Source organism: Ursus arctos, unplaced genomic scaffold (genome assembly GCF_023065955.2).
Source record: "Ursus arctos isolate Adak ecotype North America unplaced genomic scaffold, UrsArc2.0 scaffold_6, whole genome shotgun sequence".
NCBI classification, from domain to species: Eukaryota; Metazoa; Chordata; class Mammalia; order Carnivora; family Ursidae; genus Ursus; species Ursus arctos.
The window spans coordinates 70,657,743-70,801,921 of record NW_026623078.1 but is presented as its reverse complement, the minus strand read 5'-3'; the positions used below and the strand labels follow the sequence as shown (position 1 = coordinate 70,801,921).

Sequence of the window (144,179 nt, the reverse complement as noted above, 5' to 3'; positions counted from 1 at the left end):
CATCCACCACTTCAAAAGTTTGGGATGACAACCCTTGACTTACCAAGACTCATTAATTCCACTTAGACTCTCTGATTCTGAGTGGTCGCTACAGGTGTATTTGTTCATAGGTCCAGCACCTGAGCACATCTAACACTGAGAAACAGGTATGTGCAACCTATCACGGAATTAATACGTTTTCTAACCTAATATAGGGCGGCTGCTCACTCAGTGAATAGTGCAACCTTTTTATTAATCTCAGCTTCTTGAACAACCTAATAAAAAATGTTAGAACAAAGCTCCTCCAAGTAATTTAAATACTCTTGTCACTAAACTATTGTACAGCCAGTTTCAACGAATCCCCAGGTCTGCTCCAGTCTGTTCTGAATCATACATAAAATAGACCATTGGTGTTCATTACCTCAAAAGTAATGAGAGCAACAACAACATTTATAAACATAATGGCTTATTTTGTGCCAACCACTGTTCTTAAACTCATTATTTCCTTCATGTTCACAAAGACCCACACAGAAACTGAGGCACAGAGAGGCTGAATAACCTACCCCAAATCACACAGCTAATACTGGTAGAGCTGGGCTCGAACCCTGGCGGTCTTCCTCAGAGCACCTGCGGACGCCATTTGCTACACACGTCGTTCTAGCTCACAGCTCCAGCTGCGTCGCCGAAGGAGAAACGGTTCTTAACAACCCCCAACACATAACCACTCTTGAACATCCGTCAGCATCTCGAAATTCTGTTTTGTGACCCAAAATTAATTGCTCTAAAACTTGATACCTTCCCGTCTCCGACACGGTACTTTGATTTATTCAACTTGAGTATCTGTATCATTTGCCAATGTGATTCTTAATTATTATTTTTAGGGGTGGTTTTTTAGAAACGTTTTAAAGTGCCAAATCTCCCTCTTTTAAAATGTTTTTGTATTTTAAAAATTCTGTGTAGAGGAAGCAGGGCATAATCATTACTAGGAGCACAAGTAAATGATATTATAGTAATAAAGGAAGATTACTTTAATGAAGCTAGGAGCATGCATGCCTAATAGTGGAATTTGGTTTGTCGTCAACAGTCTGATGGAGAAGACATTTTGGGTCAGATCGTCTTCCATGGGAAGTAAAACAAATAAAAAAAAAAAAAAGGAACCTTCTGGGGCACCTGGGTGGCACAGCAGTTAAGCGTCTGCCTTCGACTCAGGGCGTGATCCCGGCATTATGGGATCGAGCCTCACATCAGGCTCCTCCGCTATGAGCCTGCTTCTTCCTCTCCCACTCCCCCTGCTTGTGTTCCCTCTCTCACCGGCTGTCTCTATCTCTGTCGAATAAATAAATAAAATCTTCAAAAAAAAAAAAAAAGTAACCTTCTTGCCACTTCTCCAGGGGTGGGAAATGGGAACCTGCTGAAATTCCGACCTCATGATTTGGCCGGCCAGGAACTTGCCTGCTTTCAGAGGGCCGTCTTCCTGAGTCCGGCTGCGGTGAGGACGACAACCATTAAGTGACTCTGGAAAAAACAAAACATGGCAGGGAAAGGAGAAGAAAACAGAAGTAGTAGGTAGTATAACCGTGCTGTCAGCTGGGATGGCTAAGATGCCAAGAGATATGGTCCAATTGATAGAACGATTATTGACAGATCAAAAAATAAAGGTACAGTGACATTTAGTTTTATGGTTGCAGCCATACCATTAATTTGTAAAAATCATTATCAGAAGGTGGGATGGCGTGCTTCTCTAGGAACTGGAGTGGTGGGTTTAGGGGAAAGCAGAGCTTAATTTTTCCATATATCCTACTATTCTATTTGAAATCTTAAATCAGGAATATGTATCATTACCATAACAGAAAAATAAAAAGGCCAACAATTATAAAAATGTGTCTATACATATAGATGTCTGTCTATCCGTGTGTCTAAATGTCCATACACATGTGTACGTGGGTACATGCGTTCGCACAAATATGCCCCTACATATACACACAACCATCTTTTCCGATACATTGTTTTGAGGGTGTTTGTAAAACCCCGATAGGTAGCTATTTTCAGACAGTTAATGCTGTCTTTTTAATCCAGATCTGTATGCTTTCAAAACACAGAACCAAACCAGTGACTCTGAGAACCTCTAGTCAAAGACCCTTCTACCGTAGGAGGAGAGAGAAAAACACCCCTTCCCCTGACAGTTATGGTGCCGCTGGAAGTGCCAGAAGACACGGTGGGAGGCCCTGAGATGCAGGGATAAATAACTCCCAGGGCTCCTGATGAAGATGAGGGGCCAAAATGTAGTTGGCTAACGACATCACCGCACCAGTGCAGTAAGTGGAGAAACGGAAGTAAAGTGAGCACCCGAGACGGCGCAGAAAAAGAATTGCAGGTGTGAGCTCTTCCTCGATGGGGAGGGATCTTCTGGAAGGCAGAGAATTTGAAGTTACTTCCCCTTGTCCAGAGGTCTGGACCCTTCTCAGTTCTTGCCATCTGTCATCCTGCTCCAGCCAGATCCAGGCTGAGGCAGAGCCCGGGGCCCAGGCACAGAGAGAAATCCTTTCCCTTCCCCAGCGTCACCAGAGCCAGGCTATTTTAGGAGTCAGACAACCAATGGACGTTTTTAGTCTTCCCAGCACCTAGATCCCTGGCAGTCCAACCTGACCAGGGAGTCCTATTCTTTCTCATGAACGGAGGCCTTCTGAATACAAGAGGCATGCAGATGGCCCTTTGCGTAGGAAAGCTCCCTGGTTACCAGTGAAATAGCAACCTCGTGCTTCCATTTTTCACTCGTCAGACTGGCAACATTTCTAAAGACTGAGAAAATCCAGTGTTGCTGGGGATGTGAGGGAAAAGACACCCTCATTCACCACTGGTTGGAGTATGAACTGGCTTAAACTCCCGTAGGGAAGTCCAAATACAAATCCTTCAACCCGCAACTCCGCAAGGATATTTGCATAAGCGCATCCTTGCACAAGAACATACGGACAAAACGCTCACCGAACTGGATTAAACTCCCGTAGGGAAGTCCAAATACAAATCCTTCAACCCGCAACTCCGCAAGGATATTTGCATAAGCGCATCCTTGCACAAGAACATACGGACAAAACGCTCACCCAGATGTTTACAATAGCAGAAAATTGTAAACTACCAAAATGCCCATCGATAAAGCAACGGTAAAGGCCACGGCACATATCCATCCTACAGAACGCCACCGTGCACGGCAGCTGGACTGAAGTGGATCTCTCTGTCTCGTCATGTAAGGATCAATGAAGGATGCGAGTCGCATAATCGTACAGAGTGTGATCGTATGAATGTTCTTAAAAATCTATCTGGGTTGTGGGAATGCAAAGTTATGAGACAGTGGTTACCTATCTGTTGTCCAAAAGTTTATAACCTGCATTCGTGTTTTGCTTACTGAATTTTTTTAATTAAGTGAAGAAAAATAAGAGTATTTTAAAATAGGCCATTGAAAGAATTTTTAAATCAAGGGAGACAACGGAGGGGCCCGGAGCTCTAATGGGTGGATCTGGCAGAGTCCACGAGTTGGTCTCCAGGCCAACTGACAGGCCAAAAGACAGGATGATGTCACACAGAGAGTTGCTTAGTGTCTCAGCAGCAAATTCAAGCTGACCAAGCTTTCAAGAGACCGAGGGAGAGCTATCCATCTATCATTTCCAGAGGGGTTTCTCAACCTCGGCACCATCGACCTATTGACGTCTGGGCTGGATAATTCTTTGTTGTGTGTGGTGGGGGCATTGTGAGGTCCTTTGCAGGATCCTGGCCTCTACTCAGCCAAAGGCCAGCATCACGTCCCTCCCCCAGTGTGACAACCAGTGTTATTGCTCAATGTTCCCAGAAAAGGCCCCGGTTGAGAATCACTGATTTACAGTGAGAAATGTAACTGCCAAGAAGGCCAGATGCTGTCACTGCTGTCCCCGCAGGAAAATGACACGGACAACCAAGTTACAACAGAAGGCTGCTGGGAGAGCAGGAAGTTGGAGCAAAGGCAATTTTTTAGAAGAAAAAACACCTATATAAATATATATAAATATACAAATTTATATATAGTTTATAACTAACTATAAATATAAATATATACTTTAAATATTTGATGGCTGTAGCCTGGAAAAGGCAGGGACCCCTCCCTCACGCCGGGAAAATCCCTGCACCTCGGCGTACTTCCTCTCCCCTCAGGCTCACGCCGATTAACGGTTCCCCTTCTCATGGACACTTTTTTCCCCAGAGACACCAATTGTGTTAATGCTTCTCAAACATGCCAATGGCCTGGAACTGCAGAGGGGCCGAAACCCATGAAAGCCGGGGTCCCCTGGGACAGGCAGAGCCCCAAAAGCCCACCACAAGCACACCATGTTCTTGAAGTCTTCTTTCACCTTAAAAGGCCACGTGATTTTGCATGCTGCTCTACATTGTACGTGCACACTTATTTTAACCAAAAAGCAAACAAATTGCCCAAATCCTAAATAGCAAACTTACAGGAAGATACGCCAGTTTATCCTGTGGCTTCGTGGGCTCCCAGGCACAGTCCAAGATTAAAGAACAACTTCCTCCTTCCTTCATCTTATCCCAGGAGACTATTTCCCTGAGCTTGAGAAATGTTCAAAGAAGTTATTTGGGGAATTGAGCCACCGGCACCGAGTAGCTCACGGCCTGCGCCGCAACTAACCCCCCCCCCCCCCCCCAGCAATCCTGCTGAGCCAGTGAGTGAGACGCGAGGCCTCCACTGTCTCCAGCAGAATTCCAGTGAAGACGACTGAGTAGCTCCTTTTGGTTTCAAGCCATATAGCCTCTTGAGATTTTTTTTAAAGAAACTTCTCTAGTGAAAGAGAAATTGGGGTAAATATGCATGGGAGGCTCTATTTCTAAATCAGACTTCCTTGGGATTTTATTTGCTCTTAATTGAAGGGACTTCATGTTCCGCTGGGGATGGGATTTGGAAATACAGAAGTCTGTCTCAAGTATGGCTCATGGAAAGCAGGTATGAGGCCTGAGTGTGCAGGGGACAGAGGACTCATGGATGTAGAAGATAGGAGAGCCAAGAAACTCAGAGCTTCCTTCCCCTGTGGGTTCTGACGTCCCAGGGGGATCTCACGGTGCTGGGATAGGTCTAGGATTTTCTGAGACACAAACACTTCTGAGATTGCAGTCGGGATTTCAGAAATCTGATTTCAGTATCTTTTGGGAGCCCACATTCTTTCCTCGTTCCCATCTCTCCTCTTCCAGTCTCCTCTTTATTTATATGCCAGAAATACCAAACGTGAGAAAGGACAGAACTAGACACATCCCTTTCCTCTGATTCTTCCCAGAATTGGGATGGGCTTTCGTGTTCTGTGGCTGCCTTCCTTCCCCAATTCTATATGTGATTCTGTTGTACTTTTGTCCCTAAATAGTTCTTTAGCAGAACAAGATTTTCTATTTTTACATTTTCCTCTAAAAATGACCAAAAGAAACGGGCTCTGCATTTTTACCTTTTCTTCTCTCCAGAATACTGTTAAAGGACTCAAATGTCAGTCCCTTTATACTCATCCCCAGTGCCACCATATCAAAGAAGGGAGACCCAAAGTGATGGTAACTTTGAAGCCTTCTTGGTTTTTGGAGAAATAGATGTGACGTTGGCGTCCTGCATTTTCCAGGCCCATGGCAAAAAACTGCTCAGTCTCCTCGGGGACTATTTACACAGAGTGGGGGCGGGGATTGATGAGAGGCACAGCTCTGGGAGATCGTGTTCCACGTTAGGAAAAATCAGGCCCAGCACCAATTAGGTGGCATGCAAAGCAGAAAAGTAATCTGGCTCACTTTAGTCCAGAAGAAATCGGGCAGGGAAAGGTCACACCACCATGAGGCCAGTAATGCATCTGGATTAAGGGTGTCCGTTTTGGAGACGGGCAACTTGGGTTTGACCCCCAGCTCTGCCATTGTATAAACTGCACATTATTCAGCCTCTCTCTGCTTCAATTTTCTCATATTTGAAATAGTGATAATGGCACTGAGTCATTCAACAAACACGGATGAATGCCTAGTATATGGCAGGTACTCCTCTGGATGCTGGGGGGTGGGGTGGGGCAGTGGTGAGCAAAACATTCATGGTCACTGCTCTCAGGGAGTTTACATCCTAGGGAGGAGTGACAAGCAATAAAGAAATGTATAGGATAAATTCCATAACAAATGCTACAAAGAAAATAAAACAGGATGGTGTAAGGGTAAGTGATGGGGGAAGGGGGTGGTAAAACATCAGAAGAAGAAATAAATGAGCTGATAGTGAATGATGGAAACAAACCAGCCCTGTGAAGCCCAGGAGAGGGTATTTCATAAGGACCCAGCGAAACGAAGTATGGAAAATCTTAGTGCAATGCCAGACAAAACAAATGTAAGTTACTCAACAAATGTAGGTACCCATTATGATTCAGAGGGCTTGGAAAAGTTCCCGGAGGCAGACCATGAGGAAGCTGGGAGAGGGAATAGCAAGGACATCAGGGAGGAAATGGAAGCCAGAGAATCGACTGTAGAGTCTCAACCATGGAGGCCAGATGGAACAAAGGAGGCATGGAGGGCCCGTGGAGGAGACCGTGGAGAACTAGAGAGCCCCTGCTCCATCTACAAGGAGCAGCTGGGGCTCGCTCCACTTCCCTAAATTAGGGATCGCTGTGACTTGAGGGCCGTCCTGGCCAGCACAGCACTTCTGTCAGCTCACCCCACCCATGTGCCTTCCCTCTCTGTGCCTGGGCTGCCTCTGCTCAGTTTGTCCTGGACTCTTGAGCAGGAGATGAGCAAACGAGTCAATGAGCATCTATCTAATCTCCCTGTTTTATAGATCAGGAAACTGAGGCCCAGGGCGATGATGAGATTCTAGCAGGGAACACAATTACTCCCTCAGCCTTGACAAAGACTGTGCCTCCCATAGCAGAAAAAGTCGTCTTCTTCCACCCTGGCCCTCTGTCTGTCTGTCCTGCCGCTCAAGAGGTGGCATGCACAGAGCAGTAGGAGAGAGGAGACACCCACCCCCCCCCCCAACCAACCCTGCTGATCGTGGTCACCGATGGCAGAGTGGAATATCCCCCACACTCTGGGGGGAGAGAAGTGAAGCTCTGCACACCCGGGTTTCCAGAACTGTCCGGAATAGTTTCTGGCGGGTTGTGGAGAAAAGAGAAGGCCATGCTATTATTACCACCTGGGGTACTGACTGAGGAGGCCTTGCACACACCGGGGCAGAACATGAGAACAGTCCTAGAAAACAGATCTGGCCAAACGAACGACTCAATCATCCCAAGAGTGTTGATGGTACAGCCTCAAGCACGGGACTTCAGAGGAACCCAAGAGAAGCAGTGATATTCCCTTCCATTTGAAAATCGATTTCACATTCCTTGTCGGGGCAGCTTACAGAGGAGGCAATCACAGCCCAAAGAGGGTAACTGAGATGCTGGGACTCCCTGGTGCTCTGCTTTCATGGAAATCAAAGCCCATGGTCTTTGGGAGGCCTTGCATGTATAGGTTCCCGTCCGTGAAACAATGAGAGACGAGCACAACATGCAGAGTAATACCACGGGAGCACCTACTGCTCGGTGCTCCAGACTTTCGAACAACTTGTAATCTCTGGATGACAGCATGCTCTTTTCATCTGTGTGCTTTTGTAAATATTATTTCCTCAGCCTGAAATTCCATTCCTCACTCCTCTCCCCACCATGACCCTCATTCACCTGGATAAATCTTATTCCTTTTGTCCCAACTTAAATATCACCTCCTCCAGGGAGCCTTCTCCCCCATCCATGTGTCTCCTCAGCAGCTGATGCCTCTCAGAGCATTCACCAAACATACTGTCTGTCCTACAATGACTTGATTATGTTTCTGTGTCCCCCATTAGACTATATCCCATGACGGCAGAGGTTGTGTTGTGTCGTGTCTGCTGTTTTATCCCCTGGCCTCAGTAAGTTGTCATTTAGAGCATCAGGAACAGAGACAGCGCCCTGCCCTCTCAGAGCTCACAGAGTCAGGGATGGTCATTCCACAGCCGACTCTCCTCCTGCGAGCTCCATGCCTCTTATGGCTCGCTCTGTTTTAGGAATTTCTACTCTCCCTCCTTGTCAACAACTCCATGTTAGTCAGAGGAGATCTGGATAATGCCAACCCATTCCGGAGCCAGCCAGCTCCTCTCTGCAGACTGGGCACCGGTCCATCTGATTTTCTCCCCTCCACTGGCATGAGACGTCCAAAGCCAGCCAGGAAGTCAGTCTTGGGAATGTTTGGCCTTTCCAGGCCCTTGGGATTAGAGTCAAAAAATCTGATCCAGGGAGACAAGCTAACAACCCATTCCCCTATTGTTTGGTGGGGATTCCTTGCTCTCACTGAGGCACCTGTCTCTTCTCTCTCCTCCCAGTTCTTTGGCATCATTTGTAGGTTTTTATTATTTGACAATAACTCTATGTGTAGGCTATGGGGAACGTGTTGTGGGGTATCTGCCCAGTTTATGTGACTCCTGAGGTGTACCCCTTACCAGCATACCTCCTACTGCGTCCCCTCACCAGGGTTGACTGGACCAGGACTGGAGCCAACACCTTCTTTCATCTCAGAACTGGGACTAGGAGAGTCTAGCTCAGTCTGAGTTGGTCTCTTAAATGGAGGTGAGATAAACTAAGCAGCTGTCTGGTGGCCTTCTCTTACCTACTAATTAGACTGGGAAGCACAGAAGGCTAGTCTTCAGAGAAAAGAGAAGGAACCAGAGATCCTGCATGAAGACATCTGGATTGGCCTTTTTGTTCCTCGTTGCAGCCCCTTCCTGAGGTCCAATCTCTTTCTTTCCCGCAGGTACCTTGTCAACATTCAACCACCATCCACTGAGCACCTACTGTGCGCCAAGCATGAGGGTCTAAGCTCTTGGCCTAAGTGCTGGGAAAAAATAGACATCATCTCTGCCCTCATAGAGTATACAATCTGATAAATAATACAAAGCTAAATATGGAATCACAAACTGGTTTAACTGCTATGAAAGAAAAATGCAGGAAAAGGGAAAGAACATATATATATATATATATATATATATATATATATATATATATATATATGTAATCAAAAGACCTGACCTGGTCTGGAGAATCAAGGAGGACTTCCCTGGGAGAGTGGCATTCGGATGCAGTTATGAAACAGAGGAGCACCTGTAGGCTGGTAAGATGATTCCTACACTAAACCAATGCAGCAGAGACAGGGTTTCAGGAACAGAAGTGGCCATCAGGATGTAAAATCACCAGTAACAGGGAGGAGCCTGGGCCCTCCACAGACTGAGGGAAGGCAAAGCAGTCAATCTCCTCTAGATCTGGAGAGGCACAATGACACCTGGGTCCATCTGATTTCATTGGTTGGGGCTGTACTTGAGCACTGGGAGTGTTTCACTCCTTGGGTGGTTCTAATGTGCAGCTACAGTGGAAAACCACGGACTCGTGGCCTGCAGTGAGAGCCTAGCAGACAGCAAAACCATGGCTTCCTAGAAGCCTCGATTTCTGTAGTCATGCAGGCTCTCTGGAGTCACCAACCCACCCATTCCTGTGATCAAATCTTGCACCCTCTGTGTCACGTCTGATAAGACTCCTGCCATATGGCATGCTGGCAATTTAGATAAAGAGAGAGAGAAAAAGAAAGAGACCTTGAACCAGCCTGAGGTATGATCTAGACTCATTTACCAGGAAAGAAGAGCTCAAATTCCAGGGAAAACAAGGAGATGTAAGGCCAAGAAAGAGAAGGAGGGAAGACGGCTGGAAGAGCATACAGAACTGAAAACAAGTCTCCTTAGCCACCTAGCCTCACTGCCTGTTGCAGAATACCAGGGACTAGGAAGAAGGAAGGCAAGCCAGGGCACCCTGAGGTTTTGCATGAGAGCCAGAGATAGGGGTACTGTCAATGGTTGTAGCAGTGGTGTGCTGGTCAATGTTTAACAACCCATTCTCAGCAGAAAGCCCGCGTTCATAGCATTTGTCCATTTCCATGATGTGAATACTCCCACGGCCAATTTCAAGTTACCAATGTGGCGTCACTGAGAGCAGAGCTGGGAAGAGACACACGCAGTTGGCACTGTGAGCTGATGTGAATGGCTCCAGCACCCCGCTGGCTGAATGAGTTCTGTAGGCCAGGGTCACCCCAGGAATTCTAGGCATCCAGCATTTACACTTAGTCTGACATTTGTAATAAATAGCACTTTCCGTTAAGTAGCACTCTAGACGTGAGAAGGGAAAAGATTATTTCCCTACCAAGGAAGATGAATCTTAAAGAGGATGTGTCCAGATAGTGGGACAAGTTACCAAAAGGGGTGGGAGTATATTTGGCGGGGGGCGGGTATAGAAGAAATGAGGTTGTTCGTGTTAAGAGAGGAAATTTCAGGAAAGAACAGAAATGCTTAAAAGGGGAATTTTTTTTTAAGTTTTGCTGGTAAAAATCCAGATTTCCCTAAGTAATCTTCAGTAAAATCTGCATTTCTCACCAAAACCTTTGTAGTTCAATTTGATTTGAAGGAAGGAATCCAGTATGGTGCCGAGTTTGGTCTCAAAGTGGGTAAAGAGTGAAAGAAGGGGCTGCCCAAAGGAGCACAGTCACATTCCGATTAGCTGGAAAATAACAATACCACCACCACCACAATACCATTCCCACCGCTGAGCACCGACCATGTGCAGGCACTGCTCTACTCCACTTTATGAACTCAACTATTATGGCTTTTACTCTCACATCTCTATGTGGTAGGAACCATACAGATTAACAATCTACTTGAACCCAGAGGGGCGGGTCCCAGAACTGAGCTTGATTGATTGTTACACTGTAGGACCTCTCAGTGTAGCATAAGGAATACAGTGTATCTTTTTAGATAAATAGTATATGTTTCAATATAGAACACCTCAGAGCTCTGGGATTAGGATGCTTCATCTATAATTCACATACTTCTAGGAGAGCTGAAAACCTGATAGCCCTTTCCGCAAACATTGCTTTGAAGTGAAATGAAAGGCTCAGGTGAATTGTAAGGGGGATTTCAGTCATCAGGGAGTTGGACACTCTCTTTCTGGAGCTTCTGAGACCACTACAGAAATTGTGCACCAGCTGCATCCAATCAATTCAACAGACATTATCAGGTACCCTTTGAGGGCTACAACACAATCATGGCAGTCTCTTACACTCCTCACCCCAACAGGGGTGTGGGGCAATGAGTAGAGTGGAAAAGCAAGTACACTCTTACTTCTGACGGGGAGAATAAACTGGGTGCGTGACAGGCAAATTCATAAGCACAGCTTGGGACGTAGCACAGAGATAATGAGAAACTTCATGAGAAAGTCTGGGCTCAGCTTTGAGGGATTGCAACAGGTCCCAGTGGAGAGAGAGTGAAGGCGCCCTGGGGAGAGGGAAAAGCTCAAGCCAAGGTGTAAAAGTGACCTAGACCAGGACGGGCACAAAGAGGGAGCATAAGGCACAGAAGCCGGGTGCTATTCTCAGCGAGCTCACAGTCTCCTCTGTATGGTCTCATAATAATGAAACTACGATAGAACGATAATGAATTTATTATGAAAACCCAAAAAGTCAATAAGACAGTTTTCATTTTGACAAAATGAAGAGCACGTTGAAATTTCAGCAATAAATAAATAACCATACTTCCACTAACCTTAATGAATAATAATTAAACAATAATGAACCCCTCAGTGAGGCTTAAAATTTTAAAGGCAGAGTAGAGTTACTTGCCCAGATCTGTGGCACAACCATATCTCTACCCCTTTCTCCCGATACCCTATCTCCATTTCTCCATCCTGCCCTGGCTCAGTGTGCAAGGTTCCATATGCCCTCCATATGCCCAGCCACTCTGGGCTCCTGTCCACACTGTCCTTTCAAGGTTTCCTTTTCTGATCGTGCCTTTTCTGTCTTCTGTACTCCAGACCCTTGGAATCTGACATAACGCTAACTGGGGCTCAGTGATAACAGCTAATTATGATCTTCAATGAAAATATATTGGCTTCAAAACCAAAAGTGCAGGTAAAGGGAGAATTTCAGGCCAATAAGAGAGACTGGGGCTGGATCTTCCAATTCCCCTCAGATCACATCGAGTAGGAGACTCCTTATTCTACCTGCAGGGCTGGCATTGATAGGGGAAATTTCTTTAGGAAACCATAGGCCAAATTTCATAAAAGAAAAAGTAGAACGTGGTTAGAGTATCCTCTCTGCCCTCTTTTGCCCTGGTCCCTGTTTTCCTTTCTCCCCTGAGGAAGCGCAGAGATGTTTTTGGAATGTAATTCTAGATAACTCAGGCTATCAAGTTTCATTTCATCTGGCAATTCAGACAGGCTGGATGAGCCAGCATAAAGGGAGACTGGAGGTGGGGGAGGGAGGAAAAAGCCACAGGGGAGAGCAGGGTAGAAAGGAAGGTGATGACAAGAGGAGCTTATGGAGACAGGGACTGGAAATCTGGACCCAGCAGGTTCAGCTTCTGAGGCCACTGTCTGTCCGAAGGCCAAGGGCACTGCCACAGCCCTATGGGAATCTCCAGCATTTCCTAACTGCCTTGGCCAGAGTCCACACAACTCATATCTCTAGGCATTTCACTGTTTACAGAGCCCTTCCCAGACAGAATGTCTCACAAGGGCCCTGGGACGAGGACTACTGGTGTTAACATCCCTGTTATACAGATGAGTAAACTGAGGCTAAGAAATCCAATGATCTGCCCAAGGTCAGTGAATGAGAAGGAAACTGTGACTCCATGGTGGGTCCATCTATTTTAAAGCCAGTCCTCTCCCACCTGCTCTTCCTTCTCTCCTCTACCACGGACAAATAAGTAAGCAGAATTCTCTTTGATTCCATTTAGTTGATGTCTTCCCAGCATCTACTATGAACAAGTATGTGGTACTAGACAATATCATAGGAGATAAAGGGATAGAACAAAAAATGTCCTCTCTCCTCAAGTTACCTACAAGCTTGAGAGATTCTGAAAACATTCAACGTTTTTTGAGTGCCTGCTCTGTGTCAGGCCCTGTCCTAGGTGCTGAGGTTATAGTGGAGACCAACCAGTTACAGCCCTTGCTCTCACAAAGCTTACATTCTAATGAAGGCAGAAAAGTAAAAAACCAGAAAAATAAACAAGCGTGTGTTGAAACTAAAACAGATGCAAACAGAGCTTCTCTTGGGCAAAAAGAAGACCAGATCATATGAATGTCAGACTGGGCTTCACTAATCAGCCTACAGTCTTCTAAATTAATACCAAGAGTTGGTTCTCTATTTACCAGCTCATATAAAAACAAGTCTCTTTATTACAAAACCACAAAAAATACCATGTGAGAGCCCAGTCAAAAGTCAAACTGGAAGAAACCGTTGCAAGACCAAAGGGAAGATGTTACTGCTAATAAACCACAGCTCTGTCTTTAAGGTCATAATGAATACAGAGCCTGAGAAAAGGGCAGATGCATTCATGCTGGAATGATCTGGGAAGATGACATTATCATTATGACTTCAGGGTCGAATTGGAGACTCTTGTAAATCAAAATTAAATTATACTTTCAGTATCCCAAGCAAGGATTGCAGCTTCCAAGATGTCAGTATGTATTTGTTCACATGTGGCTTTTATATTTCAAAAGATCATACTGTCTGAAGCCAGCCCAGCCCACCCCACAGAGGGTGTTCTCTTTGAACTTGATGCAGTTGTCATCCACTGTGCTTGTTTGGCAGTTAACCACGCACTGCCTGTGAACTCAAATTATTGTCCTGTGTTGTTCTTTATCTCTTGTAGTGTTGAACTTCTGTAATGATGATTCATCTACCCACTGGTCTACAGGGATCACCTCTCCCCCTGTGCTGTTTTAACCTTGCACTATAAGATAGGCTTCATTTAGTCCACAACTTGTCGAATGCCTACTACGTGCTGGGCCCTGCGTTAGATACCGGGGAGGTAGCCTTCTGGAGATTTTAGTCTACAGAGAGACACAGACACTAGCCACCACTCAAAGGAGTCTATCATTAGGTAGAGTCTGTATGGTCAGATAATGAGTCTATAGTTACATATTACAGACAGAGACAAGTGCAGGAAAAGAAGTCAGTTCTATGAGCATGGACCACATTCAGGAAACACAACCTGGGCTGGAAGGAAGGAAAGGATTCCCAAAGAAAGTGGAACTGGAGCTGAAAAGGGAAGCAGAGGAAGAAGAATGTGTAAAGGCCTCAAGCAAAAGGACACAGGGGAAGGGCGCCTGGGTGGCTTGGTCCCTTAAGCATCTGACTCTTGATTTCGGCTCAGGTCATGATCTCAGGGTAGTGACAGCAAGCCCCACATCGGCTCCTTGCTGAGCATGGAGCCTGCTTAGGATTCTCTCTCTCCCTCTGCCTCTCCCCCTTTAAAAAAAAGGACACATAGGTCACTATGTGCATGTGCAAAGTCTGCTCTGTCGACTGGCACTGGCGCCAGAGGAGAGAGAGCAAAGGGGGAAGGAGGCAAGAGACTTAAGTGGGTCCTTGCAGAGCTTTCCTTAAAAGCAATGGGAAGCCGTTAAGGGGTGTGCAGCACAGAGCAACATGATGAGATTTGTACATTGAAAAGGTCTGATTGCATCGCGAAGCAGCCTTCTCTAAACATTTGATGACACATCCTGACTGCATCATGAAGCAGCCTTCTCTAAACATTTGATGACACAAGTCCTGATGAGCAAAACGTTTTCGAGTACACGCCTTTGATTTATGTCAATTTATGCACTGAGTATTTGTTATACACTGTAGAGCTCGTGTACATTATAAAACATACAAATAGCAAAATTCTTTAAAGGCAGCTCATGATAAAAATGTTTTTAAAGTTTTGTCTTGACAAAAGGCTGACAATCATTGAAGTTAAGCAATAGGCACATGGAGTTTCATTATTATATTTTCTCTTTTGTGTGCGTTTGAAAATGTCCACAAGGAAAAGATTTTCTTTAGGTTTCAAAAATTATTATGATGACTACATTAGTTAATATCTCAAAGCATAATATACACTTAGGGTGAGGTTTATTATCAATAACAATAGATGTTTGTCTATATTTCATTTGATATTTTTGATCACTCTGAATCTGGGGGAGCCAGCTTACTGTCAGACTTGATTAGGTCATCGCTGTCCCTACTGATTCTAGGAGGTATAACAGCTCAGCCATTAGCTTATGGGTCCCTCTTGCTTGCCTTTAGTATTATCTTCAAACTACAAATGTGATGCAGGAATCCTTTTAAGTTGCTTGTCCTTGTTTGAAAGTTCATTTAATTAAAACTACTTAATGTAATCCAGAAGCAGTTTCCCCTGGAGAAGATATAAGCCACAGTACATTGCAACACACTGAGAGCAATTGGGCAAAGGACCTGAATAGATATTCTCCAAAGAAAACATACAAGTGGCCAACATATGAAAAGGTGCTCAACTTCACTAACCATCAGGGGAATGCAAACCAAACCCACAGTGCGATATCGCCTCACAACTGCTAGGTTGGCTGTTATCAGAAAGACCAAAGATAACAAGCATTGGCAAGGATGTGGTGAAAAGGAAGCCCCTGCACACCATTTGTAGGGATGTAAATTGGGATAACCACTATGGAAAACAGTGTGGAGAGTCCTCAAAAAATGGATCCAGATGATCCAGCAGTCCCACTTTGGGGTAAATATCCAAAGGAAATGAAATCAGGATATTGGAGAGGTATCTGCACTCCCGTGTTCATTGCCCCATTATTCACAAATGTCATGCTATGGAAACAACCCAAATGTCCACTGGTGAATGAATGAATGGAGAAAGAAAACGTAACATATATATAACGTAATACAATTCAGCCTTATAAAAGAAGGAAATCCTATTTGCAACAACATGGATGGACCCAGAAGACATTATGCATGGTGAAACAAGCCAGATGCAGAAAGACAAATATTGCATGATCTCACTGACATGTGGAATCTAAAATAGTCAATCTCATAGAAACAGAGTCAAATGGTGATTACCAGCAGCTGGGGAAAATGGGGAGATGTTGGTCAAGGTGTACAATGTTTCAGTTATGCAAGATAAATAAATTCTAAAAATCTAATGTACAACAATGTGCATGTATTATACTACAGTTAACAATATTGTATTGTGTATTTAAAATTTGCTAAAAGGGTAAATCATAAGTGTTCTCACCACAAAAAAAATAAAGTAACATATGAGGTGATGGATACCTTAATTACCTTGATTGTTGTATTTCACAATGTATATGTATATCAAATCACCAAGATGCATATCTTAAATATATACAATTTTTAGTTGTCCACTATATCTCAGTAAAGCTGGGAGGAAAAAACAAAACAAAACAAAACCAAAGAGCGGAAACCATGAGGATACTCCCTGAACCTGACCAGGAGCTGGCGCCTCAGGACACCTCTTGAAGCAAACATGACATGCGACTGTCTGGCATGAGGATTGGGTGAGAGGTCAGGGTCAATCCATCTGTTGAATATCAATAAAGTTTATTCCCAAAGCTTTATTCCTTGTTTTATTAAAAATACATAAAAATCTAAGCTCTAATGTTTTCCGCCTGCCCACAATGGGTCATATTGTGTGCATGGTTTTGGAGACACTGCAATAAAGACCAGCTAGGAGGGACCCAGCAGAGACGCACAGAGGCCCAGAGCAATGGTGGGGTGATGACCATGATGATGGAGGGAAGTAGATGGATTCAGAGGTACTCAGATGTGCACCGTGGACTCTGCACAGGACTGGACACAGGGGTGGAGAAGAAGAAGGACACGAGAGCACCCCTGGGTTTCCACTTGCACAGGATTGAGCCTTATTATACAAAGGAAGTATATTGATTCAAATTTTGAATTAAATTAGCACACTGATGTGTGCTATTTAAATGAATTGTCCAGACTACCAGTGCTTAGGGTGATGCGTTCTCTGCTCTGGTTTCCTAATAGCTCCACTTTAGAGGAAGTGTACCAGGTTTTCGCTTAGCTCATCTCACTGGCGGGAAGCTTCCAACTTTGAACCCTGAGCCCAGGCTATGCACCGACTGGGGCAGGAGTCTAGGAGACAACACACCTCATGGTATTCAAGCTGCACATTCGAGCCTGTGCGGTGCAACCCATATCCCAGGTGCTTTGTCAGATGAGAGGTCAGTCCTTCCCCTCCCACCACCCAGAACCAGCTTCCCAGATGGAGAGTCCTCAGTGCGGGAGCAAATCTCATACCAGGAGGATGGGGAGAGTGGGGTGAGATGAGCCCCGGATAAGGACCAAGCAAATGACCACCTCCTGTCATTTGATTGTAGGGGCTCTAAGAAGACCAACCCCTAAGGTCCAAACTCTTTCTCCCATCCACCAGGCACTATCATCTGAGATTCTCCCCCTTTGGCCTTGGAAATGAATAACTTTGCATTAAATATCAATGCAATATTCCAGGCATTCTGAGAGGAGAAAAACACCACTGTCGCCTTTATGTGAGTGGGTTCATCAGGTTACTTTTCCGAGTGGCAGGAAATGCCCAGGGTTTCACAAGAAATATACAATGTTTATCTGGCAAAGCATGACCACTTACAGGCAGGAAAGCCCCAAACAAAAACATCACTGATGTGCCCTTGCTGCATTCCCCAGCTGCAAGGGTACAGACAGAGACGCCCCTTCCTTCCCATAAGATCATCCCCTCAACTAGAGAGAGTATGCTGTTCTAAGATACAGAAGGATAGGAGCACCTGGGTGGCTCAGTCCCTTAAGTATCTGCCTTCGGCTCAGGTCATGATCCCAGAGTCCTGGGATCAAGCCCCATGTCGGTGCTCCCTGCTCAGCAGAGAGCCTGCTTCTCCCTCTCCTCCCCACTTGTGCTCTCTCACTATCTCTCTCTCTCAAGTAAATAAATATTTTTAAAAAAATAAAATAAAATACAGAAAGATCATGACAATGTTGTCAAGAATTTTTAAAATCTCTAATTTACTGAACAATTATGTGGGCCGGGCACTTGGGAAAGTACTTTACAGGCAAAGTCTTATTATTTATTCCTTACCATCGCTCCATGAGGTAGGTAGCTACGATTGCCTGTATTTACAAATGAGCCAAGAACAGAGAGGTTAAAGGCTTGTGTTAGGTCACACAGCATGAATGGTGGAGCCAAGCTTGTATTCAAGACAGCAGTATGTTGTAGACTACAGAAAACTGCACCAAAAATCAAGCGATTGGTGTCTGAAGTCCAGCTTGCCCAGTCAATAGCAACGTGAGCTTGCGTTTCCTCCTCTGTAAGATGAAGAGCCGGACGATCTCCTCCCAGCTCTGACATCCTATGAATCTGCTGAGACATCATCTTCTATCCACCAGTCCTCCCATCCAACTAGACACTTTCTCTTGACCACAGTTTCATCAGCCCCTCTGTGCTTGAGCTCAAAGGAACAGACACCGTTTTCAGAGGGCAACCAGGCGTTATGATGGTTTTCTTTCCTTGTTAAGTTAAACTGAAGAAAGGTACTCTGGAGCACTCAAGATCAATGCCTGGGCGTTCAAAGGGCTGAATGGAAGGAGAGATATCAACCTGCTGAGTGGACAGGACAATTGGAAGACGCGCTGCTGTGTTATGGCGCTGTGTTGCTGTAACCAAGGCTTGGGCAGGCTTAGTGCCTCAGCTGTTCCATCAGCTGAGAACTATTCATGTTTCTTAGTTCTCAGAGTTACTCTGCCTTAGGCAGAATTATTTTCCACAACAAGACATGACAGGTGGCCCTGGGTCCCTGCTTAGCACCCAGGACAGCCTTAATGACCAGTCCTTGCTGCAAACTACTTTTCAGAAGAGGAAGTGCCTTCCTTTATAACCGGGAGGAGCCTTCATCTGGGGCCTGCCTCTTCTTCATGCATCTCATGTGTACTTTGATCACCCCAGGCTCTCGTTAATGGGCTCGACCTGGCTCTGGCCGTGGGGTCATAAATCTCGGCATTACCACTCAATTTAGAACAAGACCTTGGCCAAGTCACCTAACGCCTCCAAGCCTCAACCACCTCACCTGGAAAATGGAGATGATCGTACTTTACAGGATCACTGAAAGTTCATATAGGAGTTTATTTATATGGGAACATGTCTGGTACAGGGTTCACATCCATTAAGCACTCAACACACATAAATTTCAAAGAAAATTTTAATCTGAATCTTAAATTGTAAGTCAGAGCCTGGAAGGGGAAAGTTCAAGATTTTTATGTCACCCAGAGGAATTCTGCAGCCCTCAAAAGGAATTGGAAATTCAATCCCATTTATTTTGCAAGTCTTTATTGAGTGCCTACTGTGTACCAGGCTCTATTCTGGGCACTAAGGATGCAGCCATAAACAAAAAACACAAGAACTTGCATCCATGGAATTTATTTAGTATAAGCTATTTGAAGTTTTCAAAAGTTTAAATCCATTTGGGAACAACAGTGTTGTATGAAGCCATGAGGCCATTATGGAGAACCCAGTCTCTGGCCTCTAAGCTTGGCCTCAGCGGAGGGCAGCCACATGCTCTTGCAACACTTTCCTTGGTGGCCCTAACACAGAGTACATTCCTGGGCTAGAAGGACTGTGGCTCTGACCCAGTGTGACATTGCTTATGTCCTCAGGTGTCCTTTCTGCTAAGTGGACAGCCAGTACAGTGTACCACAGCCTCTCTCTCCCCAGGTATGTTCCTTAGGATGTGACTAGACGATTAATGTGAAAAGAGCTCCTTGTCTACACAAGCTCAGGGAACACTGAACTGAGCCGATTCCAACAGGTTTCTTTGCTGCAGGCCTTCTCAGAGCCTTAAGGAAGCTAAGGTACTTGTGAATCTGAGTGGATGACAGTGTGCAGCCTTTGACCAAAATGCTGCTTTAAGCATGGAACATGTCTTTATACTAGAGTATATGGTGAATTTGGCCTTCCGCAGCATGCAGTTTTAGACACGCTGTATTCTAGGAAGGAAGAAAAGAGCCCCAAGTTCTGGTTCCAGTCTACTAATGACTTGTTCCATGACCTCTAGAAGGTCAAGTTATGTCCCCAGGTCTTAGTTTTCTTGACTAGAAAATGTGTTTGTGCTGTCAAGGTGGGGCTGGAGAGGGTTGAAGATAAGGGTGGAGGCTGGACCACATCACCTCAAAGGTCTCTTTCAGGAGGACCAGTCTATCACCTGCAAGGTCACCAAGCTCCCAGGTGTACCAACAGACTCATGGCTCTGTGTGCCAGCCCCTGTTTTCCAGTGGCCCCTCAATACTCAAGACCCCTGGGTTTGACCGGGATGCATTCTCTGTCCCAACAATCACTCCCACTCCTCCCCTTCAATCCTATCAGTTTTGGAAAGAATCGCCCAGTAGCTTGTGTTAGCAGCTCGGCAGAGCGTTGAAGATGCCCCAGGACAAGCAAGAGTCAGCCCAGTCCCATCTGAACCATTCTAGAACACTGGGTGAGAATTATACAAATAGTATGAATTAATATTTTAACATGATCAACCACATATGAACATGTCATTCTCTCTCTTGATTATATATCATCCATCAAGAGATAGAAAGGAGAGTCTGGAGGAAATAAAACAAAATATCAGTGGCTTTCTCTGGGTCGTGGACAATGGATGACTACGATTTTCTTATTTAAGCTTTTCTATATTTTCCAAATGTCCATCAATAGGCATGTATTAGGGGCACCTGGGTGGCTCTGTCGGTTGAGCATCTGACTCTTGATTTCAGCTCAGGTCATGATCTTGAGGGTGTGGGATCGAGCCCCATGACAGTCTCCCTGCTCAGCGGAGAGTCTGCTTGGGAGTCTCTCCATTTTCCTCTGCCCCTCCCACCCCTCTCACATGCTCTCTCTCTCTCTCTCTCAAATAAATATATAGATCTTCGAAAAAAATAAGCATGTATTATTTCTATGATAACAACAAAACTAACCCCTCCCCCTTTTGTAAAGAGTCACCTAGTGCAGGTCTGGGAGTGAAAGAAACCATCCAGCGGATTTTGTCAGACTGCCCCAGCAAGAGTCCTCTGCGTTCCTATCTCCCATTACCTTGGCTTGTTTCCCTGATTCCTAATCTTCAACACTAACGCCCAAGCACAGTTTTTAATAGCTCCCCAACTGAGTTCCTGGCATTTCCATGTGACCTTCTGCTATCAGCTTATGTAAGCCCCAAGGCCTTAGAGTGTCCACATGTAGTTGTGTAGGTTGTCCGCTGCACAACTCCAGGGTTACAATTAACATAGATGCCAATGTGAATGGCACCTCCTGAGTTGTGCAGTGTCCAGTCCACATGACCAGACAGGTCATCCCTGTCTGGTTTCCTGAACCATTATCATGATCCTCTAAACATTTTGTTGAGTAAAGTGCTACTCAGAAGATGAAAGTACCTGGGCTTGGGAAAGAGTACACCTAATGTATCACGGCACAGGCCCCAAAATCAGGCCATCTGATTTATACACTGGTTCTGCCATTTAGCGGTTGAATGACCTCAGACAAGTTATTTAACTTCTCTGTTAATACAGCTTCAGTTTCTTTACCTGTAAAGTGACATAACACTAGCACCTGTCCCTAGTGTTGTTCTGAGGATTAAATGCACTTAAAATATAAAGCACTTAACCAATTTTCTGTTTCACGGTAAGTTCTCAGTAAATGTTAACTATTAGAACTATGATCTCCTATGAAGTCCCACACAGATACCTACAGACAGAGTCTTCAATATTAATTAAATCTTGCATTCTTATTTAACTGTATATAGGTGGGATAGGGGGGGCATCCAGGGCAGGAGTGAGTTTTCTGGGGCCAGAACGGGGTCATGGGTGCTCACCAAAACAGCATAGGGTTCAGAGAGCCAGAGGAGGAAGCTGAATCAGGATTGGTTAGGGTTGCTGCTGAAGAACAGGCGCTAACAGCAAAGGAGGAGACTGGATGGCTTTGAGGGCTGCGAAGCCAAGATGGCAGCCCCAGATGGAAAAGGCCCTGGGGGTGCCAGGGAAGAGGTACGGATCAGGAAGGAACTCCCGAATCATCTTTGGAACACCCTTGGGATGCTCTCACCTTGTAGAGACGAGATCTGTTGATAGGTCAGTGTTAATGCATTTTCTTTTCAAAATAATTAGGTTTGGCTCCAGCTGTGAGTTTTGAAAACACTCATAATAACAGTGGCTTGAACAAGATAAAAATTTATTTCTCACTCAAGTCAAAGCATAAAGGTAGAAATTTCAAGGCTGCTCTGTGGCTCTGCTCCTTCCAGCTCATACCTCCACCTTCTATAGGGTAAGGCCTCATCCTGGTGGTCCAATTGGATCCACATCTAGGGAGCAGGATGGGAGAGATGAAGAAGGAGAAGAGAGGGCACTGCCTGCTGCCCGAGAGTCCCGGGAGCTGCCGCACAGCCACTCCCCCTCCACCCAGGACTCACTGGTAGCCACACTTGGATGCAAAGAAGGTCAAGCAATGTCCTTCTTATTCTGGCCAATGTGTTCATTCCCTATGGCTGCTGTAAGCAGTACTACAAACATAATGGTTTAAAACAACACAAATTTATCATCTTATAGTTCTAGAGGTCAGAAGTCTGAAATGGGTCTCGCTGGACTAAAATCAGCAGGACTGGGTTCCCTTCCAGAGGCCTTCAGGGAGAACCCAAGTCTAGCGTTTTCTAACTTCAGAAGGTCACCCACATTCCTTAGGCCATGGCTCTCTTCCACCTTCAAAGCCAGGACAGTCTTTCTCCCAATGCGTCTCTCAGGTTCTGACTCTTTTGCCAACTTCTTCCCCCATTTAATAAAGGACTTTTATGATTACATTAGGCCCACCAGCATCATTCAGGATAATTTCCTTATTTTAAGGCCATCTGATTAGAATCCTTAATTTAATCTGTAACCTTAATTCCCCCTGCCATGTAACATATTCACAGTTTCTGGGGAGTAGGATGTATAGACATCTTTGGGGGAGCATTATTCTGCTTACCACAGGCAACCAAATTCTATCACTCTATAAGAAAGACAGAGGACAAGCCACACTCCCCGACAAGGCTATGATCTCAGAGAGCGGGTGTCATGGCCCTTCAACTCTGCCATGCTGATGGTATAGAGATGCTCATTGTAGAGGAGGCTTCTCCTCTGCCCAGCATCTCTGAGGGATCCCCGTCCCTCATGTGCAGTCCAAGTGGTTCAGGTGGGGCAGCCCCATCCTCTCAAGCTTCTGATGGTACCAATCAGAATTCTCCTGGGTAGAGCAATTGCTTCAGGAAGTGGGCAGGTGAACCAAGCCAGGTCAATCATGTCATTCCTGGTACGTGGGTTGGGATTTTGGAAATGATGATATCCCTTATTTCTAGGATCACCAGCTCTGAGGTCAACTAAAGCTGGGAAGTGCCACTGGCTACCTTTGTCACCACTGAGACAAGCCTGCCTGGTGTTGAACCAGCACAGAGGTGAGCAAGGATGTGAAATGGAGAGGAAGACACAGAGGTACAGGGGATCTCTACCATGCTGATAGCCCAAGAGCCACACCTGTGTTTTTAATGCACATGGGTCAATAAATTCCCTCTGCTCTTTTATTCTTCCTCAAGTCCCTTTCACTCGCAGCCAAGTGCCTTGACAAATAGACTCAATAGATTAATAGACTAATAGAGTCAGGAGACACCTGTCAGGGCAAGTCACAACTTCCCAGAGCCCTGGAGTGTCTCCTGAATCCCAGCTCTCAAATGCCCTGACTCTAAGTAAGTGATTGGGACCCATGAGACACTTCCAGCTTTTATATGTCCTAGCAGAATACTCGTACATCCTGGCCTCACTTGACCTAGCTCAGCCCAAAGGCATATACAATTTCCCCAAGTCACTTATTCTGCATGGGAAATGTCTGTGTAACCAGAGGCCCCTTCTGGCAACTCTACTTCTTACGCATCTGCTGGGAACACTAACAAATACTCCGGGGTAACTGGAGACCTCCACGGTTCTTGTTAAGGACATCCATATGGAGGCAGAGGATATAAGAGAGAAAGAAAAGAACAGCTTTCTTCCTTTGAGGGGAAGCTGCAAGGGCCACTATTTCCTCTCTGCTGCAGCCCCGTCCCTACCATAGCTTTCCTGGCCCGAGTCTCTCTCTGTAGTCCAACTCGTGGCTCTGTTCCAGGGGAAAGACACTCCCTAAAGTGTAACCTGAAGCAGGAATACTACCTTCAGGGAATCCAGCCATTGAGAAAGAAATTTTAGGAGAAATAACCATCCCCCAACCATCCACTGTCTGGGGTGATGTCAGAATCCGAGCCTTCTGAGTTGTCATAAAAAGCAACTGAACGAAAGAATTTTACAAAGCACCTGGGAAGTTGGAATATAAACGTTCCATTTCAAAGGTAGTGTGGCTGGCTGGCTCATGAGAGCAGCTGTGTGCGTCTCTTCCCAGACTTAACATTTACCAGCACCCTTTATGTTTTCCCAGGTGGATGGGACCTTCCCTGCTATGCAGGGCGGGAGAGCCTCTAAGGCCCACCTGGATTCTGGAGTCTTTAAAGAAAGCAACACCCTCTTAGGTCATTCAATAAATGAGAAATCAGTCCTTATAATCTTGGAATTGGTCTCCCACATACCATCACCTTATACAACTACCCACTCTAAACCTATGACATTGACCAGGAGGCCTTATTATTCCCATTTTACAAACCCAGGGAGGGTAGGTTAGTTGCTTACAACAAAGGACTTGCTTACAACAAGAAGGTATGTGCTCAGAAATATTCCAATCCCGTTGAATTAATTAATAAATAAAATTCACCTTGGAAGTGAACACAAAACAAAAGGCCATCAACATATGATGAGCGTCCACCCCTGCTCTCTGTGGAACAGCTCCAACTCCAACCATTTATCTTCTATATGATATATTTGTTCTGACAAAAGTCCTATGGTGCCACATAGTTTGAAGACCACTGGGTTGTGAAAAGAGTCCAGATCTTAGAGTGAGGGAGAGTCTGGGCTTAAATTCTGGCTCTGCTTCTAACTAGTTGTGAGACGTTAGATAAGTCAAGCAACCAAGTAACCTTCAGTTTTCTCATACGAAAAAATGGAGCTGGGAATACCCATCTCTCAGGTATTTTTTAAGGATTTCAGATAATATTTGTAAAGCACCTAGCAATGAGCACATAGAAAGCACTCAATGCATGATATTAGTAGTAGTTAGGCACTAAAATTGATTGATCTGAGACAGAGTGATGGGCCTGATGAATGGGAGGATGCTGAGGGTAGAGAACACACTGAAGGAAGGCCTACAAGATGGTGCTCTTAGGGGATTGGATGGCTGGTGAGGTGGGCAGGGAGGTTACAGAGTGGACCATGGGCAACAGAAGAAGAACCAAAAGCCATGGAAGACAAATGGGTCCATTATCAATGTGCCAAGGACTCCATGGCCTGGAACCCAAGAGCTACCTGGAGACAGGACTCACTGTAAGACCTCTCTTCCAGAAGGACCAATCACCCAGATGCTGACCTAAGACCCTTAAGTTGACTTTCTGTGCCAAGGGGCTGGGACTTAAGTCACTTGCTCACTGCCTCTTCCATCACCAGATAAACATCCCCTCTGCCTCCTCCCTGCTTTTTCCCCCCATCACTCTCCAAGAGGCCAAGAAGAAGCATTCCCTAGAGCTGCCTCTCTTTGCAAAACTATGGGAAGGAGGCTCTTTAAAAAGCAAATATTCAGCCTCATAAACATGTCATAAATCCATAACCAGTTCTCCGTGTTCTTTGTGTTTTTATGTGATGCATCTACTATCATCCTACCCTTGACTTTGAATCCACATCTTCTGGGTCCAGGTTACTAAGAAGTAACTGTTCACAGGAGATTTTATTACTCTTTATTACTTTTGTGTGGATGGGGCAGTTTCTTCTTTTTGATTTATCTCCAAGAAAAATACATTCTCTGATGCACTCAGACAAAATGTGATATTAGATATATGTTTTCTTTTTCTGAAGAAGCTGCTTCCACTTCTGGTAAGATATTATCCAAACTGGATCTCCCAGAGGCCGACTGGCCTTCATGGTTTCATAGTGGGGGCCGCTACATGGCAGCCTACATCACTTTCCTTCCCTCAGAATGAACGTGCCCAAGACAAGTACCATCTGATGCCTAGCAGGCCCCTTGCAAATTTTATCCATGAATATGCATGAGCCACAAAATGGGAGGGGAGCCAACTCTTGATCAACCAGCCTTCAACCAACCAGAACTCCCAGTTACCCAAAACGTTGTACTTGACTTCAAAGGAAAAGACTAAGACCACAGAGGAAAGAAGCTAAGACTGGTTAGCTTTAGAAACAAACACCTTCCAGTAGCTGTTATTACAATAGCTAATCCTTACTATGAGATCATAAGACACCAGACACTACACACTATCTAATTTAATCCTCACAACAACCCTTGAAGGAAATACTGTCATCGTACCCATTTTACAGATCAGAAAACTGAGGCACGGAGTGGTTAAGTAATTTGCCCAGTCACGCAGACTGCACTTGCACCCAGAACTCTGACTCTAGGATCCACAAGCTTAACTTATACCATCCTATTCTAGAAAATCAATAAACTCAGACCCAATGTCTACAAATTTGACAGAGACATCTAGAACTGAGAGGAGTCTTCTCACCCCCTCTTTTTACATTTGAGGAAGTGGATGGCCGAAGAAAGGAAAGGGCTGGACTATGGGCACCTAGCCAGTGACTGAGAGAGCCAGGATTTGAAACAAGTTCACCCCTCGGAACAGTGCCCAGAGGCTGCATGTACAGAAAGACGGCATAGCCGTGTTCCCCGATTTCCGTATCAGTCCTTCCTACTGTCCCTGGGGCTCATTAAAATAGGCCAGTGAGACCTTAGCTTTTGGATAGATTTTCACAAGAAAATTTGGAGGGGAGTAATTAGCCACTTAATTAACTTTTTAATTTATCAGTCAAGTAGCAGTTCCTAATCAAAGGTTCCTTTGGGTGACAGATTCAATAAACCAACATAATAACTAGCATTCATTTAGCACACAGAATGTGCCAAGTCTTACCCTGAGCAATTTACATGTTTTCACTTAGCTCACCCTCACACAACTTGATAATGCAGTACTGATAAGATTTTCCCATTGCACAGGTGATAAGATAGAGGCACAAGAGACTACACACTTGCTCCAGGTCTGCTAAATTTACCTAATATTTGTCCAACACTCCTTCCATATCTATTTCCTTCTTTGTTGTCATAACAAGCTTGAGATTCACAAATGAATTTTATTACTTTTAACTACCCCCATTCTGGAGATGGAGAACCAAAGCTCTGCCTCGGCCCCATCGCTTGTGAGCTATGCCAGCTTGAGCAAGGGCTCTACCTCTCTAGGCCCCAGTCTCTGTAAAAGAGTCAGGGTGGAACCAGATTCTCTCTAAGATCCCCCCAGCTGGAATCCCCAAGGTAACAGAGAGAGACAGCCTTGTTCTCTGGAATGTCCTCCCGCTATGTGCCGGCAAATCTGAGGTCTCTTGGCTTAAATACGGGGAAGTTGGCATCTCCTTAGTGGTGGTGAGTGATTATGTAGCTTCATTATCTACGCGCCCAGGGGGTGAAGGAGAGTGGGTGCATTTTTACACAGATCTCATTGAAGACTGCTTAATTCAGGATGAGGCCTCCCTCTCAGGGGCGCAACCAGTCTATTTCCATGGACACCAGATGGATGGTCTGCTTCCCTTGAGGTGACGTTGAAGAAATGCCACAGGTAGGTCACAACGTAACAAGTCCTGGGGACATTAACAAGGAAAAGCCACGTGCTTCTCGATACAGAGGGTACAGAGGGTGGCAAAGAGGTACAGCCATCAGGCCACTCCTCTCGAGGTCTAAAGCAGCAGGGAAACTTCCCAATCACATGTGCATGACAAGATCGGAGGCTGAGGTCCTCATGTTTTTTCTAGGTTTTTTTGGTTTGGTTTGGTTTGGTTTGGTTTGGTTTTGCTTTGTTTTAGGCACTCGATTCTGCTTACATTTAAAAGGGCATTATGTTCTGGCAGGATTTGCTTTTAAAAGGTGGGGATAGGGGCACCTGGGTGGCACAGCGGTTAAGCGTCTGCCTTCGGCTCAGGGCGTGATCCCGGCGTTGTGGGATCGAGCCCCACATCAGCCTCCTCCGCTATGAGCCTGCTTCTTCCTCTCCCACACCCCTGCTTGTGTTCCCTCTCTCGCTGGCTGTCTCTATCTCTGTCAAATAAATAAATAAAATGTTTTAAAAAAAAATGGTGGGGATAGATAAGAAATTAAGAGGCCTCCCTCAGTACATGATGACCTGTCATAGTTTTGACACCTGACATTTGGAGACTGGGGACTAGATGAAAAACAACACGGTAAGGCTTTCAGTGACTCAAAAGGTTCAGAGGACTGGGCGTCTTGTCAGAAGCTATCAAACAACTATAGTGTGTTCAATTCGGAGAGATCTGGCTTTTCACCTATTACTAAATTTTTTTTTTTTTTTCTATCCAACACTAAATCTTCCTGCTCCAGAGAGTCCGCCACTAGGAGTCCTGGGATAAGGCAGACCCCACCTCCACCCTAAAAGCCTAAAAGGCCAGACATTCATTTTCCCAGCTTTCCTTGTGGTAAGTCACAGCCAATCAGACAGACCCACGGGCTTTACTTCAGAAGCCGGTGATGCGAAGAAGTAGGGCCAATGGTCTTGGCCTTCTGGTGAGGCCACCAGCAGTAGCAGCGATGTCTGGTATCCAGAGCCAGTGATGGTAGCAGTGCTATGCTAGTAATGTCCTCTGTTCGGGGGAAGGCAGGGATGTCAGCCATGTCCTCACTAGGCTGCTTCTCAGGCATCATTTTGGCCTTGGTCCCACCCACCATCTTGGCTCCATTGTTCCAGCTCATTTTGTAAGCCTGGGCCTTCCTGGTGATTCTGTGCACTGCCCAATAGGCTTTCCATAAGTTCTTTTTCTTCTTAAATCAGCCAGTGTTGGCTTCTGTTGTTTATAATGAGGAACTGTGATAGACACACCAGTTGCATGACTTAAGCAAGTCAATCTCCCTCACCCCCAGCTTCTCTGTCTGTAAAATGGGGATCATACTCCTATGTCTTTCCTTTTTTCAGTCAGCAAATATGTAATCACCGAACACCTACAAAGTGTTAGGTACTGTGTAAGCTCTTCTGCACTCATAGATTCATAGTCTGATGGGAAAGACAGACATTGACAAAGTATCATGGAAATGATTTATCACAATTGTGTGCGATTCTGTGAAAAATTCATAGCAGCATAATTCATAATGGCTGAAATGAGCCAAATGTATATCAACTGATGACTGAAGAAACAAAATATGGAATGTGCATACAAGGGAATATTATTCATCTATCTAGAGAAGTGAAGTACAGATACATGCCTCCATCTGGATGAACCCTGAAAACATTACACTAAGTGAAAGAAGGCAGGCACAAAAGACAACAGGCAGTATGATTCTATTCAGATGAAATGTCCGGGATCGGCAAATCTACAGAGATAGAAAGGAGATTAGTGGTCTTTAGGGGCTAGGAGGAGAGGGTATTTGGGAGTGACTGCTAAAGGTGACAGAGGTTCCTTCTGGGGTGATGAAAACGTTCTGGGACTAGATAGTAGCAATGGTCACACCGACCTGTGACTGTACTGAAAACCACTAAACGATGCACTTGAAAAGGGTCCATTTTATGGTATATGGAGTATATCTCTAAAGAGGCTCTCATTCTTATTCCACTCCTCATCACTGTTCACTTTGTGCCCTACCTTCTTTCTCTCTTAATGCTGACCATTTTTCTCAATGCTGCTAAGAAAGAGAGCCTCTGATATTCCTAGATGCACATGTTTCTGGTTTAGCAGACCTAATGCAAGGACCCTCCTTCTCTCCAGATCTCTCTAAGTCAATTCCAGAGAAGATTCTGATTGGCTCCACTTAGGTCACATGCCCAATGCTCATCTATGGACTAATCCTGTGCAGGACAAGGTGTGGGGGATGGGGACTATGATTGGCCTAGCCTTGCTACCTGGCAACCCCCTAGGGAGGTAAGTGGGCACTGTGATTAACACCCCCACTGGAACCACATAGAAAGGGGGGAGTCTGCCCCAAAAGGAAAGGAGGAGCTGCTACCAAAAGGGGGTGGGGGGGGGGGATGAGATGGTGTGCTTGACTACCAGTATCTATCCTGCTTCACCATGATGACTACGGAAACCAAGCTGTTCTAGGCATGCCAGTAAAATCTCCATAACAACAATTAATAAAAGGCCTAAAGAATAAGTGGAAATTAGTCAAATAAAACCCAGTACCTGGGGAAGAATATTACAGGTGAAGGGAATACATATATTGATATATGTTAAAATATATCATCAACTCTTAACCACTAAGTAATGAAGTGCTTACTCTAGGAACCAGAAATCCTGCCTCCCAGACTAGGTCTCTTTGTGCGCTGGAGAGCTGGGGCTTGGAACACGTTCTGCCTCAGGTCGCCTGCAGACGCTCCACCCAAGACCTGTCACTGCGGATGAGCAACGTACCTGATTCATGCAGACTCTGCAGCTGTTTCGTATCACAAGCAAAGCAAATACCATTTCATGCCTAGTGTTCCAGCCCTCTTCCCACATAAAAGTTGCAGGGAGATATTTTAATAGTCCTCACTTTCATCTAGGTAAAACTGTGCCAAGGGACGATAACATCAGCTCAAGCATATTGCTTGAATCTTGGAGCACTCTGCACAGCACGTTTGTTCTGTTTCGTTTTGTTTTGATGTTAAAAGGTGGGGGGGAGGGGGGCTTGCAAGACGGAGCTGACACAGATGCATAAACTTTATGGGGCTGGGAGAGAACATAAAAGTCACCCAGCCACTCACTTAAAGATGGGGAAATCAAGGAGTACTGGAAGACTTGATTTGGTCTAAACCACACAACTGCTCCTGGCCCCTAAGCTGCCCATTTCTGGCTCAGTCAGGACCCATTTGGTTGCAAAAGACAGAAGCCAGGGAAAGTCCACAGGCAGGGCTGGGACTTGGGGCTCCAGTGATGTCATCAGGACATACCGCCTTCTGTCCTTGAGGTAGAGACTGTCCCAGTCTGCCCAGGACTGAGGGAGTTCCTAGGATGTGGGACTTTTAACTTTTAAACACAGGACAGTCTGGGATCGGTTGGTCACTCTAGTCTGTATCCTCAGCTGGTCATCCTCTGTGTTAACTCAATTCTCTCCAGCTTCTCTCACGGGGGCAAGATGGCTGCCAGCACGTCCCACCCTCTCTGCAACTCAGGCAAAAGAGAGACTTCCTAGCATCACAGCATGAGCCCTGCCATTCACTCTGTTTGGGTAACATGCCCTGAACGCCTCACTATATCCAAGAAGATGATTGGCTAGGGTTGTGCTCAGCCCCTCTTAGACCTTCTAGAAAAATGGCTACAGAAGCCCACACTCCGATCATCATTTCATGGTTATAATCTGATGCCCATGTGTGATGCTTGGAACTATATAACCAATATTTATGTAAGATGATTGAGAGATAGATAGCTATATAACAAGATGGTGCTGGTGGCCCAATAAGAAATTGTTCCTAGAAGCTTGATGTCAGATCTACACGAAATACCTTGACAAAGGCACTTTTTGCAATCATTTAAAATGACATGGCGGGAGTTTCAACGGGACCTCACCCCGGACAGGCAGAATCCCATCACCACACCAAATGTATCTCCTAAGAGGAGACAGGGTGCCTAAAGGTTTGCTTCCCCAGCCCATCCTCCAGCCTGAAACCTCCTGGTCCCCTTTTCGGAGAGTGTACTTTCGGTGCTGGTCACAGGGAGTTGTGACATTTTGAGCATTCGGGGTGGGTTTCACCAAGCCTCCAACCATGTGCTCTGGAGAACTGCTTCTCTTGGGCCACATGCCCACCCTGTCACCGCCACACGCACACGTGTTAAGTATCAAGGAGAGGTACGGTTGCCAAAAGAAGGGAGACAATGGATGTCAAAAACAACACACGTCCACCGCACCTTTCCGTGCTGTTTAATCCTGCTGACAGATATCCTCCAGGTAATTGTGAAGGTGAGCCATGTAAGTGTTAGACAGCTGCTGCTTTAACATGGCGAGTGGAAGTCATGAGGTCAGAAAAAGTGGGGGGGTTAAACCTCCTCTTTATGCCTTACTAGTTGTCTTGGCTATTTCCCATTTGCGTTTCCAGACTCAACACTCTACCCTTCTCTGCCTTTCTCTGGACCCCAGGAGGCTGCATCAGCAGGCGTTCTTGCCCTCTAGCTTCCAGTTGGGTTTATCAGTGGGAGGGATGGGTGGGAGACTGAAGGGCAGGAAGAAAGTGAGGTCAGGGTATTTATCCCCCTTGGCTCCTTTGTCCCAAGTCTTGGGACTTGGCTGTATCCCTTACCAAAGGCCACTGCTCCTCTCTGGCGGCCCTCTCCTATAGCCATGGCTCCTCAATCCAAGTTCCTATAACTGCTCCCTCGACTTGCCCCTGGAGGCCTTGTGGTGGGAATATTCCTCCCCACTGCTGTCTCCGCACTGCTCTACCATCCCTTGTCAGTTTCCCTGCCCACGCCATTGTAAACCGTCCCTTTACTAAACTGCTCTCACGTACCCCATCTGAATGTGTCATCTGTTCCCTGCAGGGATCCTGAGTGATATCCCAGCTATGAGACCTCAGGCAAATATCTCAGCTTCCAGAAACTTTATTTCTCACAGCTGAGAATGAGAATGACTATATTTGCTTCTCATGGTCATTATGGGATGACGTATGGAGCCCAGTACCTTGCCTGATACAAGGCAGACACTCAGAATAAAGACACAACTGTCTCCTTCACTAGTCTGTGAGCTCTTCCCAGACCAGGGATCTTATCTTATTCATCTTTGAATCAACAGCACAGCACTGTACATGATACACTCTATGTGCTCAATAAATGTTACTTCATGGATTGTCGATCTGTTGTTTGGGCCCTGTTCCTTCCCTTTGGTTCTGGAAGATAGATAAGAAAAATAAGGCAGCACTTGACATCAATTCTCTGACACCCACCAATCCCAGAAGCTTGTAGTGGTGGTCTTCATGTTGTATCTTATATGTTCACTATGTTGCAAAAGGAAACTGATTTTGTCACACACGATCTATGTGCTTTCTCTGGAAAAGTCTTGCTGAGGAGGGACGCCATTTAAACACGTGATCCTATACCACATTTGGAGACTCTACTGTAAAACAGCTCTCTGGATCCATTGGTCTCCCCAGCATTAGGGGCTCCTAATGCTGCTTCAGCCTTTAAAACTATTGAAAGCACAAGATCAGAGAGTGCCCACCCACAAGGATAGACACACTGCTTCCAACATGTCTGCAGTGCTGTAGGGTTGAACACTATGCAAGATGCTCACCTCACTTCCGAAAGGCTCTCTGCCCTCCATATGGTAGAGGAGGGTCTTCACAATCAGGCTCTAACTTGCCTTCCAGACTCATTTCCTGTCTCCTTCCATGCAACCTCTGCTCCAGCAACACTGAGTCGACACCTCTTCCCAAACACCCCGGGCTCTCCCACTCTTGCACAACTTTGCCCTCTGCCTGAATGTCATCCTCCCTTGTCCTTTCTACAGTGAAGTGAGGTTTGTCCTTCAGCCATCACCTCTCCTCTAGAACCTTCCATGACTTCCCCATAACAGAATAAGTTCCTTCCTCCTCTGCGCTCCTCTACCATTTTGCACAGATACAGCACACATCACATTTTAGTGCAATGGGTCTGTCTCCCCGGTAGATGCTCATATCTCCAGCATTTATTAAGCATCTACCACATGCCTGTTGCTCCATGACGGTCTCATTTAATCCTCATACCAGCTCTGCACTAGCTCCCGAACCTGTAAGTGCCATGATTGCAAAGACTAGCTGAGTATGTGCTTGGGGGTGCTGGTTTTTTGGGGCAGTTTTGTTTGTTGGTTGGGTTTTTTCTTTTTTGCTTTGTTTTTCTTTTGTTTTGTGGATTTGGGAGAGTTTGTTTTTTGCAGTTTTCCTTTCAGTCTTATACCTCCAGTACCTAGCACTGGCACATTGCAAGTATTCAACAAACACTTGTTGAATGAATGAAAGTTAGTTTTTTGTTTTGGGGGATTTTTTTTCTTTTTAACTTATGGAGACACTCAAAAGCAGAGACTGGAATGAATTTACCTGTGGCTTTCTCCCTGAGCTCAGCCTATGTCTGGTGGGCAAGGGCCGTGCCCCATTCATCTTTGTTTCACCAATGGCAGCACTTTGTCTAAGTACAAAATAAAAGCTTGAGGAAGGAATAAATGATGGAATAAATATACATATCCCAGAGGATTATAACTTGATGACAGGCAATTGAAGAAAAAAAAAAAAAAGGTAGAGTAACAGTTAAATTCTACCACGTCTGTAGAAATCAACTTTCTCATTTAAACTATTAAAATGATGTTATTTGTCATAAGTAATTCTAGGAGGAAAGTCTATTTCCCTACTTTTCTTAGGTAAAAGAGACTTTTAAAATAGCCACAGCCCCCTTATTTTGTATTATTTCTGGCTTGCCTTCTTCCTGGAAGGCTGCACGTAAATCGAACATTTGTAGATCGAATTGATTTAAATATTGTAGGAACCCTTACTTTTTCAAGAAACACCAGTACACAGCTTCTGGGAAAATGAAGACCGCTTCAATAAAATGAACAAAATGGTCATTTTCTGCTTCAGTAAAATGAAATCAGCTCGCAATGTGTATCACACAGGGGCCCAGCGGGTTACCGAACTCTGCTCAAATGGTTCAACTTAAGAGGTTTTAATGAAGGGATCAGTTACAGAGGTGTGGATAGAGTTAAGGGAGCCTACAGGATGCGAGGGCAGCAGGAAGCTGCTACTACCTCTGGGTCTTGGGGGCCAGAGGAAGAAAGTGATTTTCAGAGTCCAGTCAGAGCTGAAATCAGGGCAGAGCCGCTGCCTAGCAGGAACCGAAGGTGTGGAAGGGCTAAGCTTACAGTGCTGAAGGAAAGAGGGAGAGGGGGAAATCTATCTCTCTCTCTAATCTTTTGCCAGTAACTTCCATTGACCAAACTCAACCAGAAACCAGAGCACAAGGAAGCCCAGGTGACGGGGTCTAGATGGACTGGAGGGAAGGGACAGGGAGCGATGCTGGGAGTAATCACTCCTTTTGCATCTACTCAGCATCCATTTGCCCCTCACTCAGATGAAGAAACTAGTCCCCAACATCCTGGAGACCCGAAGTCCCATAAACTGCTATGTCATGATAAGGAGAGCTCAATACAGTCACACTTTCACTTGGCACCTATATTGTAACATACCCTTCACATGAGGCAGCAGAAAGCCAAGCCCCAGAAGAAAAGTATACTCAATTAGAGAAGACGTGCCTAACAGCAACAATCTAAACTTCAACTGCTGGTCATGGGACGAAAATCAGCAATCCCTCCACCACCACCATTCCGCCTTCTCCCTCAGCACCTCCGCTGGTTGGAGTTTTGTTACCTGATAGGATGAGTCCACTCTTCATTTCCTAGATATCAGAGCCCTTAATGACCCAGTACTGACTGGATTATCACGGTTTTCCACTAACCATTATTATTATATATGACAATGCTAAGAAGCGACCCAGTGAGCCTTCTGGGCTCTGGATATGGTTTCTCTTGCCTTCATTGGGTAGTGGTAACCTATTTCCCCTGATAATAGGATCAATCACTCCAGTCAATACAGGGGCCTTCTATCTGCTTGTTGGTTCAATGGCAGGAGGAGCCTCAAATGGCTAGGGACAGTTTCAGCTTCAACTTCAATGGAACCATGTCTGTGCTCTCTGGTGGAACCCAGAACCTCCAAATCCACCAACCCAAGATTTCAGGGATGGGAAGACAAAGTGCCCCAGGTGAGGCTTGTTAGGTATAATAGATTAAAAATGAAATGGGGCTAGTCCCACCTCCCCCCTTCTGGACATGGGGGAAACACTATGTTTACTGCATTCTGTGAGATGGGAGCCCTAAACGTTTAGAACATTATTCCCCAGCAGTCTTTAGAAGGTCTTTCTATAGTTCAGACAAGCTTCTGAGTGATGGGTTGCCCAGTCAAATCAGCTAATTTCGCCAGCAAGCATCCAGTGCTATACTTCTTTTGTCATAAAGTAAGTTCCTCGGTTATTTAGAGGTAGGGTACCAAGACAGTTGAGGTCCCTCCAGACTACACAGTGGCAGTAATGACGAAAACCAGTCAGCCATGTCTCCTGTCCTGAGTCTCACTTACATGAAAGAGGGGTCTAGAAGTTGGCTTTCTCTGTCCTTATTCTCCCTGTTGACCTCACATAAACTTTGGAAGGCAGAACTGTTTCATGGAAAGAGCACAAGCTTTAGAATTAAAAGTCCTGGATTGAAATCCCAGCTCTGCCACTTGTGAGCTTGTGATCCTAACTATGCAGGTTCCTTGTGAATAAAATAAGGATATGATACCTACCTTGTAGTGTTTGGGGGGTGAGTTAAATAAGCCAATGTAGATAAAAGTCAGGCACACAACAGGTACTCAATAAGTGTACTCCCATCCTCCTGCCTTCAAGCTAAAGTCCACACCCAAAGCATCAATTTTTAGAAAATGTTTGTAACGGAATGTGTACGTTAGGGAAATTTATAAGATATCACCAGTTGAACTTTCTCGGGGTTCAGCCTTGCTGCCCTGATGAGGTTCATGCCATGGATTTATAAGAAAAATCTACAGCTCTGGGCTTTTCAATTCCTCATCTTTTACTTTCACACATGGACAGCTCAACATTCTTTTCTGTCTCCATATTTCTAAATCTGCCAATTTTGTGCAAACCAAAATCCCCTATCTGGGCTTGAGTCCAGTTTCCTCAGCAGATGATTTCTTTAGGTAAGTCCTAATACTTACAAATCATCCTCTCTGGTCTAATTCAGCGGTTGGCCCGCGTGCACACATAAGCATGTGAGACCACAGGGGCTTGGAGGGGTGATAGGCAGAGGAGACAGTGTATTTGTACGTGACCCAGGCTCTGAATGCCTCTTCTCCATGGAGGCTCCACACTGTCACATTTACTGTTAGCAAGCAAGAGACATTGACCCTGGCTCTTCTAAGCACAAAGATTTTATTGGAAGACTATCAGGGTCCATAGCATCAGGAAGAGGTTGAAGAAACAGGCATGGGAAACTGAGGCAAGAACTGAGAGAGCCCCAGAGGACCAGACAGCAAGGATCATGGCAAAGTTGCTGCAGCAGGGGCCAACTGGGGTCAGCACCCCTCCAACAATGCTGGCCAAGAACCACCAAAGCTCTTTCCATCATTTCTGCAGAAGAGTGTGTGTGATTGGTCCAGCCCAGGTCACATGCCTGCCCCTGACTGGACCACAGCAGGGAGAGAGAAGAGCCAGTCCCTTTAGATCCTGAATTTGGAAGTCAGCCCTATCTCCCACCAAGAAACGTGAGGCATGCCCCCCCCCACCCCAAATCAGGGGGCTAGCAGGCAGTACAAACTGGATGGTAAAAATATATACATAAAAATATATATGTAAAATTTTCAGCACCCACCTGTTCACCTGTTGGTTTTAGGCAATTTCATTCTTTGCTTCTTTGTTTAAAAGAAAGTTTGTTTTAACTTATTTGTAGTGAGAACAGCACTATATATATTCATAAAATTTTTAAGGCATTTGAAAATGGAACATTTCATACCCTAGGACAGGACTACATGCTATAACCACTGGCAGGAAAAAAACAAAAACTATCTTATTCAAGATGAATCAGATAGTGGAAGACAGAAAGAGAAGATTCTGTTTGAATGTTGTTCTATGAAGGTCCTGCTTCTTCCCTGGGCAGGCCTGGGCAATTAGAAAGAAGTCCCTCCTGCAACACAGGCAATCTCCCCAAGGCAGAGAAAACAGAGTTCCTCCTGTTGGTGGCCCTAAAGCCAGGGAAGGTGAGGTCTCATGAAGAACAGTGCAACTCAGTCCTCAGCCTTCCACCCAACCGTTTGTTTCTTCTTCCACCTAAAGTAGAATCTGACTCTTGATGTTGAGGTCATGAGTTCACGCCCCACATTGGGCATAAAGGAAAAAAAGAAAGAGAAAAAGTGAGAAAGCAAGAAAGCGAGAGAGAGAGAGAAAAGGAAAGAAAAGAGAAAGAAAAAAAAAAAAGAAGAAAAGAAAAAAAGAATCTGGAAAGCCCTCCTTGGCACTGCCCTCTCTTCATCACTTGCATGGGATCAATCACCAAGTCCTGGGTGTTTGCCTCCTACAGGAGTCTCAAGTTTATCCCCTCCTCCCCGACCCAGCTACCACCCTCCTGGCTCTGATACTCATCAGCTGCCGCCTGGAAACAGTGACATCCTCCTGACCTGTCTCCTGTCCGCGCAATGTACTTCTTCCATCCATCCCTCCCCCCTCCCCCGCAAGAGATATCTATTACAGCACAACCTCACAACCTACCTGAGTCATTCCCCTGTTTACAGCTCTCTACAACTCCCACCCCTTCAGATAAAGCCCAAGCTTTCTCCCAGACCACATAGAGCCCTCTGCAACCTACCCCCACCCACACCCCCAATCCCCAGCTCTCCTATCTGCTCACATTCTGTCCTTCAAGGCACCCCAGCTGTTCCACCCCTCCTGTCATTGTTCCTGCTGTCTCCTTTACCTGGATGCCCGTCCCACTCTCATCTTTCTCTCCATTTGCTTCATCCCTTCCTACTCATCCTTTAGGACCCAGCTCAGGAGCAACTCCTGGCAGCTTCACCTGACGGTTCCAGGTTGGGTCACATGATTTATCCTCGTGGGTGTCCCAACAAACCCCGTGCAAATCCCTCTCACTACACATGCCACATAATTTAAGGAATACATATTTGTATGTCTCTCTCTCTCCCTATAGCCTATACGCTCCCTGAGAGTAAATGTTCTAAGTTGCTTTAGAAGAGTACCAGGAACACAGCAAAGGCATGAAGTATCCCTGTTGAGACAACGAATGAATGATATTCTATAATAAATTTTACAGCCTGTAAGATGATCAAAACCAGAACCAAAGATAACCACTCCTTTTGCTTGGTTAACAGAGGAGAGAAAAAATCTAACTTATGCCCCATCTCTTCAATAAATACACAATTTGAAGACGTTTAGCAAAAGCTTTTATACAATACCATTTTTAGCAAAGCAGATGTTTAGAAGACTAAATTATTTCTTAAATTACTATCAACAGTAAACCCTGGTTGAAAATATTATGTCCCTTAAGGGACTGGATTTCTCAGGCCGTAGTCAGAATGGGAAAGAAGATGAACATTCTGTACTTATTTTTAAATTACATTCTTCTTCCTGAAATGAATGTACTGTTGTTTAAAAAAAAAAAAAAACCCTCACGGGCTCATTTTGTTTTTATTTTTATTGAATCATCTGAGACAAACGGTAAAATGGTTTTCAATTCATGGACCACAATTTCTAGGTTACAACTTAGAAATTCAGTTCCACATACACCGAGACCTCCTTGGCACTTTGATTCTTTGAAACGTGCCAGGCACCAGGCATACAGTAGTGAGCAGAACACATCTACAGACTTTTGCTTTCTGTGGGAAAATGATGGGTATGACAGGCAGCCACCCAAGAAAGACAGGAGAGACTTGCGTTTTTCTATTTCCCAAAGAAAATTTGTAATCGTTGTTAATGATCGCCCTTCACTGATGCCCAGAGAATCATACAACCATCTTTACAGCAGGTGTGTCTATCAATGGAAAACTGAACACCAAACAGGTTAAGTGACTTTTCCAGGATTTGACAATTCAGTAATTAACTCATATGAGGAAACACACTCCATATGACTCATGAACCACTTCTCCAATCACCAGGGTTGACGAGTCAAAACAGGCAGCAGTTACGACAATCTGTCAAAATGTAACGAGCAGCAGACCCGCATTCAATCTGATGGTCAGGTAAGGACCTACAAGGTGCCTGATTTTTCAACTCTGCTGTTTCTCTAGGATCCTGGTTGACTTTGAGGAGTAGCCTCATTAGGGGATCAAGTTGTTTTTCTCATTTCCTCTGGAACAAACACACTGATGACAAGTCCTAATAAAACCTGATTACTGGAGTGTGTAAATCAGAGGATTTGAATTTTACTTCAAAATTTACATTTCTCAGGGACATTGGTCAGTCCAGCAAGATTAATGGAACGTTCCAACCCTGTTGGTTTGGTCTCATGGCGCCTAATTCCCAGGCCTGCTACTAACTAGCTCTGTGTTCAAGTGAGTCTCTTCTTTGAGACTTAGCCTTCTCAAGGGTAGAAGGAGGGAACTGGATTAGGTAACCTCTCCAAAAGTTTGTTCTGATTTTTAAGCAGACTTGTGAATAAATGTTTAACATATCTGAGCCTTAGTCTCTTCATCTATAAAATGGTGACAAAAATACTTACCCTGCAAAGTTATATAAACATTGGTGATAATAAGTAAGTAACCCGCAAGACACAATGTCTAGATGAATTTCAGTCCAAGCTATTTTTTATATGAGAAATCTCAGAACTAAAATGTGCTATTCAACTAGTCAAGATACCATTTGAAAGGTTATAGATAGGATGGTTTTAACCAATTTCAGTCACTGATATTGTATTTAAAGCTTGACATCCATAACAAATTTAACATCCTCATTCTAAAATGTGTTTTTATAAAAAGACACTAGAAGTCTGGGCTATTCATGTAAAATGTTGTGGTTTCATTCATTTCTCTATATTGTACAAAAGTTAGCAGCCTTGCCTCCAAATCCTATTTACTACTTATTGAAAGAAAAAAAAAGAATTTTCATTAAAATTGAACAACTGGGCTATGAAAGAAGGAGGATTATAGCAAGATGCCCTTGACCCTCTCTCAAAAACAGAACCAGGAATTGAGGAATGCCAAATGATTCTCATTAAAGTAATGAGAATATTTTCAGTGACATGTGTCTGACCGACTTTAATTTAGTTGGCAGGACTCATAGCAGCCAGAGACCCAAAAATAACACGCAGCCAACAGTTCCTACTCAAACACACCTAACAGACGTATTTCACACTGTTTCAAGGATGCCCCACCCTAGACAGACACGGTGTAAGGTCATATGCAAATTGTTGTGGCATGAAACACATAGTCCTGTGACAACACCAACAGGTTGAATTTAATACCCTGAGTTCTCTGGCTCCTCCTTCATAAAATTCGCTCTAACTGGGACAGGGTGAACCAAGAGATTTGGTTGATCCCAGCCCTGCCCCACCCAACAAGCTAAAGTTATTTTTAACTTACAACTACTGCTGATAAGTATTTTTTAAAAAATATCCTTTCAGAAGGAGAAACTATGAACAAACAAAATACCATTGCTAAATATCATTTTAGTAAGAAGTAGTCAGTCCCTCAGCCAAAACTATAAACGAAGGTCTTTTGGGTTAGAAACAACAGAGCAGTTCGTATTTATCAAGTTTTCAATCCTCTCTACAAACAAATTCTCTAAACAGTCTTATGAGGCAGTGGGCAGGCTAAATTACGTTGGGTTTACCTTTGGAAAACAGAATAAGGCCCGTTTCCATAGTTCAAGCGCGATGAATAGCAACTAATAATATGCAAGCTATCATTTCATTGTATATTGCTCCGACATAAGCTGTTTTTCCCAGATCTGGAAATTAGCTGAGTGAGCTATGCTCCATGCCCTCAAAACTTAAAATCTGGTGGGTAGATGTGAACATAAGCAAGTAAAAGATGGAGACGCAAATTTTGCCTAAAGGTAAGAATATTCACTACCGTTGGTGCTGGCCCCTTTATAGATCCTCTCTATGTATTACTTCAATAAATCCTCGCAACATCCTTTGAGGTGGATACTACCATTATTCCCATTTCACAAATGAGGAAATGGTGACACAGAGAGTTTAGGTAACTTGCCCAAAGTCACACAGCTATTTAAGTGGGAAACTGTAATTTGAACCCAACCCAGTTAGGGTTGGAGACAGACCTGGGTACCAGCTTGGGTTTCACCACATGCTAGCTGGCTGATTGTGGACAGGCTACCTAACTTTCAGAGCCTCGGCTTCCCAGTCTATAAAATAGGGAATAACAATACCCACCTCACAGGCTTTTGTGAGGAGTATTAAACAGGATTACGTTTGTAAAGTGCTTGACACAGGGCCTTTAGCAGGGCTAGCATCAGCCATGAGGGGAACAAATATTTAAACACTCAAAACATTGTTTTTCTAAGATGCTACCTGTTAACCTCCCTCCCTATTTGTCTCACCAACTGGTAAGGCACCACTTACGGAGGACTCAGCTGTGCAGGGGAGAATTCGGGGCTGCCGGCCCTTCCTCCTCCCTACCCTGCTACATCCTGAGGAGTAAGAAGATGTCAACAGGTAAAGACATGGGAATAACAGCATCCCAGAGTAGTCCAACCACATTTTTTGAGTTATTTATTGGTTGCGAGTCACGTAGCAAGCGCCATCATAGGCACCGTGGTGACTAAAGCACTAAGACACAGCCCTGCCCACAAGGAGTTCGCAGCCCCATAGGGGAGAAACACACATATTTTTTAAAAATCAAATACCCAGCATATAAGGTGGGCAACTCTGTGGCATGAAACTGTTTAGGAGAGGCAGTGGCTCAGTGTTCATGCAAAGGGACTCAGCACCATGGTGCTCGCGTGGTGTGCCCTGCTCAAACCATGAGGCCATGCTGGTCCTCCCCAGTCTGTGCCTTGAGAAAGTCTCGGAGCATCCTTCTGTCTCTAGATCTTCAGTCCAAAGCGAAGACACTGACACTTTGCTTTTGTGGTTCTCAATGCTCAGTCATGATAAGGCCTCCACTCACAGAGACTTTGCAAAGTCAAGCCAGTATTTGATACGAAGGTTAACTGTTCTAGACGTGGCCTAGCACATTCTTTATCCTGAGCGGCTCAGCATGCCACGGCTTCCCAGTAGAAACCATGTGTTTGAAGAAGTGTCAAGTGAAATTTTTAGTGGTGGGGGAAATCTGAAGCAGTCACTGACACTTGACAAGAAGGCTGGGTTAAGATATGATAGCCACAACTTTTTCTCTTTCTTTTTTTTTTTTTTTTTTTTTTTTTTTTGAGAAGGACGGTGGTAGAGCAGGGACTAGAGACAACACTGAGGCTTCCTGAGATTAGTTCTTAGCCGGAAAAAAAAAAAAAAGGTGATTTCCTACTTATGCTTGAATTTTGGAAGTGAAAATTGACAAACTTTCAGCCGCTCAACTCTTTGTAGCTGCTGGCTGTGTAACAAAAGATCACTATAGTCTTAGTGGCATTCAACAATAAACACTGATTTCTTGCTACTATATCTGTGGGGCAACTGGGGTGTCTGCTCCACATGTCCTATCCCAGGACCAAGTTTGGAGCAGTGGCTACCCAGGGTATATTCCTGTCATTGCATTCACAGAAACACAGAGGGCAAGACCATCCAGACAAGCACACACACCATATCTTCTGCTCATATGACATCCACCAGCACCCTACTGACCAAAGCAAGTCGCATGGCCAAGTCCAATGTCTAGAATCAAAGAAGTATATATAGGGGTGGCTAGAGGGCTCAGTGGGTTAAGCATCTGCCTTCAGCTCAGGTCATGATCCTGGGGTCCTGGGATGAAGCCCTATGTTGGGCTCCCTGCTCAGTAGGGGAGTCTGCTTCCTCCCTCTCTGCTCCTCCCCCTGTGTGTGCTCACTCTTTCTCAAATAAATAAATAATCTTAAAAAAAAATCAGAGAAGTACATATCACTAGGAGGCCATGGGTCATGTGAGGAGGAGGAAAGAACTAGTACCAATAATCCCATTTACAACACTCTCTAATCCTGAAAGGGAAGCTTTAGAGGCTCTATTTTTTCCCCTTGATAGCTCAAAAAACTGAGCCTCTAGAATTTAAGTCATTCATCCAGGTCAGACAGCAGCATGATGCGCTAACAGAATTAGAATTCAAATCTCCTGCCTTCTGTGGTTTCTAGAGAGATGTAGCTTACGGACATGTAACTAACAAGCATCTGTAATAGTCACATCCCTTAATTATGTTCCCTTGCAGATATCAATTCTCTCCAACAAAGGCCAGACCCAACATCGTCCCATCTGTTAGCATGATCATAGTGTTTATCATTTGTTTTAGACCTTCTGCAGTGTTTTTATAAGCTATTTTTACTGTTACCACACTAATAAATTATTTATGGTGGGAAACCTGAATCAGAAAACTCGGGCTACTTGAAAACAGACTTTATTAAAAACATCTCCTTCCCCCTCTAACATGCACCCTCCCAAGGCACACGCAATTATTTTGCCCTACGTCTTAAATATTACAGCGTCTGTGGAACAGAAGACCCTTGCAGATGGCTGCAGAGGAAGGAATGTGGAGGCATCGAGTCTGAAACTAATTCTTGAGCAAGCAATTTTGCAGCGACTGCTTCGTGCAGTCTGATCGCCCAATAGATCAGACAGTGAAGCATCCCAGCTAGAAGTCAGGAAGGGCAAGAAGCTACCTTGATGCCAGCAGCCTCCCACTGCCTCCCATTCACCTACTCACACAACAAACAGTGATCGAAGGTGTTCTTTTGGCCTGGCGAGGTGCTGGGATGCCCCTTGCACAAGACCGACCAGCTCTCAAAGGGTTTACATTCAGCAAAGAGAGATGGATTGTTACAAACAATCCAAAAGTAAAACCAACAGGGTAATTTCAGATTGAACTAAGGACTGTGAAGAATTAGCCTTGCCATCCTGGGTAAATCACTGGCTTAACTCTTCTCTGGGGCCTTCTGTGCCCGCATCTGGAAAGCTGTGCGGCTCCCGCACTGGCCTCTAGCACCAGTTTAAGAGGATTAGCTTAAGGAGCTAGTCTGTGAGGGTCTAGGCACCTGCGCCGAGGCAGGGCCTGCTGGCCGCACTTCCTCTAGTCCGGGTCGGTTGGGCGGAGGGGCATTCTGCATCGCTCTCCCTTAACGCTAGCCAAAGCTAAAACACAAAACTCCTGGCCTGGTATTTCCCGGAGAGGAATTAACAGCCCCGAGGATGCCGAACGGCGGGAAGAAGGGGAGAGTACAGAGGTTCCTCAAAACTAAAGCCCAGCCAGCCCTGGCGCTGGAGCGAGGCTCGGGCACCTCTAACGTGCTCGCGGCAGCTCTCTGCCGGGCCCGGCGCCCCAGGTGTGGGCGCTGCGCGCTCAGGGCGCTGAGAGTAGGGTGGGGGGCTGTCCCCGCTCTCCACTCCCACCCCGCGGGCATCAGATGCCGCCCGTCCTCCCAGTCCTTCTCCTTCCGTTGCCACCCTCGGACTCGGGCCTGGCAGCGGACCTGTTAATGACAGTTCGGGGACTGGGTGGGGTGGGGGCTGCCCTCCTCTCCCCACCGCAGCCTCGCAGGGGTGGCCCTCTTCCGCCCCAGAGCCGGGCTGAGGCGGGGAGAGAAGCCAGGAGGCCGTGGTCCTCCTCCCTCAGCCCTGCTCCGGGCGGCGCTGTGCTTCCCCGCCCCCCGTTCTCCAAGGGCTGTTGTGATTGCGGGACTCGGTGTGACAGCTCGGGGCTGGGAGGGGGGTATCCCTCCTCCCCACCCCCGCCCAGGAATGACCCAGACGCCGCTCGGGCCTCCTTCCTGCACCTCACCAGCCCGGGAGCCGCGGGACGGGGCGCGGCTTCCCGAGCTCCCGGCCCTGCTCTCCCCGGGGCGGTAGCTGCGCCCTGGGGGCGGGGAGTGGGCGCTGGGGGGCCAGGGCCGGAGGGGCGGCGGGAGCCCCGGCCTGGCAGCACGGCTTCAAGTTTCCACCGGCGCGTGGTTGTGCAACAGCCAGAGGAGCGGGAGCCGCGGGCGCCTCGGAAAACAAGCCGAGCCCATAAACAAAGCCACGTGGGCTCTGGCGGGGGGGCCGGGCTAAGAGCAGGCGGCTCTTCCGGCAACAAAGGGCTGGAGCCAGCGGCCCGGGATAAATACTGCGGCGGCAACCGCGGAGCAGCACTCCGGCCAGCCTCGCGCGCCCTGCGACCCTCCCCAGCGCCGCGCCCTCTGCGAGCACCGGCACTCGGCCCTCCACGCCGCTTCCCTGCAGCGTCCCCTCTCCGGCCCCTGCAGCCCGAGCACCCGCCCGGGGCGGCACTTCCCCGAGGCCGCCCAGGCGGTCCGATCCATCAGTCCGTCGATCCCGTCGCGTCGCCCCCGGTGCCATGCCATTCCTCGGGCAGGACTGGCGGTCCCCTGGGCAGAGCTGGGTGAAGACGGCCGATGGCTGGAAGCGCTTCCTGGATGAGAAGAGCGGCAGCTTCGTAAGCGACCTCAGCAGGTGAGTGGATCCGCCACCAACTTTCAGCCCCGCAAAACAGACCTGGACTGGTTTCAGGGGCACGGGGTGGGTGAATCGGGGGCAGGTAGGACTGGAACAGGGTGAGGAGGGAGCCCCAGGCCAGGGGGTGGGGTGGAAGGTGGAATGGTGGAGGGAGGGATTTGACCGGGTTTCTGCAGAGGTCGCCAGAGCACGGGATTCGGGGAATTTGGTTTCTCTTATTGTTCAAGGTCAGCGTCTTCAAGTGGGCACAACTCTTTACAGAACCCCGGTCCCTCTGAGAATCTGACGACAAACGCGGATCTTGTCCGCAAACGTTCAAGCTTAAGGACAAAACTTAAGGGGACCCCCTGCCTTAAGGACACGAGTCGCGCAGTTTGCCTGTGCGGGGGCGCGGACGAGTGGGCTGCGCGCATTTCACCACTGGGGCGGGGGGCCTCGGAGAACCCAGGCGCTGTGGGCACAAGTCGGGTGACGCGATGGGACATGGGTCCAGCACCTCCAGGTTCTTCCCACGCACAGGCGGCCGCAGAGTGGGCAGGAAGGATGAGTAACCGGGAAGGGGCGGCCATATGGTCCCTGGGGCACCGGCGCTTGCGGGGCGGACTTGAGGAACCGGGGTAGACTTGCAGCCGCAGAGTTGCGGAGGAGGGGAGGGAGGCGGGAATGAAACCCACAAGCCTTCTGCTTTTGAAAGGACGAAGCGTTTGCACCTGTTTCCTCAGTGGCTCGCTCGGTCAGTTTCCTGGCCGAAATAATTTCAAGGGACGCCTATCAGCTGCAGAAAGCCCACCTGGCTCAGGGGAGGTCCCACCTGAGCTCTGTCAGCCTGGTGGAAAATCCGAGCTCCGTTCGATCGGGTGCTCTGCTTGGTTAATAACACACGAGTGTTGTCTAATAAGTTAAGTGGTCTGGAATCTGTCAGTCCCGGATCTCAACAGTAGACTTCCAGATCCCCGCCATTTGGCACAGGTGAGAAGGGCAATGAACGTCGGTCCAGAGGGGCTCAGTGCAGCCCAGTCATCCTTGGGGGCCTTTTCTCGCAGCCTTTGGTCGAAACCACTGGCACCAGAGCCCTTAAATTGATTTCCCTGATGAGTTCTGTGACTGGACCGGTTCCCGCTGAGATTTACCAGTGATTTTTTTTTCCTGAGCCCCTCGCCCTCAATTTTAAGAAAACTATCAAGAAAGTATGGTTATTTTGATAGCTTGACCTCCAGAGCCCCCCCCCCCAGCTGTTTGTGATTTGTAAAACGTTAATATTCCTTTAGTCTTCCACTGAAAAAACCACCAAAAAGCATTTGATCCTGGGGTCTCTCAGGAGAGATGAGAGCACATGTAACTCTTACATTTAAGATACTTTGAGGCAGTTCCTGTGGAGTTTGGGGAGCAAATAAGAAATCTTATTTATGGAAAATCAGATGATTTACTTATAGCAAAATAAAAAAGACCAACGGCTGTCACTAGACTCTTCCCTTTTAGGGATGTAAGTTACCAATTATGCCTAAATTATTCTCCCTAGACTAGAAGGTTCCTTCCTTCCTCTTCTTCCTACGGAATGATGATCTGATAGCTTGGTACTTTATTTCTGTACAACAGTTTAGATTCTTCCTGGGGAGGGGCAGCAATGATCTGCTGAATGGTGTTGCAGTGGCTCACCCAAATAGAATTGTAGGATGCTCTTCAGTAGGATGCAGACCTTTGGGCTCAGCAGGAGAGGATTCAAAATAGCCTCTGGTTCCTATAAATATTCACACCGTCTCTGCTCCAGGAGATAAGCTGGTATCACTCCCCTTTAGAAGCAAATAGTGATGCCTCTCTCGCCATAATATGGGAGACCTGAATACGGTTTTAACTTACCACAAAAGTTTCACCTAGGCTGGGATCAGGTAGCTACACACGCCTTTGTCCCCTCAATGAGGCTCCTTTCTTTCCTTCCATTTCCTGCCTTCTGAGCCAGAGCTGTGGCACTGCCATAGTAATCACAAATTGTCATCAATATAGGGACCACCTGTGGCTCCTGGATGAGTCAGTTTCGGAATCATTTGGTAGCTCCTAGCAAAGCAGCTGGTTGTTTGTTTGTGGAGTGTTTTTTTTTTCCCCCACCAATTGTAAACAATCCCTTCCCTACTTAGCATGAGAAGTCTGCCAACTTCTTAAATGCAGTTGGCCTTCTGAGACCCAGGTTTGTAGTCTCAAATATCCCCACTGTTTTTAGCCTTGGTGATGTTTCTCTGTGATGTAAGGTTTGGGCTGAATGCCTGCCTACACAGGTGAAGCTGAATGCCTCTCCTGTTAGGAGAAAACAAAAGGTAGACCCTTTGGAAAGGAAGGAACGGGTAATAAAACAGAGGACTACAGGGGCAGGGTACACTTCTCTAATTCCATGTACCATTCTGTGAGCTGCCTGAACGAGAGTCAGGAAAGAAGGGTGTCTGGTATGTTCCAACCTGTGTTTAGTGTTGACCACAGCATGTCTGCACGGCACACATTCTCTGGACGCTGCTGGCCATTGTCTCTGTGTTCCGAGCCCCGTCCCCCTCCAACAGAACGGTACTAAGACCACCCCAGCTAGGAGCCCCTTCTCACCAACAACCCCCCCTGCCTCACCCCCGCCCCAGAATGAGTAATCTCAGGGACTTGAGCCTCAGGCCACTATTCAAGTCTACCATCCTGCAGCTGAAAACTCCAGTGTTGCTTTCCAGTACAGCTAAGGCTGAACCAGGAAGCAGGAAGTTTACCTTGGTACCCTGGATGAGTAGTACAGGAGAAAAAAATAATAGTTCAGATTTTTACGAGTGCTTACTGTGTGCTAGGAAGCCACTGGTCTATGAGCTTCATATATTACTATAAACATTGGGCTGTTTGTTTTAACAGAGCAATCTGGGAGCTAGCCAAGGGAGTTTGACCATTTGGGTATGTATGGGAGCAAATTAGCATAGAAATCTCACTGGCCTTAATCTACAACGAAGCCCTTTGGGGCAAGCAGAGCTTTCTTAAATGGCCTCTTAATGCAAACAAAATGAGAAACAGGCCTCTTTTTTTCCCCTTCCCTCCCTTTTTATCTCCTCTGCTCAAAGGGTCTTAATTTTGAAATCTTTCCACCTTTTCTAAAGTTGTCTTTCAGTATCTTGGTATGTGCGTGTTGATAGGATAGGGCTGGGACAGGTCTTTTTTTTTCTTATTCTAGGCCTGTGCCTATAAAAATCAAGATTAGTAAAAACTGACCACAAAATAGCAACTTTAGTGGCTATATTGTTGAATTTAATGAAATAGCCTCTTTAAATAGTTTTGCTTTAAAAAAAAAAAATTAAATGTCATGGTTCCTAAATGGTGGTGGCTTTTCTTGTTAAAATTTTCAGTTGTAATTTTCCATTGGCTTTGCATTTCCTTGAAATGGACATAATTGGACTCTCAAAATAGCCTCTAACTGAACAAATTATTGCTTGACAGAAAACCTATAAGCAGGCAACACAAAAAAATCTCCTAGCCCTTCCTTCCAGGCCCTACCTCTGGAGTCCAAAACCTAATAACCAAGAGAAAAGTGCAGGGTTTGTCTTTGGTTGAAGCTTTTCTACATTCGACAGTGGGAGAGCACCATCAGTGATGTCAAATTCTTCCTAAACTAACTTTGGAAATGAGTCACTCGGGCTTAAAGCAGATTATTGTCATTTATATAAGGAAGGCAGGTGCTCAGATTCCTTTGAGTAATATTCTCAATTAGAAGGGAGTAAGATACGCTATAAATATTTAAAATTTCTGGGGAATGGCCACAGTTTATGGCCCAGGCTCCAAAAAGTTTCTGCGAAATCTCAAACTTGTGATTTAAGAGAATAAGACAGCTTCATCTTATGGTTCTCTACAGGTGGAATTTAGCCTCTCGGTTTTTGTTCATGGTGCATAAGTGTGTTGTGTTTTAAAAATAAGGCTTCAGGGGCGCCTGGGTGGCGCAGTCCTTAAGCATCTGCCTTCGGCTCAGGGTGTGATCCTGGTGCTCTGGGATCGAACCCCACATCAGGCTCCTCCGCTAGAAGCCTGCTTCTTCCTCTCCCACTCCCCCTGCTTGTGTTCCCTCTCTCGCTGGCTGTCTCTCTCTCTCTGTCAAATAAATAAATAAATAAATAAATAGCCTTCATGTGGCTTTTTTACACACAAAAGGTTCTAACTTTGCCTTCTAAAGCTGTTCTCAGCTTTGGTATATCATGGACCGATCAAATGACCATCCCTCTTTTTCCCTTCTCTTCAACTTTGATTGAAATTTCTCGTTGGCTCTAAGGACCCAGAGGTCAGCTCTCCCTTTGTTCTGCCTTCTTTTCCTGCTGAGCTGGGAGCAGGTAACTGGCTGCTCAGTGTTTCTGTATGGTCTAGTCCTGCAGGGAGACAAGCACCCACTCCTGTGTGACACAGTCTGGCCCCAAACATTCACCCTTGGCTTGCTAAAGAAACTGTCTCTAAGAGCAGGCATTTCTGCAGTAATCTCTGTGAAACCTAAAAATATCCTGTTTCCCCCGAATGAAAAGAAGGCTATAGATATTAGGAAACTCAGTATATGGTACTAAACATGGCCTTCCTAGGGTAGATTAACAAAGGATTATCCATCAAGCTCCTCCCTATGGGTCCAGAAACACGGAGTATATTGTTGGTGATGTCACATTTAAGTATTTATGTAGCAAGATACTGAAGTGCTTCTTGAGAGATGATTGTAGCAACAGGATACTGGAAATTGTTTTAAACCGTCTTTTCTCGGGGCACCTGGGTGGCTCAGTCGTTAAGCGTCTGCCTTCGGCTCAGGGCGTGATCCCGGTGTTCTGGGATCGAGCCCCACATCAGGCTCCTCCGCTGGGAGCCTGCTTCTTCCTCTCCCACTCCCCCTGCTTGTGTTCCCTCTCTCGCTGGCTGTCTCTCTCTGTCAAGTAAATAAATAAAATCTTAAAAAAAAAAAATAAAAAATAAAAAAAATAAACCGTCTTTTCTCTTACTGTTTACATAATGTCCGTGGAATGGAGAAGCACAGGTGTGCCTCCATTTACCCAATAGATGTATGTCAGAAAAAGATCTAAAGCAAATCCCATTTTAAATTCAGCAGAGGAACTAGGAAAATCAAAGGGCTCTGGTATATTGGTGATAGAAGAAAAAGCCCCTAATTGATGTTTTACCGGTGGGCATTATAAATCCTCCCTTGAGCACCCATACCCATGGGGTTTGGGGAATCTACTCACTCCATCTCAGTATTTCTCTGGCATCCCTTCTACAGAAACTCTTCAGAGATTCACTGTAAAGTTACATGGGGTAATAGCCTAGAACTCAGCCTCCTGACGGAAATATGCACCTGACCCAAGTTGAACCTGTGTGTCCTTCAGTGACCTGGGATTGGGGCAGTTCTGTCTTTTCAGCCCTTATAAATTTATGAACTGTGAATTCAGCTGGTTTCATTTAGGACCTGAGGTCTTCACCCTGCAGCATGATGCCTAGTGTTCGTCACGGCATTACCTGAAACCTAAACAATTAGCATTGTACACTAAACATCTCCTAAAAATGGAGAGTGTAAGTCCGATTTGGGAAATGTGATCATGTTTCAAAGGCATGATGGAAGCATGCTCATTAAAAGCAGCTTGACTACAATTTAAATAGGTGAATTGTATGGTATGTGAATTATATCTCCATAAAGCTGTTTTTTTGAGAGAGCAGCTTAGGGTGGGTGCTTTGGCAAGATGAAGGCATTGTGGACTACAGTGATACCAGTAGTCCTCCCTCTCCCTCCCCCCTGCAGTCATCATTTTTGCTTAAAGTAAGATTGTAGTGCCTGGCATTGCCCTTAGTTAAAGGGTGCAGGGCTGTGTGTCCCAACACAATGGCAGGCACTGTTGGAAATTCAAAAGAAGTAGAAGCCCCCATCCCCGCCTTCCACAGAGATGTGCGAATATTTCATCCCCAAAGAGGGAGGTCTGTGCCTGGACAGACTTCTTTTCAGGGGGGTTTATTGTTTTGTTTGAGAAGATGTATGTTTGTGTTTTATAACCCAGTGAGTTATTTATAGGAACAGCTCTTACTAAAGTATGGCTGTGACGGCTCATCCCCTCTTCTGTTTGTCCTAGTTACTGCAACAAGGAAGTATACAATAAGGAGAATCTTTTCAACAGCCTGAACTATGATGTTGCCGCCAAGAAGAGAAAGAAGGACATGCTGAATAGCAAAACCAAAACTCAGTGTAAGCCATTGGTTTTGAACTTGGACGAAAGCTGTTTGAAGATCGTTAGGATGGGTTCTTGGGGGGGGAGAGAAAATCAGACCCCGAATGTCTACTTTAATGTTGACTGTGTCATTGACAGAGGTTACTGGGATCTTTGCACTCAGGAAACTGGCTGTGCATTGTACAAGCAAGATTAATGTGTCCTTTATAGTCTTGTTTATAAGTCAGTTGGTAGTTGGGTTGTTTTTCTCCTGCTTGGCACTTACATCTGACGTGGTTAATTTAGTTATTATCCAGCGATATGGTCAGCTGAATCAGTTCCAGCATGTCTTTCTATTTGGCACTGGGCTTTGAGGCTTTGGAAATAGATTTGTTTCTCTCTCTTTCCTTGTATAAATACCATTACATTTCTAGATGCTGTATGTAAGAGGATAAAGTTCGATTAATAAGGGGGGATTACAGACCTTTAGTTTAATCCACCTGTACCACATGATTTCTTCATGTTATCTGCTTTATTTCTACTTTTTATGGCCTTGTATAGGTTGTAGGCTTGACATTTAAAACACGCTTGTACTTGGGTATTTGATTTTTTTTTTTCCCCCAATTTGGAGCTTTGGTCTGCTAAATCTGCTGATCAAAGATGTGGAGTGCTTCAGACCCAGTGAGCTATAAGGCCAGTATATATACACAGCAGAAATCAGGCATTCACATCTCTTAGGTTGTCAGTAGTCTTTGTCTTTTTTGTCAGAACATTTGATGCTTTGAAATACATGAAAAAGAAACAAGTTTAAAATTTGGGGCATGTTGCAAATTTTAAAGCTGTGGGGGGTTTTGTTTTTATTTTTATTTTTTTTGCTTCTGTAGATTTCCACCAAGAAAAATGGATCTATGTTCACAAAGGAAGTACTAAAGAGGTGAGCGTGCATATGCATTTGTTAAAGAATATGCTTAGCTTTACACCTCTCCCAACAGTGTAGGGAGGGAAACGGGGCAAGATCCTTACTTCAAATCATGGCTGTCTTTTTGGGTGTGAGTGGTGGTGGCTAGCGGGCTGCCACCCACCCAACCATCAGAGTTTAGGGCTACAGAGAGAGTGAGAAGCAAAAGTTGCTAGGTGGACTCCCCAGTCATTCAGTGAGATTACGTAAAGTGCTTTATAAAGATTAATATACCCATCTCAAATGTATTGTTATAAAGCCCTGGCCTTTCCCCCAGAACGTGCATCTCTTTTTTCTGAGATCTCTTCAGGCTCTAACTTTGTTAAGTTTTAGCCCTGGAAGAACTAATCACTAAACATGGAGGAAGTTTTAGCGCCTGCCCAGGGGACAAGACACTGTAATAAGTATATTTGCGTGGCACTTTGTAAGACCCCTTCGTGTACATTTTCTCTCTGCTCAGGCCTCTGCTCAGATACCTAGGATACAACACAGTATGGCAGAATGATAGAATTTCTATCACTGTCAGGGGCCTTGGTGAATATGTACATCCTTGTGTGGTTTGAGGCCCTGCCGGGTGGGGGGGGGGCTGTCGGGGGCATACTCGCAACCACCCAGATACTTGGAGCAGAGCTGGGACGGAGTCAGGGCTCTCTGCTCCCAGTTCCTTGTGTGTTCACAGGTGAAAGATCAAAACTTTTTGCTTCTTCCTGAAGCCTTAAAAATGCTTCTGATGATCACAATGAGAAAAGCACTAAAGATACAAGGCAAGGTAGCAGGCAGAGCTGACACTAGGAAGTGTAATTCCCCTCCCAGGAGACATTACAGTGACCAGCTATCATCATGTCACCCGTCATCCATCCAACTCCTGACCTTCTCTTGATAAGCAGCTACTTATGATTTCCCCATTTGAGTTTGTGCAAGGGCTCAGATGGTACAAGTCATGAAGAGGGGTGTTTAACACATGAGCCACTGACTAAAGCAGACTCTGGCTACACTGCCCATCGTTGTGGCTCACAGGGGGTTCCCAGAAAGAGCTTCTCATGGCACAGGAAAGCCACAGGTGGCCATAGGTCACCCGAGACAGGCATCCAGCCTGTCAGTAGAGTCCAGGGGTATTGTTCTGGAGAATGACCTCTGCACCCCCTGTTTTCATGTTCAGCGCCATGGATATTGCACTTTGGGGGAAGCTTTCAACAGGCTGGACTTCTCAACTGCCATTCTGGATTCCAGAAGATTTAACTACGTCGTACGGGTAAGTCTCTGTAGGTTACCAGAGTCTCGGTTGAATTGTTTTTTCAGGTTGTCTTGAGGTAGTTTCCTATCCTTCCCCCAAAATAACTTCTTAGGACCCTGGGAATTTTGAGGAAAGCAGAAAACAGACTTGTCAACTCCCTTCTCTCCAGATATACTTCAAGTCCTTACATGGATCCCATTAGGATGTCCCTGAGATTGGCTGTGACAGCCAGCAATGGCCATAGTACCTCATGGGAGCCCCTCCACGGATAAACGGGAGCACACTGCAGGCAGCAAGGGCTCTGGGAGTAACATTAGCAAGAGAGAATTCAGCAGTAAGCAAGCCAAAAAACACATGGCTTGCTTTAAAAACCTTCTGTACCTTGGGTTCTCACTGTCCTCCTCCTTGTCCTGCTTGAGTGAACTTTCAGTGACCCCAAGGCAGTCGTGGTTTAGGCTACAAAACCAGACAAGTTCAGAGCACCTCAGTGCTTCTTGCCCATGACTCCCTTCCACGGGATGACCTAATCAGTCTTTGGTCTCGCGTTCACTAAGACTTGAAACTACGTGTTTGGGCCGCTTGCTTTCCATTTGAAACACTATGTTGGGGGCGAAAAATTTTTTAAGGAGCTTTAGCAAAATATTCATGATGAATGGAGTAAAGCAAATGAGTCTAACTGTGCCCCTCAAGTCCGTGATTCTTTTTAATTGGTTTATTGTTGTTTCCCCCATTCTTAGCTCTCTCGTACATTTCTGTCAGTGGTTCAATCGGGGAGGTCGTGGCTGTGTGGGTTTTAGGCTCAGAAGTAGGAGGGAATTTACTCACAAGGGGTGTTGGTTGGTTGGGTTTTTATTTTCTTTTTCCCGGGTTCTTGTGCTGCTCCGTGCTGGGTCACTGAGTCAGATGATTGCCACGGTGCAGCCAGACTGATGACATTCAAGCCCCCTTGAGTCCTGGATCATTCACCTGTCATCTGGGCAGATGCAGGCCTGGCCGTCCCAACTGACCTGATACCCAGGCCTCCTTGGAGGTTAGAAGGTCCGAGCTGAGCCTGTGACCACATGAGCAGATCTCAGCTGAGCCCTTATTGCCATCCAAAAGGGATGAACATGAGAGACCTTCTTGATGAAATGTTCGTGTCATTCAGTGTGACTCTGCCACTTCAGGGAGATCACTGCGGCCTGCAACCCGCCCCAGGCTGCTTGGAGAGAGGCCCAGCAAGAGCTGGAAACTCTGTTGCTAAGAATATGAATAGTTTCCATGTTCTAGGTGTCAGGGGAGGACACCCAGTTCTGAAGTCTTAATTACAAACTGATCAGCAAAACGGTCCATTTTTAGATGGTTCTCCTTCCTACCTGTTTTTCCTTTCTCAAGAAATAAAGCAAAGGGACAAGATCACAATACCCAAAATCTATTTTTGCGTAATTACATGCATTCACCTTTATCCTTTCATTAATCCTATGAAGTGTGGGGACTTTTATGATCTGTTTAAACAAATGGAAGTACAGCAAGGTAAAATGACCTGCCCAAGGTCACCAAAGCTACATAAGCAACAAAATCGAAATCTGAAACCTGGTCCGCCTTAGAGTCCGTCCGTGCTCTCAACTGCCACAGTGAGTCGAAAAGTACAATGGCCTGAGGTCAGGTGGCAGCTCCCCTACTCTGAGGCTATTCTAGTCTCCCTAAGACTCCGCTGGCCTTTCTATAAGGATTCACAACAAGCTCACAGCGTAGCTGTCCACTCAGTAATGTATTGTCTAGATACCCTGCAAACCAGAATCTGTTATTCAGAGTCAGCTACAATATTTATGACCTACTAACCAAAATCACTATTGATGCTCCCTAATATGCCTGTTCAGGCCAGTTGATCAGTGTTTTTCTTCTTTAAAAAGGGAGGGGGGGAATCTTCCACTTGATAAAGACCCAGCATAGAGAACTTGTATCTGATAGTACCTAATTGTAAACTATGGGCACTTTTCCTTAAATATCTTTAAGTCCAAGAAACTGCTACATGTTTTCAGAGTTGTCAGGTTCAGTGGTAGTGGAAAAATGTTTCTATTTTGGAAAGAACCATCTTTCTTTCCCCTTCACTGTTAGAGTCCTCTATAATTTGAGAAATAATGTTATTTTTATAAAGAGCTTAAAACATTTTAATGATAGGCACTGCATTTTGAGGGTTTTCTTCTCAGGAACTCTATGCACATCTCATATATTCTTCTTATCCTTAAGCCAACTTTGCAGAGCATTGCCAATATGTCCTCCCCATCTGACTACTTCACCTAATCGTTTCCTAATACAGTACTACAGGAATTCCTTAGTTCCAGTGAAAGACTGAACCAGCTCTGAAAGCCTTAAAAAAAAAAAAAAAAGTTGTTTAATTTCTTTAAAGCCAAGTACATTTTTAAAAAATGTGTTCATGCTGGCTGTCCTCTTCAGAAACAGACCGTGCAGAGGGAATAAAAGAGATGGCTAACACCACTATCTGAAAATTCTGTAATTTTTATCAGTAACTATGAAAATTTTGTGGAATTTTTTGAATCAAAACTTTTTTTTTTTTAAAGATTTTATTTATTTATTCAACAGGATAGAGACAGCCAGCTAGAGAGGGAACACAAGCAGGGGGAGTGGGAGAGGAAGAAGCAGGCTCATAGCGGAGGAGCCTGATGTGGGGCTCGATCCCATAACGCTGGGATCACGCCCTGAGCCGAAGGCAGACGCCCAACCGCTGTGCCACCCAGGCGCCCCTTTGAATCAAAACTTTTGACTATCAACTGGAAAGGTTTTCATATAGCATTTGTTCCTTATTTTAATAGGCTTCAGGTGCTACTCACTGCCTCCACCCCCTTCTCTACACACCCCCGATGGCTTACATACACTTTTAACTATGGGTTTTAAAGAGGATTTAAAATCTTGAGAAGCAACGACTTACCCATTTATGAAAGGTCGTTTTAAAAATTGGTTTACGCCGTGCCCCAAGGCCAACACATTTTGGAAATTCCCCTGGGGAGCTAGCGAGGATTCCAGGGGCTGTGCTGACGGTGGGTTTGGCACTTGGTCACCACGAGGAGGTGGGTGCTGATTAACTCAGCCAGGGCACAGAGAGGCCAGTGGGGAAAGTGGGTGTCCAGTAAACCAGCGGAAGGTTTTAGAGACCACACACCGACTCACGGCTCTCTGAAGCGAGCCTGCTATGGCCCACTGGTTCTCATTCGAACTGGCTGCACATTGGAATCACCTGCAAAGCTGGCTGGTCTACAGAAGCCCATCTCTAGAGCATCCAATTTAATTAGTTGAAGGTGGTGCCTCAAACATTGTGACTTAAATTTGTCCTTCAGGGGATCCCTGTGTTTTCAGATTTGAGAAGCAGCTCAAAAAACTGGGAGCCCAAATGCCATATTTTGCATATAGCGTTTTTAAACAAGACAGTGGGGCACCCAGGCAGGAGAAGATTTTAATGTTTTAATTCCGGGATGACCTCTCACCTGGCCTCCCAGCTCTCTCCATGGGCTGTAGACGCCACCTCCAGCCCAGCAAGGTCCTGGAGAACCTTGAGTGCCACTTCCTGATAGGAATGAACGGACCCATACGTGCTAGCAGATCAGAAAGGACAAGTAAAAGCTTGCAACCCCACTCTCTAGTCCTCTGCAGCAAAAAAGAGCATCACAACCCAAACCAAGGCACATTCTTTTTTTTTTTTTCTGCATTACCACCCTAAGATCATTTGAATGTTTCCAGCAAGTTACTGCATTCCTACCACCCCTAAAAGTCTTTTCCAAAAACATGTTTTAGTTTAAGTTGACCGGCGGTTTGGCAAAAGGAAGGCTGGAATATGGCACTGTGACTCAAATTCAAACCCAATGCCCTCAATTAAGGGCGTGCTGTTGCCAACCCCCGGTGGGTCATGGTGTGCCTGAGAAGCCTGGCCCCTTCACTGGGTTGCTCTGCCGCAGTGACCTTGGACTAATTTGGCACTGCACAGACTCCACACCTTCCTCGGATTGGAGGGTGGCCCCTGCCACCTGGGTCTTAAAACCAGGGGTTCTTTTTCCAGTAGGACAGAGAAGCTGGGATGGAGGAAAGGAGGCCAGTCACCCCAGAAGCAACAAGGTCAAAAGAACAGAGCTGTTGTGAGCCTATTTGAAAAGGACTCCCAGAAATGGTTGGGAATTGTGAGAATTCATTGCAGGGCATTAACATTTGAGGGCATAGGGTGGGGTCCTTGAGTGACTGCGGATTCGGCTACCAGTGATTTTACAGGAGAAAGTCTGTGTCTCTTAGAATTCCTGGCTTTCAGTCATAAGCATTCAGGCTTGCACTGCAATGTCTGGGTACCCACAGAAGTGGGGAACACTCACAGACATGGGCGTATGCCCACAGAAGTGGGGAGTTCCCTGAAGAAGTAGGGGTGCCTACAATGGAGTGCATGCAGAAGTAGGAGGGTGCCCACACAAGTGGGGAGCACCAGAGAAAATGAGGGATGGCCAAGGGCCCAGAACAGTAGTGCTTTGGACCATGGACTCCTAAACAAACAACGTAAGCATGTACTCTCCATTTATGTATGTTCATAAATTCATCTGTGAATCACCTACCTATAAAAGGTGCTGATAATGGTATCTGCCCCATCATGTTGCTCAGAGAATTAAAACTTAATTTAAATGCTTCAACAGGGCCTGGTACATGGTAAGCACTCGATGAGAATCAGTTGTTGCCATTAATATCCTCATCTTTAGGGTCCTGATTACAGGCATTAGAAGACACACAAATAGATGATAGAAACAGTAGAGATTGAAGATGAAATAAAATGGAGAGATGGATGTTTTATGGTTTTTCTGCCTGATTTCCTCTCCCATCCCACTTTGGAGACCACAGGATCAGATGTTTTTCTCAAGGACTCAGAATCTAAACCTATCCCACCATGGGCCCAGAAATCTATTTTAAACAGAAATTCTGTCTAGTTTCTAAGTTAAGTCAGGTGCTTACTATGGGGTATGATAAATTGGACAAGAGAGCAGAGTTTTAAATACCAATCAGCCGACTTTGCTCCCATTCAAGGGGGTAAGTTCCTGAGAGCATTTGGCACTGTGCTCTAAGTACTCCGGTTGAGGGTAAAACAGAGCGTTTTTTTCTAGTATCTCTGTAAGCTAGGATCGGAAGGCCCCTCCGGTCCACTGATGGAGGAGCTCCAATAGCAAGGAGTTGACAGCATCCTCCTGCTAGATCCCCAGAGATCACAGGCTCCTTCAGGTGAATAATTTCAAATTCCTAAACAGGGATTTCTGGATGCAACCCATAACATTTCCTAGTGTTGCCAAAGCCACTTGAGACTCAATGAACACCCACCTGGCCTTTGCTTATTAGGAGCTCCTGGGCTACTCTGGAGGACAAGGTTCAACCACCGGAAGGCAAATTGGGTTTGGTCCTGTCTAGGAGACTGGACCAAGGGGGTATGGGAGACAGCTTCTTGGAAGAGGTAGAACCTGAGATTGAAGAACCAGCCTCCTTCCTTGAAGGATGGCCAGGATTCAGCGAGGTAGAGGGGCAAGTAGCAGGCTTTGCAGGGACAAGTGTCAGGAGCAGAGATCTGGAGATGGGAAAGAACGGGACTGGAGGGAAGTGCAGGTGGGCCAGGACTGAGGGCAATGTGACATCTAGCCTCATGGAATCCTAGGGTCGAGGTGACAAGTCCTGGTGTAGATGCGAAGCCCAATTTAAGCAGGAGTATTGAGGCAAACAGAGCTGCTCTGTCTGATGCAACAGGGAGCAGGGCACCATTACAAGTTCAAAAATATCCGGGATGGATAGAAGACAGGCGAGTTTCTCTGTATGAGAATACAATTAATTTGTATAAACTTGGCCCTCCTTCTTAGGATTCTAACGCCCTCAGTTAGAGAGATGTTTCCCTTGCAAATAATATTTACCCAATCTTGACATGCCTGAAGATTATTCATGTCGCTGAAATGTTCCCTCTTCCAACCTGTCAGTGTTCAAGCTCAAAGTCAGGACAGACTTTCCAGGTTTTTAACCTGTGCTGTCCACTGAATAAATAAGGGTCTTGAAAGTACATGGCACTCAGTACAAGCAGAGGCACCACCTGACGTGACCAAGGGTTTCTTGCAGAAGACAGAAGCTTCCTAGAGGCACCCAGCTTGGGTACTGAGCACATGAGAAATGGCACGCTTCTTATAGCTTCTTTCCTGCCTTTGATAACCTGAAGGCTCATTTCTCCATCAGACCTATAACTCAAGCTTCAGGGCCCGCTGTCCTAGGAGATGGAAGAATTGAGAGACAAATTATGTTCTTAACCATGTTCTATGCAAAATAGAGAATGCTTTGAGCAACAGCCTATGGCTAAACTCCGTGTGGTTTGGTCTCAAGTGCACAGGGCAGCTGCTGCTCCCGTGGCTGCTTCTGAAGCCCTAATCGTTCAGTGTCCCTCTAGATCACAGCTGCTTGCCTCCCTGGAAAGTGTGATCTGTGTGCACTATAAGTGATTTAACTCCTGAGATCTCAGTCTGGGACCACAGCCGTATGACTTCCGGCCTGACAGTCCAGACCATCTGCCATTGACCATGATTGTGTCATCTGACCATCATGAGCCACCTCCTCTATAGAGGAGGGACTTGGGTATACTCTTGCCCAGCTCCCTTGCAGCTACAACACGCATGGATTCTAAAAGACAGATGTATTAGAAAACAAATATCGGTCACCGGCCTACCAGGTACTAGGCTGGGGGTAGAGTGAGTGGGTACAAAACAAGCCTTGCTGTCTTGAGGTTCAGATCCCAATTAGACCGTGCTCAAATGAGGAAACAAGATCATTTCAGAGATGTGTAAGTGGAACAGTGAGACCAGATGGCTCCCGGAGAGGATGGTCTGAGCAGGTGACCTCTGAGCTAAGGCCTGGGAGGTGGGTTGGAGCCAGCCCGAGAAGACGGGACAAGGGCAGAGGCTGGGGGGTGGGCCTGAGCTGGCCCCGTGCAGGGAACCCAGGACCGGCTGTGCAGTTCGAGCACAATGAGTCGGGGAAGCCGGGTGCAAAGTGACCCTGGAGAAAGGGCACAAGGCCGGTCACAGAAAGTTTAGATGAGGGCTTCAAGCCAAGAAGTGACATGAGCTCATGTGTTTTGTAAAGTATGAATGCGCTGATGAACTGAAGGGGAGAGAAGAGAAGAAACCTGCTCTTTCTGGGGTAAAGTGAGAAAGGAGGGAAATCTGTCTTCTGCCCATTTGTGTTCCACACACCACTTCAAACTGTGGTGGTATCCGCTCCAAGGTTTGCTATGCGATATTGCTTGCAACTCGACTTTTCTCCTACTCAACGTCTCCAAAACTAGCATGAGCCAACGCTGACAGGCAGGATGTGGTTTCCACAAGCGGTGACCACCATCCCTTCCTCTGGTAGCCCAAAACTTTTCCTGTGACTGCACAACTAGTCGCTGCAAATCATGTGGGATACGCAGACTGCCCACGTGGCAGTGATACCGTGGAATCCGGGAGGAGCCTGAGTCTTCCTGCTCCTCGTCCTCTTCACCCTCCCCCCCCAAACAGGGCTGCAAATTACTGTCACCTGGGCTCAAATTCACCCAGCAGAAAAGAAACCACTATTTACCTACAAGACATTTTCCTCTGCTCTCTTGTGGCTGGGGGCAAAGAACCCAGTTGGCTAAGTCAGTCCTCTTGGTAAATAAACAGCTAGATAGAGTCCTGCTCCCCTAGGCACACAGCTCTCCTAACGCAGAAGTAAAAGGAATCAAGTCTGTCCTCTTTACTAGTTCTACACGGTACCACCTACCCGTTCGGGGCCTGCAGAGTTCTGCTCACATGGAAAGGAGACCTAAATGCTTTATCGAAAGCAACTGCCCCATCCCAATCGAGTTATTAACACTTTTTGGGGATTATTTCTCCCTTCCTGGTAAAAGCTGATCACCTGTCACGATGTAATATTGATTGAGAATTTCCAGACTCTGTCTCCCAGAACATAGCAATACATGATATGGCCACTAGTTTTAAAGTTTAGCCCTAAGTGCCAATTGGATTGACCCTGAAAAGTCCGTAAGTGATCAAAATACATGTTCTCTGTTAAGACACAAATGGGCACAAGTCTTGGCTGTACCACTTACTACTGCTGGTGAGACCTGAGGTGCCTGACTTAACTTCTCTGAGCCACAGTGTCCTCTTTTAGCAAATGGAGAACCCAACTCATCAGCTCACCATGGAAGACTAAGCAAGATCAGATCATACATGGGGAGTGCTTAGAGCAGCCACTGGTACATAGTAACCCCCCCCCCAGCACCATTATGTTGGCAAAATAAAACCTCGCCGTAGATGCAACAATGTAAGACATAAAACGTATCAACATTAACTCTCATCAACAGATAGGGAGCTATTAAATGTATCACAAACATATGAAAAATGACAGAAAGGAATATTAAACTTTGAAACCATTTAAGCATTTGGTTGATAGTGAATAAAAAATACAGGGATTCTAAAGATCTTTAAGCCAGGTGTACTTTACTAATTCACTATGCCCTCTTTAGTGGTAATTTTACCAAGGAATAGTCTCTTTATTATGATAAAAACTAATGATAATAATTTGAGTATATTCTTTGTACCAGATACTGTTATGAATGCTTTATGAACACAGTCAATCTTCATTGCAACTCTGAAGTGGATACTATTATGCGTATTTTACAGATGGGAAAATTGAAGCAGGAAGTTTGGTTCTGAAACTCTCTTAAACTCTATACACACACACACACACACACACCATACATATTTCTTAGACTTTATGATATATCTTGATATATATTATATATGTCATATATATATATCAGAAGTTGGTAAACTATGGCCCAAGGACCAAGTCTGGCCCCCCACCTGTTTTTGTAAATAAAGTTTTATTGGAACACAGCCACAGCTACTCATTTACATACTGTCTAAGGCTGCTTTTGCACTACAACTGCTGAGTTAAGTGGTTGAGTAGTTGTGACAAAGAGCATATGGCCCACAAAGCCCAAAATATTTACTATCTGGCCCTCCACAAAAAGTTTGCTAAACCTTGATATCAGCCGTAAAGTTCACTAAAAGATTGGGGTCTGGAAGAAGATGAAATAATATCTTGTAATAATAATGCCTTGTATTTGGTATTTAGACTGGATTTTCACATATTTCTCTCTTTAATTCTCCTAACAACCCTGTGAAGTAGGTAGTTTTTTTATTTCCAGTTTAGAAATGAAGAAACTGGGGTTTTGAGAAGTTAACTGACTTACACCATTGACTAGACCGTAAACACCATGAGTCTAGCCTTCGTGTGTATTTATCGTCATATCCACGTTACCGACCACAATGCAAGGGCAGAGTGGGCACTCAGAAAATACTTGCTAATGGAAGAGAGTGGTAAAGGTCATCAGCTAGAGAAGCTGCGTCTCCTCCTATTCCCCAGGGTTTTTCTCCTGACCCCACAACTGCCTGGCAGTGGAAGGAGGGACTTTCTCTTGCGATAGAGCTAAACATAGGGTGCTTGACATGTCCTTCTGCTGTCAACTGAGAAATTTTTGCTGCTGCATTCCTCCTCCTGCTTAGTCAAACATCATCTCAATCGGACCAAAGGGCTTTCTGTTTTCCCCTCAAATGCACAGTCATAGCCTGGAGAGTTTTCCTGTCCTTGTGATTGGTGCATTTTTAGACAAGATTAACACTGACGCCTTCAAGAGATGGTAGTCACATGGAATCTGGGTTTTGGCTGGATTTCAGGCAGAGCGCCGCCTGCCCTCCTCCCACCCCATGATGAGTCACAGTGCACAGCCAACTGCCCTTCTGAGAGGGACTCAGGGCTTTTGTTTTCTTTCATCTTGCTTCATGCTGGTCATGTGAGGCACCGGGTATTAATAGACCATCGGGTTGGCCTTCTGAATCTGGTTGTTGTTGGTCAGGGAGATAAACGAAAGGTCTGGCCAGTCCCTCTGCACCATTTGTCACTCCTCTCTTGACTGTCACGTGCTGCTTGGTGACAGGGCTGAACCAGACAAGCAGAGGTCATCCAGCGTGGTCACCGCCCGTGGATGTGGCCTCTACGGATGGATGGACTTCTTGCCTCTCTTTGTGGGTACTGGGTCAGCTCCTGACTTCCAACACTGGACCACCAGTACAAATCTTAAACCAGCCTCAGCCTTTCCTCGCCTCCTTCTCCCTGCATGTGTGAGAGATACATAAGCCAGGCAGGAAGAGGTTTCGGGGTGTTTTGTTTGGGTTTTTTGTTGTTGTTGTTGTTTGTTTTTTAGAGTAAAATTATGTTCAGGAAATTAAAAGTCTGTATGTGGTTTGACAGGCTCCTAAGGGGCTCCAGGAGGACAGAAGTTTTAAACAAATGCCTTGGAAGCAGAGGCTCTTTGACTTGCTTAGGGCTTTGATCCAAAAGTTTCAGTTCTCCTCTGCAGCCCAATGTTTGGAATGTCACTTTGCTAATTCCCTCAGCCTTAATTCGAGTGCCCAGGCAGTGTCACACTCGGTGTGTACTGACCTGAAGTGAAGTGGGGCTGAGGCCTGGCCTGCAGATGAAACTCCCTTGAGAAGTTTCCTAGGAGCAGAAATGCAAGCTCTAATGTAAAGGAGGGGTCTGGGTTCTAAGTCTTAGGCCAGCTAGTTTTAGTGGGGGGCCTGTGGGGCTCCGGTAAAATTATTTTCACTTTACACCAGCCTCTTTTGTGTGAGGACTCTGTGGACGCATGAAGTGTACCAAGGAGGTCTCTGCTGAGTCCTCCCACTGCTTAAGGACAGTGAGACTTAGTCTCTCAAGCCTCACTTTGCTCATCTGTTAAGTGGGTTAGCTACCTGATCTCTAAGATACCGTTTCAGTCTTTAAGCTTCGTTTTTCAACAGTGGAATTTTTAATATATTTTTTTAAATATTGCCACACCTGTAAAGAATTTTGCTACCAAAGAAAGACCGGACTAAGGATGCACCAACTTCTGTTATTACCTTTCTTTCTTTTTGCTTGGCAATAAATGGGGTAGTGGGATTAGGACACACGCCTAAAACCAACCAACCAAACCTTGATTTCCACCTAATCTGTGCCATGGGCATTCCCTCATTCAAAGCTCTCAACAGTCTTGGGGACTCTGAGTATTATTAGTACAGAAGAAGAAATTGGGGCACCAAGAAATTTAGTAACTTGCCCATAGTCACACAGGATCCTAGTCTCTACATAGAAATATGTACATATGCTATACAACCCTGAATTCCTCTCTCTCCCTGTGATTGGCCTCTTTCTACAGGAAGATGAAGTGCAATGGGAGATTCTAACGAGCAGACATTTTTACTGAACACTGCATGAGATTTCTGGATAAGGCTTGCGCCTTCCTTGGAAAGTACGCCTCTTGCTGACCATGAGCTTTAATGTGCCTTGAGAACAGTTGGTGCCACTGGGGAAGAAGTTCAAGTAGGGGGAGAAAGACTCCTGCTGGGAGCGATTGTGTAGAACTCAAACATTTGCAGGTCATAGGCAGCTTTGTTCCCTTCGGAGTCCCTCGGCTTCACTTGCTGAAGTAGGACAAGCAGAATGAATTCACCCTGGCTGAAGCCAAACTCTTTATTTTTAAAAGAAAAAAAAAAGGCAATTAAATATTCAGCCTGATTCCTGGGTTTTGAATCACCCCCATTTGTCTTTCACTGTGAGCACCTGCTTTTTAGTCCTCTGTGGGCCCGCCTGCCGTCTATCTCTCCCTGTTGGTCCGTATCTCTGCGTCATGTGACTCAAAAGCGAAGATTAGAGGAGAAAAATGTCTCTGTGTTCTAAGCCGGGCAACTTCTATTTTTACCCACAGCTGTTGGAACTGATAGCAAAGTCACAGCTCACGTCCCTGAGTGGCATCGCCCAAAAGAACTTCATGAACATTTTGGAAAAAGTGGTACTGAAAGGTGAGCTTTAACCTCCTCCCCTCCACCACTCTCCCCTTTTTATAGAAATGGGGATGGGCAGTGGATTTTCCGATAAAGCAGACACGTCCTGAGATTTAAGGAAGGGTGAGTGGATGGAAATGAATAACTCGAGATGCGTTTCAGCCATGCCAAATTCCAGTTCAGAAAGGAGTGCCACCCATGTTCAGGATGAAGGGGGGAGCCGTCACCCTCCCATCCTAATACCAGGAGCATCCATTTGCCCTGTTCCACGCATCTCACACTTCTCAGTGTGGGCACATGTCCCAAGCTTGGCTACCAAGCCTCTGATGCCAAATTCCTAGAAAATTGAGCTATGTACAAGGCAGAATAGACTCACAGAGTATTTGATCTAAAAGGAACTTTAGGTCTTTGGCTCACCTGAGTCATTGTGCATGCAGGGAAACTGAGGCCCATAAGCAGAGTAGTTTATCCCTAATCCCACAAAGACTCGGGCAGACAGGATCAGAACTCAGGTTCTGACTCCTGGCCACCTAAACAGGACATCATTGCTGGGCCAGAAAAACTGCCTTCAGATCAGGTGAGCCAATCGGTGCTGGTGAAACAATGAAGAGAGAAAGAGTCTTTGTCAGAAACTAGGGAGAAGAGAACAAAGGGGGACCTAGATAATGGAAACTCTACCCAGTAACCTCAAGTATAGAAGCCTGGCCAAGTGTCGAATAAATAACAGTGAGAAAGAAAACCACATCCCCAGAGGCAGTACCCACGTGACATGAACAGAACGGAGAAGAAGAAGGGCCCACGTACAAAATATACAGTGTCCCAGTACCGTAACTGCTCATGCTTTTTTCTTCCCCACTCAAGTCCTCGAAGACCAGCAAAACATCAGACTGATCAGGGAGCTGCTGCAGACCCTCTACACGTCCTTGTGTACGCTGGTGCAAAGAGTTGGCAAGTCTGTGCTGGTCGGGAACATCAACATGTGGGTGTACCGGATGGAGACGATCCTACACTGGCAGCAGCAGCTGAACAATGTCCAGATTACCAGGGTAAGCAGGAACGCCCGGCCTCCTCCTAGCAGTAAAGACTTTGCTCGGTGCCTCCACTGAGAGGCTGGGCGGCCTCTGCGGGACTTTTTAAATCTTCTCTGGTAGCAGAAGAGTCTGGACAGTTCCGATCGGATGCTCTCTCCTGGGCGCTGCGAGTGGGCTGGAAATTCCCAATAAAGAGAGGGTGGGAAGAAGAACTTGGCATAACAAGATCAAAGTATGTGAATTGCAACATGGTAGGAAAACCGGAAGCTTGGACTGGGGGGATCTCTTGTCTTTCCCCTTTCCTCCTGAAGAACGTGTCCTTCACAGCTTCAGGGTTGCTGCCTTGAATACAACAGAGATGTGATGGCAGTGGCTTGGAAAGCTGGCACCAACCTTGGCAAATTCTAGTTCCAGTGACTAGTAATGATGACAAGGAGACCTTTGGTTAGAGACTGTGAACATACACATGGGGAAAGAAAACAGCAATTCTCACTCAAAGTGGGAAGAAAACCCAAAGAGGCCCTATATTACAGCTACACTACTATCAGTAGTGTCTTCTGGCTTTTAGAACCTAACTTGGCCCTCAGCTCCTGTCTTTTTACTAGTGAACAGGAGGACTGAGGCACACAAAAAATGTGAGAAAGACACTGCTCTAATCTCTTAAGGCTCGCTAATGGACAGGCGCTCTTAGACGGCTCACGTAGCGCTCACCTCGCTTATCACTGACCGCGTTCTTCTAAGTGGTTCCGGGACCCAAGCTGATAAAGTTTGGGTCTGCCCCATCTCTTGAAAAAGTAACATGAAGAGACCTCTTTGACCGCTTTTAAATAATTATTTTACTATATGAAGTTTTCAAAATACAACGTCCTTGACTTGGCTGTTAATAACCTGTTAGTTTCTTAAGCTCTGAAACAAAGGGAATAATGAGAAGCTTCAGAATTATGTGACTTCCTTAGAATCACTTAGGCTACAACTCCCTCACTTACACACACACACACACACACACACACACACACACAGCACAGCACAAGCCCAGAAAAGCTATCTCAATTGTTTGATTATTTTAAGAGCATGTATTCTGAACATTTACCGAATTTATTCTAATAATTTACCCCATTCTCTTAAGTGTAGGCATAGTTTGACGATGTGAATTTGAGACCCAAGTTCCCAGCTTATCTCTCACAGAAAACCCACTTATACCTTCTACCTGATTTCTGGTGTTCTGTGTAGCCTGGACTTAATTAATACTTTGGTTTTTTGTCCAAGCCCAGGACAGAAGGATCCAGCCAGTGATTCAAATGAGCAAGTCCCACTTGTCCAAGGGCCTCTTCCCTCCAGCAACTTTGGGACATGATTTAGATGATCACAGTTGCCCAGAGCTTGCCTCTGCTCCCTCTGTCCACATCCCAGGAGGCTTCTGGGCCACAGCGCTCATGTACTTTGCACGTCCATTGGCTTGCTGACCTAGAACCCCCCTTAACTGATCCACAAACACTCCAGGGAGAAGGTAGCCCTTGTAGTTACTATAACCTTTCATGGGGTGAGACAGGAGCAGGGACCAGAGAAGCCCAGCAACTTAGGCCACAACCTGGGGCTCCTTATTCGTCACATGGCAAAGCTTTCTTAACATCAGTGGTTTCCAAACTTCTTTTCAACCCAGCTTTCTTCCAACTACGTATTCAATGATCCAGCTTTTTGCAAACCCTTTACATCCAATGCAATCCCGTGCAGGATAGATCAAACACTGAATTTCATCTCACCTTCCCCTCTGCTCCTAGCATTCCAGCTGGGCCAAGCTATTGTCTGCCCATTCCAAGCTTTGTCCTGCCTCCCCAGGCCATCCACTCCACTGAAAACACTTTCATCTCACCTCCCTCAGAGGAGTTGTTACCATCTGAAATTATCTCATATGTGATGCCACTTCCCTGTCTCCATCCACTGGCTTATGAGCACCACAAAGAAAGCCTTACCATCTTGCTCCCTGTTCTGTTCCCTCTGCCTTGCACAGACCAGAAGGCAGTCAATAAATTTTAGATGAGTGAGTGAATGATTGAAGGGAAGTAATGCCTATCTCCTAGCCCCAGTGTAAGATCTAAGAAGCTAACTAACATATAGAAAGTACTTGGAACAGTGCCTGGCACGTAGTAAGTCTTTAAATGTGTCAGCTCTTATTATTATGAAGGGCTCGCTCTGTGGCAGGCACTCTTCTAAGTCTTTCACATGTATTAACTCATCCAGTGGATAACTATAATAGCTAATTTGCACTGGGTACTTCTGTGCGTTGTCTCACCCCCTCTGCCCAGCAACACTGTAAGATGTGCTTTTCCTCATTTTATAAATGAGAAAAATCAGGCTGAGTGGTTAAGAATAGTGTGGCTGGGAGCGCCTTGGTGGCTCAGTCAGTTGAGCATCCAACTCTTGGTTTTGGCTCAGGTCGTGATCTCAGGGATCAAGCCCCACGTCAGGCTCCACATTCAGCAAAAGTCTGCTTGAGATTCTCTCTCCCTCTGCTCCTCCCCACTGTGCTCACTCACTCTCTCTAAAGAAAAAAAAAATCCATCTTTAAAAAAAAAGAATAGTGTTGAGGCAATTGAGGCTGGTGCCTCAAGGCAGGTCCGATGTAGTAGGAGGGGGACTGAACCCAGGCCTGTCTACAGAGGCCGCTCTTCTCCCCACTACGGTCTGCTCCCTGCTGCCCTCCTTCCAAGCCCTCCTCGCTCTGAGCCACATTATTTTGAGAGCAGTGATGGGAACCCATGGAGCCCTCAAGACCTTGTCACACAAATGCCCAACTCTCCAGAGGAAAGAGAGAGAGAGAAACAGGACTTCATTACTTCAGTCTGGACTGTATTTTAAAGCCTACATTTTAACAGTTTGGACGAAAGAGAAGTATGTTGTTCCACAGAAATGTTAAGGTGACATTTACAGTAATTGCTTTCTATTTGCCAAAGTTCTAGCAGTATCTTCCCGGCATACAATCTTGTCTTCCTTCAAAATTTCATATTTAATTCTATGGAGCCAATTTTTATTGGCAAAAATAATTAATAGAATAAAGGATGAAGGGGAAGAGAAACAAAGAGAACTGGCTTGGAAGGGGGAGAAGTCAAATAGAATCACTATGGGTAAGGCAGCGTTTGGGGTAAGGCAGTGTTTTGAAGCAGATAGAGGGCAGGATGCCTATAGAAGGATTACAGCCAAGTGCTTGATTGACTTATTGTTCTTTTATATGTTTATATTCAAAAAGAAGAAGGCATGCAAGCAGTTAACCATTTATCAGGAGTAATGGCTCAGCATGGGGTCTGGGCAAGGATTTTGGAAAGGTTCAGGTTTGAAAATTTGAGCGTGAACTCTGCCAAGTGGACTTTAATAGGAGTTCATGTAATAATTGGCCTGGGAGTTTTCACCAAAAAAGTAGATGCTTTGAAGTGCTGGAAACAAAAAGAAAATTTCATGGCAGTTTTATTAGCTCATATGATCAGCAGCAGATGATAAACGACAAATAGGTCTAGAGCCTTCAGCGGTCCGGCGAAAGTCCTGAATTTTGCAAACAATTTAAAGTTCAGCCCAGCAGCCTGAACAATTTAAACCGTCAAGTCATAGACACTTCTGATGAGTTAAGAGGCTGAAGCTGATCCAAATCTGAGATTGTTGGAGCTGGAAGGGACCTTCAGAGTCTTCTAAGCCAATTCATTTTGGACATGGGGAAACTGAGACCCAGAGTTCCCAAGGGCACCCGGGATCCAGATCTGCTGCTTGTCCTTCCAGTGTTCCTCTCATGCCACCTCCCATTCTTCTCCATAGTCCGGCTTCCCAAGGCCCCAGGCCTCTTCCCACCTTTCCTCTACATACCTGTCCTGCTTTGCAGAGGACACACGTGGGGATTGGTAAAACCACGCGTCCCCCCTGGAGTCCTGTGCACGTGGGCTCTGATGTGCCTTGAACAGAGTAGTTCCCTAAAAATTTGAGGAGAGGACTCAATACCCATTGACAGGATATTTTCCTATGAGCTAAGGAAGGGCTTCTTCATCCTGTATTTTTTCCTGTGCCCCCCAGAGGTGACAGAGCACTGAGTTAAAAATGGCAGTAGTCCAAAATCAAGAGCTCACCTGGGTCTAGCATGAGAAAAACAAAGAACCCCAGTCTCAGGTGATTCATGCTGACTCCTTATCCAAATGGCAGCATCAGTTGCTGTTCAAGACCTATCAGTAAATACTAGTGAGGACCTCCTCTGCACCAGTAGTTCCCAGAGCCCTCTGGGCTTACTTCCTTGATAGCACTTAACATATTGTTCTATCATTATTTGCTTATGTTTCTGAACCTCTTGCCAGCCTAATGAACCTGTTCCAACCCCAGTGCCTCAAAAGAGGTGGTTTGTGCTGGCCTTGTCTGCAAGGGGTATGACATTAGACCCCACCCTCAAGGAGTTAGGTGTGGGTGGGATAACATGAGCCCATCAAAATTTAAATAATAAATATAAAATTCAGCAATGAAATACCAGTTCAGGGTTATAGCAGAAGCAGCTCCTGATGGATTGCCAGTGGATTAGCCACAGAGTTTTTGAAAATATTCCATGGAGCCCTAGGTTTGAATAGAGATGTTCTGATGGATTGGGGCACTTACGCCAAAAGGTTCTGGGCCAGCCATTCGTAAAGGACACACACACACACGTACACAAATACACACAAGCACAGGTCTTCTTTTTGTTTTATACCTACTTAATTATGAGGGTTTCGTTCATCCATCAGATATTTTTTGGGTACCTACTGTATGAGAAGCACTCTTCTAGGCACAAAGGACACAGCAATGAAAAAAGACAAAAAGTTCTGCCCCCATGGACCTTACATTCCAGCAGGAATGTTCCATTCAAGTTTCCTTTTGGAAACGGTTTGCATTACATAACAAAAAGGGGCTGGTTCAGAAAGTCCCCGGAAGAGATCATAGAAATTCCAGGAAGATGCAGTGAAAGAGGCCTGGAGTACCCGCAAAAAGCAGAAAAGAAATTCCCTTTCAGAGGAAATAAGTATAAACTGGATCTGAGGAAGCACACCGTTCGGACGGGCAGAGAGGCGGCGGGGGGGGGGGAGGGGGGGCAGCGTGTTGGGCACAGGCAAGAAAACCTTCCTGGAGGGATCACGGTCAGGAGGGGCGATGGGAAAAGCCCGCGCAGGTGGCAGGCGGGGGCACTCTGTCAGGGCACAAAGCCCTTTAGGAACGTAGTGAATCTGGTCACTGAGCAAACTGATTGGAGCACAAGAATCCAACATGTGCTGTTTGCAGAATGGTTACAAGTATAAAGCTTTGTGAAACTTAGGAAAGTCCCTCTGGCACCATTCCGCCCGAGCTGTTCCAGGCTATTCCTGTGGGTCCTCAGCCACAGGTCCTGTTTCTGCCCTTAGGGCGGGGAGAACTGTGGCTTTCGATCTGCGATCAGTCAACCAGCTTGAGGGTGGGGGACAAGGGGACAGCTGATTCCCTGGAGAGTGTCACCTGGTGATCTGCTGCCCGCCCCCCACAACCTGCACCTTAACCTCATCCTTCTCCCCACAGCCTGCCTTCAAAGGCCTCACCTTCACCGACCTGCCTTTGTGCCTACAACTGAACATCATGCAGCGGCTGAGTGATGGGCGTGACCTGGTCAGCCTGGGCCAGGTGGCCCCCGACCTGCACGTGCTCAGCGAGGACCGGCTGCTGTGGAAGAAACTCTGCCAGTACCACTTCTCGGAGCGGCAGGTCAGGGGGGCCCCGCGGGCAGTCCCTCCTCTCCCTTCCCTGTTACCCCCCCCCCAAACTGCCTTGGCATTCTTCTCGAGCTTGAAGCGTGAGTGCCCACCCTCCAGGGCTTCCCAGCTGACTAGAGAGCAACAGTACGAGGAGTTTCTAAATAATGTATGTGATTCTCATGCGGGAAAAAAAAACTTACATTCTTAACCCATACGCACACTTCACAAATTGCTCTCAGACATTCATAAAGTGACACCAGTCCTCCCTCTTCTGTAACAGAGTAACTTACAAAAGTAACTTCCCTTTATATTTTACAGCTAAGGAGATTTATAGATATTATTTCATTTTAGTCTAACAACCCAGGGCTGGGGTAGGTATCCTTATGCTCAGTTTAAACAGATGAGGGGACTCAGTCCACAAACTAGGGAAATGGCTCTGAAGGGAAGGAAACCGCCTTGAATGTAAATTTGAACTGTGGGCTTCTGACACCAGCTCTGGGCCTCTTTCCCCTCGTCATGCTGCCTCAGATTTTTTTTCCACCTTCTTTATATAGATGTGTGAGTTCAACAAGTTCTATTCATGAAGCCACTAATATTTAGATATAAAATAGAGCCACTGTGCCAAGCAGTGACTGCGTCTCCCTGGAAATAATCACTCAAGTCTACAGCAAAGAAAAGATTGAAGGTGTTTATTGAAATCACCTAAACTTTAAAGGACCATCCAAATACAATGGAGTAGAGGTCACTAGTAAGATGTCACCAGCCCCCTGTTTCGTTTAAGGACTGGTAAAAGCTACCACTTCACTGGGTAGAGCTCAGAAGGACTCTTTCTATCTTGGCTATTTTTTCCCTGGCAACTGCAGGGCATAGATGAAAAAGGGGGAAGGAGGGTGGGAACAGAACTTTTCAGAAAAACAAAACCACAAACCATCTTCTTGATGAACTCTCCTGCAGTCGTTTGCAATTATCTGTATTCGTTTGCAATTTAGATCCGCAAGCGATTAATTTTGTCAGACAAAGGACAGCTGGATTGGAAGAAGATGTATTTTAAACTTGTGCGATGTTACCCACGGAAAGAGCAGTATGGAGACACCCTTCAGCTTTGCAGACACTGTCACATTCTTTCCTGGAAGGTATGTCTCTCGGGGTGGCAGCCACAGACCCCTACCCAGCCCCTAAGAGCCAAAGGCACCGGCATTGCCATGCGGAAGCCCTTCCCACTTCTTTCCTGCTCTTCACTACTGCAGCCCCCGCTGAAGGTGTAGGAAGCTCTAATTCAGTCCCTGCAGAGAAAAACTTTGAGAGACCTTAATTTCCTCCACCCCTATTTTTATGTATATGTGTGTGTGTGTGTGTGTGTGTGTGTGTGTGTTTTGTACATCTCACCCACGTGCAAATTCTCCCATCTCTTTGTGCACAGGTACACACACACACACACAGCTCTTTAATTTTTGCAGAACTTATGGCATTCTTGACAGAGGAATGCTGTTTTGAGGTTGGGCACAGCCTCACGGGGCTACAAGCCAACGAGATGCTTCTGAGAACTCAAACCTAAAACCATGACGTTCCTTTCCAGGGCACTGACCACCCGTGCACGGCCAATAACCCGGAGAGCTGCTCCGTTTCCCTTTCACCCCAGGACTTTATCAACTTGTTCAAGTTCTGAATCCCAGCATGTGACAGCACTTCCGCAGGGTTCCCCCAGCTGATCGGATGGCTGGGAATACAGAGCTTGGACACTTCATTTGTAAATAGTGTACATTTGAAACGTTGGCTCAAAACTTCTGAGCTAAGTCACTGAGAGGACGTTGGAAGGGGAGAGATGCAGTTGCCGACTGGGAGTTTGAGAATACGGACTGCTCGTTAGAACTGGTATGGAAAAGCAGAAATATTGTAAATAAACTTTTTTCCTAACTATTTGCCGGCAAGACTGTAAGGGCAGGAATTCAGTTTCATCGGTGAAAATGGAATTCTCCTCGTGTTCACTGAAACTCCTTGGTAGTTCCCTAGGGATGTGGAAGAAAAGGGCAGAACTCGAATGCAAGACAGAACACTCTGTTTACAATGTGAAAATTTGCTTAAAGAAAGAGAAGACGGCGACATATGCGAAATCCCTGCGCTTTGGTTTCCATTGGGGGGGGGAGTGTTTTAAAAAGGCAAAGAAAGCACCACCTATCTTAAACCTGTGTGGGCATAGGGCCTTCTCTTGCGAATATATCACACAATAGTCTACCTCGGAAAGGAGGCAGCGCTCCCTTCGACAAAGTGCATTGTCCAGTAGGCAGTGTCTTTTTTTTTCTTGGTTTTTCATCACATGAAAGTGGTTTCAATAGGAAGGGATCCTGGAGGCAATCCTCATCATGTTTCAGACTTCCTTTTTAGGCGAATAGGCACTCTTTGGAGTTGCCTCCTTTCTAGAACAACTCTACAGCACATATGCCTTTTTTCTTCCTTTCATACTGTAGCTCATTCGGGGCAACATAAGTCCCAGAGGAAGTCCTACCGCAGAAAAGATAGAATGAGTCACCCAATAGCTGTGAAGACTTTCTTATTCCTGTTTAACTTCTCAGCTTGTCTGGGCTTCCCAGAATATCTTCACGGATAAGCGAGTTATCTGTGGACTGCCGGGAGCCAGAGTGCTGATAAAGGCTTGTAAAACAGGTTTTACGTATCAGTTAAACGTTGCACTAGCTGCTGTCCCTCGTGGCAGGTGATGAGCCGAGGAGCTTTCTTTTCTTTATGCCCAACATCAAAATTTACTCAGCCTAAGCTAGGACTTCTTGCGAGGATGACAAGATGAAGCCTGGAGTTCTAATCATAGGGAACAGCAGTACTGTGAGTTCATCCCTAAACTTGCTCCACACCCCTGGGGATCTTGCTAGGCAAATTTCACCAGGTAACTGTGGAAGAAAGGAAATCTCAGGACTTCATGAGTTCATTGTCAAATATTCCTGGGATGGGGTAGGGGATGTTTTTGGGTTTTTTTACTTTTTATAGAACTTTGCTTTTCTACAACAATGTACATATTTTGGCAGTTGTATTTGCTTTGTGCTTTTCTTCTTCTTTTGCAAATAAAGTTGCCACCCTGCATGCCCTTGGCAAATAAGTGAAGCAGAAATAGGAACTTGCTCACATTCACAGTGAAGAACAGTGTATCCTTAGGGGTTGAACGTCGGGGTGGACTGGGGAGGGGAAAGATGGGTAAGCATGTACAGAAACCAGCTGGCGATGCAGAGCCCCTTCCTGCCTTCCCTCAGGCACAGCCCCAGTACCAGCACGCTGCAGAGAAGTCAACTCTCCGCCAACCCTCCTCACTTTACAGTGTCTGTGCCTACACACCAGGGTATCTCCATGTTTATTTTCACTATCTCCACCCCCCCATCAGAAGAAAAAATTAAATTGCATTTAAATTCTCCCCACTGAGAAGAATTAAACATTAAAGAATAGGATCTTGTTGGGTAAGGTTGAGCTTCCAGAGCCCTATAATACCTAATGGGATTTTTTTGCTCTCTCCTCCCCCTGAGTCAAAGTCACACTGAGAATGCAGGGCCTATAGATGGTGGAAAAAAATACTGGCACTTCTAGAATTTCAGACAACTTCTCTCAAAGGTCTCAGCTTCCTGAAAGATGTGGGGCAGAGCTGGGTTGATTGTTATGGTGAGATCTCTGGATCTTTGACTCTGACATTTTTAGGGTAGGCGTTCATGGCCTTCCACGTCTGTCCATCAACTCGTGACCTCCACCCCTTCACACTGATCAGGGAGGTGGAAACTCCCAGGCACCCTCAGGTCTGCAGTCCCAGAAATGTTGCCTGCTTAGACCGTCAGCACAAAACTGGCAAACCAGTCTCCTTTGGACTATCTGCAATGCCCGCGATTCATGTCCTACCCCAGGCAGTGAGGCGCATATGTGCGAGATGACCCCTACCAAAAGGGGTAGGGTGATGGTTTTCTGAGATGTTTCCCTTGACGGTGCCTCCGGGTTCTACCCATCTCTGTTGGCATTTTGGGGGGTGGTGTGTGACAGAGTCGAGGAAAATTTTTAAGGAAAAAAGAGAAGAAACCAACATTTGTGGTTCTCTTTCATTGGCAGACGAGACTAAGAAAGGAAATGGCAGGTGGAGAGGGATGGGGGAAGGAATAGAAATGGCCAATCTTTGATGCTGTGGTTTGTGTGAAGGCAAGGAGAAGAAGAGAGCGTGTGAGAGCACCTGTGTTGGCACCACATGGCAGCTGTTAAGCATGGCCAGAGCCTCCTATATAAGTAAAGTGAGTGAAAAAGAAAATTCTCGTTCCCTGGGCACTAATCTTCTTTAGAATTTCTATTGGCAAACCCTCTGGGAACAACCTCACCTAAAAAACAAAAACAATCCCTGTCTCAAAACTGCTGGTCTAAAAGCCAGAGGGACAGGACAATGGAAATTGCTGGAAGAGATAGAAGGCTCCCCTCTTTGCTGTACCTACCTAACCACTCCCACCCCTGTAATGTAGAATTTGAAATTGATGTCAACCATGAAGTAATTCGGACTTCCAGAGAAGGAAGGAGGGTGCCCAGGCCAATGTGAGTGAGCCCAAGTCCACAGGGATGTTAGGTATGATCAGGTCCAACGTAAAGGTGTGTGAGCAACGAGCCCAGAGTGTCCTAAGAGTAAGGCACAACACTGAGGGAAAGAATATGTGAGTGCTCACTTCATAGCAAGATCCAGAAAAAAGTCCAATGACCTCTTCAACTACAGTGCATGATTACTTAATGCTATTACTTCGAGTAGATGGATCAGTAGCTTGGGAAGGCGAGTGGCAAAACTACAGAGTGAAAACACCCCCGGGGTGTCAGTCGTGAGATGGCATTTGCTTAGTGACGATCACCTTTACACTGAAGTGGCCTGGAGGAGCTATTTGAGGCGGGCTGGGCCGATACTCCTCAACACTCGGTACAACGGTGGGCTTGGCTGGGTGATGGGGAAGTAACGTAACAAGCAGGTACCGAGTTACTGCCACGATTCTCTGTGGATTCGAAAAGCGTTTTTCATGAGGAGCTTACAATTTAACAGAGGCTCCTTTTTTCTGTTGTTTCTGTGTGGGAGACGAGGGAGAGCTTAGAATTTCATCTGTCTAAGCAAGTGGTGTGATTTACCAGGTCAATCATTTCAAGACATGTTCAACAATATATCGTTTGTAGCACTGAATACAATGTTTATCATAAAATACGCACCTGAGTTTATATTTTTCTGCCAGGCTATAGGGCAATAACGTTTTGCTATGCACTCTATTTTATGTGTGAATTTTTTTAACTGTAATTTTATGTGTGACTTTTTTTTTTAACTAAACTGTATCAACATTTTCTATGTGGACATCTGGGTGTGTGTGTGTGTGGTTTTTTTTTTTTTTTTTTTAATCTGTTTCCAACTATCTGAGTCTGTGAACCATCCTCCTGACTGGATGCTGGCCTAAAATCCTAGTGTTTAAACAGACCTCAGAAACACCCCAAACCTCTAGACAAATGCAAAGACATGGCTCTTTGATATATCTTGGGCTCTTGATGTCTTCAGTAAACAAGATCATAATTCCTTTAAACTCAACATTTTCTTTAGATGCTTTCTTCTCTGTTTTGTTAAAGAGAGTAAACCCTCCGTGGCTTCCCAAAGGAAGGAAACTCCCATCCCAGACTTTAGTGCTGGAAGGGAAGTTCAAGATATTGAAGATGGTGGAGTCTGGAATTCCTTCTGCCTTTCAGCATGAGGTAGTGGGTCCAGAATATTCGGGGGACATGTCTGAGTCCATGTGGTACTCAGTGGTAGACCTGAGTATGAACCCGGGACTTTCTGAGGCCTTGACTCTGTGCCCCCGACCCAGCATACGTTGGTATCTTCTGGAGACACATGACACTTGCCTGATTGTTCTCAACACCTTCACTGTGGAAGGCAAGCGTGAGGGTCCAGTGTTAGGCATCCGGCCATTATCTTTTCCAAATATTTTAAGTCCCTGGTTCCCCATGGAGAAGTTAACATTTCTCCCTGGAGCCACTTAACATTTTAGGAACCTCTGACCCTGCTGTGAGAGTAGAGCATTCTAGTGAGTACAACCTGCTCACCACGGAGCAAGCAGCATGTTTTGACAAACCCACTTTTCCCCGGGTAATTACATTTTAATTACAAAAGTGGCCCTTAAGACAGGTAGATAATGGCTGAGCAGCAGGATTGCTTTCTAAAAACTGAGGTTCTGATGATAACCAAGCCGGTATTTCCTCTCAGACTAAGAAGTACATTTAATCCATACCCTTCATCTCCCCATCCTCCAACACCTGCCATAAGATCTGGTGAGTTCCTTTCCCAGGGGGACCCTCCCATTCTCTGCCAAACCTCATCGTTACTAAGCAAAGAGGGATTATTCCAAGAGACAGCAAGGAGCGAGGGGCCACAGATATTTGTGACTTTGTCTGCTGGACATTTTTCCAAGTGTCCCTGAACTCAGCAAACAAAGCTTCCTGAGAAATCTCCCACAATTCTGGCCCTGCTCCATTTGTCCAAAAATGGATGGCTGCTCCAAATCTCCGAACTTCTTAAAACTCCATCTGCTACAACATTACTTCTGGAGTTTGAACATGACTTTTTCTGTCTTTGAGTACAGCAATGTTTGTTTAATTAACGATGCACAAGTCTGTTAAACAGAAGGCTCCAAGGATTGCTCTACGCTTGAGAGCTCTTGGCACCATCTTTATTCTACCAAGTGCCAATAACCGTGGCTAAAGGGGGTGTATATTGAAGTCCATGTCCTAAGTTTAGAAGCTTTACTCCTTTTAATAAAAAATGCTATAGGGGTTGAACATGTAACTAAAAGTATAAGGTTAGTCTCATTACATGCGAAGATGTTTATTTAATATTGTGTGAGCTAAGTCCTTCTGTATAAATTATTTGCACACTTTCCTTGCATGATGAATTGATTTTTTTTATAGTTGTTTGTACCAGACGGTGGCATATTTTTGTAAAAATTTTTTGACACTGAATTACAATAAATGTTTTTCCAACAACACACTGGTGCATTTTTGGTGTGGGCCAATTCGAGTTGGCTTTTTAGCATACTGAGTATGCTTATCTTTTGCCTCATGAGGCTTAGATTCCTTGTCCCAGAAACTTATCATTGTTATAAAATTTCTAGGAATATGTCAAAAAATAAGCTTGCTGCTGAATACCAACCTCAGTCAATAACACAGCATTATGCTTAAATGGGATAGTCCCACTTACTGTGTGTCTACTACAATGAGCTATGAAATCAGTATCAGTTTATTCAATAGATATTTACTGAACAGCTATTTATACACTGGACCCTGTGCAAGGCACTGAGAATAGGATAGTGAACAAGACAGAATGCCTGCCTTCATGGAATTTAGATTCTAGTAGGAAAAGTAAAGACAACACATAAACAAAGCAAGTAGGAAAATATTTAATTCACAAGAAATGCTACGGTAAGAATAAACAAGGGGCTGAGATGCAGAATAAGAAGGGAACCCGCTTAGGACGGGCTGAACTGGGGGTCTCTCCAACAAAAGATAGAGAGGCTGACACCTAAACTGTAAGAAAGAGCCAGCTGCAGAAGAGTGAGGTCAGAAGCATTCCAGAAAGAGGGACTGGCTTGAGCAAGGTTCAGATTATGGTCCTGCCGCTTACCTACAGTGTGACCATTGTCCCCTTAATTCTTGTAGGTCTCAATTTCTAAGACTCCAAAATGGTGATCATGAATCTATTACTTACGGTTGTGAGGGTTAAGTGAACTAATGCAAGTAAAAGGCATGGAGCCAGGCACACCACACGTGTTCCATAAACGCTAACAATCATGATTCCCCAAGCAACATTGCTCTCTGCATCTCTACTTAGGTGTGATGCACTCAGGTGACCGACATGGTGGCTGAATTAATAATACATTTACTCTGGAACACACCCTGATCCTGCCGCTAACTCTCCATCCGAAAACAACATAAAAGGCACATTAGACGAATCAGATTTTTTTTTTTTTAATTTCCACCAGGATCACAAAAGCTCAACACTCACTAAATACCCCATGCATTCATCACTCAGGCTGCTCCACCTACCTTGAATATTCTTCTCCTACCTCTGTCTGATAAGCATCTATTGCTCCTTATGGCCAGCTCCTCCCTAATGCTTCCTCCGACTGAGTAAATCTCACCTCCCATAACACTTTCCTGCATCTAGACTTTGCTACATTGTAGTCTTATTTGGGGCTGTGTGTAGTACCCAGCACAGGGCTGGGGCTGAATGAATTAATAACGCACACAGACATTCACAAAATGCTTTTGGTGAAAGTCTCACTGATCACATGCTTACCCTCCACTCAAATAAGAATCAGTGTGCATTTATGGGCATAGACAGAACTATTTATAGCTTCTTGGTTAAAAATTAATGTAGTTGAAAAAGTAACAAATGCGAAGACTTAGTGTTCATTAAAGTTTAAGTTCAACTACATCTTTACAAGTCTAGTAAATTTTCATACAAAATAAGAGGGGCTTTTATTACTGTTTGATAAACTCAAATTGAACAAACTAAAGTCCCTTTAAAAAACAGGTTCCTTTTCTACACCTAATGAAAATTCCTTGGAGCCCCTGGGTAGTGCAGTCGGTTAAGCGTCTACCTCTTGGTTTTGGCTCAGGTCATGAACTGGGGGTTGTGAGATCGAGCCCTGCGTGGGGCTCTGAGCTCTGCTGGGAGTCTGCTAAAGTTTCTCTCTCCCACTCTCTCTGTCCCTCCCCATGCTTATCCCCATGCTTACTCTCTCTCTCTCTCAAAAAATAAATGTTTTTAAAAAAAGAAAATTCCTTTAAACATGTTAAAACTACAATTATAAGTCTAACACATTTGCTTTTTTTTATATAAGCACTTCAAATACCTGCTCAGGGAAGCTTCAATCCTAATAAGCAAAACATTCCCAGGTAAATTAATAACTTGTAAATTTAATAAATTAAGCATAAATAGGTCTCAAAAACTCTAGCATTGTTACAACAAGCGAAATTACTATACCTTTCCATTTAAAATCATATCTTACACTAATTACTTATTTTAAATGGAATCATAAGGCTACTACAGTAGGCAGAATAATGACTCGCCAAAGATGTCCACATTCCAATCCCCGGGTCCTGCGACTATGTTACATGGCAAGGGAGACTCTGCAGGTGTGATTAAGTGCTTTGAGACAGAGATTTATCCCAGATTACCTGGGTGAGCCCAATCACAAGGGTCCTTAAAAGTGCAAGAGAAAGGCACAAGAGGACAGAGTGATGTGACAGACAAAGGGCCCTCCTGCCATTGCTGGCTTTGAAGAGGGAGAAGGAAGGGGCCACGAGCCAAGGAACCAGAACCATCTATAATCAGGAAAAGGCAACGATTCTCCCCCAGAGCCTGCAGAAAGGAACGCAGCCCTGCCAATACCTTGAACTTGGCCTAGTGAGACCTGGGTCAAATTTCCCAGAATTCTGATGGATCTGCGTTGTTTTAAGCCACTCAATTTGTGGTAATTGGTGACAGCAGTAACAGGAACCAACACCATTAATGCGACAGATTCACTCGCCTGTCCTACAAAGCTATCAGTCCTGACCCTTCGGCTCCCCCGCCCCCAAGCTGAGTGAGGGTCTGTCTGCAAATGAAAGGCACGACTGTCTTTAGAGCCTAATTCAGCCGCAGGAGTTATTTTGACCGCCTGTGCACGTGACCTGCAAGGCTGGACAGGAGAGCTCTGGCTGCCGCTGTGGTAGGTGTAAGTTGTCTCCTGCCCGTGACAGACTTCATGGAGGTTAATGCCAATCACGTTGCTGCCCAAGAAACATCACAGAGGATCAGTGTTTCCAAGTCTCTCCAAGAAGCCATGTTTACGAAGCAGCAGTGTCCTGGCACGGGAGCTCACACTCAGAAATGTGAGCCCGACCCCTGCCTTTAAGGACTTTCGTAGGTCTGGTTAGGCGGGGGGGGGGGGGGGGGGGGGGGGGGGGGGGGGGGCTGGGAGGCACAAGAGAAGGTACATCAACTACAACACAAGATCCAAAGTGCCAAGTACCCTGACTGACGTACAAAGGACCAGAGGAATCCAGAGAGGAAGGACTGAGTTCATGCTTCTGAAAAGGAACGATGTGGGATAAGACACAAGCCCACAACATACTCTTCCTGCATCTGTATAAACAAGGACTCCTCTGGAATCTATAAGCCAGGGACTGTGGCTTGAAAGCCAGAGACCAGGACTTACCACCCAAGCCTGTTTGGTGCTGTCAATAGGTTTCTTGGAGAAAAAAAAACAAAAACAAAAAAACAATGAAACAAAACACTAAAACACTGAAGGTTGGGCCGATTTCCCTTTTGAAGGGAACTGAAGAGATGCTCTGTGTTCCCTGGGGGTCCCAGGGCCTGAGCCTTGTCGTTGTTCTCAAAAATTAACAAACACTCAGTGAACCCCAGGTCTTTTCAACAAACTGTGATGATCGATGTTGAGTCAACTTGGCTAACCCATGGTACCCATTTGTTAGGTCAAACACCAATGCAGATGTTGCTGTGAAGGTAGTTTCTAGATACGATTAACATTTAGATAGGGAGACCTTGAGTAAAAGAGATTAACCTCGACCGGGTGGGTGGGCCTTAGCCAACTGTTGAAGGTCTTATGAGGAAAAGGCTGATGTGCCCCCAGAAAGAAGGAATTCTTCCTCCAGACTGCCTTTGGGCACATGACTGCAACATCAGCTCTTCTCTGGGTGTCCAGTCTGCCGGCCTTCCTTACAATTACAGACTTGCCAGCTCCACACCTGTGTGAGCCAGTTCCTTAGAGACAGAGAGAGAGAGAGAGAGAGATGATAGATAGATAGATAGATAGATAGATAGATAGATAGATAGAAAATTGACAGATTTTAAGAAATAAAATATATCTATACAGATATACACACAGAGTGGGGGGGGCTGTGTATGTCTATATAGAGATAGAGGGAAAGACAGAGCAAGAGAGAGAAAGAGATGAATCCTATTTGTTCTGTTTCTCTGGAGAACCCTGACTAGTACATGCTCCTAGAAAGAGAACAACGGCAAGGAAAGTCTGCAGGAAACCTTCAGAGGGCAGGAGGGAAAGAGAGAAAACCCTGAGAGCGAGCAGAATCTAGTGGCTCTAAGGGGCTGTCAGCCAACTACCACATCCTGAGAAATCATATTTGGCAGATGCCGGAGAGTGCGGCAAAATAGTCACCCTCACCCCACATAAAAGCGAGTGGCTCCCCTCTCTTTGTACTTTTTAAACTGACATTCAATTGTTTTAATTATATTTAGCTTTTTCTTTTTTGTGTGTGAAAGAAATGTGAGCCTTTCTATATCTGCTAGCACCCAGTCAACACGTCAGCTATTTTTTTTCAAGGTTTTAAATTCCAGTTAGTTAGCATACAGTGTAATATCAGCTTTGGTGTGCAATATAGTGATTCAACACTTCCATACATCACCTGGTACTCATCACAAGTGCTCTCCTTAATCCCCATCCCTATCTCCCCATCCCCCCAATCACTCCTCTGGTAACCATCAGCTTGCTCTCTACAATTAAGAGTCTGTTTCTTAGTTTGTCTCTCTCTCTCTCTCCCTTTTTTCCCTCTTTGCTGGTTTGTTTTGTTTCTTAAATTCCACATATGAGTGAAATCAAATGGTATTTGTCTTTCTCCGACTTATTTCATTTAGCATAATACTCTCTAGATCCATCCATGTCTTTGCAAATGCTAAGATTTCATCCTTTTTATGACTAATATTCCATTGTATATATGGACCACATCTTCTTTATTCATCAATGGACATAATTTGGCAGTTGTAGATAATGCTGCTATGAACATCAGGGTGCACTTATCCCTCTGAATTAGTATTTTTGTGTTCTTTGGGTAAATACCTACTAGTGTGATTGCTGGATCATAGGGTAGTTCTCTGTTTAACTTTTTGAGGAACCTCCATACTGTTTTCCACAGTGGCTGCACCAGTTTGCATTCCCACCAATTATGCATAGGGGTTCCCCTTTCTCCACATCCTCACCAACACCTATTGTGTCTTGTGTTATTGATTGTAGCCATTCTGACAGGTGTGAGGTGATAGTTTTGTCTTAATTTCAAAATTATTCCAAGAAGCCCCTACTTCCTTCAGAGAGGCAGCCTAGCACAGGGATCAAGAGCAAAGAATCTGAAGCCAGTCTGCCTGGGGTCAAACTCTGTCCTGCCTCCTCCTTGCTCTATCAGACAGACTGCTCAACCTTGACATGCCTCAGTCCCATTATACGTCAAATGGGATGTTAACAGTACCTGCATCATAGAACTGCTGTGAGGAGTCCCTGACTTGATGCATTTTAAGTGGTTAATACATCCCATGTGGTTAGAGCAGTGCTTAACGCATAGTAAGTTTTATATAAACATTCATTATTATTATTCACTAAGGCTACTTTCCATTTTGTTTTTGCATTATGTGCTCTAGGCCGAAAAACCACGCAGCCTTCACTGTCCATAAAGAGAGGCATAATTACCACAGTTGTAGCTTTTGCTTATTGTTTAAACCAATGGTGTCCTATCATCCCATCAGTAAACATTTTTAGCATAAACCCAATATATGTCTATTTATTAAATACAGGCAGGAGCGCATGGGTGGCTCAGTCGGTTGAGCGTCTGACTCTTGGTTTCAGCTCAGGTCATGATCTCATGCATCGTGGGATCGAGCCCCATGTTGGCCCCGCACTCAGCAGGGAGTCTGCTTGAGATTCTCTGTCTCTGCCCCCTTCCCCGACACTCACACTTGCTGTCTTGCTCTCTCTCAAATAAATAAATAAAATCTTTTTTAAAAAGTATAGGCAGGCATTATTATCATTAATATTTCAAAGCATAATGAACACTTAGGAGGACAGTCAACATTAGTAAAGATGGATATAAACCCATACTTCAAATAGTTGTGATCATTTTTAACTTTCAAGCCAATTTTTGGTTGGCTTTCGTTAGCTTGCCATTGTAGCAGACACCGCAGCCCGTGGAGAGGCCGTCCTAGCAAGAGCCGTGTTAGTGCTGACACTTCCTTGTTCCTTTATGTGCAACTGTACTATCTTCACTCTGCTGTGTCTTTGCAAGAACCTTCCTAAAGCATTTGTGCATTTTGTGAGATGTAATTTAAAACTAGATGCTAGAATCCATAAGTCCATGTAGCCAGGCACACAGAAGTTGCAGTATGTTACAACACACCGAAAACAGACGACTGACTGAGGGCACCACCGCCTCCGCTTTGCACTGCGGTCAAGGTGCCTCAGGTACTGACACGACACTTGATGTCTGACAGGTGGACACGGAAGACCATTAGTAATCCGGATATTGAATATTTGTAAAGCTTCTGTGCTGGTTCTCTGTCTGTCCCCACAGATCCGTGCCCCCGAGGGCTGACCGAAAAGGGCTGCATCTCCCAGGGTCTGTTGCCGTCGGATTGGTGTGTGGTTGGGTTTGCCCAATGGGAGGTGCTAGCAGAGACCAGGGAGCAGAGAAAGAGAGAATCTGGGGTCTTTCTCATTCGCTCCCTCCTGGCTGGCCACTCGTCTCTGACAGGGGCTATTTCCTTTCTCCACATAAAGCCTCCCCATGGCTCCAGCTATCACGGGAGGAGCATTCTCCAAGCCTGGGAGAAGCAATGCTCACTGTTGCTCACCTCTGGGGGCCTCGGCATCCTCTGTGTCCCCTTAACCATACCCACACCTCTCCAAGTAGTCCTTTCATTAATGTCCCTTCGATGGAATTATATAAGGAGATTATTTCCCATCAGAAACCCTGGATAATTGCTTTATTTCTTCCTCTTCAATAAAGCAGTCAATGGCAATTTTCATTTTTTCTCTCCAGGACCTCACTTCAGAGACCATTGGTTTTATTTTAAAGATTTATCTATTTATTTTAGGGGCGGAGAGGCAGAGGGAGAGGGACAGAGAGAATCTCCAGCAGAGTCCCTGTCAAGTGCGAAGCCCAGCATGGGGCTCGAGCCCAGGACAATGAGATCACAACCAGAGCCCAAACCACGAGTCAGACGCTGAACCGACTGAGCCTCCCAGGTGCCCCTGAGACCATCAGTTTAAATAGCTATTCTGAGCATTAAGCCAAATCATTTCCCTGACCAGTGTGAATATAAGTCCTAGATTCCCCATTTCTCCCGTCACTCTTCAGGGAAAAGTTCTTGCTTGAGCCAATAAACACCTGCTGAAAAGGGGAGGGCTTCCAGAATGAGCCCTCAATAGACAGCCACTCAGCAGCCGTGGCCTCTATTCAGGGGTCTGTCCCACCAGGCTGAACCTTTGGGAAGCCACTTCAGCTCCCTGACTCAGTTTCCTCGTCTATAACATGAAGGTATGTTGGCTCAGCTAGTCTCTAGGTCCTTTTTAGCTCAAACATCCTTTTGTAATTTTAGGAAGTCATATAGTAGTTCAGAGGAAACTGTTATTTGGTATTTTTGTTTTCTTTTTTGTTTTTCTTCTTCAACATCTTCCCCCCGCCCCCAAAACAAGCACATATTCACCTCCATTGGTTAGAGTATTTCTTGAGTAAAAATCTTTTAAATTGTATGAACTCCTAAGTAAGGGCGCCTGGGTGGCACAGTCAGTTAAGCGTCTGACTCTTGATTTAGGCTCAGGTTCTGATCTCAGGGTCATGACATTGAGCCCCACATCGGGGCTTGACATTCTCTCTCTCCCCCTCTATCCCCCCTACCGCTCGTGCTCACTCTCTCTCAAATAAAATAAATAAATCAAATCTTTAAAAATAAATAAATAAAAATAAACTCCTAGGTAATAAGAAAGCCCAGGTGTAATAACAATAATAAATTGAATCCTGTGCTTTCAAATACATCGTACTTTTTTAATTGTCATAGCAACCCTGTAAGGTGTATACTAGTATCATCCCACTTCACAGATGTGGAAACTGAGGAGGCTCAGAAAACTTAAATGATCTGTCCTGGATCACACGGCGTGGCATGCTGGAGCTGGCTCATGAGGGCCGACCTGCCTGTGTGTGTCTCTGTCCACCTCCACGTTCAGTGGCATGTCCATAACTTAAAACTGGCCTTAGTGAGAATATTTACACCACAGAAACCAGAAAGAGCTACAGATCAGAGCTGCCGCTGCTTCTCCTTCTCCTCCTCCCCCTCCTCCTGCTTCTTCTTCAGAGCTGATTCTTCAACATTTACCGTCATACTCTGGCCACACAGTTACTAAACCACAGAGCTACGGCTTAAGCTCAAATCTGTCTCACCCTAAACCCAGTGTGCTTTTTATGACACTATAGCCATCCTCCCTGCACAGCACCTAATACAGTGCCTCAGGAAAAGCCATTGTGAAATACATATTTCCTGCACCAGATACCCAGAGGTCTCCTGGATAAATTTTCATTAGCCTTGCCATTCAAATGGGCTTGCTATTAGAAGAAGACTTGCCGACAAATAACTGCAAGAAATCTTGGCTTGTGCTAATAGCCCTGCCACTGAGAGATGGAATAGATTATACACAGAGCACTGCTTTGTTTCCATTCCCTCATATGCAGGAGCACAATACTCTCTTCTCCTCTCCTAGTTAGGACTGTCCCCCTTTCCAGGTCTGGCTTCACAACCAGGAAATGCCTTGACATGAATGTGATTTTAACTTGAGACAAAACAAAGGAGGGGAGAAACCTTGAATTCAGGCAACCCTAAAAGCATGAACTTCACAGACTTAAAGACGTTAAACCTGACAGAGACCTGAAGAAGTGATCTGGTCCAGCTTCTATCAACTTCCTATAAGCATACAGCCCACCCTGGCCCCCATTTCACCGAGACAAATGAGACCTCGGAATGTTCGGTACTGCCCCAAGAACAATCCTCTGTAACTTGATAATGACTATAACAGGATGTTGAGTGGGGTTTCTCTGCTCCCAGAATTTTGCTTTTCTTTTTTCCTAGTTGATTGATTTTAACTAGTTTCACTAATATGGGTCACCTTATTTCCCAGCTCTGGGGACCTCTGTGTCTTTCAAGTATTTCTAACATGTGCCATATTTCTTAGCTAAAAAAAAATTGCCTGTGTATATAATTTGGAAAAACTTCCAATGACTCATTTCCAAAGACATGCAATTCACAAAGTCATAGCTTCAGATATGAGAAGAAAAGAAAATGATACATATTAAATTTTATGGTCTACTTCATAGAATCTCTTAGGAAATAAAGTATCTCCTAAGTTATCTCTGGAAGATCTTTTTACTGGAAACATCCCTAGTTTTGTTTTGGTTTTTGCTCCAGCTTTATCCAGATATAACTGACATATAACATCATGTAAGTTTAAGGTGTACAACTTGACGATTTGATACATGTGTATACCTGAAATGATTACCACAATAAGGCTACTTAACATTTCTATCAACTCACATAATTAATGTGTGTGTGTGTGTGTGTGTGCACGTGTGTGTGTGGTGAGAATATTTAAGATCTCTAAGATTGTCTAAGATTATAAGATAGATCTTAGCAACTTTTAAATATAGAATATAGCACTGTTAACTACAGTCTCCAAAACTTACTCAGCTTGTAACTGGACGTTTGTGCCCTCTGATTAACAGCTCCCCATCTTACCCCTAGCTCTGGCAGCCACCATTCTAGTCTCTGTTTCTGTGAGCTCAGCTTTTTTAGATTCCACATATAAGTGAGATCCAACAGTATTTGTCTTTCTCTGCCTGACTTATTTCACTTCGTGTGATGCCCTCAAGTTTCACCCATGTTGTCACCAATGACAGGATCTCCTTTTTCGTGTCTGAATAATATTCCACCGTGTCTATATACACCACAGTACGCGCGTGCGCACACACACTCACACAAACGCACACATTATGCTTTATCCATTCATCCACCAATGGACATTGAGGTTGCTTCCATGCCTTGGCTACTGTGAATAATGCTGCAGTGAGGTCCCAGAACTTTGGATAAAACCCAACACAGAGGACAAGTGGCACTGAGTAGCCTGACATGGTAAGTCCAACAGGTGGAGCCAGCCACCTCACTGACGGGCTTCTGGAAAGGCCAGAATCAACTTTCCTGAATCAATATAAGGGAAGGAGTAAGAGCGAGGAGTTCAGCCAGGAGGGGAGGGTAGTGTTCATGGAAAGAGCCTATCCCTTCCCTTAAGTCACAGCCGGGACTCCAGGAGAATCATTCATAAAGCCCAGGGGTTCCAGCCATATGGAATACTGGCATTGCATTCCCCTACGGTTGGCTGCATGGGCCACGGGATTGCAAGTGTTGCCTGGGACTAAGGAAAAGGGCCCTGGAGAGGACACGGGCCTGGGAGACAGAGGGGCAGCAAGGCAGCCCGCGCTGTGCCCAGTGGCATGCGAGGGTGTGCGAGGTTTCCTTGGGTGCACTGGATGCTAAGAAGGTAACCTGGCTTCAAACTAGGCTTCAGCCATCTTCCCTGCTGAGGCCACCCTCTCAGGTAAGTGGCCCCAGCAGCCACTGATGGGAGTGAGGACTGAAGCAAGGTCAGAGGAAGAGGTTTCGCTGGAGCCAGATCTCCATGCAGGAAAGTGTGTGGGGAGAGACTCCCAAAGTGGCCTTGGAAGGACTTGCTCCCACAGCCCACAGGAGAGCCAGCTTTAGAAACCTGCCTCGGAGGGAACTGACCACAAACCAGTTAGCTAGAGAAGCAGCCACAACCCATGGGGAGAGGACAGATACCTCCTCTTGGAGTCAATAAGGAAGAGCCTCTGCCTCCTCCCCGTGCCCGCCCTCCCACTCCCACCCCTCACCTAAGCTCCAGGAAGAGGGACAGCCACAAGGAACCCAGGCGGCCCCCAGAGCCACCGTTTCCCCTGCCCTGGTGGGGCAGAGAGGAGAGCTCAGATCTGAGAAAGACACTATAAAATTAACCAGGCTAAGGCTCGCATACTGGAATGAGACTGCTAATAACCAGCAGGAGCTGGAAAGCTGCAGGACTTGGCCTGAAGGTCACCAACGGGGCCGTTCCCATGAAGCCTCGGGAAGAGCCATATAATATCGTTGGGAGCCAATATTGAAAAAGAAAAAAAAACCTTTTCATGGTGAGACCATGAACTGAGACTTCCCATCCAGCCAGTTCCAATTTACTCAAGATTATTTACCTACTGTGTGACTGGTAGTAGGTCTATTAAGTGAAAAAAGGCAACTGGAGTCATCATATTTCAGGAGCCCACATATTTAAGGGGGAGGAGACTCAGACATAGGAACCAACAATTTTAATATTCTACAATCGGGTTACATGAGGTTCAGCAGAGACACAAAAATACTTACATCAATACACAACTAATGAATCATCGAGCCTTACATCGGAAACCGGGGATGTACTGTATGGTGACTAACATAATATAATAAAAAATCATTAAAAAAAAATACTTACATCAAATAGACTTTTCTATGTTTCAATTTCCTCATCTATAAGATGGGAATGACAACAGCACCTAGCTCAGATGATGGCCGGCTGAAGTAAATGAGCTATTTTGAGTAGAACAGTGCCTGGCACTGTAAACTGAACACTTATTAGTGTTTAATACTATAGTTATTATTGTTATCTTACGTTGGATAGCTAGGCGCTGTTCCAAGCAGGCTAAACGCCTGATTATCTCAACAATTCTATGAAATAGTACTATTTATTATTCCCATTTTACAGAGGAGAGAACTGAGGCACAGGAAGGATGAGCAGCTTGCCCAGAGACACAAGTAGAACTGAGATTCAAACCGAGGCTGCCTGAATCCAGGGCCTGCACTCACTCTGCAGCTCAGGGGTCTAGAGTGGCCAATTTTGCTGGGTACTTCCCGGGAACACAAAGGCTAAAGTGGTTTTTTCCAAAACAGCGACCGATAAAATGTAGTCCTAAAATAACTTGCAACAAAGAGTTCTGGCTCTGCTGAACTTTCTAAATAACGTTCGCATGAATTCTTCAATCCTATTTCAAATCAGAAAAGGCAAAAATTCATTCGGGGGAGTCCTGGGTGTGCAGATGCAAGCTCCCTAGCTGGTATGAGGGGCCCACCCTAGCATGTGGATCCTTCGAGCCTGCCTCTGGCTCTTTCTTACGGGAAGCTGCATCCTGCCCCTCAGCCAGGTACCCTGCTTGATTTGGATGCCATGCCCTCCAAAGGGGAATTTCAGGTCCTCGAAGTATAGCCTGGGCAAGCAATGCTTGCTCTTGGTGTTTATATAACCATCCCAGCTCCAAAACAAGGGATGCTGGTCCTCTATAATTACAGGCTTGTAGGCCTGTCGCTGGGGAGAGAAAACAAGGATAATAGCTCCATCTGCCTGTGGAATCCAAGCTCTCTCTAGAAGCCCAAGAAAGCTCCCAGAATAGGAAGCAGGAGGCCAGGTCCCCTAGCACCACCATTCAAAACACACATTTTTATTAAATAAACAGAATTTGGCTGCTTCTAAACTGAGCATGACTGTGGCCTTGCAAATGACATCATCACATCTGGGTAGCATTTTGTTAAACTGAGAGCTCCTTTAAGTTCCCAACCACATAAATCCCCCCCCCCAAAACATGTTCTTTAATTTCCTAAACATGTCCTTTAATCAAGAACAGCAAGAGTTCAACTTGGGAAGCATAAAAAAGGCACACTCATTAATCCATACCATGTATCAGGATTCCAGATATCAAAATCTTGCTTCTCTTTTACACACCAATAAATTGTGACCTGGTGTCCAGTATTCCCATGCAGAGTTGGCGGTCCAGGCTTTTAATTCTACTGCATTTCATCAATTCTAAGATGAACACCCTTTTCATTCTTAATATCTTTGAATTCAACCTGCACCTTATAATCCCTGGGATCTTAGAGTCAATGAAGCACAGACTCATACTGAAACTCATGTACCCCATCAATTGTACTCTTCAATCTCTCCCTGATGGTTCCTCACCTTCTCCACTGCCTCCCCCAACTAGAGTTGTCAGCATCACCTGCCTGGACGTCTGCAGGAGGGACTTAACATGCTCCCCCATCTCCAGCTTGAACCCCTCCAACACATCCACCTTATTGCTTCTAGACACATATCTAATCATATCTAATTGCTGGATCTGGGGGATAGGTAAATGAAGATTCTTTTCACTATTTTTTTTTTTTTCTATTTTTGGCAGGTATCTTGGTCTCAGGCTGCTGTTAACAAAATCTCCTAGACTGGGACCTTAAACAATAGAAATGCATTTTTCCACAGTTCTGACAGCTGGGAAGTCCAAGATCAAGGCCTGGCAGTGTCCGGTTTCTGGTAAGAGCTCTCTTCCGGACTTGCAGACAGCCGTCTTCTCATTGTGGCCTCACATGGCAGACACCTGACCTCATTTCATCTGAATTTCCTCCTATCTCCAAATGCAGTCACATTGGAAGTTAAGGCTTCAACATATGAATTTCAGGGGGACACAATTCAGTCCACAGCAGTAGGTTTGAAAATATACATAACAGGGGTGCCTGGGTGGCTCAGTCAGTTGAGCATCTGAGTCTTAATCTCAGGGTCATGAGTTCAAGTCCCATGTTGGGCTCCACGCTGGGTGTGGAGCCTACTTCAAAAAAAAAGGAAAATACACATAATAAAGTTTGTAACACATCAGTGGGGATGCCCCAGACTGTTAACAAAGGCTACCTCTCTGTTGGGGGGGGTGGGGGGGTTGATTTGGATGGACACAGAAGAGAGCCATGAAAGGGGACTTTTACTCTTTAACTATAAAATGACCCAGGGTTATTTAAAAGTTTGGCAAGAGTTGCTTTCGTCATTTTTATAATAATTTTCCAAATCACTTCAAGGCATCTCTTCCATACTGGTCTAACACTCAAGCTCACTGTCATGGCAACACAAAGCCCCTGCCTCCCCAAAGCCTCATCAAGAGCCTTACACACCCTCTGTTCCAGCTCCTCCAAACCACATGCAGTTCCTGGAACTGGCCACCACCTTCATGCCTCTGTTGCATGGACTGTTCTTGTTGTCTGGAATGCCCTTCCTTGCCTTGTAAACTCCTACTCTCCCTACAAAGCCCAGCTCAAATGTCATCTCTTCTGCAGAGACTTCTCTGAGCAACGCCTCCCAATCCCTGCGGCCCTATGCTCATGGTTCCACCACAGCTCTGATCTCACTGTATTATAACTATTTGTCTGCAGAGCCGTCCCTCCCAACAGATGAAAGCCTTGAAAATCTGTATTAGAATTCATTCGTCTTGGTATCCATAGAGCCTAATCCAGCGGCTGCCATATCTTGGTGGTTCATTACGTATATACAGTGTGACTAACACTAATGAAGTGGATTTTCTGTTCATGAAACTGTGTTTGGTGAATTTAATTCCAAACACAATCCAGCTGACTGGAAGGAGAACTGAGTAAGCTTTTGAAAAAGGTAATTTCAAACTTAAAAAAAAAAAAAAAAGGTCTGCTTTCACACAATATATAACTAAGTCTGTAGTCATTTTGTCCTAAAAAATAGTCTAGATCTTAGGTACCTATGGCTCACAATACTCTCTGGGGCCACATTTTTTTAAAGATTTATTTACTTATTTGAGATGGGGCGGGGCAGAGGGAGAGAATATTCAAGTAGACTTTCACTGAGCGCAGAGCCCGATGCAGGGCTCGATCCCATGACCCATGAGATCAGGACCCGACCCGAAACCAAGAGTTGGGTGCTTAACCAACTGTGCCCCCCGGGCGTCCCTCTGGGGGCATTTTTTAAAAAGAAAACAGATTCACAGTCCTCACCCAGGCTTACTGAATGAGAATCTCCAAGGACAGAATCCCCAAATCTATAAAATCTTAAAACATCCCTGGGAATGCTGACGTAGTCAGTCCAAGGACAGAAGTTTTGGGACCCCTGTTATAGGAAAAAATACGAAAAAGTTTACGTCAATACATTCATGATACTATGATGTCAACCTGTGTTTTGGTCTTATATTTACAGTAAATGATGGACTAACTAACATATCATTTACTTTGAGAACCTGCTGCGTCACACTGAGGAGGGAATCAGACATTAGAAACAGGTGCCCCGACATCACATACCTGTACTAGAAAAATATGAGGAAAACCCAAAGAAGTTAGGGAGAAGGTTCTGCTAGAGAGAACTCACAAAACAGAAGGCACAGATAAATGAGGGAACCACTCCAAACTTCCTGCTTTATTATAAGCTCCAGATAAGGGGCAAACCACTCAACCTACACTGGCCTGGATATTTTCCATCTGCTGCTCGAGATCTCCACCCTTCTCCATCCTCTTTGTCGCCTGAGAGGTTGACCCATGTGAACTGCATCTGTGGGTCCCCTGCCTGTGGCTCTGGTTCGATGAGGCCAGGGGAAGAAAGACAGATCTGAGGGGTGAGACAGGGTGAAGGGAGAACACTTATTTCCGCCGTCACCTCCCCCCCGAAGGCCATGGTGGCTGTCAGTGGACCCCCTCCTGTAGCTTTCTCCCTGGGTCTGCTCACGCCCTCCCTCCCCTCACTTTTTAGGCTTAGGGGCTGTAAAAGTTTTCCTATTGCTGTTGTAACTACCTACCACCAACCTGGTGGCTTAAAGCAACACATTTATTGTATTACAATTTTGTAAGTCAGGAGTTTGAAATGGGTTGGCAGGGCTGTGTTCCTTCGGGAGGCCTTAGGGGAGAATCTATTTCTTCACCTTTCGCAGTGTCGAGGCTGCCTGTGTTCCTTGGCTCGTGGCCCCACACAGCTCTGACCTCTGCTTCCATCATCCTATGGTCTCTGACCATCCAGCCTCCCTCTTGGAAGGACTGCTTGGTTCCAGCCACCATGGTCTTTGGTCCAGGCCACCCTCAACAGAATTTTTACTCTGTCTAGTCCACAGCGGCAAATCAGATCACATCACTCATCTATTTAGGACCCTTGGTGGGTTTCCATTACACTTCAAATAAAACCCAATTTCTTACTAAGAGCGGATAAGATCCTCCATGGTCTGCTCCTGCCTATCCTTCTGGTCCCATCTCATCGCCCCCTCCCCGTCCCTGTTATGCTCCAGCCACACCCATCCTCTTTGAGCCCCTCCAACTTGTTGAGCTCTTTCCCACCTCAAAGCCTTTGTCTGTATTGTTCCCCTTCCTAGGCTCTTTTTACTGCCGGGTCTTAAATGCCACCTACTCAAGGAAGCCTTCCTTTCCTACCCCATGCAAAGCAGGATCTGACCTCCCCTTTCCTGTCCCAATTCCATTATTCTGTATCTCAACCCTCTGATTATTTCCTTGGTGGCATTTCTTACAATGTGTAATGATTTCATTTGTTTCTTTGGGTCTTAAAGTATTCCCTACTAGATTGAAAAATCCATGGGACGCCTAGGTAGCTCAGTTGGTTAAACATCTGCCTTTGGCTCAGGTCATGATCCCGGGGTCCTGGGATCCAGTCCTACAACAGGCTACTCGCCCTGCCTGCCACTCCCCTTGCTTGTACATGTGCGCGCGCATGCGCGCTCTCTCTCTCTCTCTCCGGCAAGTAAATAAAATCATTAAAAAAAAAAAATTCCAGGACCAAAAGTCTTATGTCTGGTCTAATAATGTCTCCCTACAGCCACTGAGTCTAACAAAGCAGGCCCTTATTATAATATTTGTTGTATGTGGTATATGGCCATTTCTTAGACTCGAGGAGGCAATGGGTCATCAGGCCAAGACTGCAGACTTTACTGCAGTGTGGGTCAGTTCCCTTCACTTGCTTACGAACCCTCTAACCTGGCCAGCAGTCACCATCACTCCAGCCCCACTACAAGGCTGCATGTATCACATGCATTGGGTAGAAATCCTCACCACCACTATTCATTTCGACACACTAGCTACTTAGGAGCACCAAGCACTGTGTGTCTTACATAGCACAGATGAGAGGCATCGCCTACCTCATATTGAAGAACAGCATTATGTTACTTATACGTGTAAATAACAGCAAGAATTCATTATGATCCTTATTACGGGCCAGGAACTGTGATAAGTCTGTTACATACATCATCTCATGAATCTTCACAACAGCCCCACAATGCTATAGCATACCAAAAAAGAACACAGGTTCTAGAATCACACTGATTTGGGTTCAAATGCCAGTTCTGCTACTCTTGCGAAGTTCCTTAACGCCTCTGTGCTTCCGTTTCTTCATGGGTGGAATAGGGGTAACAGTCATTACTATATCTTCTCATTGTCGAGGGGAGTAAAGGAGATCATGTCTGTGATGTGCTTCGCTCGGCGTCTGGCACATAGAAAATGTTCCATAAATGCCAGATGCTTCTTCTTAACTTGCTCTTCTGCGGGACACGTTAGGGCCTGCAGCACCCAACTCCGCATTGAACACGGAGGGAGAACGAATGATCCGGGCTGAGCTCCTGCCCTTTGGGAGCACGCAATCAGAGACAGCTGCGAGCACATACTTAGAATTCAGAAGACAGTGAATGTGTTCCTCCAAGTGGCTGCGTTCAATTTTATGGTGCAAAGCACAGTAAACCCATGTTCTCATTTCCTCTTCCACCAAAATAGCTATCTCTGCTCCCTGAAGAGGCCCTGGATTATTATAGTCCCTTGAATGCCCTGAAATTCTCAGGAGAGAAGGAATGTTTTTTTAAAGCAGGCACAGCTTGGAGCTAGAAGACAAAAGGTTAAATTCTCTTAAGCTACGACAATGTAACTCATTTCCTGTTTTTCTCAACTGTCTAGACACAGATCTCATAAGCATTAGCCATGAATCCCACCATCACGTTAAAAATAGAAGGTTTAAATATGAAATGCCGTGGCGGGGGAAAGATTGTAGGTTTCTACCTTCATCCACAAAATGACTACTTTGAAGCAGGACTCTGTCTTTGGTGTCAGCTTTCCCCTAAGTTCTGTGATGCTGTATTTCAACGGCAGGGGTAGAGAACACTGCTTTTTCTACAGAATATATCTGCCCCTCAGTAAAGTGAATGCAATTTTCCCTCTAGGTTTTATAACCATTTGAAACGAACGTACGGCAGCTTCTCTTAACAAGGAATGTGGTCACACTTCAAAGTGTTCAGGTTATTGCAGAGACCAACACTTCATCCTAAATCAATTTGTGCAACAGAAAAGCCATACAGATTCGACAGGCTTACTTTCTCTTCTTATACCCTCCCCTTCCATAAAGTTGCCTGACAAATGTTTTGTTCTGAAAATATATTTTTTCTGGAAAATGCATTTTTTTAAAACTCCTGTAATAATTCCTGGGCAGTGTTACACAGGTGTGGGGGATCTACCATGACAAGTTTCCCAAATTTATTGGACCACAGAGCCCTTTTATCATAAGGCTTTTAACACCTCCCCACGCAGTATTCCATGGAATAGCCGTTGAGGAAACATGCATTGGATACCTCTATGATTCTTTCTTTCTGGATGCAGAATTAACATAAGGTTAGGCCTCTTCCCTGACAACCTCAGCTATCTGAATTATAACATAAAATTGGAAGTAAACTAGTACTATTGACTCTGCAATGCTGCAATGAACCTGTTGTTCTCTTTATTATTGGCAGGCAGACAGATGCCTGCCTTACAGATACTCATGAATTTACTTTAGAAGGAATGTATTCATCATGGCTTCTCACATCAGAACAAACACACATTGAAATAAATGTAGATGTGCGTGTGTGTTAGTATGTGTACAAATACTTCCTAGTTCTGTCCGCTAAAAGGACCAAGAAGCAATGAGCACACCCACTACCAAGATCTTGGTTTCAAAATCGATACTCTGATAAAAGGAACTAACGCTTTTCCGAAAAAAGTTTGATCGCACAGTTGGGGCAAGGAAAATACAAGATGAGCCTAGGGGAAAAAGGAAAGTGTCAAAAAGTATGAAGTACTCACGAATGATGGAGCATGTTCAAAGGATACAGGACCCAACCTAATTAAGCTTCTAATGGGCAAAGCAGGGACAATGTGAGCAACAAAATAAATAATGATAGTATGAGACTATAACCCCAAAAATAAAATAAATATCCATAAGCCCATCCTAATATAAATACATAAATGAGGAAGAAGGAACAACTCTTCCTGACAGGAAAATTACAATTAATAAATGTACAAGGCCTGAAGGATATAGAAAATTCCCAGTAAGCAAACACCACAGTAATATCTTCCCATCCCCCACGCTCGACAGCTAACCATCTTAATCATTTTCGTCCACCGAAATTAAGATAAACTAAGTCCAAAGCATCCTTGAATGAGCAGATAAGTAATGAAGCACAAGGTGGCGGCAGAGAGGGGACAGACAGATGGGAAGAAGGAAGACATTCTGGCTAATTAATGGTTAAGAATATGCATGTACCCATCACCGGCCTATTCCAATCCCCACTGCCCTCCCCTCTGAAGCCTTAAGGAGGGCACGTATTGCATGGTGCACTGGGTGTTATACGCAAGTAATGAATCATGGAACATTACATCAAAAACTAGAGATGTACTGTATGGTGACTAACATAACATAATAAAAAATTATTATTTAAAAAAAAAAGAATATGCATGAACCTTCAGCTCTGCAACTTTCTCACAGTGACCTGGGCAACTTATTCTTTCTGACTCTTTCTCCTCAACTGAAAAAAATGAGTTTTAATTACTGTAGTGGGATGAAGAGTGTACCCCCCAAATTCACGTCCACTCACAACTTCAGAATGGGACCTTTTGGGGAAACAGGGTCTTTGCAGGTGTAAATAAATTATGATAAGGTCATACTGGCTTAGGGAGGGCCCTGACTGCAATGACTGGTGTCCTAATAAGAAGAGAGGACACACAGAGAAACAGAGAAGGCCGGGTGGAAACAGAAAGAGATCCTAGTGATCCACCTGCGCCAAGGGACAAACGCCAAGGACCACTGGAAACCCCCAACAGCCAGGGAGAGGCAAGGAAGGAATTTTCCCCCGAGCCTTCAGAGGAAAGATGGCCCTGCTGAAGCCTTGACTTCAGACGTCCAGCTTCCAGAACTGTGAGAGAATAACCTTCTGTTGCCTTAAGCCATCGAGTTCGTGAACATTTGTTTTGGAAGCCCTAAAACTCAGAGTAAGCAATACGGAAGGCAATGTATATAAAAGGGCTAGCAGAGGGCAATTCATCATCTTTGAGCCACATCATGGCTCTGCTTTAGTCAGAAGGAAGGAGGAGGAAGGTCAGGCTTGATTACACTGTTTCTCAGCTTCGGATATTTTAGCACCAGCTGGCACACTCTCTGCCTTTTCCCTACCCACAACTACTCTGAGTCACTGCCCGGCTACCAGGAACTCTCAAATTCTGGAAAACAGCCTCCGCCGCTATCCATTTCAGGAGTGGGAGTGGGGTAAGACCCCTATCAAACAGTAACACTACAGAGCAGTACATACAGATTTGAACTGATCCTTCTATCTCATCAGCTAAAAAATGTTCTCTGGGCATGAGGTCATTGCTATGGAGTTGAGCTCCCCAAAAAGACAGGTTGAGGCTCCCATCTCCAGTACCTCAGAACATGACCTTATCTGGAATTAGAGTCATTGCAGATATGATTAGTCAATTTAAGATGGGATCACACTGGAGTAGGGTGGGCCCTTAACCCAATGACTGGTGTCCTTACACAAAGAAGAGGCAGAAACACACAGGGAGAGGACAACGATGTGAGATGTGACCGTGGAGACAGAGATTTGAGTGATAAACCAAAGAATGTTACCACCAGAGCCAGAAAAAGCAAGAAAGGATTCTCTCCCACCAGTTTCAGAGGGAGCATGGCCCTGATGATACCTTGATTTCAGAATTCTCACTTTCAGAACTGTGAGAATACATTGTTGTTGTTCTTTTAAGCTGTATTTATTTAGAGAGACAGAAACAGAGAGTGCATGAGTGGGGGGGGGGGTTGCTGCTGAGGGAAGAGAGATAGAGAGAGAGAATCTCAAGCAGACTCCCCACTGAGCACAGAGCCTGACGTAGGGCTCGACACAGGGCTTGATCCCAGGACCCTGAGATCATGACCTGAGCTGAAATCAAGAGTTGGCCACTTAACCAACTGAACCAGCCAGGCACCCTGTTGTTTTGAACCAGTTTGTGGCGCTTTGTTTTGCAGGCCTGGGAAACATATAACTGCTTTAACAAGGCTAAGTTTTGACAGGTGGTGTCCCTGCTCTCCAAAAGTTAACACGAAATAAGTGGATACAGTCAGCATAGGTACCCTTGTAAGTGTCTGGTGGTCATTCTCTATTTACACATACGCTTCTCCATTTTCTACCCTTCTCTGCAGCCTGCAGGGCTGATTCCTGAGGACTGCAGTAGCCAGGCTCCCTTGTCCTTAGCTTCTGGTGGGTTTGGCCAATGAGAGACAACAACTGGGAATTTGAAGGTAGAAGACATAAGAAGATTTCTTGCTCTCTGCCTGCCTCAGCGTTCTGGCAATGTCTTCATCTCTCTACCACTACAGCTCCCGTTGGGCACCCCTACCCACTCTCACCCGACATCTTCAGCTCTCTCTGAGCTCCATGACACATTTTCCTCCTTTTTCTTCTTCAGCCCTTGGGGTGAAAGAGCTTCCCTCTGCTGCCAGTCCCCGAAAGCCTCAACATCCCTATTGGTTCTCTCTATCCCTGCCTACCATGGAATGCATGTTTGTACCCTCCCAAAATTCATATGTTGAAGCTCTAACCCACAATGATGGAATTTGGAGATGGGGCACTTGGAAGGTAAATAGGTATAGATGAGATCATGAGTGCGGGGTCCGCATGATGGGATGGGTGCCCTTTTAAGAAGAAGAGAGACTAGAGCTATCTCTCTCCATGTGAGGACAAATCTACAAGCCAGGAAGAAAGCCCTCATTAAGAACCAGCTGGCCAACACCTTGATCTTAGACTTTTCAGCCTCCAGAACTGTGAGAAATAAATGTCTACTGTTTAAGCCACCCAGTCTGTGGTATTTTTTTCATAGCTGCTCAAGCTAAAACACTGTCCCACCTGGGTATATAATCCCTTCATTAAGTCCTCTTCAAAATCCCAGGTAAATATGCCTTAGATTTCCTTCCAAGACCCTGATTAACACAGTGGCCATGTTGCAAAACCAAAGAGATATAAACCTGACCTAGGCTAAACTCCATAAGGGTGACTCAAAACTGCAGTTGTCTCTCCAGGACACTGGACTCCTAACTACAATAATTAATTAGTTTATGAACTGCAAGGGTCCATTCAAGTCCATTAAACCCAGAAAACTACCTTTAACAATAACTAAAGAAGTGCCTTAACTCCAGGTTCTAGGAAGACCACAAAATAATGCACTAGAAATTATTGAACCCAACATTCTACAAAATACATGCCCAATTCACCTCAAAATTGTCAAGGTCATGAAAAACAAAGAAAGATTGAGAAACTGTCACAGACCAGAGGAGACTAGACACATAACAACTGAATGCACTGCGAATAAATTGAATAAATTAAATTGTAGAACAGAAAAAGGACATTGGTGGAGAAAATCTGGTGAGATCCAAATAAAGTCTAGAGCTTAGTTAATGGTAATGTACCAATGTTGGTTTCTTGGTTTTGACAAAAGTACCATGATAATGTAAGAACATCAGGGGAAATTGAAAGTGGGTAAGGGAAATACGGGAACCCTACAACTTTTTCGTAAATCCAAAATATTACAAAAGTAAAAACTTTACTTCAGGGGCGCCTGGGTGGCACAGCGGTTAAGCGTCTGCCTTCGGCTCAGGGCGTGATCCCGGCATTATGGGATCGAGCCCCACATCGGGCTCCTCCGCTATGAGCCTGTTTCTTCCTCTCCCACTCCCCCTGCTTGTGTTCCCTCTCTCGCTGGCTGTCTCTATCTCTGTCGAATAAATAAATAAAATCTTTAAAAAAAACAAAAAAAAAAAACCTTTACTTCAAAAAATGATTAGCCCTGCATTACGGAGTAGGAACTATATGCAGGTTAAGGAACAATTCATTTAAGCATAATAAATTTGTTTACAAAAAGGAATATTACAAACTGGCTTCCTTATATAAATTTGATATGCCTCTCCAAGGATATTAAAAACCCTTCAAACAGAGCTGGGAGAAGTTATGCTGAGAGAAGAGTCAAGGCAAAAGATACTCCTAGTCACACAGGCATACCCATTCCATTAGCAAGAAAGAAAACACTCAACAAAGAAACTACAAAACAAAGCATTACCTTAACTCCTCCACAATTGCCATTGTTAAGCCCAAAAGAAGGTGCTATTGAATGTCTCAGGGACTGGCAAAAGCCATGTCTCTTTTTACCCTATTTTCTGTGTTTCTTAAATGGAGCACTTAGGTTACTGAAATGGCAAAACCTCTGGTTTCAACCAAAGTGGAATGCCCCAGGGGAGGCACTAAGAAACAGCCCTGCAGAGAGCAGCTTCAGATGGAACACGGACTCCTTCAGACATCTAGCCATCACCCTCAGTCTTTAAGGCCTCCTTCCTTTCATGAAATGACACGTCCATCTCATCAGGTATTAGCCCGGAGCAAAGAGCAGTGGACACAAAGGGTCTCTGTGGGTCATGGTAAGAATAAGTTCACATGGGCCCTTGACGACATGGAAAGTGTCTCACAGTCCCTTATGCCTCTCCAAACTCCTAGCAGAGCCAGGGCAGACATACATATTTTTGTTGACGCTACTAAAAGAAAATGAGATTCCACACAGAAACATAGATAGCAGGGACTTGTCTCTAATACATACCTGGATTCCCTTGGCCTGCTTAGTGCCGCTATGGTAGGCACTCAATAATCACTTGCTTGTCAATCAACAGCTTGTCAATCAACAGCTGCCCCTAGACATTGATGACATCTTAAGAAAAGGTGTTACTAGGTCCCCATCCAATAGTCTCAAGGTTTTATTCACATTTTTGTATTCTTACTCTGACCTCTCCATCTCATTCAAAAATTCATTATATGCCTCCAAATCTACCTTATAAAGAATGTCTGTAACTTCATCATTTTTCCATCTATAAAAAAATAGATATGAGGATTTTTTTTAAAGATTTTATTAATTTATTTGACAGAGAGAGAGGCAGCAAGAGAGGGAACACAAGCAGGGGGAGTGGGAGAGGGAGAAGCAGACTTCCCGCTGAGCAGGGAGCCCGATGCAGGGCTTGATCCCAGAACGCTGGGATCATGACCTGAGCCGAAGGCAGACGCTTAACGACTGAGCCACCCAGCCGCTCCAATATATGATGATCTTTGACAAGGTTGCCAATACCACTTAATGTGAAAAGAACAGTCTCTTCACAAATGGTGCTGGTGTTGGTGCTGGATGTCTACAAGCAAAGGAATAAAGTTGGACCCTTACCTTACACCATATACAAAAAATAACTCAAAATGGAATAAAGACTTAAATATAAGACCTAAAACTGTAAAAACTCCTAGAAGAAAACGCAGGGGAAAAACTTTATGTCATTGGACTTAGCAATGACCTCCTGGATAGGACACTAAAAGCACAGGCCACAAAAGCAAAAATAGACAAAAGCGTTTGTGCAACAAAAGGCACAATCAACAGAGTGAGATGCAACCCATGGAACAGGAGAAAATATCTGCAAATCATTAATGTGATAAGGAGCTAATATCCAGAATATATAAAGAACTCAAACAATTCAGCAATGAAAAAATCAAATAACCTGATTTTAAAGTGGACAAAAGTCAGTGCTGAAAGCCTTCAGGGAGCAAAGAAAAAAAGAGAAAGAAAGAAAGAAAGAAAGAAAGAAAGAAAGAAAGAAAGAAAGAAAGAAAGAAAGAAAGAGAAAGAAAGAGAGAGAGAGAGAGAGAGAGAGAGGGAGGGAGGGAGGGAGGGAGGGAGGAAGGAAGGAAGGAAGGAAGGAAGGAAGGAAGGAAGGAAGGAAGGGAGAAAGAAAGAAAGAAAAAAAAAAAGAAGAAGAAGAAGATAGATAGATAGATAGATAGATAGATGAAACAGACAGACATATCTCCAAAGATGATATACCAATGGCAACAAGCATATGAAAAGGTACTCCACATCACTAATCATCCAGGAAATGCAAGACAAAACCACAATGAGATATCACCTCACATCCATTAGGATGGCCAATATTAAAAAACAAACAAACAAAAAACCCAGAAAATAACAAGTGTTGGTAAGAATGTGGAAAAACTGGAACCTCGTCCAGTGTTGGTGGGATTGTAAAATAGCATAACCATTATGGAAAATGGTATGGAGGTTCCCTTAAAGTTAAAAATAGAAATATCATGCAACCCAGAAATCCTACTTCCGGACACATATACAGAAGACTTGAAATCAGGGTCTCAAAGAGTTAGTTGCACACCCACATTTATAGCAGCACTATTCACAACAGCCAAGAGAGCAAAGCAACCCAAGTACTCATCAACAGGTGAATGGATAATCAAAATGTGGTATACACATAAAGTGGAATATTATTCAGCCTTAAAAAAGGAAGGAAATCCTGTCAAGTGCTACACAATAGGGATGAACCTCAAAGACATCATGTTACGTGAAATAAGCCAATCACAAAAAGACAAATACTGCACACCTGCACTTAGATGAGATATCTACAGTAGTCAACTCAGAAATAATTAGTAAAATGGTGGCCACCAGAGGCCGGGGCGGGGGGGGGGGCGGTAAATATTGTTCTTCAATGGGTAAAGAATTTCTGTTTTGCAAGATAAAAACGTTCTGCACAGGGCGCCTGGGGGCTCAGTCATTAAGCATCTGCCTTCAGCTCAGGTCATGATCCCAGGGTTCTGGGATCGAGCCCCACATCGGGCTCCCTGCTCAGAGGGAAGCCTGTTTCTTCCTCTCCCACTCCCCCTGCTTGTGTTCCCTCTCTCGCTGCCTCTCTGTCAAATAAATAAACAAAATCTTAAAAAAAAAAAGTTCTGGGGCGCCTGGGTGGCACAGCGGTTAAGCATCTGCCTTCGGCTCAGGGCGTGATCCCGGCGATATGGGATCAAGCCCCACATCAGGCTCCTCTGCTATGAGCCTGCTTCTTCCTCTCCCACTCCCCCTGCTTGTGTTCCCTCTCTCGCTGGCTGTCTCTATCTCTGTCAAATAAATAAAAAATCTTTAAAAAATAAAAAAAAATAAAATAATAAAAAAGTTCTGCAGATCTGTTTCAAATCAATGTGAATATACTTAACACCATGGAATTATACACTTAAAACTGGTTAAGATAATAAATTTTGTGTTATATAAAACACATGCATACATAATTTTTTAATTCATTGATACTTGGTAGGAGAAGAGGCATATTTCCTATCCTACTGTTTTGTTTGGAGGCCACTTCAGATCTTTGTCTCCCAAGGTTCTTTCTCACTTCATCTCCTGACCTCATGGCCACCTCCTTGTTCCTGGTCCCTTGTTTCATGTTTTACCTCTCACTTATAGCCCTGAACCTGTCTCTTGTATTCACTGGTCCTCTGGACTTTACCCACCTCTCCCTTTCTTCCTTGCCTGCAAATTCTACAGAATTTGTTCTTCTTCTAAGTGCTCTGGGAAAGCCGTTAGAAGTTGCATGTGAAAATGAGACCCTTAGCAATATTCTACACTCAAGATATTAAGGCCAAATTTTAAGAGATTGATAAAACATCTAATGCAAAAATTTTCATATTAAATAAGCACTTTAAAAATTATTCCGAACATCACATTAGCATTTAAACCTCATTACATTAACAATCTTATGATACCATCCTGTACCACAGAATAGTGATAAAACTTTCATACGGTATCTGGTGGGAATATAAATTGGTATGAACCTTTAGAAAAGCAATCTGGCGGGGCACCTGGGTAGCTCAGTCGGTTAAGTGTCTGCCTTCAGTGCAGATCATGATCTCAGTACCTTCGGCTCAGGTCATGATCTCAGGGTCCTGGGATCAAGCCCCACTTCCGGCTACCTGCTCATCAGGGAGCCTGCTTCTCCCTCTCCCTCTGCCCCTTGCCCCCCCCTCGTGCTTGCTCTCTCTCAGATAAATAAATAAAATCGAAAGAAAGAAAGAAAGAAAGAAAGAAAGAAAGAAAGAAAGGGAGAAAGAAAGCAAGCAAAGCAATTTGGCAGTATGTTTTGAAAACCATAAAAATACCCATGCCCTTTGACCTATTAACCCCATTGCCAGGAATTTGCTCTAAAGAAATTACAGTATAAAAGAAAAAAAAGGCTTACGTATAGATGTTTATGTCCGAGTTATTTCCGTCAAACTGTGTGGACATTATCAAAACGTACTTCGTCATGTTTCTCCCACCATCCCTTTAAAATGTATTCAGTTTGGGGAAGGGGGGGAAGAGTAGCAAGAAGAAAGGAGGTTGTCCTTGATTCTAGATGAGAACTATCACAGGACCCTGCCCGCTCTGGTCACATTCTGGTAATGACACTTTAATGGTCACATCAAGTCACAAACATGGTCTAAATAGAGTTTTTCAATGTGTTATGACGTTCATTATATGAAGCAACAATTCTGGTTTCATTCCAAAGATTTCTCTCCCACTTCTCAGCTAGAGCCACCAGTTCAGTGAGAGCGGCGAGGGAAAGCAAGGGCTCATACGCAGTCAACTTCTCTCTCCCAGCACCCCTTCACATTTCCTCCCCCACTCACCGGCTGCTGTTTTGAATGCCACGTCAAAATGGATGGAAGGCAAAGAGGTAAGTGGTTATGTCTGGAAATACTCTAACTGGCTTGTGACAGGTCCCGTTGCAAGCTGACTTTGTGCTCAGTGGGCTCTGCAGCTCTCTAAAACTGCCCCTCGCTTGTGGCACTCCTCGTGGGATCTGTGGAGGTCCCCATCTCTGGGGACCTCTCTAATCTGAGTTCTCAGAACAAGGGACAAGCAGTCCCTCCCAGCTGCCACGGCCTCCTCTGCCCTGGTCCCTGGCACTCCTCTCCACTCGGACTCCATCGTCGCAAGTCCTCACCCTCCCAGAGGGTAGTCTTGGCCAGGACTTAAATGACTCCTGCCGGAACAGATAAACAAACTGTGTGTGGCTATACAAGGGCATACTACAAGTAGTATACATACCACTAAGATACAAAAGCGAATGAACTACTGATACACGCAACAACACAGATGGAGCTCAAGGATGTTACGCCCAGTAGAAAAAGTCAATCTCAAAAAGCTACATACTGCTCAATGCCATTATAGAACATCCTTGAAATGGTAAGATTACAGTGATGGCGAATAATAGACCAGGTGGTTGTGGGCGGTCGGGGGCGGGGCGGGGTATGGCTATAGCATGAGGGCGTTGTTTCTTCATAGTAATGGAGCAATTATGCACCCTGATTGTGGTGGTGATTACACAAATCCACAAATCTCTACAAGTGATAAAATTACATAGTAACACACACACACATGCATGTAAACATTAATGAAACCCAAATAAAGTCTGTAACTTAGTTCATAGTATCATACCAATGTCAATGTCAATTCCCTAGTTTTGAAAATGTACTATGGTTATGTTACACGGTACCACTGGGGAAAGCAGGGAGAAGGGCACATGGGAACTCTCTATTTTTGCAACTTGTGAATCTTAAATAATTTTTTTAAGTTCTTTTTTAAATGGCTCTGGCCCAGCTCTCTCTTCCCAGGGGGCCCACCTTTGAGACCCAGGAAACATTCTCTCATCCTTTGCCCCAACAGAGCCTGGGAGGGCAGGCCCAAACCTTGCCCTCTAGGTTCTCCTTGCCCTCAACTGTAGAAAATATATTTCAGGCTCTATATGGTCCTAAGGAAGCCCCCATCATATACTTTCGAAGAAGGCTCTTCCCCTGGTGGGCAAGGGAGGAGTCACAGCATGCATGTACCCTCACGAGGCGGACTGCTTGCGTATTCAGTCTGGCTGCAGAGGTCAAGGACTTGGCCCACAGGTTTGTGAGAATTCCCCTGATGTAGTGGATACTCTAGTCTCTGCCCAGACCTCCTCTCAGGACTGAGGCCCTCATTCGCACCCCGAGTCTCTCTGAAAACTGCTCTAAGTTGAAGAGAGCGATCTCACCCAAGGTCATGTCCCCTTCCCAGGGGCAATCTGCACCCAATGACCAGCCCACATAGAAGCATAAAGAGCTGGCCTCCTTGCTTCAGTAGGGGACATCTCTGCAGGACCATCTCAGCTTCAGGGCTAGTGGAGGGGCGGCTGAGGCCTTTGCAGTGAATATATCGAAGTGCATCTACTCCCTCTGCCCAGCCCTGCTTTTTTTATTCCCCCACAGGTGTGGATCCCCAAGCACTGCCCCGTGTACCTCCTACACACAAATCTCCATCACAGAGTCTTTCCTGGGGAACCTGACCTTTGACACTTAGTGAACTCCGTATGTGATGGTCAGCCTCACCCTCACTTTGGAATCTGAGATCTATTCAATCTGAGTCAAAAGTGAAAAAGGAAAAGCCCTGCTTAACACCAGGTGATACTTATAATAGAAATAACCAAAGAGACATTTATTAATAAATCATGGCAAATCAGTTCCATGGAATATTAAATAGCCAGTAAAAATTATGAACATTTTGCAGCAAAATACTCTGGAAAAATGACCATGTCCTAATATTAAGAGAATACAATGTTAATTCTGGACTGGGGGAATAAAAGCACTAAAGGACATCTTTGGAATATTTGGAAAGATTTGAATATAGAATGTGCAGTACATAATATCATTGCATCAATGTTAAATTTCCTAGACATGAAAATAATGTTGTGATTATGCCGAAAAATGACTTTGCTCTTACAAAATCCTGTAGTATTTATAGCCAAAGTCTCCTGATCATCTGCAACTTGCTTTTAAAGGGTTCAGCAAAGAATTCTGAACAACAGACAGAGAGAGAGAGAGAGAGAGGGAACTCTTTTCCTGCAAAGAGCAAGAATACTCTCTGCAGTGATCTTATTCCCATTCCTGTGCTAAATGCTCCCCCTTGTGTACCAAGAGAGCAGAATGCATTCATCAAACGCACTTTAAACCTCCTCTGTCCAATGGGAAAGCAAGACCCCAAGACTTTTAGAGAAGGCAATCAAAGGATGGCACATTTTAGTATACTCTCTCCTGACCTGCAACCAGCAGTGTAGTTCCTGTCCCCCACTTTGCTCTCCATGGTGTCAAAACTGGAGTTTCAGTTCTGGTGAAGGGAAGGCATAGTCCGCAAAGGGGTGGGTAGGAGGGTATCTATAGTCTTGCCTGTGAAAGGCATAGGCTCTAGAGTCAAAAAGCCCCGGGAATGAATCCCACTTTGTCCACTTCCTAGCTCAGTGATCTCTCTGAGCATTACCTTCCTTGTCTGTGAAGAAGGAATGATCATAGCACTTATTGTCAAAGGGTAACTGGGAAGACTAAACAAGATAATGCAGACCAAGACCTAGCCTAGGGCGTGGCCCACCACTTAAGAGTTGGAGTCCAGTATATATTAATCATTTTTATGATCTATTAACCTCTCCTTGAGGAGGCTTCTAAGAGAGTTCCTTGGAAGTCCTACTGCCTTGTAGAGCACAGTTTGAAAAATACTGCCCTGGAGTATCTGATTTGTAGACTTTAATCTTTGATGAGAATCCATCCAATTTTTTTCCTAGAAAATCATGCTTACTAATATTACATGAAAATGAGAAATAATTTTACATGCACTGAAAAGGACTATTTCACTAGTGATCTTTCCTCATAAGTGATTTCTAAGAAAAGACATTTTGCATTCTCTGCCCATTTTTCTGCTCACCATTACGCCTCCTCTGGGTCGTCTGCTTTTGACACTTCAATCATGGTCTCCTCCAAGGCAAGTCACTCCAATGTCCCATATCAAGATGCCCGGAGAATCTCTTTCATGCTCCCCAAGGTCATGAGCCCAATTGCCTACTCTTCCTCCTTCCACCCTCTTCCTCTTGCTCTATCTCTTCCTTTCAACAAATCCTCATGGAGCATCTGTTCTCTGAAAGACACAGTTCTTGCTGGTCTTGGGTACAAAATTATCAAGACCATAGTTCCTGCCTTTTAGGAGTTTATATTAGAGTCTGCTAGGCCAGACTCTAGTAGGAAACCCAGACATGTAAAAAAAGATCCAGGGAGGCATTACAGCAGACACTCAACATGGTCTAGCAGAAAATGACATCAGGAACCCACTGGGCTCAGGAGACCTGGATTAAAATCCCAGATTTGTGAGCTTGAACAAGTGAAATCACTTCTCTGGGCCTAGATAGTATCATCTGTAAACTGCCTTAGGTTGGGTTCCCCAACGTCAACCTTGAGACAGGGACTGCGGTACAGGTACAGGTACAGGTAGTTTCCCTGAGAGGGGATCCTGGGAAGCACCAGCAAGGAGTGAGGACGTGAGTCAGGAGAGACAAGGAAGCAGGTTACCGAGCAGGTGCCAAGCAGGTGTGCCTTGTGGGCAGTGGGGACCAATCCTGCTTGGGATGCCAGGGGACCTGTAGCACCTCCCTCAAGAGTTGTACCCTCTGAGGAACAAGAAAGCTGAAGCATTCCCCCTCCAGGTCCTGAGCATCAGCTGCTAAAGACTGCTCCAGGGCAGATTAACTCTTCTACGAGTCCAGCCAAGCACGTTAGGACCAGGGAAAGCCTCTCATGGACATACAAGTGCTTCATTTAGGTGAGGAAGAATAAGGGGAGATGGGAACTATCGGGGAGGTGGGGATTGACAGCATCTGCTGTGCCTTCTGGAAGAACTGTTTTGTTGTTGCTGTTGTTGTCGTTGTTGTTGTTGTTGTTGCTGTTGTTGAAGATTTTACATATTTGACAGAGAGAGAGAGACAGCCAGCAAGAGAGGGAACACAAGCAGGGGGAGTGGGAGAGGAAGAAGCAGCTCCCAGCGGAGCAGGGAGCCCGATGCGGGGCTTGACCCCAGGACTCTGGGATCACGCCCTGAGCCGAAGGTAGACGCTTAAGGACTGAGCCACCCAGGTGCCCCTGGAAGAACTGTTCTGGCAGACAAGTGATTGACCATGAAAGCCTTGAGCATAGTAGCTAGCAGAAGCATTAAATGCACCAGAATGTGAAAGGAGGATGAAATACCTTCTCCATGACCCATGCCTGCATGATAAGAGTATGCTAACTAACCATGTTATTCTCTACTTGCTTCCTTTTCAATCTTCAACTAGTACAAACCCTACCAAATCCTTGGAGAGAAATAGCCCAGATGCATCCTTCCATGACCATGGCACCCTCCCTAGTCCTGACCCCATCGATTCACATGCAGAGGCCTCTTCCCCCTGGTCTCCCCACTCTGCCAACCCCAACCTGCCAACCCCAGTCAAAGGACACTCTGCAAAGTGCTAGTTTTCCCACAGCCCTCTGCTGTTTAAGAGTTTGCCACCATAGTCCCTTTTCTCCTATAAGATTAAGCCCTAAATCTCATCTTGTCGTTCAAGACAGGCCACCCCATTACTTCCCCAGGTTCTTACTTCTATAATCCACTCTGCTTTTCAGAGGACAATGCCCTAATTTTGCCTTTGGATTTATTCCAACATACCTGCATCTTCATTTTGTGAGGTAGTAATTCTGGAGTCAGACCCAGGTTCAAATCACGTTCCTCTATGTATTAACTGTGCTCCTTCGGCTAAGTTGCCCATGCCTGTTTCCTCACCTGAATAATGGGGATAATACTAATTCCCACTTCATCGGGTTGTTGTAAGGATAATAATTTTATACACAGTGAGTGGCTTTGAGCAATGCCAGATACAAAACGAGTACCCAATAAATGTGAGCTATCATTATGGGTTCCCTCGAGGTGTTAAGATTCTTAAAACAAGAGGAATCTACTCAGAAGGGTTAGTCTCTTTGCATGAGCTCATGGGCCTCCTGAGCCTTTCTGCACCAAAGTGCAGCTCAAAGCCATATGCAGCACAGAAACACATCCTTTACCAGCACACAAACCATTCCCCTGCTGCTCAGACGTCTAACCCTCACTCCCGGCAGCAAAATCACAGTTTAGAGCTGGTGAACACGAGGCTGAAAGCAGTATAATGGAAGAACAACGGAGGGCATGCTTCCTCATTCTGCAGGCTCTCATCATGTGAACATTACCTCCACATTCTGTTAAGCGTGCCTCACACATCCTGACTTTTACTGCTGTTGGTCAAACCGCCTTTCACGAAAGAGAGTACCTGAAACCGTACCTGTTAAAAGTTGTGTGTATTTAAAAAAAAAAAGTTATGTGGGTAAATGTGTAAGTGATGGAACATGTGGTTTGTTTTTTTTATTTTAAATCTATTTCTAACCAGTAATACATTCACAGAGATCACAACTCTTAAAAACAGAAAAGGGTATACAATGAAGTTTCCCTCCCTTCCCAACCCCGGCCACTGGTTCTCCTCTCCAGAAGCAGCCAATATTACCAGTTTATTTTGGATATTGGATATTCTTTTAGATATTCTGTCCAAATACAAGCAAATACACATGTATTTTTGTCTTTTAATACACACTGTTTCACTTGATTTTTAAACTTTACTAAATATCTAGGATACAAAAGAATAGAACATAACGCAAAAGAAAAAAACATCACCACTCAGCTTAAGGAACAACCTTGCTCATTTATTTTCACAGCTTCATAATATTTTCCTCTACAGCTGGATTACATTTCACCCCATAAGGCCCCAGTGGATGGGCCTACAGGTGATTTCCAGTCTTGTGTTGTTATCCAAATGCTACAGTGAATAACCTGTTTATCCACGTCTTACATATGTGCAGTAGCTCTGGAAAACAAATTCCTACATGGGGAATGACTAAGTCAAAAAGTATTTTTACAGGTCATTTTTAAAGATAAATATCCGGGTTACCCTCCATAGAGGTTGAGCCAAATTGATTTGTTTGTTTTTAAGTTTCCAAGATGCCTAGAAGTCCAATAGGTGACAGTCATTTAAGTGACAGAACTAAGAGGATGGGAAAGCGAAAGGATCACTTTAAAATGACATTTTAAAAAAAAGATATGGCATATATTACGCATGAAATGAGTATTAGCAATTTAAAACACTTTACCTTTCAGAGTATGAAACCTCTTTTTTTCTCACACACACACACGCTCTCAAAATAACCTTAAGTGAAGCAACAAAGGCCCAGAGAGGTTAAGTGATTTCCCCAAGGTAGCACAGCAACTGGTGAACAAAAAGCACAGCTGTAATGGGGACTAAGGACTGAAACCTGATTTTTCTTGTATTCTGAGCGCAGAAACTAGGCCTCCTCCACACCTGGCCTTCGAGATCACATCAGCTCTGCACCCTGTGGGCCTTGAGTGGGAAAATGACTCATCCATCACCCATGATTCTAGAAATGGTGTGTGCCAGAACAGTGTGACTGTATTAACATTTTGCCCCTCAATTTCTTCCCAATGTTTTTCCCAGAAATTGCTCTCAAACTCCCGGTCCCCATGGTAACCTCAGGAAAACCTGCCTGTTGACTCTAAGCGAAATTCAGCTGTGACTGCTCCCTTGATAACAAATAGATGTTACTAAAAGCCTGGCCCCAACAGACACCTGCTACAGCTCACAGCCAAAGCTACACTCTCCATGGCTGAGAGGGTGAAAGAGATAGTCCACTCAGAGGAAAGGGGGACATCCCCTGAGCCACAGTCAGACACAGGACAAAGGACAAGGTACGTTTGTGGAGTGAGGAGCCCACTGAGAGTGTGGGTGACGCTAATAAAATCACCTCGCAAGATCCTGGCCACCTGCAGAAGTCATCTGTGATGTGCCCTCCAGACTGAGAAGTGAAAGAGCTGAGGCCTGAGAGTCTTGAGAGAAAGCTGCATGGACAAGGACAGCATGATCTAAAAAGGAACAGAACCTAGTCAGAGCGAGGAATCTGAAGGGCAAGAATCGAGCAGCATTTTCCCGGCATTATCCAGAGATCCAGTGGTTGGGAGGTTTCATCTTCCAGACTCCACGGGCGACAGGAATTGTTCCTTCATGGAACAGTCGAGGAATACTTGCGGAGTACCTACAGGGCCAGACACCGCTAGCGCAAGGAGGAGCCAGCGCCCTCAGTCTGGGGAGACGCAAACAGGCTCTTAAATAAATATATATACAAGGTCATTTCCATTAGCGACAACTGCTATGAAGGAAAGAAGTGATGAAGTGACGTGACCTTGCCTGGTCGGGCAGCTTGGATTAGCGGACTTGGAGCTGGGACCTAAATGTCAGGGAGTGGTCAGCCCAGAGAAGATACGGGAAGGAAGGGGCAAGTTGGAGTAAGCAGAATGTGAGGTCCCTCAGGAAGGAATGGGCTCCGCCTGGTTCACAACAGAATCTTCATGGGGGTGGCGGGATGGGGAATGGACTGGGAGTCGTGGAGCTGGAACCACAGGGGCGGCCACAGTCCAGACCACATGGGGCCTTGAGGGCCTTGGAAAGGACACTGGATTTTATCTTAAGTTCAAGTTGAAGCCACTGCAGAGTAGCGGTGGTGGTGGTGGTGGTTTGTTGCTGTTTTAAAGCAGGGGACTGAGGTGCTCTGGTTTGTACTTTTAAAAGACCACTCTGGCTGCTTTGTGGAGATACAGATTGCAAGGTGGGAAGGAGACAAGAAAAAAGCAGGGAGTCTTATTAGGGCTAGTGCGCAAGCATAAAATATCCCCGCAGGCCATCCAGCAGTCTTTCCTCCACGTCGATGCTCAAGAAAGACAGTATGGGGGCGCCTGGGTGGCTCAGTTAGTTAAGTGTCTGCCTTCAGCTCAGGTCATGATTTTAGGGTCCTGGGATCGAGCCCTACATTGGGCTCCCTGCTCAGCAGGGAGTCTGCTTCTCCCACTGTCCCTCACCCTTGCTCTTGCTCTCTATCTCTCTCAAATAAGTAAAATCTTGAAAGGGAGAAGGGAAGGGAATCATGGGACGGATCTAGTCATACGGAATAAGCCCCAGAGCAAGAGCTGAGTGGTGTCAGCCCTGCGTGCGAGGACAGCAGCCTGGAGGACAGGTCTCTGATATCATCAGAGCTCCCTTTGGAGGGGCAGAAATGGTTAATCTGTTCATAAAGGAAGAACTGCACGAGGGGCAGGAACACAGCAGTCTCTCCCTGACCTCCTCCCCCTCAGCGCTGGCCCATTTCTCTGCTCCCTTTACCATAGTACTCTGCCTCCTTCCTCCTGTTCTCTCCTGAATCCAGTCAACCACTTCCATCCCCGTCGCTCCACTGAAAATGCTCTGAAGACCTCCTTGCCGAAGCCAACAGTCACCTTGTTCCTCAGCTTACTCCACGGACGGGCAACATTGATCTGATCCCCCTCTCCCTCTGGAATCACTTCTCCCCTGGGCTTTCCTGGTTTTCTCCTCGTCCTCCTAACCCCTACTCCTGCCCCTGTTCATCCTCTCTGTCCCTTTCTGGTACCTCCTCCTCTCCTGACCTCTGAATGTAAAAGCCCCCAGGGCTAGGTCCCCAGACCACTTCCCCATCTACACCCAGCATCTCCATGACCTCCGAGAACCCTGTGCCTTCAAATACTACCTGATGTCTCCCAATTGCATATTCCCAGCCTGAACCCTATCCCTGAATCCCAGACTCCTTTCTCCAACTCCTATTTGACATCTCCTCTAAGACATCTACCCGGCATCTCTGATTTAACATGTCCAGAATGAAACTCCTGATCTTCCTCCCCCGTAAGTCTCCCCCCACAATCTTTCCCCAATTCAATAAATAGCCACCATCTTTTCGCACATGGTACATGTCCACTGTCTGTCCTCTCCACCAGAAGGTAGGCTCTATGAGCACAAGGGCTTTGTTTTCTCCACTGCTCAATCACTGGGGCAGGAACAGTGCTTGGCACAGAGTAGGAGCTGTTGGACGGATGCAACACCTCCTCCAGGAAGCCTCCCCACCCCTTTCATCAGGTATTTCTCCCACCTCACGGAGCTGTTACCTCTCCTTGATAGCACGGTGCACAGCTGCCAGTGTGGTCATTTGCATGATTCTTTGATTGACGTCAGTCTCTACCGTCAGCTGCAACCAAGAGGAAGGCAGGTGCTACTCTGGTTTCAGTTACCAGCAGCTAACCTGGAGCCTGGTACAGAGTAGCCCCGCCATAAGTAAAAATACTTTTAAATGAATAGCTATGGGTCCTCTCTCCAGAAAAATGTGTTCATATCACCACACACAATGTATGCTGGGACTGCAGGTTAGGAATTCTTGGTCTCAATCCTTTCAGGCCGCCCTAACAAAATACCACAGACTGAGTGACTTACGACAACAGGAAGGTATTGCTCACAGTTCTCGATCCTGGAAGTCCAATCAGGGCACCTGCATGGCCAGGTGAGGTGGTCGTAGGCTGCACACTTAACATTGTGTCCTCACATGGGAGGGGGCTAGGGAGACTTATGGGATCTCTTTCATGAAAGTGCTAACCCCATTCATGAGGGCTCCACCCTCAAGAACAAAGCACCTGCCAAAGGCCCCCACCTCCTACTACCATCACCTCTGTGGGCTAGGATTTCAACACATGAATTTGGGAGAGGGACATAAACATTCAGACCACAGCACCCTAACCTTACTCCGCGGTTTCAACAAGTATGAAAAACAGGAATATTGTCCCCTCCCTCCGTGTTCTTCATCGCTGGCACACAGGCAAGAAGATCTCTTGACAGAATGTTCTAATTAGTTGGAGATACTAGTGAATGCTCTCGGAACTGGCATAGACAATGTGTCAACAAGACTGGGAGGGAGCACAGTGAGACAAAGGGCAAAAGAATACCCAGAGGGAAGCCCTCCCACACAGCATTCTTGTCATTTCTTCACCAAGAGCAGAATGACTCTGGTGGCGTCAGTCGTGTGTCCCACAACCAACTTCAATCTCATCAACTGGCCACAGCGGCCTTCGGTGCACAACCACACACCATTTCACTGATTTTGTAATTAACACTGCGAACAGAAACACATCTAGAGAACCTCATAAACATACATTGTTCCCTCAGCACATTTACTGAGCATCCACCATGAGCCTCACACTGCAAGAGAATTTCTTGTGGAGGACGACTTAGCCCCTTTTGTCCCCACGAGTATCAGACACTGGACTGTCTCACTGCCGTGACAACCGGACAGCCTCTTTACCTCAGTGTTCTGTGAAGGTGACAGTGAAGGTGACAGAAGGACTGGTTGCACAGACTGTCACTAACCTACAGAATGAGCTCTATATACTCCACTTGTACACCCGCACCCGCCACACAGAAGCAGCAGGTGCCCATATGGGTCTCCATATTCTCCAAGTGAATAATTCTGGTTCAGGCTGGACTTCCCTTTCTGATCCTAGGGATCTTCCTATATTTCCACATTTTCTCATTCTATACCTTCTGTACTACAATAGTCACTTGCTTCCTCCACGGCCCTTTTAAGTAATTACAGGACAGGTCTTTATTTGGGCTTACATGTTCGTTCCAAGTGTAATCTTTCAGGTGCCAAGTCTTTATCAAAAGATTTCTGTAGAACACGCTTCGCAAAGGCTAGCTTTCTGCTTACTTGCTAATGAGAGTGATGTGGCAGCCCGCTGTCCCTCGAACCTGAGCACTCTGCATCTGTCTTCTTTTAGACAGTTCTGCCTTGCTCATCATGGCCTAACTTTGCAAGTGGCAGGCATGCAAGAGACATGGGGTGGATGGACATCCGGATGGATGGATGAGGAAGGGAAGATGGAGAGAAGGAGGGAGGGACAGAAGAAGGAAAATCACCTCCTTGTAACTTCTGCCTCTGTTCTCCAAAATGTATTCAAGGCAAATGAGTAGTACGACGTCCTCTTCCCTTAATGGCATGTATCTGGTATGTCCCAGGCTCCAACCACTACTAAGTGCAAACCTATCACATTTATAGTAATCCCAAATCTTGATGATTTAAGCACACCTTCACCAAGTCCAGCTTTTTAGAAGAGCATTCTCCACCAAAAGTTTCTGCAAAGCATCAAGGGCGCTCGCTATTACAAGCCGAGTGTACTCAAGCTCCCACCAGCTTGCGAGTCCCATAGGAGGGCATTTTCTACTTCAAAGTCCTGATGAAAGCGTTCACAGAGAATTAGAGCCACGGCCTTCAGGCTTCATCATGCTCCTGCTCCGTTGCTCTGAGCCGACCACTCAACCACCAAAACTCGAATCTTTGTCAGGACACTGAACTCCTCCTCCTGCCTAAGAGCAGCTCCCTCCAAGGTTCCCACAGAGCCATGCTGGGCCCTGACTGACAGTTCCTTCCTTTCATTCCCAGAAGACGGGGCTTTCACGAAGGTGGAGGAGGTGGGGCCAGAGCTCACTGTGAAGGGGGAGCAATGGAGAGGCACACCTCACACTGTAACTGCCACCTGTAGTCCCTCATCTCCAGTTACCGTTCAGTCTGAGCCACTCGGCCACGTGTCTCCCCCACTGGGGTGTCATTTTTCTCTCAGGAACCTCTTTTTCTCTCATCTAGCAAGAATCACTTCCAGGTCTCCTAGGCCATCAGACAGGCCTGAACACATCTGAACCATAAATGAAAACAGGGCTCCTTTGGCGTCTTTCCCACAAGGCTCCTAACCTCATTCAAAACAAGAGGTATTAATGGGCATCTGTTTTTCAGTGTTCCTGAACATTCTGTGAAGGGCAATAATTCGACCAACGTCGCAGGACAGCGAGGGGGTGGCTTGCACAAGCACACAGAGGCTCTGACTCCACATGGAACATCACAATTTTTTGACCCAGTCAAAATATACTGTCACAAGTGCCTGAATGGGCACTGTATTATTTAGGGAGGGCTAAACTGCCAAGTCAAGACTCACCCAATAATTCTGTGACTTAAAGAAACACACAAGTTTGTCTCTGAGGTTCAGTTCCACATTATACTTTTCAAGTAGGCAGGAGACTCAGCTCCATAGGGTCACTCAGGAATCCAGACTCATGGTAGCTCTGCTAGTTTCAATGGGCAGCTTCCAAGGTCATTCTAGTCCTCGACCATTCATCAGTAGGCAAGGGGGAAGAGGTGGAAAGGACTGGGTAGGCAGTGTTTCACAGTCAGTCCCTTAAATTCCAGTGGTGAGAACCTGGTCAAATGGCCACACCTTGCTCGTGCAAAGGAGACTGGGAATGTAATCCCTGGCAGAACAGCCACACACCAGCTTCGACTCTTACTCTAGAACAAGGGACAGCAAATTTTAGCCCAATGGTCAAACCCTCGCGTTCCCGGATTTTATAAACAAAGTTTTACTGGAGCACAGCCATACATTCATGCAGAGTTGAGCCGTTATAGCAAAGACCTTATGGCATGCAAAGTCGAGAGTATTTACTATCTGGGCCTTTATAGAAAACATTTGCTATTACCTTCCTTAGGAAAAAAAAAAGCATATCCCTTCTTTAGGAAAAAAAAAAAAAAAAGCACGCATTCAGCGGGACAACAAGCACTCTATACTTTGGAAATTTATCTCGGAAACTGTTAGAAAGACACATAGACAAAAACGTTCCTTCAAGCAGTTTTGTCATACCAAAAGACTAAAAACAACTTAAAAAGGACTGTGAAATTATGGACCATGCATACCACAGAATACAATGTAACCTTTAAAAAGAATGAGGAAGTTCAACGTGTACTGATTAGAAAATATCTAAGTATTTTAACTTTAAAAAGTAAAATGCAGAACAAAGTCTAGAATGTTACCACTTGTGGGGGGTGGGGGAACAGAACTTAATATATAATACCTATATGCTAACATGGGCATAAAAATTCCTGGAAGAACACAAAAGAAACTGAAGACAGTTTCTGGATAGAGAAATCAAAAAATTGAAGGACAGAGAACTTTTTACCATATACTTTTATATTTTTTGAATTTGCGTAACGTGCATGTACCACCTATTTTTAAAATAATTAATTAAAACTTAAACTCAGAAAACTACATACACAAAACAGTTCGCCTTTACTTCCATTGCTAACCAACCCCTCTTCTGAAAGACATAATCCTTCTTACAAGCCATGGTAGTGTCTCCAATCAGATAATGGCAGTTCTACTGACCTGGGAGCCATTTTACATTGTGGAATTTGCTTCCCCGCTCCATCATGTGTCAGATTCTCAGAGATACCTCATTTCTCTTATTTTCATAGTCAACTTACAAATTCTATTTTAGTCCCCTGCTTTTCTTGAAAGTTCCTCTTTCCAAACAGACAGCATTTATCAGTCTTTATTCAGTTCTCTCACACATGGTGAGTATAAAGAGAAGCAACTCTGACCTCAGAGAAAAATTAAGCACAAAAAGACAAAAGTACAGTTCCTGATAAACAACTTTTAAGAAAAATCTTGCAAGGGAACCTACCTTTTAGTTAAAGCTGATGGCAATCCAATTCATACAAGCTGAAGAGAAAAAGGAATCCACTGGTTTATGTAACTGGGAAGTTCCAAAGTTGCTGCTGGCTTGAAGCAACAGAAAATCCAGGCACTCAGAAATGCCTTCGGGGTTTCTGCTCTGCTCTCAGCTCTGCCAGGCTGCATTCTGCAATGGGCCCTTTAGTGGCAGTCAGGATGCCCACCATGAGCCCCAAACTCCCAGGCCCCTAGTTTAGCATTCCTCATGGAGAGAGATTTTTTTTTTTTCTCCTTGAACGTCAATACAGCAAATCTAGAGAACTCTGTGACAGGTCATTCTTAGACTTGTCCAGGGGTGGCTCCAAGCCTCGCCCAGCTTAGGCCAAATGCCTTTACATACAGGCCACCAGGACTATACAAAATATGCAAAGAAGAGGTTCCCAAAGGGAGCTGTAGGAGTGGGGAGTGGTAGGTAGAAAAAAACAATAAATGTCCTCTTTTGCTTCTAACAACTCAAGATTGTGACCACTGAACATTTTAACAGGCTTAAACTATAAACCTTGTTCCCTACAGTGGCTAGATGTAAGGGGTTTCAATTTCAAGACAAGTTGGCTGCAAAGTTCAAACTTACACACACACACACACACCGTCTGATTCATCTGTACTAGACACAATTATGAAAACCAGATTGGAAACCTGCTCATAAATTGGCAAAAAAAAAACCCTCCAAAAATGCAGTTTGTAAATCAGATTACAATCTCTTGGTCCCTCTGAAACTTTCTGCTCAAGACAAAGCATTTCCGTAGTATAGCCTGCCAAAATTTATCTTCTTCATTTTAGTCACATGCTTTTTAAATGACCATCTAAAAGTCAACAAAGATATGCAAGTATGAGGTCTATAATTAGTTCTAAATTATAAAATAACTTAAGAGGTTGTGTTTGTGTTCCTCTTACCAAAGGTTCATTCACTTTCTCCCAGAATCCTCCTGGTCAGCTGAACCAAACGGATACATGACATTTCCTTTGATTGATTCTTGAGTAACGACTGCAGGTGTCCCTCCATAGCACAAGGCAGAGGATCTACATTAAATGAAAGTTGCTCAATAAGCAGAAAACTCATCTAAGATCAAAAGCCTGGACATCCTTGCTTTCAGAAATTGTTCCGTTACAGTAGAATCATGAAGACATGCGTGAGAGTTAACGCTATATATGCCAGTTTAATGCCCAACATCTTTTATTTGGAATTGTATGACGAAAGCCAAATTTCCAAAACATCTTCAAGAAGGAAGACTGATACACGTATTTTAAAGCAATGGTTCCCATCTACAAGTGAGATATACTTGGGTATCTCAGATCATCAAGGGTGACACAAAATCTTCAAAACAAAATTACTTTTAAGTCAACTTTATTTAAAAACATATATAAATAAGCCGAACAACACTCAAGCCTGAGAGGGCTGCAATCTTTTCTTAAGAACATAATAGTCCAAAAAGACTAATACTTATTGCTGATTCAGCTCACAGTACCAGCCCTCTTCAAGCAGCAGCACAATCACCAGCAAACATTTTATGGGCACCTTTGAGGGGCACAAAGAGTCACAGAGCAATGAGCCACAGCCTTGCCCTCAAGGAGCTTACAGTGTAGCTGGAGAGAAACGAAACATCCAGAACAGACAAAGTCTACACATCTATTATAACAAAAGGAATTACTGGCATAAGTTATCATATGTTTTAACAAATGAGCATTGGAATATCTTACCAAATATACACTACATCAAGTTTCAACCTAACATATGCAAAAAAATTGGTTTTTCTTAAATTTTTTTGTCCACTGTTTCAACTCAACTGAATTAAAAGAGGAAAATATAATTCCAAGCCAAATGTACCATAGTGTTTGCTGTCCCCAGTGAAGGGATGGACTGTTCGTGTCCTAGAACTTCTCCATGGTTCTACATCCAGATGTCAAGTTCAGTAGTTCTGACTGCCAAACCGATGTACAAATTCAGATAGGGAGTACACGGCTCCCCATCCTACCTCAGGATCCATACTGATAAAATCATTCAGGTTCATTTTGGAATCTAAAAAATTCATGAAAGAAATGTCCATTGAAAACACAATAAAACAACCCAGAAGACCAAAAGTAAGGAAAATTATTCAAATGGAGAAGGGTTCAATATCACTTTTGTGGTATTCTTATCTCAAACGCGTCACTCAATCTAATCATGACAAAACATCACACAAACCCAAACTGAGGGACACTCTACAGAATAACTCACTGGTACTCTCCAAAATTGTAAAAGTTATAAAAGAAAAGGGAAAAAAAAAGAAATTGTCAGAGATTGCAGGGGACTGAGGAGACAGGACAAATAAATGTAATATCCTGGGGTAGATTCTGGACCAGAGAAAAGAAATTAGTGGGAAAACTTGCAAAACTTAAGTAAGGTCTGTAAGTCAACAGTACTGGATCAATATTTTTATATCAAGTACATCATTTTCTTGGTTTCAATAATTACACTATGGTTATATAAAATTCAACATTAGTGGAATCTGAGTAAAAAGTATATGGGAATGCTCTATAGTGTTCTAGCAAATTTTTCAGAAGTCTAAAATTATTTCAAAATAAAAACTTATATGAAAAAAATGCATGAAGGAGGGCACTTGATGGAATGAGGACTGGGTATTATACACAACCAATCAATCACTGAACTATACCTCTGAAACTAATGATAAACTCTATGCTAATTGATTTTAAATAAAATTTTTTAAGAAACAAATAAAAAAACAAAAAAAAATGCATGAATAATCAAACTACCAATTTATTGGATTCAATTGCCAAATTACAAGAAATCCAGAGGCTACAAAAGAGATACAATCAGCAAAATCCAGATTGCTTCTCCCAGGCCCATTTTTTTCAATAAATAAATTGTAAGAAAAAGGGAGTTGGGCAAGAAATCTATATATTAAAAAAGATTCTAAGGAGACATAACCAAACACAATGTAGGGATCTCATTTGGATACTGACTCAAATAAACAAACTGTATAAAAAAAGATGGTATGGGGGCACCTGGCTGGCTCAGTCAGCAGAGCATAGGCTCTTGATCTCGGGGTCATGAGTTGAAGCCCCATGCTAGGTGTAGAGATTACTTAAAAATATGGGGCGCCTGGGTGGCACAGCAGTTAAGCATCTGCCTTCAGCTCAGGGCGTGATCCCGGCGTTATGGGATCGAGCCCCACATCAGGCTCCTCCGCTATGAGCCTGCTTCTTCCTCTCCCCCTCCCCCTGCTTGTGTTCCCTCTCTCGCTGGCTGTCTCTATCTCTGTTGAATAAGTAAATAAAATCTTTAAAAAAAAAATCAAATCAAATCAAATCAAATCAAATCAAAAAAAAAAAAGATGATGATTTTATGACTTTATAACTATGAATCTGAACACTGGCTAGATAGATAATGATTTCAAAGAATTACTATTAACTTTTTTAGATGTATACTGGCACAGGGGTCGTAGGTTTTTAAAAAAAAGAAAGCCTTTTATTTTAGAGATCCATACTGAAATATTTAGAGTTGAAATGACACAGTATCTGGGACTGGCTTCAAAATAATACAAGAAGGGGGAAAGTGATGGGATACAAATGAATTGATTGGCCATGGGCTGATAACTGTTGAAAGTCTGACATACTATTTTGTCTAGTTTATGTATATGACTTAAATTTTCCACACTAAAAAAAATTTTTAAGTGCATACAATTGCTGTTTCTGCCCATCAAAAAATTGTTACAAAAACTGCGCTTCCACCATAAACCTCCAAAAAACCGTGCAAATATATTTAGCAACTATTTCCAGACATTGGAACAACAGGCAGCACACATCTGGGATTCCTAAGAAAGCAGATACAAGGGGAGCCCTAGGATCCCTCCAGCTTACTGGCCTCAGGGGCAGTTTCCAGACCCCAGCACACAGAGGGGAACACACCCAGCGTGGCCGTCTCCCTGAGGTGAGAAAAGAGACATCGAAGTTAGGGAGGACCTGGGCAACTGGACCTAGGGGGCAGAGTACAGGAGAGGGAGGTGCAGAGCAGACCCCCCCACACACTTCTCCCCACCCACCCTGACCACGACACACACCCAAGTCTTTGGCTGGGACTGACCTCACAGGGCCAGGAAAGAAGCACCAGAATGTAGTCGATCTAACAACTGCCAGAACCTCCACAGTCCCGACCAGCCAGGGTAGAGAGAACATGTAAGGCACGAGCATTTGGTAGAGCACTGGGGCTAAATCAGCACTAGATGAAAGGCTGCTCTGGACTTGCACTACAAAAGCTTAAAAAACAAGCCCTGAAAGGACCCAGCTGACTCCGAGTAATGTAACTGCATGCCAACACTGTTTTTTTAAAAGTACCTCAAGATCCAGCAACTGGCAACATAAATTCAAAGTCCAGCCTCCAACCAAATCTTAGAAATCACACAAAGAAACAGGAAAATATGACCCAAAACCAGGGGAAAAATCAATCAACAGAAATGGACTAAAACGACAGAAATAATGGAACTAGAAGACAAGGAACAGCTATTATAAACATGCCCCATATGTTCAAAAGGGTAGAGAAAAACATGAGCACGAGGAAGAGAGAGAAAAATATTAAATCAGTCCAAAATGGAATTTCTAGACATAAAAAAATAAAATATGTAAAATGAAAAAAAAGGTGCTGGATGAGATTAACAACAAATTAGTGAATGCAGAAGACAAGAGCAATGGATTTACAGACAAAAGAAAAGAATTATTCAAAATGAAGCACGTACAGAAAAAGTCTGAAAAAAAAAGAAGAGAACATCACTGACCTACGGGAATAATATCAAGCCATCTAACACAAAGATAGCTGAAGGACAAGAACTTCAGGGAGGATGGGTGGTCAGAAAAAAATGTGCGAGGAAATAACAGCCAAATGTTTTCAAATTTGATGAAGACTATAAATCCACCAATCTCAGGATCTTAACAAACCTCAAGTGGAATACACCTAAAGGAAACTACACTACAGTCCATCATAATCAAAATGCTAAAACCCAGGGGCGCCTGGGTGGCTCAGTCGTTGAGCGTCTGCCTTCAGCTCAGGGCGTGATCCCGGCGTTCTGGGATCGAGCCCCACATCAGGCTCCTCTGCTATGAGCCTGCTTCTTCCTCTCCCACTCCCCCTGCTTGTGTTCCCTCTCTCGCTGGCTGTCACTATCTCTGTCAAATAAATAAATAAAATCTTTTAAAAAAAAATGCTAAAACCTAGTGACAAAGAGAAAAACATTTAAAAATACTGAGAGGGAAAACACTCGGAGAAACAATAGGAGATCAGAGCCCATGCAAGCAGAAAGCAAGAGAGAGACGCCTTTAAACACCTGAAAGAAAAAACATGGAAATCTAGTATACATGACCCCACAACTGTTATCTTTCAATGATGAAGGTAAGCACCAAGGATGTAGAAAACTAGAAACAGAGTTGCTAATACCCTTCTAACAAAAAAGCTAGATAATCAGCAAACACAGAACTTTGGTTGAAGTCATCAGAGAGCTGGGAATGCTGGATTACCACGTAACTGGAAATAAGGCGAAGACAGGCACCTGTCAGGAAAGATGGGGTGGAAGTTCCTGCTGACCTGGGTCGGTGCCAGACTCCGGAGAGGCCAGCAAGTCTGCGAAAATTTTTAACAAACTGCTTTTAAAGGAAATCTCCACTTCTGAAATACAATCTTTGTTTTCTAAAACATCCCCCTTTTTCTGTTTTGTTTTCTAAGACTTTTTAATGTAATTAAAAAATGATTACCATCTGCAGCCATTCATTATGTAAAAAGATCAATGTATTAAACACAAAATGAAAATAAAATTTTTTTGAAGATCCAGGTATAACAAATAAACATCTGTCTCTTCTAATCTCCCCCACGAGGCACTATAACATTTCTGTTTACCTAACACTGGTCCTCCAGCTCAGCTCAAATTAGCCAGTGTTACTATACATTAGGAAGCAAGAAGATGTGAAATATATGCACACCGGCGGCAGGAAAGGACTCAGAAACGGAGGGGGATATTTGGTGTGCTCTGTAATTCAGCCCAAGACTTGGGAAATGTCTTTAAAAACTGAGCCATCGGTGGCTAGTGCTGGAACTGACACTTCAGGGCAAGGTGATACGACCAAAAATTTCAGTTTCCTTCTCACCAGGGGGAAAAAAAAAAAAGAGTTCCTTCCTTTAAAAGACATTAAATGCTGAACTGAAAAGAGTGGTCTTGCAGACATATGGCCACTGAAATTATTAATCATATAATCCTAATGGTCAACATATCAACTGTACTAAATTCAAGCCCTAAGAGTCAATCCCACCACTGAATGCAGGGAATGGAGGGAACTGCTATTAAAGTACCTGAAAGAGGCATTACGGTTCGGTATTTTTCTTGAAGCATTTTTTCTTTTTTTAACCTTCTTAATTTTTTATAAAACAAAATTAATGAGCTAAAAGTAACTCTAACTTATCCTAACTTCAAATATATTCCTTTCATAAACACAGGATTTGAAGTACTGAGTTTACCACATGAGAGAACATTACAGTGTGGTTAAATTATGACATGGGAAACCCTATGCTCACCCCACACTTCAGAGCAGATTCCTTTTAGTTTCAATCTCAAGTTCAGGAGGTCCCTGATGAACTAACCACACACAAGGTAGAAGCAGACACCACCACCCCCTCCATCCTAACTGTGCAGCCGAGGCAAAGGGCTTAACCTTCATGCACCTCACTTTACACGTCTATCAAATGTGGAAAATAAAGCTTGCCTGAGCTGTGGTAAAAAATTCTGTTAAACTACTATGGAAAGCGGCTGGCACCCAGCCTGGCACAAAACAGCATTTACTGGGCAGCAGGCATCAAAACCGAAAGGAATGACTCAAAGAGGCTCAGGGCTGACAGGCTGGTGTTTACTGAGTGCTTGGTATGTGCTAGGCTCTGTGCTGGGTGCTCACGTCTGAAACAGAAATGGGGGATGGCTGAAGGCACGCTGTCCCAGACCACCCCTATATGGCAGGTTGCCCAAAACTAAAAGGAAGATCTATGGCACCCCCTCCTAACCTAGGAGCTGTTCCAATTCTAACGCTGAGGCTAGCACGCAGGTTGGCAGACCAAAAAGCAACTCCAATATAAATGTTTAAAATCATGAGAGAGAGCTTTTCACAGAGAGCCTCAAAAATCAGTTTGAATCCTCTTTCAGTGTTCAAATACACCAAATATATTTACATTCTTCCTTGCTGAACTCCAAATGTCACTATCCTATTTTTCTGGGATGCCCGAGACGGGATGATTTCACCAAGAAACAGCAAACGTTGCAAATTACTTATAATCATCAATAACGTTTTCAAGCTCGTGTGAATGCCAAACAATAGTAATAGGGGAAGAACTCTTTATCTACTTAAATCTCAGAAAATTATTAATTGGACTGATGCCTAAAAGCACATAAATGTGATGAATGGTACAATAAAACCTGCTAGCTCTCACTTCCTTCTAATGCAGATTTTATCACAGAGCCAGGGAAATGACATTTCACATACCGCAAGGATGCCCTAGGGACTTCTGCCCTAACATGAAACCCCACCATGGCAAGGTGCTACTTATCCCCGTTAAATGACGCAAGCACACAGACCTTCTGAAGCCCAGTGTCCCAGCAGTAGGCACACCCAACACCCTGGCGGTATGCAAGGCAGTGTGCAAGTCTCATGGTTCTGCTCCTGGACGCCTCCCCTCCCCCGCAAGCTCTTCTGCTTTCCAGTCCTGTTCTCCGTGCCTCAACTCCTGAATCTAATAAATATGCACATCTATGTTCCCTCTTACCTTCTTACAACTCAGGAAGTTTCACACAAAGAATAACACACAATTTTTTGTCCCTGGTTAAGGGGCAATGCTGAGCTGCACAGTGACCAGAAACCTCTCTGAGAAGACATCTTTGGCTCACCTCCAGTTTCAATGCAGGGATATGATGGAGGAGGTTCTCTCCAGTTCCCACTGGAATCTTTCATGTGAGATCGGTCAGAAGCAAAGTTCTTCAAATACGAATCTGCACGGATCACTCTAAATTTCCTGCAGATAAAGCAACATTCGTTTACATTAGGAAGGTTTCACAGTGAAACTCCCACTTGATTTTTATACAGACTCATTTTCTATGACATACACAAAAGTACCCGGGAATTTCTGTACTACTAGTAATACACAAATATCTATGCAGCTTTATCACCTGTTGAAGAAGCTATGAGAAAGGATCAGCTGAAATTCAAAACTACACAGGCACAGAAATATATCCAGGTGCATTTACTCAACAGTATATCAGGGGTAAAAGGCATAATGTTCAAGGGGCTGCCATCACAGACCTCTCAATTTTCTCGTCATTAAGGCTAACCCCACCCACCCACCCACCCAAATACATACGTATGACAGAAATCTCCAAAATGGCTTTCAGAAAACGTCTGGGATCTCATCACACACATTTTTAAAAGAATGCCAACCTTTTATACATTGGACAATCCTTTAAAACTTCAAAACATTTTGAATCTTCTGCATAGCACATCATTTTCAAATATTAACTCAATGGTGATACTAAATCAAGTGATCTTTGCAAAACAAATGCAAAAAAAAAACCAACTAGAAAACCTCACACACACACACACACACACACACTCTCACACAAATTCTCTGTACAACTGTCGAGGTCTAACTTCCGAAAGTAGGTAAATCCATCCTGAATCTCCTCACCTTCTAAACTGTGGATGGATGTCCTCGTCAGACTTAAAGGCATCTTCCACATAAGTGTCAAACGGACAGGGAAATGGCAGGACAGTGTCAAGATCATAAATGAAGCTCTGTCCTCCACTTGAAACATGAAGCAGGACAACATGGTAATCCTGGAAGAAGAAGTTGAAGTTAACCAAGTTACTTCGTGATGGTGAATTCCAAGGTCACAGTAATAATGCATATATAATCATTAACGATGAATACAAGACTAATACAACCCTTCCTAAAATAGCAAAATAAAGCAAACATAAAACCCTAAAAAAAGACTAAATGTCCAGTGACAGCGAACACTTAAATAAGTAGTGGAAATGTTCATATACATTAAATGTATAACCTTTGACCTAGCTATTTCACCTCTAGGAACCCATCCTACAGAAAAAAGTGACCATATGCATGTAAAGATAGATAGATAGATAGATAGATAGATAGATAGATAGATAGATACAAAGAAAATCTCTGCAGCACTGTTTACAATAGTGAAAATTCAGAAACAACCAAAAGCCCACCAGGAGAGAAATAAACCTCAATGCAGCCGCTAAAAAAGAAAATTAGGTAAATTTATGTAGAAAATGGAAAAACGGATATGTTACATAGTTGGATGGGAAAAGTAAATTGTAAAATACGTACCATATACTATTTTTTAAAAGCTATGTGTATACAAAGACACACATGAGCGTTCCAAAGTACACATGCATGCATATGAATACACAGGAAAAGGTGTGCAAGGATACCCTCCAAAGTATTAACAAAGGGGATTGCTTGGATTACCCTGGAACGTGAAAGGACTTTAAAATGCTGTTGCTGTTAAATTGGCCAACCCATCAGTAGCCATTAGGCAGGAAAGATGAAGACAGCTTCTCCTGTGCAGCCCAGCTATGACACATCCTCAGTCCCCGACGCTAGGCACTGGCTAACACCAGCTAATGGCCAGAAGGGACGGGATGGAAGTTATGAAGGGGCGCTGAGGGCAGTCAGATGCTGAGTCCCTCGGAAGAAAGGCGCTCTCACAGAGAACAGGACTGGGAAATAAAAGGCTCAATCACATTAGTACCACCACCTTATAATTCTAGTACTTCAGAGCTTACAGAGCACTTTCTCAAACGTTGTTTTATCGACCCAACCATGGGGGGGAAGGTGATTAATTAAGACTGGAGATGCTGTGCCATCAAAGCCTAAAGAGCTTCTTTGGCTCCAATGCTATCTTCGTAAGGCAGAAATAGCATCAGAAATGGATGCTTAGGCCCTGCACTCCCCTTAATGCATGCTACCCTCCAGATAAAGAGAGAGAGAGAGTGGCCCCCCTTCCACTGGGGGTGTCCGTGTTATTCCCGTCCTTCTGCAACAAGCTTTCCACCTCTCTCCCTACAGCCTTCCCTTGCGTGCTCACTCTCCCTCCAGGAGTCTCCCACTTCCTACCTGAACCGGTCTCTGCCTTATCCAAAATCTGTTTCTCTCTTGACATCTTCCACCTCCTATTCCAGTGGTTTTAAAATGCATACTCTCTATTGTTTGTGAGAAACTGTGCTACGGAAAGAAAGATGCAAAGATGAGAAAGGAAAGTCCTGACCTTCGAGGAGCTCACGGAGCAGAGAGTGAGTGAGACACAGTCAAGTGCTGCGGACAGTGCGAGGCTGGCAAAGAGCAGAAGGCTTCAGGTGAGGCCTTCAGGTCAAACCTCGGCCCCTCCCCTTCCAACCTGAGCTTCCACCTCTATAAACTGGAGATAAGTGTAGTGTTCAAATGATATCTTATTTTAAGTAAGTATCAGAAATAAGATGCTTGTTACATTATTATGAGTGGAATTCTTCTTTTACTTTAACTTCATGTTATTAGCATAAACAACTCTTCAGGGGCACAGGTTAAGGTGACACAGGGATGTGTACTGGAAAGGACCCCAGGCTGAGTGAGACCCAGTCCTGCCACTGATCAGCTAGATAACTTTGAGCTTCTCACTCTGTCTTCTGGGCTTGTTTCTTCACCTGAAAAATGGAAGGGCTGGAGTAGATCCCAGTTTTTCAAATGCTACTCATGGTCACTCAGGAGTCTGTTAAGAACACTAACTCCTGGGGGCGCCTGGGTGGCACAGTGGTTAAGCGTTAGCCTTCGGCTCAGGGCGTGATCCCGGCGTTATGGGATCGAGCCCCACATCAGGCTCCTCCGCTATGAGCCTGCTTCTTCCTCTCCCACTCCCCCTGCTTGTGTTCCCTCTCTCGCTGGCTGTCTCTATCTCTGTCGAATAAATAAATAAAAAATCTTAAAAAAAAAAAAAAAAAAAGAACACTAACTCCTAAACCCTTCTCTAAATCAACTAAATGAGAAACCTATACTTTTAACATGATATCCAGATAATTCTAACGTGCAGCTGGACTAGATGTTGCTAAAGTTCCTTCCAGTGTTAAATGGATAACAGTCTAGGAGATCACAAATATATCTGCCACATCAGCCATTTAAAATCTTTCCTATATGGGGTGCCTGACTAGGTCAGTCAGTAGAGCATGTAACTCTTGATTCTGGGGTAGTGAGTTCAAGCCCCACATTGGGCGTAGAGATCACTAAAAAATAATAATAATTTAAAAAATAAAATCTTTCCTACAATAATAAAATTAAATGAAAACATGTCTGTAAGTACTACCGTTGACAAAATAACATCTAATTCCCAAGAGGTCAATTGTCAATAATTATCATAGCCTTACTCTACTGCTATCATTTCTGCTTTACCAAAACACAGAGACCACTCAGGAATTACAAGTACTAATGCACCAGAAGCTCTCTGTATTGACCATCTTACCCAGATCACGGGTCCATCTCCAGGTCTTGCCTGTTGTTTCCAGATAGGTATCTACAAAATATAATCAATTTCATAAGCAACAACTTCAGTTAAACCACTACTAAATTCTTTAAAGCAATACATAAATAAAAAATATTTCTAAGCAACCAACAATCAAGGTGAATGAAGAAGAAATCTAAATCCCTCCAAATGTTCGTAATAATGAAAACGCAAAAAGTAATTATCTGATGTTCTTTCGAGAGTAGAAAGAGAACTCAACAGGGAATCAGAAGGCCTGGCAGGTTCAAGTCTTGCTTTCCCACTTATTCATGGGACCTCCCTGAGCCTCTATTTCCTCATCTATAAAACAGAGATAGCTGTCAGAACCCTGCCTACTTTACCGCATTTCCATTAGTATCAAATGAGATGTTGCTTACAAAAGTGCTTCACAGGGCGCCAAGCTGGCTCACTTAGTAGCATGTGACACTCTTGAGCTCAGAGTTGTGAGTTCAAGCCCCACACTGGGTGTAGGGATTACTTAAAAATATAAATCTTTAAATTTTTTTTAAGTGCTTTACAAAATATTAACAGCTTACTTTTTTTTAAGGGCTTGCTTTTTTAATACTTCATGTATATTTACCATAATTTTATTTAAACTCCAGAGACAAAAACATCTTTACTTCAAACCTGAGTTTATGTGGCTCTAGCCTAAGCAATTTAGAACGCTCTAACTTAATACCTAAAGAGAAGGGATTTAACCTGTGTACACCATCATCTTTTTCTTGACCTACAAATAAGGGACTAAACTTTTCTAATTCAACTGTGCCCTGAAAGGAAAAAAAAAAAATCTCGCTCAAAAATAAACTTTAAAATGTTGCTATATTTTATAAAGCACATTTTATAACAGTGCTGACCCCATACTATATTTAGTTTCTATTGTCACCCTAAATCTCTTGTTCTCTTTCTGCAATCACTCACCAACCTACCATCTTCCTCTCATTAGATATGAAGACAGCGTAACATTCTTCTAAAGGATACTGGTCGTGGTTTTTGATATATTCGCAGAGCTTCCAAATATTTTCTTCACTGAAATAAAGTAATAGTTTAATCAATATAATTAAGCAATAGTGTTCTGTGTCTTTCAAATTTGAACAGAAGACTGATGAGGACATTAAAAAGTTGGAAGAGACTTGAAACACCACCCAATAACTGACTGATGTTTGACCCTCCTCTAAAGGATCCCCAACAAGGTGTGACCCAATTTATACTGTGTGCTGACCTCTCTCCAAACAGAGCACATGTTACCTGCCCCAACAGTGCCTGCTTGCCCACGGAGGCCTTTTATAACTGAGAAGATGCTACATCAATACTCCATAAGCTTTGGATCGAGGGACTTGAGATACAGCTGGAATTCCAACTCAGCCACTTATGAGGTAAGAAGCTTTGAATAACTTGACCTGAGTATCTGCTTTTCTCATCTGTAAAATGGGGATAATCATACCATATTATAAACACTTGATAAATCTTAGTTAACAGTGGTTCACTGCTCCCCTTAGGAATGGGGCAGGATGAGTGTTTTGGGGAGGAGGGCTTCTGGCTGGAAAGGACCTAGGATATGCCTAGGAATTCTTTTGGAGGGAGACTCTGTGAGTGGGATTCTCTACATCCCTCTGGTACAAAAGAGGACCTGACTTTTAGAAAGTCCTTTCTCATACTGAACTGAAATTCACCTTCCTATACTTCTGACCCAGATGAAGCTCCTTTTCTCTGTGACAGGCCTTTAGATATTTAAAGCAATAGTCAGAACCACCTAAGTAAAGCAATGCCCAGTGCATCAAACCAAGCCACACTGGTGGCCACAGGCACACTCCCACATGGGCAAAAAGATTCATTGCTGGCAGTATTCCCAGCTCAGCCTTTGGATTCTTATCGTTTTCTAATGAGCCACACTGCACCTTCGTTCAAAATGAGCTACATCAGCACTCTGCTCATACTTGTGACTCAATCTGTCAAAGCCTCATTTCCAAACGCCACACCACGCTACCTGAAAATGAAGTAAGGCATGCCCGGCAGTAAGGACTACCACCATCTTATGGTAAGACACACTTCCAATGCAGTTCTGAGCTTGTCTACCTGTCTAAATATTCCGTATGAGTACACTTAAAGTACCAAAGCCAAGAGTTATTTTTTTTTCCCCTATGATTTTGTCTTTCTCTAAAATACCTAAGAAACCCTACAGACAAAGTAGTGACAGAGGTAAAAACAGAAGATTGCTACTGACTATTTCCATAGGATATGTAGTACAGAGTAACAAAAAGGTACTGTTTCATTATGACATAAAATATGTATTAGCTAAGTTTTTTAAAATCTGCATGTTCTTTTTTTAAAAGATGTTATTTAATCCAGCCATTGCACTACTGGGTGTTTACCCCAAAGATACAGACGTAGTGAAGAGAAGGGCCATATGCACCCCAATGTTCATAGCAGCAATGTCCACAATAGCTAAATCGTGGAAGGAGCCGAGATGCCCTGCAACAGATGACTGGATTAAGAAGTTGTGGTCCATATATACAATGGAATATTACTCAGCAATCAGAAAGAATGAGTTCTCAACATTTGCTACAACATGGACGGCACTGGAGGAGATAATGCTTAGTGAAATAAGTCAAGCAGAGAAAGACAACTATCATATGATTTCTCTCATCTATAGAACATAAGAACTAGAATGATCAGTAGGGGAAGAAAGGGATAAAGAAAGGGGGGGTAATCAGAAGGGGGAATGAAACATGAGAGACTATGGACTATGAGAAACAAACTGAGGGCTACAGAGGGGAGGGGGGTGGGGGAATGGGATAGACCGGTGATGGGTAGTAAGGAGGGCACATATTGCATGGTGCACTGGGTGTTATACACAACTAATGAATCATCGAGCCTTACATCGAAAACCGGGGATGTACTGTATGGTGACTAACATAATATAATAAAAAATCATTATAAAAAAAATAAATAAAATAAAAGATGTTATTTATTTATTTGACAGAAAGCGAGAGAGCAAGCACAAGCAGGGGGGGCGGCAGGGAGAGGGAGAGGGAGAAGGAGGCTCCCTGCTGAGGAAGGAGCAGGATGTGTTCGATCCCAGGACCCTGTTATCATGACCTGAGCCAAAGGCAGATGCTTAACCGACTGAACCACCCAGGCGCCCCAAAATCTGGATGTTCTAAGACCAAGTTTTCAGAAGACATTTGTCTGTCCAGCCTGTAGACATTCTGGAGTTGATCACAGACATCTTCAAGAGACTGTGATGTACAAGCACTATGCTAAGTGCCTGGAGGATGTAATGATAAATTAGAGCTCACAGACAGTGAGAGGAGACATACAGATCCATAAATAAGCAAGCATCATAGAAGGTTATAAAAGATGCATAGAAGAGAGTCATTAACTTTGAGGGACACAGGAAGATGAAGGAGGTATAGGTCACTGGTTTCTCCTTGTTTGCTCCCCCCTTCCCCAGTCCCAAGGATGGGCATAGACTTAACACAAAGAGTTTGAGAATCCGTGTGTACCATAAGTACTGTTGGCAAGCTGAATACATGTGGCTGGACAAACTTTGTCTATTATTTTTCAAATATGTGTGAATGTTACAAAGAGAAAAAAAATTAAACATAAGAATTACTGAATCCGTAGGGGCGCCTGGGTAGCGCAGTCAAGCGTCTGCCTTCGGCTCAGGGCGTGATCCCGGCGTTCCAGGATCGAGTCCCACATCGGGCTCCTCCGCTGGGAGCCTGCTTCTTCCTCTCCCACTCCCCCTGCCTGTGTTCCCTCACTCACTGGCTGTATCTCTGTCAAATAAATAAATAAAATCTTAAAAAAAAAAAAAAAAGAATTACTGAATCCGTAGTCCTTTTTTATCAATTTTTTTCAAGAGTACACTTAATATCATGTAGGAAGATCTCGAGAAACATTTGATTTTTAAAAAAGGGGGCTTTGGGGTACCTGGGTGACTTAGTTAAGCATCCAACTCTTGATCTCAGCTCCGGTCTTGATCTCAAGGTTGTGAGTTCAAGCCCTATGTTGGGCTCCACACTGGGCATGGAGCCTACAAAAAGGGGTGGGGGGCCTATACTTGGAAATGCTGGGAGTTACTGTTGGGATAGGAAGAATCCCAGATTTGGTGTGAGTCCTAGCACCTCTTTAAAAATGGGGGGGAGGGGATTGTAATAATAATGTTCCAACCTGGTTGATTATTTTGTAGCAGAAGGACTAACAAAGCAGCATTAAGGTCAAGATTCTGCAAGGGTTACTGGTGATGGGCTGAGGTCAGAGAAGCATAAAGAAGGGAAGGATCCCCGACATACAGCAGGTGCTCAACCAACGTTCGAAGAATACAAAACAATTACAATAGAATCAGACGTGCTCTGCAAACCACCTAGTGCCACACAAATACTGGTTACCACTATTATCATTCAGCTGGCTCTGAACAGATAACTAACATCTGACACAAGTTAAAAGAAGCAGAGAGGAGGCATTTATTTCACGCTGTAAGAACCGGCAGGAGCAAACGTAGTAAAGTGCACCTACCTGATAGTTTAAGACAGGGTAGAACACTGGTTCTCAACCTGACGTGATTTTGCCCCCCAGGGCACATTTGGCACTATCTGGTGATGTTTTTGGTTGTCACAAAGTGGGTGAGGATGCTACAGGCATCTAGTGAGGAGAGGCCAGGGATGCTGCTACAATACACAGGACAGCCCTCCACAACATTAGCATGCTCAAAATGTCAATAAAGCCATGGCTGAGAAGCCCTGAGAAGGCAGGTTCGAAATGAGATTGGAGAAACACACGGTGACCAGATCTGAAAGGACTTGCTATGCTCAGGAGACAGACTTTACTGTCTATGACTGTATTCCTGAAAATGGGATCAATGGATGAACCTAAGACTCCTCCACTGTACTGTTCACACATCCAGACTCCAGTCTGGAGTGGGACCCTAAGATCTGCATGCTTTACAAGCTCCCAGGTGATTCTAGGGCTCACCTGAATTTAGAACGGCTTTCAGCAGTGTGAAGCCAGCTAAGGTTCAGGACCTGAGGGAGAGGGGAGATCTGGACAGAGGCCTGGAGGAGGAGGGCCCAGCCCATGGCCAAGGAACTTAAAGGAGACCACCTATTGAAGAGATGTCCATTCCCTACCATTCTTCCACCAGATGACTCCACTCTAGCTGTGCCAGCCACCCTGCTCTGGGAATACGACTGCACGCTTCCTTCTCAGAGCCTTTGCACCACTGTTCCCCTGCCTAGAATGATTTTCCTCCAATATCACAAAGCTCCCACTCTTTTTTTCTTCAGATTTCTGCTCAAATACCACTTTATCAACAATGCCTTCCTTAAATATCCATTATGAAATAGTGAGTCACCACCCCTTACCTTGCTTTATTTTCTCTTAGCACTTAACACCAAACATGGTTTACCTGGTTTTGCCTGCTTTCCCTGAGCCAAAACACATGAACCAAGAGATCTTAAGAGGGAATCTGTCTACTCTATGCTGTATCCCAAGTGCCTACAACTGTGTATCACACAGTCCAAGTGCCTAATAAATCTTTATCGAATGAATAAATAAAACAATGAATGGCTGTAAGGACAAAAACTAATTGGATTTAGGTGAGAGGTAAGGCAGAAAAAAATGCAGCCGTTAAGAATCATGAAGCTCCAATTTCAGCACTGCCTCTTGCTAGATGTGTGATCTTGGATGCAGCCTCTCTGTGGCTCCATCTTTTCATTAGTAAAATGAGGTAAACGATAGAACCTATCTCAGAGCCATGGATGGAAACACTTGGCACTGGCCCTGGCATGCAGTCAGAGCTGAACAAATGTTAAATTCTTGGTGACACTGGTTCAATGACCAGCTAAAGAAGGAAAAGGCAGTTTTAGATGGGCCTGAGGTTTCTTTTGCAACTGGAAGTTGGGGAAGAAGTCATTACTCAGGTGTGGGAGTCAAAAAGACCAAGGTAGGAATGGTGATTCAGCCACACAGGTGACTGGGACAGGGGTATAGTGGGTGGACTCCAGAGCCAAACTCTACAGGTAAATCCCCATTTCTTCATTCACAAGATATGTGACCTTAGGCAAATTAGTTGCACCCCTCTGTGCTTCAGTTTTCTCATCTTTAAAAACGGGGATAACAGAAATACCTACCTCCCAGGGCAATTGTAGGGCTCAAATGAATTAGTTTACGTAAGCAAATGAAAACAATGTTTGGCATACAGCAAGTGCTATGTAAATGTAATGCGTATGGTAATGACAACAGGGTGGTTTAGATCGTGGTTTCTGGTACAAGAAGGCCTGAATTGGATTCCTGGTCGCTATTAGCTGATGACCTTGGGAAAGTTATTGCAAAATCTCCGTTCCTCCATTCTCTTCCAAAATCAAAATGACCTTCACATCAATATGAAACCACAAAGGCTTCAGCAAAGTAATTTGCAACGGTTCTCTGCCCTCCACCCTCCGCCTCCAACTCCCCTTCCTGGCCCCCAAGCACTGAGATGGCATTAGTAATGCACCACCGACCCTACCATTCATGAGAATTCCGCCCCTCCCCCCTCTCCAAATGCCTACGCTCCACACAGGAGACCAGGGCTGCCTTTCCCGCTCCCTCATCCCCCAAGCGGGAAAACCCGCCAGTCGAGGCCCAGAGCTACCCCCAGGGAGGGGCCGAGAAGAGGCGGGGCCGGGGTGCGACGCCGAGAGCGAGGGAGATGCCGGGGGCTGCACCCGCGCCCCCTCACCAGTAGCAGCTGTTGTAGACACAGGCGTCCCGCGGGGGGCTGGCCGGTTGGTAGCGGGCGGCTGCAGCGGCGGGGACATCCCCCTCCATGGCGGGCTGTCTTGGGCCCGGGCACGAGCCTGACGCGAAGCGACTGGACCAGTCCCGCGGGCAGGCTTCGGGGGAGGAGCCGGCGCTTGGCGGGCCGCGCGGGTCCTCGGGGCGGAGCCCGGGGCAGCTGCTGCAGTTCCCGGGTGGTGGAGCCAGGGACGGAGTAGGCGGAGTCTGGGCAGAGCAAGCGACGCAGGTTCCGGGCGCGCGAAGCCCGGGAGGGCGGTGCAAGTTCCGGGTGGATGGAGCCAGGGGCTACGCGGGTTTTGCAGATTCCGGTGGGCGGAGCCCGGGCGGGAAGCGCAGAGCACCTTCCGGGAGGGTGGAGCCAGGGCTAAGTAGGCGGATCCCGGGGGGAGGGGGAGCGGTGGGCCGCGTGTGCATCCAGTGGGCGGATCCTGGGAGAGTAGGATTGCGTAATTCCGGGTAGGAGGGGCCCGGGCAGGTGGGTGGAGCCAGGGCGGGGCTGTGCTGCCGGAGCTCAGGTCCGCTGGGGCGGAGCGGGGCATGCTCAGGCCGGCGGTAACAGCGAGGATGGGGTTAGCGTCGGGAGGACCGAGGTTATCCGCAGGTGACTTGAAGGAGTCAGGGGAGGGCGTGGAATTGGTAAACCGCCCGGAGGCGTCTGAGACCCTTTTCAAAGCCGGGGCTGACTGGGGCTTGCTGGCTGTGGAGGAACTAACTAGACGGGACGCGGAAGACTCGACTTGTGCAAGTGAAATGAGAGAATCTTGTATGTGAAAAATGAAGCTTTAGCAATTTTATCCTAGAGGCCGCGGGAACCCAGGGAAAGGGGGGAGTTAATTCCAAATACGTCTGCATCGAACGGTCTTAGAGAGGGATAGCAGCCCCAGATTTCACCATGTTGTAACGTGTCTTTAATGGAATTGTGTGTGTTGACTCGGAAAGATATAGGGATTCCTTAATAGAGTAAGTTTTTTAAAAGTTTAAGAAGAGTCCGCATGGCATCCATTTTGTGTTAATCATATAGTTATTTGCCAGCAATCTGGAAGGAAAGGAACCAAATTATTAAAACTGTTTATCTGATGAATGAATGGTATGAAGGACTTTGACTTTATCCTTATTAGCCTTCTGAATTCTTATATTTGTAATGAACATATGTAACTGATCAGGGTACTTCCCATGATAAAAACTGAAATTTTTAGTTGGTTTATAGGCCATCTCCAGTCAGAAGTTCGAAAGCCTCTAGGAAAATCCTAAAGACTTCGAGCATTAAGTCTATGTGTCAGTTATCAATGTATTGCCTCTTGGCTCTGCACACACACTTCAATATAAGCTATATGATAAATAACAGAATTCCTTTAAGCATTTCTCCTTCAAAGTGGACACCAAGTTAAGCTTTCTCAGTAAAGTGTGCTGGAAGAAGCTTCCTGCAGTTCCTGGGGCAGTGCAAGATTTGGGAGTATGGTCTTGAGAACATCCAGTGGGGTCTGCCCCAGCCACAGGCTCAAACCCAATTCCTCTGCAACCTTACAGCTTTAGTTTGGCAATAACCTTCCTGCAGCCCTCTTAACCCATAAAGCAGAGTTCTGTGAGGCCTGCAGGCATCCACCTGCCCATGCTTCTCTGGCAAACCCTTCAATGGCCTGTGCACATTTATCTGTGGCCCATAGGGTCACACACTGAGCAGTCATTCCCTCACCAAGCCTCCCCTTCCTCCCCCAACCCCACCATTCCCCCCTAGGCATTCTGAGAGCCTTCTATTCCAGCTGGCTCCCAGACTCCTAAGGCATCCCCATGCCACTGGTTAGTGATTGCTCCCCTCCGCCCCCTTCCCTACCTTGCTTAAGGGAAGTTGAATGCCAAGAATTAACTCCTCTAAGAGTGTAACCAAAAGATATAAGGAAACTCTGTATAGTACCTAAGGCTGAGGACGAGTACTCAAGGACAAATTTGAAAGGAGTTTGCACCTGGTTGGAGAATGCGTGGGTTGCTTACCCAATCACAGAGAAGTTCACTGGTTTACCCAGTCTGGAGGTGGTCTGAAGTCACTGGGCAAACAACGGAGAAAGGGTAAAGGAGAGCCAGCAGTCTGCCTTTTATAACATACTTTCTTTATGCTTCTTGATGCTTCAAACTTTCTCATAAATAGGAATTTTTTAACTAAAAAAAACATCGTATTTGTACATTCATGTGATTTCATAGTAGAGACTCTAAAATGGGATATGGTTTCAGAGGAATAAGGTTCTAATGCTTAGATTCTGACCTATAAACTCCAAAGCTCTGGTTGAGGAAGAAATAAGAGTGCACGACAAGAACCCCAAGCTCAGTGAAATCAGAATCTTAAAGGGTTGGGGTTTACAGAAAGGACACAGAACAAAGGAAAGTATTAAAAAGGGCCACAGATATGAAAGGGGAGATCAAGAAGTAGGCAGCACATAATACACTGAGGTTTAACCACAAAAGGTTTTTTTTGTTTGTTTGTTTTAATTGGAGGAGGAGGTATTTTTAATGCTCAGTGTTAAGAGCTAGAAGAAAAAAGATAATCCCATCTCTTGGGACCATATGATATGTGGTAAGGGACTATATAAGTGAAAGAAACAAATACCCAATGTCTATTTTGATTGTGTTTTCTCTTTTGTCTATCAAAGAAAATGATCCTCAGGCTGTAAAGAATAAGGGAAACAGCAGTGAGAGGAAATCAAAGCCAAGATAAGTGCAGTGGTAGAAAGCACCAGTTTGCCTTAAACAGGTTAAAAATCTTCAGACTCAGCTGAGTTATATCCCAGCATACTGAAAGTGCTGTAGATTATGACCCCAAAACCTTTATTATGGATCTTGGGGAAAATATGTTGGAGGAGAAGACATAAGACTAACTGTGAATACTCACTGTCTTGAGTTTCGTAAAAAGGAAAAATACGTATTCCAGACACTATACTCTGTGAACTTGATGCCTATTCCCAGGATGATTTGTGACCATGAAGAAAGGTGATTATTTAGGGGCCTTTAGTGGTTTACCAAGCCCATTTCATGCGACATGGACCTCATTTCATGTTGTTGGAAGAATTAATTGATCATTAGAATAGAATTATAGCACAAGCACTATAATTTGATTCCAACAAAGCAGCTGGCCCGGTATTAAGTCATGACTCATTCAGTTAGAAGACAGAAAGGCTGTTTATTAGCTCGTTTAATGGGAAGGATGCTGAAATGGCTCTCAGAGGCAAAAGATGAGCTGCAGAAACCAGGATCTCAAGAGACCAGAAGCAGAACCTACTTCCCCAGGCCTTCTTTCTCCCCAGCTCTCAACTGCTTCTCAGTGCTTGGCTTCATCCCGAGGTGACTTCACTTCCTGCTGTGGGGAGGATGGCCGCTGGCAGCCCCATATTCATATTTTCCAGGCTGGCAACCCCAGTGGAAAGAGAAAACTCCCTTTTCCTCATAGCAATCACACAGAGCAACTTGTACCTTTATTTTTATGTTTCTGTACTGCCTGACTTTTTTACATGTACAGTTGACCCTTGAACAACACAGGTTTGAACTGTGCGGGTCCACTTGTACGCATTTTTTACGGTACAGTACCGTAAATGTATTTTCTCCAATGGTTTTCTTAATAACATTTTCTTTTCTCTAGCTCATTTTATTGTAAGAATATGGTATATGGTATATAATACATATACAAAATAAGTGTTAATTGACTGTTAATGTTATCAGTAAGGCATCCGGTCAATACTAGGCTATTGGTAGTTATATTTTTGGGAAGTCAAAAGTTATATGCAGAATTTTTTTTTTAACAAACATTGGCCTTTTTAATCACAAGGGTTTGGAATTCTTAATCCAATGTCTGGATTTCAGTCTTTGGACATGTGAAGGAAAAATTTGGGGCCTCAGTTTTGCTACCTCTGAAATAGAGTCTTGCATAGTCTCTGTTGTTCCCGAACTTAAGTTGTTGCAAGGACAAGAAATCACGTAGGTAGACTCTGAAGACTTGACAATTATTAATGTTCCACTCTCCTATATGCAGATTTTTGACAGCAGGGGTATTAGCGCCCCTAAGCTCCATGTTATTCAAGGGTCAACTGTATTACTTTCTAATGACAAATTTTTTAAATAAAAAAATTCTTTAAAAAATCAAATTTATCAACATTAATATAAAGAGCTGCATGGACAGACTAAAGTTCACTTATACCCTACTTTTGTATATTTAGTTTTCTATTATAAATAAAGCTGCAATTAACATTTTTGTATGTAAATCTTGGTCCATGCCGCTGATTATTTTGTTAGGGTGGAGTCCTAGAAGTGCAATTCCTGAGCCAATGGTTTTAAATATTTACCAGGTCTCATGATACATGTGGCTATATTGCTTTTAAGAAATGGGCCTATACCTCAGTATCACATTGAGTGTTATTATTAAAAAACAAAAAATAGGCAAAAAACCTAGCATTCCCATTATTATTTTAATTTGCCTTTATCTGATTATTA

At 44.8% G+C, this 144,179-nt stretch overlaps 2 protein-coding genes across 9 annotated transcripts; one reads left to right on the top strand and one right to left on the bottom strand.

Moving 5' to 3' along the window:
- The first annotated feature begins 45,531 nt into the window (after positions 1–45,531).
- Positions 45,532–80,173, top strand: FBXO32 (F-box protein 32). 2 transcript variants are annotated; one of them, XM_026495464.4, is made up of 9 exons: positions 45,558–46,135; positions 52,231–52,343; positions 53,190–53,239; positions 54,423–54,515; positions 66,319–66,412; positions 67,256–67,440; positions 72,973–73,155; positions 74,135–74,278; positions 74,722–80,173. In XM_026495464.4, exons 1-9 carry the CDS (start codon positions 46,020–46,022, stop codon positions 74,809–74,811), a joined length of 1,068 nt encoding a protein of 355 aa, XP_026351249.1. In that variant the 5' UTR covers positions 45,558–46,019; the 3' UTR covers positions 74,812–80,173. The 2 variants fall into 2 exon arrangements, with proteins under 2 accessions (XP_057163994.1, XP_026351249.1); XM_057308011.1 differs by having other exon boundaries at positions 45,532–46,135; positions 74,135–80,173.
- NTAQ1 (N-terminal glutamine amidase 1) lies at positions 66,055–139,943 on the bottom strand. Of its 7 annotated transcripts, none has more exons than XR_008957851.1 (8): positions 139,648–139,943; positions 133,853–133,952; positions 132,888–132,938; positions 130,061–130,209; positions 129,267–129,391; positions 123,182–123,373; positions 122,251–122,376; positions 66,055–67,842 (listed from the first exon to the last, which is right to left on the bottom strand). XR_008957851.1 is itself a non-coding variant. In XM_057308013.1 (6 exons), the coding sequence occupies exons 1-6, from the start codon at positions 139,734–139,736 to the stop codon at positions 67,466–67,468; spliced, it is 891 nt and encodes a 296-aa protein (XP_057163996.1). In that variant the 5' UTR covers positions 139,737–139,902; the 3' UTR covers positions 66,055–67,465. The 7 variants fall into 7 exon arrangements, 4 of the variants coding, with proteins under 4 accessions (XP_057163996.1, XP_057163997.1, XP_026351251.1 ...); XR_008957850.1 differs by lacking the exon at positions 66,055–67,842 and adding an exon at positions 113,208–114,834 and having other exon boundaries at positions 139,648–139,891; XR_008957849.1 differs by lacking the exon at positions 66,055–67,842 and having other exon boundaries at positions 120,798–122,376; positions 139,648–139,936.
- Between the last annotated feature and the right edge of the window lie 4,236 nt (positions 139,944–144,179).

Bases quoted from the DNA above. Each gene is read 5' to 3' on its own strand.
- FBXO32 (XM_057308011.1), top strand. From the start codon at position 46,020: ATGCCATTCCTCGGGCAGGACTGGCGGTCCCCTGGGCAGAGCTGGGTG. The intron at 53,240-54,422 runs GTGAGCGTGCAT...TTTCATGTTCAG, and splicing joins ACAAAGGAAGTACTAAAGAG to CGCCATGGATATTGCACTTT. The intron at 66,413-67,255 runs GTGAGCTTTAAC...TCCCCACTCAAG, and splicing joins GGAAAAAGTGGTACTGAAAG to TCCTCGAAGACCAGCAAAAC.
- NTAQ1 (XM_057308013.1), bottom strand. From the start codon at position 139,736: ATGGAGGGGGATGTCCCCGCCGCTGCAGCCGCCCGCTACCAACCGGCC. The intron at 132,939-133,852 runs GTAGGTTGGTGA...TATATTTTGTAG, and splicing joins TATCTAATGAGAGGAAGATG to ATACCTATCTGGAAACAACA. The intron at 129,392-130,060 runs GTGAGGAGATTC...CTTTATCTGCAG, and splicing joins ATCCATCCACAGTTTAGAAG to GAAATTTAGAGTGATCCGTG.